Below are 121896 nucleotides of genomic sequence, written 5' to 3'. Positions count from 1 at the left end.
TGTTCCCTGAAAGGCCCCATTGTGACCCCGAACTGGTCCCAAGTGATTCCCGGAACAGCAGGCCCTTGTGTGGGCCCTGGAGGCCTGCTCACTCCGCCCCTGGCTGGCATGAGAACCCCCTGCTGCCTCTTTAAGGTCAGCATAGGAGCCTTAAACTCCCCATTCGGGCTGCTGCCGGGGTTCTGATCAGAGATACTTTCTTGAGTTAGGTTCTAGAATGTTGATGAAGCTCAGCATTCTTCCCGACCTTTGGTCCACGTCAGGGCCACCAAGCAGGCAACATCTCAGGAATATCCCACTTGCCCTTGGGGTGCCACCAAGCTGTGCCCAGGAGGCTCCCTCCTGCCCAAGACCCAGAGGCAGAGAGGTGAGGCATGCCGGCCGCAAGAAGCTTTGGGGCCAGACACCATCCCGCATCTCCAGGGACCAATGGACCCAGCACACAGTAGGTGCTCAGTCGATGCCCCTTCTCTGCAGTCTGACACCTTTCAGCTATTGCTCAGCAGGCTCCTTAAATGCCCCTTCCCCAGCCCCTTCCTCTCCAGGCACGTGGGCTTCCCAGGGGCAGTGCCCCAGCAGGAGGCCTGCCCATCAGCCAGCACTTGAACTTGCAAACACTCCCCAAGGAGCTGGATGCAGACAGAGCTGAGCAATGAGATGCAGGAGCAAGGGATCTGGACCAGGGCAGGTTGGGGGAGAAGGGTGGTCTGGGGGAAGGAAAAGCAAGACCAGGAAAGAGCATTGTTTGAAGCTGACCATCCCATAATATCCAAGGAGAATAGGATGCAAATCAAACACTGACTGAAACTGCGAATTTCACACTGACTTGGGATGGGAGGAACGAGAGAGTCTCTCACGACAGAGCATCATCTGCAAAGCCTTGGACTAAGGGTTTTACCCTGAGCCCAATTTGCAACCAAAAAAGAGAAAATAGAGAAAGACCATGTCAAAGTTTCTTTCAAGAGAATGATTAAAACTTCAAAACATCGAGAAACTCTTGGGAAATTCAACTAAACTTTTGCCTTTGGTTTCTTTGTTTTGGACGAAGGTCAACAATGTGCCTCTGTCGGCATCACGGTGCTGGCTCACAGGAATGCGATTAGGCAGTTTTGTTGAAAAAATGAGACTTCTCTCAACCAACACTTGATTGCAAATTTTGTTAAACACGTGACAAACTTCCCGTCATTTCTTAATTTGTACTTTAATTCTCCTGGATAAATCCCCAATCAAGCATTTTACTCCTAATTTAGGATGAAGTACTTTAGCTAAGTTTTGTTTTAAATGGAGTCACTAAAAGTGGCCCTTTTCTGGAGTAATTATCCTGAGATAACAAAGGACTTCCTGCAGATGCCACTGAGACCCAATTTAGTAATGGGGTCCCCAAGGTGGGAGGGAAGGAAAATGTCAACTAGTCAAACCTCCTCCTGAGGCTGGAAGCTTTACTCTCGTGGCCCCAAGCCAGAGGTCAGCCAGCCCTGCCCGTCCGCCTCCACGGCTGGGGGCTGACCAGTTTCTGAGGCTCCCGGTCTGGAGCCCCAGCTCTGGAACATCATGGATTCTTTGAGTGAAGGGATGAAGGAGCACTTCATGCCAGGAGCTGACTCTCAGGATTCCTCACTGAGTGTCCCCTTCCTATTATCTCCTCTGCTTTCCACCCGGGCATCTCATCCCCAAAACCTGGCACTCAGCACTTGTCTCCTCAATTCCTGTCACTCTGCAGTCTGGTCCCCTTCCTCCCCTATGGAGTGGCCCAAGGAAATTCTAAACACAGCTTATTATCCACATCACTAACTGGAACAGAACACACAGCCCACTGCCCAGAACATCTCTGATCAGCTTCACAGAGTGAGAGGACACTTCTGCACCTGGTTTCTTGTGGCTTGAGGACTTTCTAATTGAGCACAGACCCCTTTGTCCTGTGTGAAAAAGAAGGGGACCCCCAGGCTGGTACTTGGTGAGTTTCCAGAGAGGTGAAGCCATCTGAGGCCCCTGGTAGCTGGGGAGGGTAGGAGACCGAGCGCCGGGCTCTCTGAGTGCAGTGGCCGAGCACACACAGCTGTCATCTGAACTGCCACTGGATGCCGCCTCTAGAGATTCAGTCTAAGCCAAGGATTCCTCAGAAAGAAAGCTGGAATGATGGTGTCCTGATACTCGGGAATTAAAACAAAACCAAGAAAACACCCCACGAAAGTATTGAACATAAAGGCACTTTATAAAGTATTTCAAAGGTTTATCATCTTCCACCGTGGACATCTGCAAAAAGACTTGTTAGGCGAGTTTTATCCCTATGACAGGTAGAATCTCCATGAAGACTTAGAAACACGCCACCAGATGGGGGCTCAAAAAGAGCCTGTGGAAGATTCCAGCAGAGAGTTCGCAAGATCCGGTCCAGGGCTCAGCAGGGGATCTTTGTTTCGTGGTCTCTCACATCACAGTCCCCACACTCTACTCCACTGCCCCCTTTCACAAATAGGAGATGACCCTGAAAGACGGCTCAGGAGTTGGAGGTTAAACACAGCAAGTCCCAACCCTGACAGGAGGGACAGGGGAGAGTCAGCATAACACTCACAAGACACACAGAGTTGTTCTTTTGGTTTCTTTCTCCATCATAGAGAGCATTTCTACATGCTAAAATGTTATGCTGAAATGCGGACTGATCAGTTATCACTGTCTCTTTTTTAAGGTAAAGTTCTTCTTATCCTTCGAAAAAACTTCCATCTGATTAAAGAAAACCATGCGTGGTTCACATACAGCAGAGTGGCTGTGGATGAAAACACCTGGAACCAAGATAAATGGCCATTAATGGGTGCACATGGGGAGAGGGCAAGGCATGGGCCATCCGCACTGGGCTGGCTGCTCCCACAGCCCCCAGGATGACAGACATGAAGTGTGTGGACCACTGCTTCCCATCACTCAGGCAGACATCCTTTCTGGCTGAGCCCAGATGTGGCCCTGAATGCTTGCAGCACAGAGCTCCAGGTGACCTAACCACCCACTGGATGTGCCATGCAAGGTCAAATACTTGCCATCTCACATCATCAAGCTGGTGCCACCAAGTGGAAATGGGGGTCTCAGAGGCCCCTCAAACGATACTCACAGGCGAGTACCAACTGCTCTCTATGGGAAACTTCCTTCCTCCACAGCAGGAAGAGCCGGGTCCACCAGCTGTGGGCCCAGCGGCCTCAGTTGGAGAACATGAGCACAGGGTTTGCTGGCTCTGGTTAAGGTCTCGATGCTGCCTGGACATCCTCACACCCATCAGAATGTTATTCTAGGATCCTAATCTCACAGATACGGGCGAGGAGCCAGGCTCACAGGACTGAGGGACAGGGAGGCAGGATTGTGAGATTCTGCACAGGAGGGGCTCCTGAGAAAGCTGCTGGGAAGACGCAGTCAGCTGTTTTGACAATGGGAACAAAGGCCCTGGAAAGGTAGTAAACGGTCACCTGTGGCCTGTCAAGCCCCTGATCTGCTGTGCTCACTGGGCACCATCTACTCCTAAAGGCCCGCTGCCCCCGAGTCCAATATCTGCACCTGGATCTGTGACCTGGGGCATGGGGTCGGGAGTTTCCAACCAGGCACAACACTTAGGGTGGCTACGTGTCCGTGACCCGTGAAAATGCCCACAGACACCAGCCGTCACCCGGCCTGCCCTCTCCCACCCCACACAGGGTGAACCCTTCACCCTCGTTGGCCAGAGGTGATGAGTCAGCCGAGTATTTGATCACACATCTGAGAGAGCTCATCCGGGAACTCTGAGGCAGCCCGCCTGAAAGGAGCAGTCACCATGGGTGAGCAGCCCCCCAAAAACACCTCAGCCCGTCGGGCGGGGACAGGTTACTGTCCGGGCAATTCCAGACCCAGCGAGAACCCTTGGCAGAGGAGCCTCAGAAGTCCCCACAGGAACAGGACACAGAGCTTATTTTCCAAGTGAGGGCAAGAAATGGCACCTTGGGGACATGGACAGCAGGGACATGAAGGGACATCCTGAGGTTTTCAGAAACCCCTTTCCCTAAATGGCTGCCATTGTTGCCCCCCACTGTTAGGATCCAGAAGCCTCCAGATTTCTGCAGAAATTTCCAGCTCCCCTCAGTGGGCTCCCACCAACCCCAGGGATCCCTTCGGTGCAGACACTCTGCTTTCAGCAAACGGGGGAGAAGCTCAGCTCCTGAGGCAGGTCCCAGTTAGGAGTCACAGAGGGCGAGAGGCAGGCCAGATGCTCCCAAAGGCCAGGGGTGTGAGGAGAAGGTCTTAAGACGCCTCCCACAGCCTGGACAGGCCTCCCTGAGACCATGGGAGGCCGTGTGATGGCTGGGCAGGGTCTGGGGTTGAACCCTGAGTGACCAGGACTCCTTCCCCTGTGCATGGACACAGCTGATATTCTGAACAGAAAGGCAGGACTTCACATTGAACTGGGCTCGTGTTTCCCCTTGATGGTTTCAGCCCAGCGCCCCTGCCTGCTGAGAACATCGTGATTCCTGGTTCTGGCACTCCTGACTCTGCCTGGGCGTGCTCACATTTCTCCAACTCAGCTAACAGAAAGGGGGACACAATCAATTGTGGACTGATAAAGAGACGCTGGGATAGTCATGAATGGAATACTCTACAGCAACGAGAAGAAACAGTCTGCATCTCCACCCAACAGTGAGACGAGCCTCACAAACCTAAGGCGGAGAGAAAGAAGCCAGAGAGAAAAGACACACACTGTGCAATTCCACTCACATGAAGTTCAAAATCAGGAAAAATCGAGCTAGGCAGCTAGGAGTCAGGCCCGTGGTCATCCTTGGTGTGGGTGCACAGTGATGGCGGCAGGACAGGAAGGGGGTTTCTGGGAGCTGTTTATGATGCTCTGTTTCTTAATCTGAATGCTTGTTACACAGAGGGTTCACTTTATGGAAATTCATCAAGCTGTGCACTTGCATCCTGCTCACTTCTCTGGATGTGTGTTGCATTTTGATAAAAAGTAAAAGAGAAGTTGGAATACGGTAGAGCCCAGTGGTTCTCAGCTAGAGATCTGTCCAGCGGGCAGGGGCATTAATCCACCCCATCTGGGTTGTTCTGTCAAGTGCTGACCCACTAGCCACGTTCCATCTACACGTCATTACTGTTGTCTGAAAAAATTTTACAGAAGTTGTTGGCAAATGCCTAGCTGATGTCTGTTTGGAGAGAAGGCTTCTCGGGTTGGGATGGGGGAGGTATAAGGCTCTCTAGATGAGGGGAGATGAAACAGAGTCATTTGAAGGATGGAGGAGGAAGTGGATGACTAGCCTCCCAAGGGAAGGAAGAGCATCCTAGGGGCTGCCTGGCTGTGCTACTGTTTAGAAACCAGCCATCTTGGGAGATGAGCCAATATGGGAGACATTCCCACACTGTGGGACATTTGAGTGGTGTGGGGATCATGAGGTGGCCATGTTGATGGACCTGGGGAGTAGGCTGGGAGCTTAAGAGGAGTATGTGGCCTCCCCAGGTGAGGGGACGGGCCCACAGGTACCAGCAGACAAGGTTTTGAGGAATCTTCCCCAGAGCCCAACAGTGTCCACCCTGTGGGATTTCTCTCAGCCTCTGCTGTGTCCTCTCCAAAATGTGGGGACGGCACAGCTTTGGCACCTGGAGCTGACATCTTGTGATCTGTCATTATGTGTGACCTCAGGATTGCCATAATTCATAGGCTGATCTCTAGATATCAGAGAAGTACTATTTTTGAAACTTCAAAAAAATTTTTTAAACAATACCCTTGTCTAGAAATACATCTGATATGGTGAGTCAGCACACGGGTGAAAGCCCACCATGCACAGCTCTAGAAAAGATATTATGAAACAATACATTCTCCTACTCCTGTCATTCTGACCCATTCCATAAAAACAAAATCCAGGTCATGACCTCACATGACCTCCCCCACCAGTGGGTCTGGCCCCGCAGTGGAGAACGTTCCTTTTAGAGCTCAGAGACCTGCACACACCCTGCCCCCAGTCACACACAGTCAGCCCCAACGTTTGTTCTGCTGACGGGGTGAACGAGGCTCAAGCCCTGTTCCCCCCAGGGCTCCTGTGAGGCCTCGGCAGGAAGCTGTTTAGTATCCACAGTCCTCGAGGGGAAGGGACAGGAATCGCCGTCCCATTTCACAGAGGAGCAGGCCGAGGCTCAGGGAGCACAGGGGACGTGCACGGGGAGCTGGTGGAGACGTGACCTCCGGCCCCTCCTCCTCCCACAGGTGCTCAGAGCTGTGGGGCAGGAGACGCCGTCACGAGGAGCCAAGGCCTGATCGCACAGCAAACACCCACAGCTGGGGGTCTGGACTCGCTGGGCCCAGAAGGGCCTCCCCACAGCCCAGCCCAGAGCCAGGGCCTGGGGAGACCCCGGCCACTCGATTTTCACCCCAGGCCTCAGTCTCCCGCCCCTGACTGTGCTTCCATGGAAGACCGCTCAGGGGGCCAGGACACCCAGGGGCCAGACTCACTGCTCCAAGCTGGTGCTGAGGGTGCTGACAGGGCACCGGGCCTGACACCAGCCCCACCCATTCCCGGGGACCTTGGAGCACGTTATCCTGCTCGTGGTGCCCTGGCTCTCCATCTGTGAAATGGGGATGACACAGCGCCCACACCCCAGGGCTGCTGTGAGGGCTCAATACGATGGTTCACGGAGAGCTCGGACGTGCCGGGCATCAGCGGTCATGTCCTCACACACCTGCCCTCCACAAAGCCCACCCAGGCCCGGACCCTGGGCCAGCCCAGGCCTGGGCAGCGCAGCCCTGACCAGGTGGCGAAGGGAGTCTTGGGCACGTCCCTCCCTTCTCCGTGACTTTGTGTCTTCATGATGAGGGGAAGGTCTATTTCATTCAAAAGTCAGTGAACTAAAAACAGAGGGGAGGGCTCGGGCAGCCTTCCGCTCAGACCCCGTCAGCGGGCGGTGGGAGCTGTGAGCACGGGCGGGTTGACGGGGGACTCACCGTAGCAAAGGCATTTTCAAGGTAATGCTCCTGGGTGAAGCTATTGTGCATGGAAATGGTGGCCAAACCTTCCAGGACGGCAGCGCTGAGGTAAAATACGGCAGCGATACAGTGGTAGGCTGCCTCCTGCAGGGTCAGAAAGGGCCGTCAGAGAGTGAGCAGTCCAGACATGGTAACATGGGGCAGCTGCGGTCCCAGCAAGGCCTGTCCACCCTACCCATGCCTGCCTAGCATGGCTCAGGTCCCTTGGTCACCTTCTGCTACTTCCCTTGACTCCCTGCCACCCCATCCACCATCAGCATATCTCCCACCCCCTCCTCACAGAGGTCGTTGGTCCAGCTGAGTTTCATCTCGCTGGTTTGGGGGCAGAGGAAGGACTTCAGCGGAGAAGGGACCCTGCTCTCCCTTGAGGGGGGATCAAGTGAGGGGGGCAGCTTGGGACTGAATAGGCAGAAGTTGGTTCTGGACTTGCGAAGTGTCATCCATGGTCACAGTCCTGGTTCGGATGTGGCCTCGGTGACCAGTGCAGGGGAGAGAGGCCCAGGCCATTTCCATTGTTCTTTTTTGGGGGGGAGGGGCAGTGGGCTCCAGGTGTATTTACAAGCAAAAAAGCACTAGACTGGAGTTTGTGCAGCTGTAATTGGGAGGTGATTTCACAAGTCTAAGTGAGAGACCTTTTGAGAGTGAAAGGCCTGGCCAAATGGCTCCCCTCCCCTTTCAGGGGACGTAAGGGGTAGGGGTCCATGTGTAAGTATCACCCTCTTCAATGGGCCTTAAGGAAGAATTTATGCAGAACAGAGACCACAGGCCATCTCTCTCCCCCACCAAGTCCCTCTCTGGTGACCCAGCTTTAGAAGCTGTGACATGGAGCTGGGCAGTAAGCATGGCCTCACACCGGGCAGCCAAGGCCAGCCCCCAGGACCCTGCTCCCAGGAGATGGAAACTAGCACTCCTGGATGATGGGAGGTGCCAACAGGCCCCTGGCAGGTGCAGGCGGGATGGGAGGGGGGTTGGGCAGCTGGTTACATCAAGAAAAAGGCAGTCACACAGGAGGAAGCAGAGCAGACGGTGACAGTCAACTTCTGCTGTCCCCTTCTCCTGACCTCCTGGCTGCAGGGAGCCCCGGGCTGCTGTGCACAGCTCAGAGCTGAAGGCCCAGCCAGCTCAGCCTTGGAACATGGTGGGAGACGTCTACAGGGCAGCCTCACCCAGCACTGGAAAAGCCAGCCTCCTAGGGGAGAGGGTCCTATCCACCCCCCTCAAACATGCAGGGCTGGCACTCACCAGGATGACCCAAGAAATCTCCTTGTAGTGGCTGCCAATTAGGTAGGAGAAGAACAGGACAGTGGTGCCTATGAAGCAGAACACAGACGCGAACATCACCCAGCCCTGCAGCAGGGGGAGGGGCACCAGGGACGAGGCGACCAGGATCCACACTAGGCCCCCAAAGACCTGCAGAGGGAAGGGGGGCAGGGTGAGCATCGGGCCAGGAGAGCCCACGCCCAGGAAGGGCCAGACCAGAGGGCACGCTGGGGCACGAGGGGCAGAAGAAGAGGAAGGAGGCAGAGAACAGCGGGGGGCATTTCCTCACCAAGAATGACTCTTTCAGCCCCAAGGCTCTAGCCTGATCTCCAGTCTCAGTCTTGCCCAATCCTCTGCTTGTTTGCCCTTATTCACCATTTAAATACAATTTTAATTTTTTATTTAAAGATCATTTATATCACATTTATGTGGCAGGCACTGTCCTAAGCAGTTTACAAATATTATCTCAGTTAATCCCCACACAACCCTATGAGTAATTGGTCATATGGGGAAACTGAGGCACATAGAAGTTAAGTAATTCATCATCCCAAGAAAGGACTTATGCCATCCAGTATGATCATTAGAAGGGCTAATTCTGAGATTATATCTTTCCTAGTATTTTTTTTTTTTTTTTGGAGGAAGATTAGCCTTGAGCTAACTGCTGCCAATTCTCCTCTTTTTCGCTGAGGAAGACTGGCCCTGAGCTCACATCCGTGCCCATCTTCCTCTACTTTATACGTGGGACACCTGCCACAGCATGGCTTGCCAAGCAGTGCCATGTCCGCACCCGGGATCTGAACCGGCAAACCCCGGGCCGCCGAAGCGGATCACGTGCACTTAACCGCTGCGCCGCTGGGCCGGCCCCTCTTTCCTAGTGTTTTTGATATAAAAATATCCTTTCTTTTATGAAACGGTAGGGACTAGAAGATTATTTTGGTCTTTACTTGGAAAAATAAATTAGCCATAATATGTCACTACCATTTTTTAAAAAAATAATTGACCCCTTAGATCCCCAAGTCCAGCAAGTGCTATGAGTACTGGCATTGAGGCTGGAGAGAGGACCCAGATCAGAGAGGGCTCCTTGGGTGGCCGAGGATGGCATGAGAGAAGCACTCACCCATCGGTACCCAGAAGACAACCCAGTTGATGGTCACAGGGTCAGTGAGCCCCAGTCAGAGGAGCATAAGGACAGACGTGGGGGTCACAATACCCCTCAATGCCACAGTCCCGCTCCCCCTGTGGACAAGCTCACCCCAAGCTGGGACTCTCTGTGCTTCTCTTCCCTTCTCCTTGTCCTTCTTCATCCCAATGAGATCAGCTCAGCCTCATCCACCGTCCCCACTCGAATAAGGACTGTGCTGGGACACTGGGGAGATGGCTTTGCAGTCAGAGGCACCAAGGTGCTGTGACCCTTGGCACATTCTCCTGAGCATCTGGGGGCTGAGGACGGGCTGCTTCCAGTCCTACGGCCCCTGTGGTGTGAACTCAAGTGACCTCATCTCTCTGTCCCGCTGCCCACCTGCTGGGTAAGAGACACCACTGTCCTCACAGGGGTTCTCCGAGCCTCTTCGCTGAGAAGCATCGGGAGACAACCACATTTGGTAGAAAAATCAGCACAATGAAGCATCTGGAGTGATCAAAACCAAGTTGGGCTTAATGAATCAGATCTGGGCATCTCTGCCCAGAAGACTTCCTCTACTGATGAACCTGAGATGGCCTGGAGGAAGGCACGTGACAGAGTGAGTGGGACACACTTTACAACACACAGTAATTGGAGCAAAATCAGTTAAACACAAACCCTCAGACTGCCATAGATAAGGCGTGTGTGTCGATCTCATCCACAGTTGCCTTTAAGATCAAACAGGTCACTTGGCCTTTCCCATCATGGGCACTGACACAGGGACATGAGCCGATGGCTGAGACGGACTTGGATTTAGGAGGCACGAGAGTGTGGCATGGAGAAGAGGGAGGATCGGGCATGCCCATCCCGTGGGCAGAGGCAGGGGCCTGGGACACACTTCTCCTAGGCGTCCTGTGCCTGGTCAAGCAGTGACCATCCAAAGAGGACCAATCTAAGTCAGGTCCCCGTTCACGTGCTCTCAGGGAGCCCTGCTCTGCCCCTTCTTCATGGCTGACTCTTGGGTCAGGGAAGACCTGTCCAGCCGTGTGTCAGGGTCCGAGTTGGTTCCCTGGCCTTCAGGGCCTCCTGGGAGATGGGTGTGCCCAAACAAGAAGCTGATGGACCAAATCCCAGAGGAGCAGCTGGCGCTGCACGTGGAGGGGAGAGCCCTCCGTGATGGAATCCCACGTGGGACCCAGCGAGCCCGAGGTGCTTGTATGTGGCGAATGGACGGGGCACTGAGACACACTGAATGCCACATTGGGGATGTGGTTCTCTTCGTCACTCTCTTCAGTTTTTCTGACTAAGGCAAGGAGAAGGGCTCAGGGGGCAGCCATGGGTCTGGAGCTCCCCCAGAGCCAGAGCGCCGAGGACGGGCAGGCAGAGGTGACCTAGAGAAGGACATGGCTTTTATTCTTAAGCTAGTGATACAGTTATTCTGGAAAAATTAACTGTAAAATACATAGTAAATTAAGGCACAGGGGTACCCGGAAGTGGCACAATCTGAGAAGGTGGCTCTCAGACCCTGGTCTCAGGCTCAGTGCCCTGCACCTCGTTCAGCTCGATTCCTCCCCGTGTGGCTCAGTCAGGAATCAAAGGCAGGAAGAGTGAGGGGAAGTCAGAGCGCAGTCCCCACACTGAGTGCTCGTCACAGAGTCCTGAGTGAGCGCCAGCGAGACAGGGCCACAGGTCTGGGCTGAGCTCCGGCCCCCAGTGCACAGGGAAGCTTGGAGGTTACCCCGACTCTCCACCTGCTTTGGGTGTGCGCTTCCACCAGTGTGAGGAAGAGTATGTTCCAGCTCCCTAGGAATGCTCTCTCTCTCACACACACACACACTCACACGCACTCACACCCTTATGCAGATCCCTGGGGTCTATGGTAAGAATTCCGTCCACAGGAGCAAAGCCCACCCTATGCTCCATCCCAGCCCTGCCCCCTGGGACCTCAGGACCCTGTCCCGCCTCTGGGTGCACCACCTTGCAAAGGTCCTTTAAAAATCATGCTGACTTTTTCTTTATGTGGTTTCTCTGTACACTGAGTTTCATAGTAAGATGGTGGGGAGACGTTTTCTCTCTCTTTAGACAGCTTTAATGAGAGAGAACTCACACACTACACAGCTCACCCATTTAAAGTGACAACTCAGGATTTAGGATATTCACAGACATGTGCACCCATCATCTCCAGACCCAGGTTTAGCACATTTTCATTGCCTCAAAGAAACCCTGTGCCCTTTCGCTACAGCTCCCTCCACCCCTCCCATCCCTAAGCGACCAATGATCCACTTCCTGTCTCTATGGATTCCCCTGTTCTGAACTTTCATGAGTTGAACAATAATAAGAGGTGGACTTTTGTGACGAGCTTCTCTCATTTGGCATAATGTCTTTCAAGGTGAGACATTCTCTCTCGAGGGGACTTTTACGAAATGTCTCCCCCATCACAGCACAGCCCACTGGCCATTCTGACCCACCATGTGGGGACACTGAGTGAATGTGGCTCAGCTCTCTGGAGCCTCCAACTGGGAAGAGCTGAGGAGCCTCTGGTGCCCAGGGACGTTCTCATAGGAAACATGCCACCAGGCCCCATCTGTCCCAGAAACATATTCTGTTTTTTTTTTTAAGATTACATTTGTCCTTTTTCTCCCAAAGCCCCATGGTACATAGCTGTGTATTTTTAGTTGTGGGTCCTTCTAGTTGTGGCATGTGGGATGAAGCCTCTGCATGGCTTGACAAGTGGTGCCATATTTGCGCCCAGGATTCAAACCGGCAACACCGTGGGCCGCTGAAGCAGAGCGTGCGAACTTAACCACTCGGCCATGGCGTCGGCCCCTGTCCCAAAAACATATTCTAGGTGAGGCAATGTCCTTACACAGAGGAAATCATTAAACCCTGGGGTTTTGCTCCCAGGAGATGGGCAGTGGGCCTGCCCTGTACCCCTCACAGCCCTGCCCAGCAGGTGCCCAGGGGACAAATGCAGGGCGACCTGCACAGGGGACCATCTGGGAGGAGCTGAGGTGGGTGCAGAACACCCCTGAGAGAGGATGGGTGGAGCACGGAAAAGAGACGAGGCTGAGAACAGAGTCTCTTCCAGCTGGACGTCTGTGAGCAGCGCCCTGGACACAGACACGGCTGCTGTGAGAGCTCCAGTGCTGATGGGTCCCGGGGGCTCCCTGGGGAATTGGTGGTGACTGTCAGCCCCACCCTCTTTCTGTCCTTGGGGTCAAGGACTCTGTTGTGATTCATAAACAGCCACACGGGAGACAAAACCCTAGCCCCTTTCCCACCAGTGTATGCTGAGAACAAATGCCTCAGAAGCCATAGTCTGGGCCAGGACATGGGCAGACTCAGGGTCCAGGTGGGAGACAGACCACAAGGAAGGGCCTACAGGACAGGAAAGGGGTGCCTGCAAGGTGGGCTTCCGGGTGTAGCTGTTGGGTATGCCAGAACTGCAGGACAGAGAACTTAGCTCCACCATGCCACCTGCACCAAAGGAGCATCACAAATGGAGACCAGCGAGGACTGTGGGGCTGGTTCTGGAAAGAGTCCTAAGATGTAAAAGCTGGGTGGTTCCTTCCCGCCAGGGCCCTCAGTCCAACCGTCCCTGACTTATCACCAACCAGCCGCAGGGCGGGATGGAGGCTGGGGAGGTGGGGCACCATTTTGTGCCAGAGAATGTCTCCTCCCTGAACTAGCGCCCTCCCAGATGGTGATGCACTGACACCGATGACAAATTAGATTAAAGGTTTGATCCCAGGCCCACTGGGAACTGGTTTCTTCACCTTCAGGCAGATGCAGCAATTTGCTTGGCTCTCAGAATTCAGAGCTTTCCCCCAACCAGGCCTGGCACCAGGCTGGCAGGGCAGTGCTGTGAGAGGCTCAGAAGTCCCCACCCCCAAGGCAGAAGGCAGGACAGGACTGCCACGGTCCCCTCTTCCCTTTGGCCACCCCATCAGCTGGGCCAGGGGCAGCTCCGAGCAAAGGAGCCACTGGAAAGCCCTACAGAGTGTGGTGTCTGTGCAGTACTTGGGGACCCCAGGGACAAGTCATGTGTGCCCTCCACAGCCCCACCCACCCCCTAATCTCACTCTCCCCCTGCCTCGTGCACCCTGCCCGGGAAGGGTTTCTCTTCTTTTATTTATCTTTTTAATTTATATTTTATTTATCCTCACTTCATTGATGCAGAAACTGAGGCGCAGTGGCCCGCTCACACTCCCACAGCTGCTGAGGGCCAGCTCTGACAGGCTGGTTGTGGAGCCAGGTCAGGACGTTCCTGTATGTGGCAGTCACCCAAGGCCACACACGGGCAGTTCACCATGAAATCTCCCGTGTGTAGGGCCGGCCCTGGAAATGGCCATGAGAACAGTAACACGGCGGGAGAGGAGACTGCCCAGTAGCCTTCGTCCTGCTCCCAGGCGCCCTGGGTCTAGAGAAGCAGAGAACCCAAAGGAGGCGGCCATGGGAGGCAGCCTCCCCTCCCCCACCCTCCACTGGCTAACAGGCTCTGTCCCTTCAGAGGAAAGAACACCAAGGTGTGTGTTTAAGACCAAAAACAAGCAAAAGACCCGAACCCTGAAGGACATCACTCCCTCTTCGGCAGGCACAGGCCTGCGGTCCTCATCCCCGGGTCCATCAACATGACCTTTGTCACCCCACCCCCACGCCCATTACCAGGGTCGAGATATGGCTTTCATCTCCTGTCCTTCCTCCTTTGCTCTTTTCCTGGAGTGTCTGCCCCCAAAGCCTGTGCCCTGGGCCCTCTAAGGGCCTCCTTCAAAGGTGGATCCAGGAATTTCAGGGTCCTCCCCCTCCTCCTCCTCTTCCTGCCCCCTCCCCTCTAGCCCAACTGCCTTCTAACAGAAGGGGGGCTGGGGTGCAATTGCAGGTCAGCTGAGAGGGGCTGGGTGGCCCTGGGCCTTCCTCTTCCCACTGCCTGTGCCCATCAAGGTGTGATGGCGGGTGACAAGGCTTTTCTTCTCGTTCCTGCATATTTTCTCAGGCCCGAGGGCCTTGGTGCCACAAAATGATTCACCACAGGGGTAGTTGTGCCCCAGTGTGGGCAGAACAGCAGCTATTAATGTGCTGGGAGTGCTAGAGAGCCTGGAGCAGAGAATCAGGGCCAGTCCATCCCCCTGGGGCCCAGGAGGAGCCAACCAGGAACCAAACCTTCCACCAGAATGCAGAGGGCAAGTCAGGGCCCAGGACGCAGAGAACCCAGGGAGCTGCTCCTGCTCCCGGGACAGTCTGCAACCTGTGAGGAGTCGGCCACACTTCCCCATGGCAGCAGTGCTCCAGGGACCAGGGGATCCTCACCCACTGTCCTCATCCATCAGCACCCAAGGAGGACACCTGCTGGGCCATCTCATAGGGCCTGCCCTTGGTGGCCTTTTGTCCCAAACACTATTTCCAGGGACTAAGATTTGAGAGGCCAGGAGGGAGCCCCAAACAGAGAGATTACCCCACCTGCATCAGGTCAGGTCAAGGAGTGACTTATGGAAAGGTTAAGAGCAATCTTCCTCAGTGGAGCTTGGTTGTGATGACACACACATGACCCTCCCAGAGCTGAGCCCACCATCACACTTAGCGGTTTCCAGAGAACAGCTCAGACTCACTGACTGCTGATCAAACCAGGCCTCTGGCTCTGGAAAAATCGGAAAAGTCACTTCTCAACTCCCAGAACAAATGCCTGAGAGACCTCTGCCTGTAATTCCCCCCCTTTAGAGAGGGGGAAGGAGAAACCCGGGTAGTGTCCTCACCCCTTCTAAACAGCCACAGAGAGGGGCCCACAGCACAAGAGGATGACACGGGGCCAGGGGTCAGTGGGCACAGCCAGGGAAGGCCAGCCTCAGCCACTGTCTGCACTGGCCAGCAGGGCCACCCCCACCCTCTGGGGACTGTAGGAGGGTCTCTGGCTGGGGCAGCACAGAGAGGGTGCCTGCCCTGAACCCCGGCCCTGCCCCAGCCTCTCGCTGAGAACTGTCCCCACTATCCTCTCCCCCATAACAATGTCGAGGGGGCGGGCTGGCCTACCGATATCCACTCCAAACCTCGCCGGATCCATGGGGGCTGGTCAGTGACTATCAAAAGCAGCTTCCTGGACCCACTCTGGACCTAGTGACTCAGAACCCCCAGGGTGTGTATTTGACAAGCAGGCCCAGGGCCATGTGAGCTCCCCAGTGACTCTGAGCTGCCCCTCACTCCCTGGGGGGAGAGCAGGGGACAGGCCTTGCCCAGGGCTCCCAGGTGGGCGGGGTCCCCTGTTCACGATCCCTCCTGCTGTGGACAGTTCATCCTGGGTGTCTGGGTGAATGCAGGAACCTGGACGTGACCTGCTGTCACTGCAAGAAGTCCCACCCTGGAGACCGGGGCACCTGGGCAGCTGCCGCCCCTCTCAGAGCCTGAGTTTCCTCCCTGCAAGTCAGGTTTCTGCTTCTACGTCTCTCATCCCAGGAGTCCTCATGGGGCCTTCTCCGTGGAGCCGGAATGTGGGCCACCCACCAGAAAGCTGCTCTGTCACCCTGCCCGCCACCCCAGTGCCCCATCCTGGTTCTGAGGTCTGAGAATCCCAGACAGGTGAAAATGTAGGGCAGGTCCCAGGACCTGTTCGGTCACTCTCAAATGACAGAAAGTCCCCGGTTACTTTGGGTCACAGAAACAGGCTCATGTTAGTAACTACTGTGTCCACTTCACTGTAAGAATGGAAACCGCAAACCAGCTCCAGGTGGCTCCCCACCCCACCCCACCCCAAAAAGTGCACCCTACAAGTGCTGCCTCCCACCAGGTGACCCTAATCCTCTGAGTCCTCAAGCTCCTGAGGGGCATGCAAGGAAGGGGCGCCCACCCAGGAAAGGGTGTGGCACTCCAGCAGGCTCTGTCCAAAGAAAAGTTCTCTCCATTCCAGCCATTCTTTCAGGGGCTGCACTGCATACAGGCTGGGGGGAGGGAGCTGGGTTAGTGACTTCACTGCCCCCTCCCAGGCATTTCCTTCCCCGATTCTGAAAGCGGGGGGCAGGGGGTACCTCCTGGCACTTTGTGAGAGAAGTTTCCTCTTGGGGCCTGGGCAGAGCTGAGACAAACAGCGTCCTAGGTTAACATCCTGTGCTGTGAATGGGGGCCCAGTGTCAGGACGCCCCTGGTTTAGAAGGGAGGAGGAGGAGGAAGAAACAGAGACTGTGGTTCCAAAAGGAATGTCCCCCTTGGGTAGGGACAGGGGAACAGGCCAGAAGCAGAGCCCTGGGTGCAGCTGTTGGGGAGGGGAGACCCTGGACATTCCACCAGGCCTGTGTGGGGTGCACTGGGACCCACCGCCTGCAACAGCAGCGTGGCCTGTGGACTCCAGGGACTCAGAGAGCCAGGGTCACAGGCCTGGCTGGGCTGCCTTCCACCTCCCGGGAGGACCCTGAGCTTTCAGAGGGCAGGGGCTCTGGGGTGGGGTGCTGGGCAGGGTAAGGTTGCCAGGCCCCACCCTGAGCCATCGCCCTTCCTGCTCTGGTGGACAGTGTCCCTGCCTTGGGAGAGAACGGGAGCCCCATTCTGTTGGTCCTGGAGGCCAAGGGTTTCACATCTGCCCCTCCCAAGCTATTGGGAGCTCAGGCTTGGAAATAGGAACTCTGAGTAATCAACTCGCTGGATGACAGATTTAAAACTAATCAAGCATTTCACACCCATTAGATTAGCAGAAAATTACAAAGTCCGATGCTACCAAGTGTGGCCAGGATGAGGAACAACGGGGACTTTCATCTGCTGCTGGTGGGAGTCGGGAAGGTCCAGGGTTAGCCTGAAGCTTATAAAATTTGGGACCTTCTTTATAAAAGAATTAAAAAAATGAGTCTGAGTCTTGGAAGAGGCCTGAGCAAGTGGCGATTCTGAGCCTAATTAAGCTTCATAAGCTTCCCAGTGACTCCACTCCCAGGCTGTGTAAATTGGAATAACCCTTTTGGACAGCAATGTGGTAACTCTGGGAAGATGAAGATGTGTGTTCCCTATGACCCAGCGAGTCCAATCCTCTGTGTGTCCCCCAAGAAATTCCCAACATGTAACCACAGAGGCAAATACAAGAATGTTCTTTGGCAATGCCGTCTGCAACAGCAAAAGCCACAATTGGAAATAGGCAAATTGCCCATCGACAGAAGAATGGACAAACAGCATCAACGTGTATAAACCTCAACACCGTTGCATGGAAAGCTCGCTGCAGAAGGACATGACAGGACGACACTATTTCCATGAAGTGTGAAAACACAGCAAACAGCGCCCCGTGGAGCTCACAGGCAGTCAGGGCGCAGGGAAGGGCTGACCCTGCCTGGGCATCAGGACCACCACGTCCAGCCCTGGGCTCCTGAGGATGGAGGGAGGGGAGTAAGACAGCGGCACATCCAGGGACTTAGAAGCCACCTGAAAAGCTTATTTCCCTCATACTGAAAGTCAATAAGGCAAAATATTAAGATTTGACAAAGCTGAGTGATAATTATGTGAGTGTCTATTAAAGTATTATATATACTTTTCTGTAATATTTGAAATGTTTCTTAATCTTTGTTTTCTTAAAAATTGAAGGGAAGTTCGCATAACATCAAATTAACCGTTTTACATTGCCCAGTTCAATGGAATTTAATACACTCACGACGTTGTGCAGCCACCACCTCTGTCTAACCCCAAACATTTTCATCCCCCAAAAGGAAACCCCGCACCCATTACGCAGCTGCTCCCCATTCCCCTCCTCCCAGCCCCTGGCAAACCACCAGTCTGTGCTCTGTCTCTGTGGATTTGCCCATTCTGGGTATTTTATATGAATATAATCACACAGTATGTGACCCTCGTGACTGGCTTCTTTGACTCAGCTCAGTGTTTCCACCTGTGTGGAATGTCTCAGTGCTTCCTCCCTTTCTAGGGCTGCATAATATTCCACTGTGTGAATATGTCACAGTTTGTCCATTCATCCATTGACGGGACATTTCGGCAGTTTCCACCTGCTGGTTACTGTGAATAGAGCTGCTATGAATACGCATGTCCATGTGCCTATTCAGGTCCCTGCTTTCAATTCTTCTGGTTATAAACCTAGGCATGGAATTGCTGGGTCACATGAGATTGTTTTGAGGAGCCACCAAACTGATTTCAACAGCAGATGAACCATTTCACATTCCCACCAGCAATGAGTGAGGGCTCTAATTCCTCCACATCCTGGCTCACACTTGCTATTTTCCAGTTTTTTGGCAACAGTCATCCTAATTTCATGTGAAATGATACCTCACTGTGGTTGTGATTTCATTTTCCTAATGACTAATAATGTTGAGCATCTTTTCATTTGCTCATTGGGATCCATATATCTTCTTTGGAGAAATGTCTATTCAAGTCCTTTGCCCATTTTCTAACTGGCTTCTTTATCTTTTTGTTGTTGCCTTGTAATTGTCCATAATTTAAAAACTCTCCCAGGGCGGCCAGCACCTCCTTGGGCCCTTTCATTCTCTGCTCTTTCACACACCCAAGCACATGCAGCTTCGTATGTACAAAGTGTGCAGAGGAAACTTAAAGGACTGGTGTCTGCCTTCTTCCTGTTCTCCCTGCTCCCTGGGAGCCACCCCCAATCTAGAGAGGAGGAAAGAGATTCCAAGGTGTTAAATGAGTCATAGAGCATCTCTCAGGAAGCAGGGGGAGGTGTTGGCATTGGGGGAGCAAGAGCTGAGGGGGAGGAGTAAAACAACTTCTAAGACAGCTGAGCAGGAAGAGGTCTGGGCAAGGGAGAATTATTTCCTCTAGAAGCCACTACTATCGCAGGTCACAAAACCGCCCTGGAGGAGAAAGTTTCCACTAACCCAGGGCTCTGAGATTTCCTACCCCCTGCTCTCTCCTTTCACTTGGTAAAGGGGAATCCTCCTGTCACCTCCCCCACTGATGGCCCTGCCTGGCTGGGCTGTTTCTACCCCAAGGGGCACTCCTTCCCTGGCTGGGACACCAAGAGGAGGCAGTGGGCACTGGGCTGTGCCTTCTGTGAAGCCAGGTCCCCCACACCCGCCATCTCCTGCTGCCACCTGAGCCAGCTCTTGTGAAGGCAAGAGAAGGAGGTGTGCCAGAGTCTTCTGCATGAAGCCCAGCTAACACCTTCTCATGATTCTTGTCACAGTGCTCCCCAAACAGCTGCAAAGGCAGAGGAAGCCCCTCATTAGGACACCTGAAGAGACACTAGGAGGACCTTTTGTTGCTTAAAAATCCCTCTGCCCATCACACCTCACCATCAGCCACCATCTCTTTTGGTCATGAATCTGCCTTTGTAAACACAGTGGCCTCTGAAGGAACCACCACCACTCATCCCGGGTCCTGGGCGCTGTGCGCTCATCTTCAGAAGTTCAGCCTCGGGGAAACACAGGCCAAGCGCTGAATAGACACATCCAGAGGAGCCACTTGGGGAAAGGATGTTCCAGTGGGTATAAGCCCCTCCCCACTCTGGGCCTCGGTGTCCCTATCTATAAATGGTGGGGCTTGGCCTAGCGGTGTCCAGGGTTTCTTCTAGATGTCACTTCCTTGACCCTGGCTGGCCCCAGGATGTGAAGTCACTCTGGATACATGCGGGTGTGAGCTCACAAATGCAGTGATACAGGGCCAACAGCTGACCTCGGTCCCCTTAGCCCTTTCCACAAACCCTCCATGGATGACAGAACCTGCTCCCTGTGCTGGTCACACCCTCCCACCTCCAAAGAGACAAAAAGAAGATGGGGTCCTGTTTTTAAACAGTCAGGTTTGGACAAACTCTTTTCCAACCAACTCTTCTGCTGCGGGGGTGCCAGGAACAGAGTTTCCGTGGCTGCATGGCTGGGCACCCACAGAATACACAGAGCAGCCCCTCCCAGGTAAGGGCCTGTGGCCCCTGGGGAGTTTAAGCTGGAGGCAGTCTGAAGCCTGGTGACACAGTGAGCACTTTACCAGGAGCCCAGGGTAGGAAGCGCTTTCCCACAGCCACCTGCACTGCTGTGGGGCTCCAGCCTCAGGAGGGACTAACACAGGTAGGGAGGCCTTCCTACTGCTCAAGGTCAACCAAGGCAGGGACCTATCTTGCCAGCCCTCTCCCCTCACCACTCACCCGACTCCACACACAGGACAGAATGACTGTGTCAGAGCAAATGGTGGCCTGTTTTATTATTTCCAGGTCAAAGGTGTCACAAATACGTTCTCTCTCCAGATACTTCCAAAGGCCAGAAGAGAATCATCCAGATTCAGCTGCTCCTATGACACCAACCCAATCTCCAAACGTCGGTTGGTGACGCTCCAGTTTCTTTTGCTGATTTTTGTAAGCCAAATCCTAACCCTGGACAAAACTGGGCACCTCTACAAGGATGTCGCTCTCGCATAAGGGCTTCGTCTGCGCTGCCCATAGGAAGCGGGTCGGAGCGCAGATGCGGAACCAGCGCGCAGCGAAGGACCTTGGCCTGCTCCCAACATCTGACCTATTTGCGAATCTGGTTTTTCCACCGAAGTCCTGGAGACTGTTTCCCCCATTGTCGTTGGTCTAGAAAGGGCCAAACGACTGGGGTGGAGGAGGCTTTCCTCACCCTGGGCCCCCCTAACCCGGTGACCCCCTAACCCCATGATAACCCGATGATCCCCCTAACCCGCGCAACTTGTGGGTGTGGTCTGGACGCTGTGCGGAGCCCCTGCGATGGCGCGCGGCACAGCCCATGCTGCCCCCTCGCCGGCTAGGGCCCGCCAGCCACTCACAGACTCGAAGATGAAGAGCAAGTCGGGGAAGGCAGCGGAGATTTCGATGTAGATGCGCATGAGGTTGTCATCCGACTCCTCTGTGGGGGCCATTGCGGCATGCTGGCGTGGACTCAGGACAGGACGCGCGGCTCAGGCTGCGCGCTGACCGCTCCCTTGGTCTCGGAGCCCAGTGGCCCCGGCGCCCTCGCAGGCGGGTTGAGAACAGAGGCGCCTAGGACCCAGGAGGGAGGAGTCCGGACCGCCGGCCCGCCCCGCCCCGCCCCGCCCCGTCCAACCTAGCCCTGCGCGCCCCAAGGGATCTGGCCACAGTCCCTCAGGCTCCGCCCTGAACCACCCGAGGGCTCACAGCGGGCTTGCAGAGCTGAGGGCCAAGGCCTCACTCTTGCATCCCACCTCCGGGTGCCATGTCCACTTCGCAGGCTTTGCCCTCTTCGCAGGTGATCACTCTCTCTTGAGAATGATAACTATCAATAACTAGACTCCCCAAACTCCCCAACGTGGCAACCCTCGGGACACCATTGCTTTAACTGCTCCAAAGTTGGATCTCCTTCATCTTTCCATTTGGTCCAGATGCAGCTTGGGGTCTCCAGGAGTAGTGTTAAGACGAGCTCTGGACACCCACCCCTTCTGCTTGCGCCTTGGGAGCCCTGCACCCGCAGTTGGCTTCACTCGGTGCTGGAGCTTCAGTCTGTCCGTCTGAGGGGAGGAGGCTGCTCTCAGCCCCGCCAGCCCCGGAGGAGGGCGGTGGAGGCGGCGCTGGGGCCGATCTGCATTGAATCCAAGGGACAGGAAGGGCCGCCTCGAGCAGATCCGTGCCCTTCTCTCTGAGGGGGTTGCCCTGCGCCCCTGTGGTGGGAGGACTCTTCCTCCCCAAGTCCTTGCACTACCCTCTGCTGCTGTTTTTTTGTTTTCTGGACCACAATTTCTTTATTATTTTTTTACTTTATTTTTTAAACAAGTATCAGACTCCAGGAGTTTGCCTGTTTATTTTAGTTTTTCTCTTACAGTCCTAAAGCTGAAAATCTGCCCGCAGTCCAGGGCAGCCCCAGCTCAGACTCCCCAGCACTTCTGAGGCTGCACCCACAGCCCCAGCAGGCACCGCCCCCTCTCCCCTGTGGGACCTTCACCCCTTCCCTCTACACAGCTCTTTCCTTCCCAGTCCTTGTGGAAAGAAGTAAATCCCTGGACACGTTTTCCAAAAAAAACCCCAAAACCCATGCCCATCAACTGTCCATTCTGACCACTTACGGAGAGGGACCAGGAATTTAAAACCAGAAAATCCCACTTCAGGGCTGTGAGCCTCTTCAGGGCTGCAGGTGTGGTGGCTGGAGACCCAGGGTGCTATTGTGCCAGGGCCCATTGGCCCCAACAGCTCCCCAGGGCAGGACCTGATGCCTGGATGAGACTTCCCGGGCACAAAGGGCTGTGAGATTGTCAGGGGCCCTCCCCACAGCTCCTCATCCTCTGAGGGGATCATACACCATGACAGCAGAGCCTGCTGGCCCTGGGAGGACATCTTCCTCTCAAGGAGACTGGTGGGGACAAGCCACAAGCCGCCCTCAAGCAAATCCATCCAAAGCCGTTTGGCAATTTCTCTGTCAGTGCTCACTAATTAAACACACAAAGGTCTTCCCAACTCGTAATAACCTCTTTGCAGGCCTTGAAGTTTTTTGTTTGTTTTTTGGTTGAGTTTTCTGCTGGCTATTTCAAACCTTTGCTGCTAAATTCCTCAGCCTTGGGCTTGTGACTTTGGGGAGAAGGCGCAGCTCCCTGGTGCAACCCAGTGAGGCTGATGGGCTCCAGCCTCCTTTGATGAGGCCCAAGAGCCACAAAGGATTTAGGAAGGGCCCTTTCTCTGTGACCCTCATCTCACCTGCCATCTTTGCTTGATGGTCCTCTTCCTGACCACACTCTGCCCTCTGCAGGGCAGCCCCCACCCTGTCCCCATCTGCCTGTCTCCTTCCTGCCGTATCATGTCCTCAGTGCCCAACCAAGACCCCAGCCCATGCACGGTGCTCAGTAAGTACCCATCCTCTGCCAGGATGGACCCAGCCTTGTTGGTGCTTGACCACCTGAGGAGGAAGCACAATGACTCTGTTTGAATGTAGAGTACGGTCAGTAGAGACGGTCTGTCTGCAGGTCACAGAGCTGCCCCAGGGTGCTCTGGGCCACGAGCCGATGATGCAGGGGGTTCATGTCCATAAGACAGGACCACACTTTGGTTTCCAGCAGGACATGAGAAAACACCCTCAGCCCATAATGACTCACTGCAGGGTCCTCGGTCCTCCCAGCAGCATAGTGGGTGTGAACGTGGGGTCAGTCTGGGAGGAACTGGGGCTTTTGTCAAAATAAGAACATGGCCTGGGGTGGGTTTCTACAAGTAGGACCTAGAAAGTGATGATTACTTTGCCAGCCCGAGGGTGGAAGAGATCACCTCCAGCTGGTGTGTGTTGGGGAGGAAATTGAGGGTGGGAGAAGGGACTAGGGGACAGGGACGTGTTCAAGGAAAGAGTCATGGGGCAGGACTTGCCAGGAAATCATAGCAGGTGGGATTTACTTTTGGGGTCTGTGGAATGATCCTCATTTTACTGAAGTGATGGAGGCTCAGAAAGGTTAAGTCGCTGCCCAAGGCCACACAGCAGGTGAGTGGTGGAACTCAGCCTTGAACCTGAGTGACGCTGCGCCTCCATAGCTGCAAGCCCCTGATCAAGACCGTACTTAATGGATGGATGGATGGAGGAGGAAGTCGTGGTGTATACAGACAATGGAATATTATTCAGCCATAGAAAACGAGGAAATCCTACCATTTGTGACAGCATGGATGTACTTTGAAGGCATCACGCTGAGTGAAATAAGTCAGGCAGAGAAAGAAAAATACTGTGTGATCTCACTTATATGAGGAACCTAAAAAAACAAAAAACAACAAAATCCCCACTAAACTCATATAGAAAAAGAGATCAGACTTGTGGCTACCAGAGATGGGGACTGGGGGAGGGGAACTGGAGGAAGGTGCTCAAAAGGTACAAACTTCCAGTTCTAAGATGAATAAGTACCAGGGACATAGTGTCCAGCACGGTGACTTCAGCAAACACAGCTGTGTGAGATGCAGGAAAGTTGTCAAGAGAGTAGAGCCTAAGAGTTCCCACCACAAGGAGAAATATTTTTTCTTTTTTTTTTCGTATCTAAATGAGATGATGGACGTTAAGTAACCTATTGTGGTAATCACTTCACATTTATATGTAAATCAAACCATCATGCTGTACGCCTGAGACTTATACAGTGATGTATGTCCATTGTTTCTCAGTAAAACTGGAAAAAAAATCAAACAATACAGAAAGGAAAAGAAAAGAATTATACTTAAGATGGACAGTTGCCAGTCAAATGCCGTGTTCCATGCAGACCATCGGCAGCCACCAAATCCAGTCTTCGTGCTCATCTCAAACGTGGCGCTGGGCACTGGCTCCCTGAGGCATCTCTGCCCGGCTCACAGGGCTCTGGACCTTTCCTCCCTGACTGGGAAGACAAGGTCGGAGGTCATCACCCTCATTATGGACGGGGAGGCTGGATAAAGGCTGAGTTCAGAGAGCTGCCCTGGGCCAGCACTGACCCCAAGGGATTGTGTCTGTTTCACAGTCACCCGCAGCCCTGGATTCCCACTCCTGGCAGAAGCAACAAGGGCACCTGCTGGCCCGATGGACTAATGGAGTCCCAGCTGCCCTGACCCCAGGAGGGCAGAGGAGAGACAGCACTGCTGAGGGCCTACTAAGTGCCCGGCCCCTCCATAGGCACTTTGCACACATGGCCTCATTAATCCCATGGAGCTTTTCTGACAGCTGTCACCCCATCCTGCAGGCTCATATGGGGAGGGAACGTGTCCAGGCCACAGGGAGGACACCCGGCCTGCTTGACTTCAGAAAGCTGACTGTCCCCACTGCCTCCGTGCCTACTGCATACAATCCACACATTTGAAAACCAGGTGGTGACTAGTTACTCACCAGAGAGCTGCCCGGTGATGGGCCAGTAGGGCACTTGTGCCCTGCAGCCTCTAGTAACAATGAGCCAACACATGTGATCTTTCTCACTTGTCCCCATCCTCTTCCAGGTTCGTGTCTCCTAGTTCCAGGGAGATTGGCACTGTCCCACCGCCTGAGAGAGTCGTCACCAAGCTCCAAATTCCGAGCACCCAGCAGGGGCTGGCGTTGTCTGGTGTCTCAGGGACAGGAACGGAGGGTGGAGGGTCTATGAGTAGGGAGGACAGAGTCCCTGCTCCTTAGGCGAGTTCCCTCCCAAAGGGACAGCACATTCAGAGTCAATAGACCCCTGGGCTCAGCCTGCACTGGGCACTTTCCCCCTCTCTGCAGGCCAGACACTGAGAGGAGGCACACGGGCCAGTCATTATACAATCAGGCTGGGGTGGGGACAGGGCCCATTTCTGAGCGCATCTTGGGTGCACTGAAGATACAGCAGTAATAGAGGCCCTGCCCTCAGTGCCCCGTCAGCACCAGGTCAGTGAGTGCAGGGCAGTGGGAGCAGGGCAGACATGCTCCCTGCCTTTCTGAAGCTTCTCATGGGGGCAGGAGATGGGCACCAATCCCACACCTGCGTCATAAATGTGTAATGAGGTTGGTGCTGGAAGGGAGCCCCAAGAGCATCCACCAGCACAGCCGGGCTTGGCCTGGGGGTTGGGGAGCTTGTGGGAGGAAGGGGCCCTTGAGTGAGTGAGCAGTGGTTAACTGGGGGGAGGGGGAGAGCTTCCCTACAGAGGAATAGCCTGTGCCAGGCCCCAGGCCATCTCCTGGAGGAGCATCAGGCACTGCTCTCCACACTGCAGGGCTGCAAGGATAAATAAGGAAATCCAACATAAGAGTCGAGGGCACTCAGGGAGGGGCAGGAGGTAGAACGCGGACAGCCACAGGAGTCCAGGGCAGAAGGAAACAGGCATAGGCAGCACGTTCTGGAAGAAGATGACCAGACTGATGCCCACAGGGCAGTGTGAGGAGGACGTGTGCAGAGCAGAGGGAGGAAGGATGTGCCAGGCCAGAGAGTAGCATGGGTGAGTCCCAGAGGCCAGAGAGCCTTTGATCTCCGTGGGGAGCAGGGTGGCTCCTGGGGCAGAGCTGGGAAGGCCAAGGGCAGGCTGGGCTAAGGAGAAAGAGGCAAAATTCAAAGAGTATAAAGCATCCATCAAGCTCAGTCATGTCCCCTGTTTGGCCCTGAGAGTGACAGGGCTCATTCTCTCTGCCCAGAGAGGGGCCAGACCCTGCACCTCTGCGTGAGAGCTCACGACCTGCTTAGTAAGTTTCACTGGGGATTTGGCCCAAGTTGCCCAAAACATCAGAGGCCCAGAGCAGGCCTGGGCCAGGGGGTCCTGGGAATGCAGCCTCAGCAGGTTGGGGCTGGGCTGCCTGTTCCCCAGTTCAGCACTTCCCTCCCAGTTTTCACCTACAGCCCCTGCAGAGTGCCTTTGCCACACAGCAAGCTTCTTAGATGGGGAAGCAGTTGCTGAGGGAAGATCAGAATCTAGCATATGGCTCCTGGAACAGCCCTGACCCCCACCTTTCACTCTCACACTCATCCTTCTACCTGGGCTTCCTCCAAAGGCCTCCCCATGGGAACGGACCCCTCATGATGACCAGGAGCCCACCTTCTAGAGAAGCCACCTGCCCTGCAGTCATTGAGAGAGTGAGGGAATATTTACCCTCCCACCTACCACACCAGTGGGCCCTGTCTGGTTCCCTATTCTTAGCATTTCTATTTTCTATTGGAGAAGACATGCTTACACTTAGCAAACACAGCAAAGGAAATTGTACTAATGTCCCCTGATTCTTCCAAAGCAAGGCAACCATTTTCATCTCTGTCTATTACCTATTAGAACTCATGGAGAGGAGACTGGTTACCTCTCTGAGCTCCTATTTCCACGCAGAATGAATGACTTGTCCATTCATTCAGCCTCAAGATTTGTCCAGTCATTCAGACATCCAAGCTGTCTGAGCACAGGTGGCAAGGCCAGAAAGGGAGGTACCTCTGGGAGCCTCGGTGGTGGAAGTGAGGCCACTGTTCCTGTAAGCATTCCAGTGTAGGGGCCATCGAGGCCCTTGCCAAGGCCAGTGTGAGGTCCTCTCTGAAGGAACAGAGGTGAGGCCAGCAGGTGCCCATATCTCTTCAGTTCTCGGAATGCTTGGTCAGTGCCAAGAACTTGGGACAGCACCAAAAGAAACAGGGATCCAGGGACCAGCCCAGAAGTCTCTAAATTGGCCTAGGGAGCCTAGAGATCTGGAACAGCATGAGATCAGAAAATACAATAAAATCACCGAACCTCAACCAAGTGGAGTATGAAACTTGGTGCCGAGAAGAATGGCATGTCCTTAGGGAGAGTAGGAGGGACTCGCTGACTCATCTCTTGGTCCTGGGTGCTTAGCACTGTCCCTGGTCCATGGGAGGAACATGAGTGTTTGCTGAAGGGCAAGGAGAGAGAGTGGAGGAAAGGAGAGAATGAAAGAGGGAAGGGAAAGTGGAGCATGCAGGCAGGTTCTGGAAAGCTTAGGAACCCTCAGACTCCACAGGGGCTGTGTCCATTGGTTTCCTAAACTTGCCAACTGTGACACATAGTGCATCCTAAAGGAAGAGGAAGGAAAAATCTTGGCTGCCCTGGGTCTTGGTCTATGATTCAGAGCAGCCAAGCCCTTGGAAGGAACAGAGGGGACTCATGGCTGCCTCACCTGGATGAGAGAGAAGGAAGCTCCAGAGACATGCACCCCAGAGGTGGACAGGAAACCGCCTGGCTGAAGAGGGTGGATGATAACCACACCCTGTGGGGAGGAGGGCTGGACGCTCATCTGAGCAACTCAGCTGGTCTGGGAGCACTCCTGATTGAGCAGAGCTGCCCATCGCATCATGGGAGATGGTTCAGACCCCATCATCCCTGCATCACCTCCCTCCCCATCACCTCACAGACCCAAGACCTTCCAGACCCCACCATTCTCCCAAACCATCACTTCTGAGACCTCATCACCTCTCAGATCCAACATCTCCCCTCAACCCCTTAATCCTCAGGGAGACCAGAATCTCGGCACTGCCAGGTTCTCTGAGACACGACATCCTCTCCCACCTCCCCCACCTCTGATCAGTCACTCAGAGGGAGAAGCTCTGTGGGAAAGGACAACCCATTCTCAAGAAGGCCTTGTGACCGCATCCACTCAGCACACGGCGAGTCACTCAGGCACACACTCTTTCCTTGCTCGGGCTCCCTCAGTCATGGGCTGTGACCACCCTCTGGCCTTGGGTTCCCTCCCGAAGGAAGGAGCTGAGCATTCAGGCATCTGGTCATCCTGAACGTTCGCTTCCGGCTTTCTCTTCTGTGTATCGCCTTCCACAGAGACAGCTACACATGGATCAGGGCTGCGCCTCTAATGTTGTCACAGTCATCACCCTCCCTCTGGCCCCATGTTGAATATAAACAGAGACCTTGAGAAGCCCTCAGACCAAAGAGAGTGAATTCGGGACCTGGGTTAAGAATCGCCCTTTTGCTGTTCACTCGCTGGGCAACTTCAGACAGATCCCTTGGTTTCTGTGCCTTGGTTTTTTTGTCCATAAATGGCAACAGCACTCCCTCCCTCACAGAGCTGTTTATGGATTGAAGGAGACAACGTGTGTCAAGTGCCCTGTGCAGTGCCTGCCCGGAGGCAACTTCAAGACATGGAAGCTGGTGTCAACAGATGCTCACAATCCCCCACCGTCACACGTGTGTGTGCCCTTTCACATACTTTCATTCTCAGAAGAAAAGTTTTCTCCCTGCTTGGACACAGATTCATGACAGAACATTCTGGCTCTTGCTCGCACACCTGCATCCCGCCTCATTTCCTGGCGGTCACCTCCTGGGCCTGAGGCTGTTGCTGTCCCTTCCTCTTTCAGCAAGTGGCAGTTTCTGTTCTGGTCACCGCAGGAGCAACCAACCGTGAATTCCTGAAACTCAGAAGATGGGAAGGCCATGGAGCCAATCCCGCAGTCGGCAGCTGAGAGCTGTGACCCGTGTGAGAGGCCCCCCGCCTAACTCGGAGCTCTTACACGGGGTCCTCACGGCCTCGCAGTGCTGGGGAAGGAAAACCAACTCCAAAAGGCCCCGCAACTTTCACCAGCAAATAGAATCTCAGCCCCAGCAGGAACCGCCCTTGTGGACTCGCTTATTCCGTGGGTCACCCCCATTGCTCCCACTGTGTCATCAGCTGGCACCATGTCCTGATCATGGCCAGCCCGCTCTGGACATTTCACCCTCAAGTGACCTCTTGGGCCTGTGGGGATAGATGGAAGCCCACCTAGCTCGGAAGTAGGGGACAGAAGCAGAATTGCCACTGGCAGCCCTTCCGGCTCTGCCTTGGTTCACTGGGGTCCTGAGAAGCTGCCTTCGGCCCAGAAGGCTCCATGTTGCCTCCATGAAATCCTCTTGCCTCCTGCTCCAGCACCGCCAGCTCAGGGGGGCCGCGTCCTCTCACCACCTACAGCCCCACCCCACTGGCCTCTGAGTCCTGCCCTGGGACGTAGAGGAGGGCAGCATGACTGCCCTCCCCTGCTCCTTACCCCTCTGCCTCCCCACCCCCACATCCTGCTCACACTGTCCTTCAGTCGCCCCCCACCCCCCACCATTGTCTGCAGGAGCCCCTCCCAGCCCCCCGGCTCCTCTACAACCAGGCCAGGACCAGCTCAGGCTCAAAGTCTCTTTCCCTCTCTGTAGATCTCTTGTAGTTCACAAAATAGGTGGACCTCTTTCTTCTGGTCATGCGGTATGGGAATGTGAGTTGCTAATTATATGAATACTGGCTCCCTTTGGCTCAAGTGTTTCCATGTACTCCTTATTTTACGTACGTTATCTCATTAATTGCCCAACAATTCTACTTAAAAAACATTTATGTTTTATTGTAGTAAAATACACAACATAAAGTTCACCGTCTTAACCATTTTCCAGTGTACAGTCCAGTGATAGTAAATACATTCACACTGTTGTGCAACTGTCACTACCATCTGTCCCTGAAACTCTTTTCCTCTGTGAAACTGAAACTCCTCCCCCTTAATCAGTAACAGCCCGTTCTCCCCTCCCCCAGCCCCTGGCAACCTCCGTTCCACTTTCTGTCCCCAATTTTGACTGCTCTACACACCTCACGTAAGTGGAACCACACAGTATTTGTCTTTTTGTGACTGGCTTATTTCGCTTCGCATCATGTGCTCATGGTTCATCCGTGTTGTAGCACGTGTCAGAATTTCCTTTGTTTTTAAGACTGAATAATGTTGTATTGCATGCATAGACCACCTTTTGTTTATCCATGTATCTGTTCATGGACACTTGGGTTCCTTCCACATTTTAGCTACTGTGAATAACGCTGCTGTATTGGGGGCAGAGAGGAGATTGGCCCTGAGCTAACATCTGCCACTAATCCTTCTCTTTTTGCTTCATGAAGATTGTCGCTGAGCTAATATCTGTACCAGTCTTCCTCTACTTTATGTGGGATGCCACCACAGGCTGGCTTGACGGGCGGTGCTAGGTCTGCACCCAGGATCCGAACCTGTGACCCCCAGGATGCTGGTCCAGGAGGGCCTGCAGTTACGCTATGACCATGGATGTACAAATATCTCTTCAAGATGCTGCTTTCAATTCTTTTGGTACACACTCAGAAGTGGAATGTCTGGGTCATATGATAGGTCTAAATTTAATTTTTTGAGAAACTGCTGTACTGTTTTCCACAGTGGCTGCACCATTTTGCATTCTCACCTACAGTGCACAAGCTTTCCAATTTCTCTACATCGTCACTAACACTCACCTTCTGTTTTGTTTTGTTTTTCACAGCATTCTAATGGGTGTGAGGTGGTATCCCACTGTAGTTTTGATTTGCATTTCCCTAATGATTAGCGATGTTGAGCATCTTTTCATGTGCTTATTAGTCATTTATACACCTTCTTTGGAGAAATGTCTATTCAAGTCCTTTGCTCATTTTTGAATTCGGCTGTTTGCTTTTTTCTTGTTGAGTTTTAGAAATCATCTCTATATTCTGGATATTAATCTCTTGATATATGATTTGCAAATATTTTCTCCCATTCTATGGATTGCAGTTTTTTTTCTTTCTGCTTTTTCTCCCCAAATCCCCCCAGTACGTAGTTGTATATTTTAGTTGTGGGTCCTTCTAGTTGTGGCACACGGGACGCCACCTCAGCATGGCACAATGAGTGGTGCCATGTCCTCGCCCAGGATCCGAACCAGCAAAGCCCTGGGCCGCTGCATTGGAGCCCGCAAACTTAGCCACTCTGCCACAGACTGGCCCCATGGATTGCTTTTTTATTCTTGGATAGAGTCTCCTGATGTACAAAATATTTTAATTTCATGAAGCCAAGTTTCTCCGCTTTTTCTTTTGTTGCCTCTGCCTTTGGTGTCCTGTCCAAGAAATCATTGCCAAATTCAAATGTTGTGAGGCTTTTATCCTATGTTTTCTTCAAAGTGTTTTATGTCTTACATTTAGATCTTTGATCCATTTTGAGTTAATTTTTGTGTATCATGTTAGGTAAGAGTCCAAATTCATCCTTTTCCATGTGGGTATCCAGTTTTCCCAGCACCATTTGTTGAACAGTCTGTCTTTTCCCCATTGAATGGCCTTGGTACTCTTTTCAAAAATCATTTGACCATGTATGTAAGGATTTATTTCTGGGTCCTATATTCTATCTCATTGGTCTATATGTCTGTCTTTATGACAATATCACACTTCTTTGATTCCTGTAGCTTTGCAGTAAGTTTTGAAATCAGGAAGTGTGAGTCTTCCAGTTTAGGTCTTCTTTTTCAAGGGCGTTTTGGCTGATAGGGTCCCTTTAGATTCCACACAATTTTAGAATGAGTTTTTCTATATCTGAAAAAAAAAAAGATCATTCAGATTTTGATAAGAATTTCATGGAATCTGTAGATCACTTTGGGGAGCAGTGACATTTTAATGTCAAGTCTTCCAATCCATGACATGGGATATGATTCCAGTTATTTATATCATTTTCAATTTCTTCCAACAATGTTTCATAGTTTTCATTGTACGAGTCTTTCATCTCCTTGGTTAAGTTAATTCCTAAGTATTTTATTCTTTTTGAGGCTATTGTAAATAAAATTGTTTTTGTAATTTGTGCTTCAGATTGTTCAATGTTAGTGTATAGAAAGGCACCTGATTTTGTGTGTTGACTTTGTATCCTGCTAATTTTCTGATTTTATTTCTTAGTTCTACCAGTTTTTTGGTGGAATCTTTAGGGTTTTTTACATATAAGATTGTGCTGTCTATGAACACAGATATCTTTACTTCTTCCTTTCCAATTTGAATGACTTTTCTTTCTATTTCTTGCTTAAATGCTCTGGCTAGACCTTCCAGTGGTAGATTGAATAGAATTGCTAAAAGTGGGCATCCTTACCTTGCTCCTGATCTTAGAGGAAATGCTTTCAGTATTTCACCATTGAGTATGATGTTCACTGTGAGTTTTGCATATATGGCTTTTATTGTGTTGATGTAGTTTCCTTCTATTCCTAGTTTGTTGAGTGTTTTTTGTCATGAAAGGGTGTTGAATTTTGTCCAATGTTTTTTCTGCATCAGTTGAGATTACCATGTGGTTTTTTTCCTTCATTCTGTTAATGTAGTGTACTATGTGGATTGACTTTCAGATGTTGAACCATCCCTGCATTCCAGGACTAAATCCCACTTGGTCATGGTATATAATCCTTTTCATATGCTACTGAATTCTTTTTGCTAGTGTTTTGTTAATGATTTTTGCATTAATGTTCTTAAGGGATATTGGACTATAGTATTCTTCTGGTGTCTTTGTTTTTTGTTGTTGTTGTTGTTTTTAAGATTGGCACCTGGGCTAACAACTGTTCCCAATCTTTTTTTTCTCCCTCTTCTTCTCCCCAAAGCACCACCCCAGTACGTAGTTGAATATTCTAGCTGTAGGTCCTTCTGGTTGTGCTATGTGGGATGTCAGCTCAGCATGGCTTGATGAGCGGTGCCATGTCCACACCCAAGATCCAAACCAGCGAAACCCTGGGCCACCAAAGCTGAGCACACGAACTCAGCCACTGAGCCACAGGGCTGGCCCCCATTTCTGCTTTTGATACGCAGGGTAATGCTGACCTCATAGAATGGGTTTGGAAGTGTTCCCTTCTCTTCAATTTTTTTGAAAACTTGAGAAGGACTAGTATTATTTCTTCTTTAAATGTTTGATAAAATTCACCAATGAAACCATCAGGTCCAGGGCTTTTCTTTTTTGGGATATTCTTGATTACTGATTCAATCTCTTTACTAGTAATAGGTCTATTCAGATTTTCTATTTCTTTGTGTTTCTGTCATGGTAGGTTTTGTGTTTTTTGAAATTTGTCTGTTTCATGTAGGTTATCCAATTTGGAAGGGTACAATTGTTCACAGTACTCTCTTATAATCCTTTTTATATCTCTAGAGTTGGTGGTAATGTCTCCATTTTCATATCCAGTTTTAGCAGTTTGAGTCTTCTCTCTAGTGTTCTTAGTCCATCTAGATAAAGGTTTGTCAATTTTGTTGATTTTTGTTAAGAACTAATTTTGGTTTCATTGATTTTCTCTATTTTTTTAATTCTCTATTTCATTTACCTCTGCTTTCATCTTTATTATTTTTTACTTTCTATTAACTTCTTTTTCTAGGTCCTTTGGTTGCTGATCTGAGATTTTTCTTGTTTTGTAATATGTGTTCATAGCTATACGTTTCCTGACTTAGCACTGCTTTTGTTGTACCCAATAGTTTTTGGTATGTAGTGTTTTAGTTTTCATTCATCTCTAAGTATTTTCTAATTTCCTTTCTGATTTCTTCTTTGACATACTGATTACTTAAAAGTGTATTGTTTAATTTCTACAATTTTGCAAACTTTAAAGTTTTCCTTTTGTTACTTGTTTCTAATTTCATCCTGTTGTGGTCAGAGGAGATACATTGTATAATATCTATCTGTTTAAATCTATTAAGACTGAATTTGTGGCCTAACATATGCTCTACCCTGAACAATGTCCCATGTGCATGTGAGAAGAATGTGTATTCTGTTGTTGTTGGGTAGAGCATTCTGTGTGTGTCTGTTAGATCTGGTTAGTTTATTGTGTCAGTTAAGTCCTCTATTTCTTACTTATCTTCTGTCTGGTTGTTTCATCCATTATTGTGAGTGGGGTACTGAAGTCTTCCCTAAGTCTTCCCCTGGAAGTTGCAAGTCTTCATGATTCCAGAGTTCCAAAATAAGTACATCAGACAGACTCTGCCAGTGTAGTTGTTGTCCAGGTGGGGAGACAGATTCATGGTGCTTCCCACTCCATAATCTTCCCAGAATTCTCTGACCCACCACTGTGCTTTTTAAGTGGAAACTTTGTCACCTTTGTAAATGGAAAAACAGCATCATTTACCATACATAGAAAGGAACTTGAGGGGCCGGCACGATGGCCGAGTGGTGAAGTTTGTATACTGTGCTTCAGCTACCCAGGGTTTTGCCGGTTCGTATCCTGGGCATGGACATGGCATTGCTTATCAAGCCAGGCTGAGGTGGCTTCTCACATAGCACAAGCAGAGGCACTCACAATTAGAATATACAACAATGTACGGGGGAGCTTTGGGGAGAGAAGGAAAAAAAAGGAGATTGACAACAGATGTTAGTTCAGGTGCCAATCTTTAAAAAAAATAAAATAATAAAAATAAAAGAAAGGAACTTGAAAATACATACCATGAAAACCAAACAGCAGGATTATATTCCAGAAGATTCTGTGGCCAAATCAGGGTCTCCCTCAGGGCTTGAGAAAGAGTGGAGATGTGGCACCAATGACAACATGAGAAGGATGAGACCCACTGGCCCTGAGGGTCCAGCCTCATCTGCAGCTCCCTGTGGAGTGGGGTGAACTGACTCTCCCTCCCCCAGGGCAGGGCTCCTGTCACTCCACATTTCCAACACCTAGCATTGACAAGTTCTTTAAATCTTGCCAATCCGTGGACTCTGAGATGATGTTTATAGATGTTCTCTGTATTTTCAAGTACTAGCACTGTGACAGTTTCATTCTTTGCAAATGTCTTTTCTCAATCTGTGACTTCTGGGACAGAAATTTATTGGTGTATTTGCTTTTAATGAAGGAGACTTTATCAGGCTTCTCTCTTATGGTTTGTATTTTCTGTGTCTTAAGAAATTCTTCCCTATCCCAAGGTCATGGGGTTTTTTTTCTTCTCATTTAGGACTTTAATCCACATAGAACAGACATTTGTGCGTGGTGAAGGTACAGATCCAATTTCCTGTTTTCAGATGATGGATCATTGTTCCAGCAACATTCACTGAACTGTCCAGACTCCCCCACTGCTCTGGAATCTTCTTTTAGATGCCTGGGACATTTGGGACACATGCACAAGAAGTTGGTGGCAACAGTTTCCTCCTGGGAGGTCAAGTGGGTGATTGGGGGAGAGAGAGGTGGAAAGAAAAATTATTTTTCCCCATTCACTATTTTTTAATTTTTGAGTTTTATTTGAACTAACAAATAAAATAAAAAGAATGATTTATCTAAAATATTGAAAAGGGAATACTTTTTTCACCATAAGTTGATGTTACTTACAATCTGAAATCCCCTGGCTCAGGCACTCAGTTCCGAGATAGGGAGGGAGTGTAAGGAGTGCATTCACACCACTGAAGGAAGAGATCGGCTCGAGTAGGGCCGCTGGGGAACTGTCAGGCTATTCCCCACAGGCCAAGAACTGACTGGACAAATCCTCCCTGAATCTTTCTTGGTTGTCCATGTTCTTAACAAGCAAAGGACAGCTGGCTCCCTGGACTTTCCAGATAACTTGAAGATACCTCACGGAGCAACTCCTCAGGGACTTTCTAAGCACTGCTAAGGCTGGTATTCATAAATGTTAAGTTTGGTTTTAGAGTTTTCCGAGTTCCTATCAATGTTTCCCTAAGAAATCTGTCTGGTGAGGAGTGTTAGGCTGAGGTGCCCACTGCTAGGTGTGCACACAACTTTCACAATTTTGAGAAAGGTCGTCGTATCACAAGAGTCACCCTGAGTTTCTCATGGGTTTCAATGGCTACTTCACTTGTATTAATTAATACAGCCTTAAAGCAATTTATGCTTTCTTTTGTTGATTGCTTTGTTCCTATGTTGACGCATCATTTCTATGTTGTTATGGTCTTTGTGGTCACCAAGTTCTTCATGCATTGGAAAGCAGGAACAGTCTGGTGGTCGGCCACAAAAAACCTTATGACGCTTGGTTCAAAAGCCCACAGGGGCCAGAAGGGAAGCTGGTTCTTAACTCCCTGTTCTGGGTTCTGTCTGCCAGGGCATCCAGTAGAGAAAGATAATGAATCAGGTTTGCTTTCATCAGCTGTGACCTGATCAGCAGAGTTGACACCATGAAGAGAGCCCAGCTCTTGAACAAGCAGGAGGGGATCCTGGGACTCTGCACAGGGCAGGAGGCGGGGTCAATCAATGTATAAAAAGGGTGGAGGGAAAGCAGGGCTTAGGAAGCAGAAGTGAGAGTGAACTGGAAGGCGCCTCTCTCCTGCTCTAACCTGGGCCTGCGGACACCCATCGGGCAGCATGATTCCTCTCATCAGCTCCTCACCAAAGCCCGGGGAGTCTCCACAAGATCTCACCCATCCATCCATTCTCTCCTCTCCCTTACCGCCCTGGTCCAAGCCTGAGGCCTCCCTGGCTGGGACCACTGGGCAGCCTCCTTGAGGGTCTGGAGGAGCCTTCTCGAGCTATGCTCAGGGCACTTCAAGCCCGTGCTCACACCTTCTGATGGCCTCTCCTCCACAGCGCTGCCCAGTTCCCCTGCCCCCCAGCCTCATCTCGGTTGTTGGGCTGTTCAGGTCTCACCGCCCCTCCTCTCCGCTCCTCAGACAGAGGAAGCCTGTCCCCACCTCAGGGCCTTTGTGCTCTCTCCACCCAGAACCCCTCTTCCTGGAAGACTCAGTCATGTGATCTCCTCTTAGAGAGACCTTCCCTGACACGCCCACCCCAGAAGCTCCTTCCTCCCCACATCACTTATTGTGTCCCCCTGATCACTTCTCATGGCACTTTCTTCTATTGAGAATTGTCCAATGTTTACTTGTTTAATGAACACTCACCCTCTGGAAGGCCTGCCTTGTCCTCCATCCTGGAATAACGCTGGCACAGAGAAGGCCCTCCACAAACAGCTGTTGGGTGAGTCAATGCATCTCATGGGGTAACGCGGTGAGATCCTTTGAGAAACTGGAAGCCAGCCTAGTTCAGAAAGTGTGACTGGTCCTTTTGCCCACACTGATGAGAATTGATCTGCGGTCAGCACTTGCTGCTGAGCTCTCTGGAGCCAGCGCCCACCACGTAGTCCTGAGATAGAGATACCAGGTCTGGAAACAGGGTCAGGAGGTACCACATTCTGAATCGTCTACAGTCTGGCTCATGATCTGCGCTGCTTACATGGGGCTGCCCCAGTTTCTTACATCTCCGATCAACACCATCATTTTCTCTCTCAGTACACATTTCCTCTCCCTCGGAGGTTGGTCAGAATTCCCTCAGTGTGCACTCATTGTGCCCTAGAACTGATGTCTGTGTGATGCTCGCAGGTCCTTGCACAGTGAACAGAGCTTTCCTGTCCTTCTCTGTGTCTGTGCACTCACCTTCCACCCTCTCTTGCACTTGATGCCTCTTGACCTGGGTACCACCTGTGCAGCCCCCATACCTCTCCTTCCTGCACCCCCTAGGGCAGCTCCTCCTCAGGCCTCTCGTGGCACTTTATTCATCCAGGATTTTTTCTACATTACCCCCTATAACAGGCCTGGGAGCCTCTCAAGAAAAGAACAATCTGAATCATCTTTCTATCCTTAAGATCAAGAGCATACATGTTTGATAAACAAGTGAATGACTGAGTCTGTGAGTGAATGAGTAAGTTGAGAAAGTGAATGAATGAAAGTGTGAATATCTGAGTGAGTGAATGAATGATCTATCCTTCCTGGCTGTCATAACACCTACACGGTGGTTCTGACACAGGACTCACAGGGGACCGCTGTGGGCTGGCAGCAAAGTTTCTCCATTGGGGCTGACCTTGGAGGCAGCCTACCCACATCCATCCCCACCTTCCTTCTTCCTTGCTCAAGACCCAGATTTCCATCAGGTCCTGGGCCCCCATAAGCTCCACAGCACCTTCCCAGACTCAGTGCTTCCCAAGCGTTCCTGAGTCAGAGAGCATTTGGTGCACTGGTGTTTTATAAAATTTAAAGATTCTTTGATGGTGAACACAATCTGCTGACACTTGGACAGATGAAAAACATCTGGCAAGGGACTGAGGACAGGGGAGATGGCCCCCTCCTGCGAGCAGAATATGCAAAGGGCCCAGGAGTGGCTCCATCCTAGATCAAGGAGGCCTCTGTAGCCGTGCTGAGTTTGTGGGGTGCTGCCTTCACGACCCGAGGCAGCTGGGTGCAGAGGGTCACAGGCACAGGTCCGTGAGGGCCTCCATGTGCAGGAGAGCCCAGGACGTGGTCAGTCACTGGTGCTCCACTGTGGGCAGACGGAGCTGAGAAGGGCAGGCTCTGCATCAGAAGCCCAGGGGCAACTGCTGGGCAGCACAGGCCGCCCAGAGACCCCAGGAGCCCGAGGGGAGGCTGGGACCGCCTCTGCAGGGAAGGAGTTTCTAGAGCCCTGGCAGGAGCGCCTGTTGATGGTCATCTGGAAGCTTCCAGAGCCTTTGGTTGGTGAGAGCCCCACGGAAGGAGGGCTGGTTTGTAAGGAGCAGCGCCAGTGAGATTAACTAGAATTTGTCAGTGAGGAATTGTTGCCTCCAGAGCTCAAGTGGACTAAAAGATGCTGGACTGTGTGTCCTCAATGAAGCATTAAACACAGTTCCCTGGAGGAGGACGTCATCCCTGTAACGTCACAGCTGTGCTCCTGGGCAAAGGGGGTGCAGGTAAGATCTTGCCCGGAAGACTGTGCAGTGGCAGAGCTATGGGGGGACCCCTGGGTAGCCCAGAAAAGGTGCATTGTGTCCTCTGGAGTGTTTTACAGTGTCGATTTTATGATTATTCAGGTCTGGCGAGGCCAACAGCTCAGTGTTCAGATGCCACTGAAAAGACAGTTTGCAGCTCACAGTCCCAGGAGGAGGGGCACGCCCCAGCACAGGGGTCACGTGGGGAGGCATCAAGGTCAGTGAGGGGGCAGAGGGAGCGGGAGCCTTGTTGTGGATTCACAGAAAGGAGCGGGCAGGGCAGGGCGAGCAGGCTGAGGATGGGTTGCTTTGAGTCATTTCCGCGGGCTCTGGGGCAGAGCGGTGGCCCTAGGTGTCCTGTCCTGGCCCTGGGGATGAGGGAGAGGAATGCTGGCTTCTGGAGGGTGAGAGGCAGGCAGAGGAGGGGCGGGGCACGGGCTTTGGACTGAGTGGTTTGCAAGTGAGTCGTCTGTATCTCTAAGAATTGGCCACCCTGGGAGGGGCCGTCTCTCCTTATCAGCAAGACCTCAGATGCCACAGCATCAAGAACACAGAAAACGAGAAAATACAGTTACTCCACAGAGGGGCGGGCACCCTGCAGCTGGGAGGCTACTGAAATAGGCACTGAACAGCACACACCATCCAAATCCACAACAGCAGAGTAGTCACTGGCTGCTGACCGGATGGAGTCAGTGATTTCAACAACGGGTACTGGGTATGGGGGTCTGACTGGATGGACCACAGCATGAAGGCTGCAATAATTCACCACGAGGGGCCACATATCTTTTCAGAGTTAAGAGCAGGCAAAACTGGGCTGTCAACGGAGAAGCAATGAGGATAATCATCCATTCACTCATTAGATCTTGTATAATAAGTTTTAATCCTTGAAAAGGCCTTGTTATAACTAACATGGGACCATGGTAACTATTACAACCAGGAGTCTGTGGGGTCGCATTTAGTCAAACCAGTTTGTAAGTATCAAAGACTTAATTTAATTTTAACTTATTACTCTTTGTGTCAGGGCATCTGTGGGATATTTTAGGGCAATGGGACTATAACTATGGGAAATTTAGCCAAGGCTACAGTTAAAGGGAAGCACACCTATCTCTTCTCTAGCTTATGATTAGTTACTTCCTAAGATTATAGGGGTATCATGCATGTTTCATTGTCCTCAGGTGTAACTATAATTTGAGCCTCAGTATTGAGTAAGTCCATGAAACTTTGTCAGTTGTTTCATATACACAAATGTTAATTTAGAATCTATGTTAGATAGGCAAAAAGCCAGTCAGTACTCGTTTATGTTTTCCTTACATCATTTTTTAAAGTAAAGTTTAGATTTTCAAATGAGTCAGATTATGGACTTTTGTTTCAATTTAATTTTACATATATGTATATATTAATGTATAATTATATATATATATATATATATATATATAGTTTAACCTCCTCCTCCCCAGTATCCAGGTTTCTTTCTTTTTTTTTTTTTTTTGGAAGGAGGCTTCCAGCAGCCTAGAGCCCTGGTTTAGTTTCTGTCTCTGAGAACTGATGGTGCGGCCTTCTGGGAGGTTCCAGGAAAAGGAGAGGGAGGGGCCTCCCCTTCCGGGATCTGGGTTTGCTCTGAGGAGAGAGAGCAGCCTCTCCTGGGACAGCACAGTTACCCCTGTCTGAGGTCTCAGGCCCTTTGCACGTGGACATGTGGGGCCCTCACTCAGGCCCAAGCACACTGGCAGGGATCCTGCAGTATTTAAGCAGCTGGGTAACTTCTGCGGGTATTGAGGTGGGGGAGGGTGTAACTCACAATACCCCTGAGGACCTGGGGGCAGCAAGTGTGAGGTGACAGCAGCCAGGTGTGAGCAGCAGTGAGACAGGTGGACTGATACTCCCACCCGAGCCACATCCACCACGTGAGATGGGGGCATCATTTCTCTACCACAGGGGAGGCCAACCAATGCCTTCTTCCACAGGGGTCACCCGAGACACACCAGGGTTCTGCCCCAAATAACAATAAAGACAAATGACATGGAAGCAGTGCCCTAAAGTGGGCCTCGCCTGAGCTGGCATGCAGTCCCCAGAGTTGGGCCAATTAGCACCTCATGTACAATATCCCCTCACTGAGGAAATTGGGGTCAGGAGAGAGTTGTGACCACTGGCAGCCACACTCAGTGGGCAACATGGCTAACATGCCAGCTCTGTGCCAAGCCCCTCTCCATGGTCTGGACCAGTTACCAAACCAAAAGCAGCCACCCCGGGAGGGCATTCAAGAGCCAGAGGTCACGGCCACACCATGCAGTCACAGCACCAATTGTCCCATGAAATTTAAAGGTACCTCTGGTGGGGACACAATACAAAGACCCTCAGAGGAAAGGCAGGCTCCTTGTCACTTACAGCTCCAACCAGGGCCAGCTGCCAGGCAGGGCCACACAGGGGCTTGCCCCGGGGACAGGGGACAAGCAGCTGGAGCTGTAGGGGCAGCCTGTGTGTGGCAAGTGCACCAGGAGGAGGTGAGCGGCAGGGGCCGTGGGAGGCAGGCTTCCCAGCAACCAGGGGTCAGGGGAGGTCCCCAGAGGAGGCTGGATTGGCCTGTCTGAATGATCCCCTGGGCTGGCAGGGAGCGGACACCCGCTGCTCAGGGATAAGCAGGAGCCTCGCCTGGTCCCTTGATAAGGAGGCTGGTTGGGCAGAGGCCTCAGCCAAGGGCAGAGCAGGGAGGGGAAGGTGCGGTCAGACCAGTCAGTCCTCCCGTCTCACCAGACGTCAAGGCGGCACATGATGCTGGGCCTTAGTTTTAGGCCTCACAACACAGAGGGGTGCTCTGCACTGTGGCTTTTTCATGTCCTTGGATATTACTGTGTGAAGATATGATGCTTGGAGGAATGTATAAGTGATCCAGTTTTTCTGCATCCTTGTCGGTTTTCGGTGTTTTCATTATTTTTAATTTTAGCCAGTCTGATAGGTGTATGGATTTAATTTGCATTTTCTTAGTGGGAAGGAAGTTAACAACTTCACACGTGCTTATTGGCCACTTGTATATATTTTTTTTCATTCAATTCCTTTGTCTGCTATTTAGTGGGATTTTGTCTTTGTATTATTGAGCTGTAAGAGTTCTTGATACATTCTAGATACAATCCCTTATCAGATATATGATTTGCAAATATCTTCTCTCAACTGTGTGTTGTCATTTTACTCTTTTAATAGTGTCCTTTGAAGCACAAACAATTTTAATTTTTATCATGTCTAGTTTATTTTTTTCTTTGTTTTCCTTTTGCTTTTGGTGTCATATCTGAGAAACCATGGCCTAATAAGGTCACAAACATTTAGTCCTATGTTTTCTTATAAGACTTCAGTAGTTTTAGCTCTTTTTAAAGATTTTATTTTTCCTTTTCCTCCCCAAAGCCCCCCAGTACATAGTTGTGTATTTTCACTTGTGGGTCCTTCTAGTTGTGGCATGTGGGACGCCGCCTCAGCATGGCTTGATGAGCGGTGCCATGTCTGCGCCCAGGATTCGAACCAGTGAAGCAGGGTGCGTGAATTTAACCACTCGGCCACAGGGCTGGCCCCAGTAGTTTTAGCTCTTACATTTAAGTCTTTGATCCCTTTTGAGTTAGTTTTTGTTTCTGGTGTGAAGAAGGGTCCAACTCCATTCTTTGGCATGTGGATACCCAGTTGTCCCAGCACCGTTTGTCGAAAAGATGATTCTTTCTCCATTGAATTGTCTTGGTGCTCCTGTCAAAAATCAATTGACCATATTAATTTCCAAAATGTATAAAGGACTCAGCAACAAAAAAAAGTGGACAGCCCAATTTAAAAATGGGCAGAAGGTCTGAACATTTTCCCAAAGAAGATATACAGATGGTCAACAGGCACGTGAAAAGGTATTCAACATCACTAATTATTAGGGAAATGCAAATCAAAACTACAATGAGCTATCACCTCACGCCCATCGGAATGGCTAATGTTAACAAGATAAGAAATAAGTGTTGGAGAGGATGTGCAGAAAAGGGAACCCTCATACACTGCTGGCGGGAATGCAAACTGGTACAGCCATTATGGAAAACAGAATGGAGATTTCTCAAAAAATTAAAAAAAGAAGGGCAGGCCCCATGGCCAAGTGGTTAAGTTCGTGCCCTCCGCTTTGGAAGCCCAGGGTTTCACTGGTTCGGATCCCGGGTGTGGACATGGCACGGCTCATCAGGCCCTGCTGAGGCAGCGTCCCACATGGTACAACCTGAGGCACTCGCAACTAGAGTGTACAACTGTGTGCTGGGGCGCTTTGGAGAGAAGAATTTGAAAAAAAAGGTTGGCAACAGTTGTTAGCACAGGTGCCAATCTTTAAAAAAAAAAGGAAAAATTAAAAAAAGAAATACTAAATGATCCAGCTATTCAACTTCTGGGTATTTATCCAAAGAACATGAAAACACTAATTCAAAAAGATACATGCACCCCTATGGTCATCGCAGCTGTACGGTCACTAGCCTGCATGCCCTTTAACAGTCATGTGTCCTTCTGGCCCCCTGCTGGGCAGGACACCAAACTTCTGGGCAGGATTCTCAGATGTTGGGATTTGTAATGATCCAGGGCCCAGCCAGCCTGGATCTTACCTTATCTCACTCAAAGAACATCACGTCTTAAAGGAACACAGAGCCCCTCCACGTGAGCTACTGCTCCTGGGAACACTGGCCATACCAGGGACAGCCCCTCTTGGCAAGCACCCATAGCCTTTGTGCCCCTGCCTATACAAGCAACCCCCTCCCCACCCGCGGTTTCGGGTGCACACTTCCATCCAGGCAGCTGCCACTGGGCATTCCCAGTCCTTAACTCCCGATGAACCTATGTGTCTCATTCGCCACCTCTGGGTCTTTTCTTCGGACTTTCTGCAGCCTATCCTACACTGCTCACCCAACTGGGCGTGTGATCAGAGAGCAGCATTATTCACAAGAGCCAAGAATCAGAAGCAACCCAAGCGCCCATCAAAGGATGAATGAGTAAAGAAGATGTGGTATATATACATAATGGAATACTACACAGCCATAAAAAAAGACAAGATCATGCCATTCGCAAAACATGGATGGACCTTGAGGGTATTATGCTAAGCAAAATCAGTCAGAGAGAAAGAAAAACACCTTATGATTTCACTCATATGTAGAAGATAAACAAACACATAAACAAGGAGAATAGATTGGTGGTTACCAGAGGGGAAAGGTGTGCTGGGAGAGTGAAAAGGGTAAAGGGGCCTCTAAGTGTGGTGATGGATAAAAACTAGATTATTGGTGGTGAACACAATGCAGACTATATAGACACTGATCTAGAATAATGCACACCTGAAATTTACACAATGCTATAAACCAATGAGACCTCAATAAAATGATTAAAGAAAAGAATCCATAGACCATTAACATGAGGGTGTAATTCTGGATTTTCAATTCCATTCCTGTGATCTGTATGTCTAACCTTTTGCCAGTCCCACACTGTATTGATTACTGTAGTTTGTCTTAAGTTTTGAATTTGGGAAATGTGAGTCCTCCAACTTTGTTTTCCTTTTTCAAAATTGTTTTGGCTATTCTGGGTCCTGTGCATTTCCATATGAATTTTGGGGTCAGTTTGTCAACTTCGGCAAAAATCTGCCAGTGGGATTTTGGTAGGGATGGCACCGAATCTGTTGGTTACTTTGGAGGAATGGTGCCATCTAACAATGTTAAGTCTTCTGATCCAGAAACACAGGATGTCTTTCTATTTATTTAGGTCTTTTAAAATTTCTTTCAATGTTTTCAGTGTACAAGTCTTATACTTTTTGAATTAAATTTATTTCTAAATATTTTATTCTTTTTGATGCTAGTGTATATGCAATTCTCTTCTTAATTATATTTTTGGATTATTCATTGCTAGTGACAACCAGCAATCACTTTCAGTGGGTCTTTGATTAACATTTGGTTTCCATTCAAAACTTAATTAAGGAAATACCTTCCCATATTTTCAAATGCCTTTTTAAGTTTAATATACATTTTCCTTTTTAAGTACTTCAATGGTATGACAGGAAAGTCATTTTGAGCCTTTTAATTTCAAACATTGAATTTGAAATATGATGAATCTCACATTGTCTTAAATGTTCAAACTCTTTACAAACTTTGATTTCAGCCTAAACCCACAGGTCTAAAGTGAGCATGCAGCTACACACCAGAGTCAGAGAGTCTCAGGTCTCTAACCAGCTACCTGCATAAAAATCCAGAAATGAGATTCCTGCTCGACACCCAGGCCCTGGTGTCTACACTTCTGAACCCACGCACAGTCTCTGAGATGGGCGTGTGGGCACCTGCTGGGAGGGCGGTGACCGTCCGGGAACCTGCAGCCTGGGGCCATTCCACTCACTCAACTGAGCAATGACCTAAACTCCTGGTCAGTAATCGAACGCAGCCAGTTCACACAAACACACCTACACCAAAACGTTCCTACAAAAGTGCAAGCACAAGTTTTCTTGAACAGACTTTATTTTGATATTTCATAAGAATTCCACATTTAACATCTCCCCTAGTACTTTTAAATTTATTTTTATCATATTTAAATGTATATATAATGTAATGAATTTTTTCACTAAGCCCCACATAGTTATTCCAGTTTATCTCAATGTGAAAAAAACTGTATTATTTTCTGTGTGATCCACAATGTGTAAAAGATTGAGAAGTGAAATGTAAGGAGGTTCTACCATGTGCCAGGCCGTTGAGTCCCATTAACTCACTTAATTCTCACAACAGAGTTCAAGAAAAAGGGTGAACTGCCCAGGATGGAGCCTCTGACTGCCAGCCCATTGGCTCTCAGTAAACATTTGCTGAGGAAGGAATGGCCTGTATCTACCATTTACACTTTAGTGTGAATTTGTTTCTAGAGCATTATTTCACCTCTGCTTGTGAAATGAAAGGCAAACGTTCCATTTAACCTGCACCAGGAAGAGATGCCTGTGAGCCTGGCTGGTTTCAGCCATACAGGTGTTTCCACCCAGGGCTGCAGAGCACTCCGGCCTCATCCAGCACTGAACACAGAGGTGTGGGTCTTGGCCAGATGAATCCACCCACCTCAGGAACTGTGACTGCACTTCAGGCAGAGGGAGCCAGCAGCCTCCTGGGGCAGCCCCTCTGTTTGCATTCCAATCTCTCCTAGCTTGTAAGGTTTCTGCAGAGAAATCTGCTGAAGGTCTGATAGGGGTTCCTTTGTAGGTTATTTTCTCCTGCCTTACTGCCCTGAGTATTCTTTCTTTGTCATTCATTTTTGCCAGTTTTACCACTATATGCCTTGTAGTAGGTCTTTTTACATTGACAAATCTAGGAGATCTGAAAGCTTCCTCCACACATTTCTCTATCATTCCCTAGGTTTGGGAAGTTCTCTGCTATTGTTTCTTTGAACATGTTTTCTGCTCCATTCTCCTCTTTTCACCTTCTTGAATGCCTATAATTCTTATGTTGCATTTCCTCATTGAGTCGGCTATTTCTCAGAGACTTTCTTCATTTCTTTTTAGTCTCAGTTCTCTCTCCTCCTCTGTCTGGAGCAATTCAACATGTCTATCTTCGATTATGCTGATTTGCTCCTCTGTGGTGTCCACATGAGCATTCAGGGAATCCATATTTTGTTTTATCTCTTCCATTGTGTCTTTCGTCTCTAGTGTTTCTGAGTGATTCTTCTTTATAGTTTCAATCTCTTTTGTGAAGTAGCTCCTAAACTTGTTCAATTGTTTCTCTATATTCTTTTTTACCTCATTGAGTTTTTTGATGATAGCTATTCTGAGTTCATTGTTGTTTACTTTACTTATTTCTGAGTCCTCAGGACATAATTCTGGGTATGTATTGTTTTCCCTCTGGTCTGGAGATTTGATGAACTGCCTGATCCTGGAAGTATGATTTTTCCCCATTGTGATATTATTCGGTTGCAGTTACAGCCTATTGCCACTAGATGGGGTTGAGAGCTGCATATTCTGAGCCCTCCACCTCCAGCTGAGATGGCATGGGACAGCATGGGTTGAGAGGGGAGTACTTTCTCTTGCATGCAGACCCGGGTTTCCAGATCAGCTCTCGGTATCTGGTCTCCTGGGGTCTTGGTTTGATGAGGTCACCCCACGTAAAAGCTTTGACCCCATTAGAGGGCTTCCCTCTAGGCTGCAAGGGCACTAGGGAGTCCTGGGTGATCCTGTGGATGCCCAATCCCTCCCCCACTCCTTCCCTCATGGAGCCTCCTGTGGCAGTGACCCCAGTCTTTAGGGGAGGGAGCGGAGTTCTGTCTTACTCCATTCCAGCTCCCCTCAGGGGGGCTCCAGCCTCTCCGCCCTCTGTCATTTGGCTGTTGTGACTCTCCAAGGATTCCTGTGCTACTAGGATATTTTCTATTGGAATATGGTTACTCCTTTTTGTTGTATGTTGGAGGGGAGAGAGTCCCAGGCAAGCTCACTCTGCCATGATACTGACATCACCTGTTTATAGTTATTTTTGGTGCTTTCCTTCCCTTTATTTTTTATGTTATAATTGTTTGCTAACCTATTCTGCCAGAGAGCTGCAATGTTCTGATTTTATCTATTTATCTCCTTGCTCAAACTTTGTAAATCCTTGCCTCTTTGTTTCAGTTATGTCTCAGAGAAGTCTTTTGGCATTGATGTAACGAGGAGTTCTGTGGGCTTCATGTACTTCTAAGTCCAGTTCTTTCTCCAGGTTTGGGATGTTCTCATCTATTATTTCTTTCAACAAGCTCTGTGCTCCTTTCTCCCATGCTTCTCCCTCTGGGATACCTATAATCCTCATGTTAGTTTTCCTAATTGAGTTGGATACTTCTTGAAGAATTTCTTCACTTTTAAAAACTCTTAGCTCTCTCTCCTTCTTCACCTGAAGCATTTCTAGATTTCTATCTTCTAAGTCACTAATTCTCTCCTCTATAAAGTCTGCTCTATTTTTTTATGGTTTCTACATTATTTTTTTATCTCATTAATTGTGCTTTTCATATCTGGAATTTCTGTATAGTTTTTTTTAAGGGCTCCAATCTCTTTGGTGAAGTATACCTTCTATTCATTAATTTTATTCCTGAGCTCATTTCTGCATCTTCTTGTAACTCCTTGGGTCTCTTCGTGACAGCTATTTTGAATTCTCTGCCATTTAGATTGTAATCTTCTGTGACTTCAGGTTTGGTTTCCAGCAATTTGTCATTTTCCTTCTGTTCTGCAGTGTTACTGTGGTTCTTCATGCTGTTTGATGAACTGATCCTCTGCTGGCACATTTGTGGTAGCATCAGGTTGCAGATTCCACCTGCCACTGCTGGGGGGCCAGGGGCTGCATTATCTGCTCAAGTTGCATCTGCTGGTAGTTGTGCCACTTGGGCCACTCTGTTCATGTGGGTTGACTGCAGCCTCTCATCAGGTCATGCTCACATGGGCAGGACTGCTGTGCTTGGTGGGTAGGACACTCTCATGTGGCCACTGTACTTGGGCAGGTAGGTATGATGGAGCTGCTGTGCTAGGGAGATGTGGCACCTTCCCTGGGTCAGGCACTTTGCTTGACAGGCAGATCTAGCTGAGATGCTGCACTTGGTGGATGGGGCACCTTTGTGTGTACTGAGCCCCTGTATTTGACAGGTAGGGTGCCTTTGCACCAGCTGAGCCACTGACTCAGTGGGGAGCCTTAACACTGCAAGGCTGCTGCTGTATATGGGTGCTCCCATGGGCCAGGCTACCACTCCAAAAGCATTCATGTATGGACTGGACTGCCGCTGCCTCCACTCACGGTCATGCTGGCTGCTACGTGGGAATCCACATCTTAGATTGCTGCCACCAAGTGGTGGGGGTAGTCTGCTTCCCTGCTTCCACTGTTTCCTGGGAATCCAGTCCACCCACATTCAGACAGATAGCTGCATGGATCTCTCTGCCATCCTGTTGTGCTGTGTAGGGACTCCTCTCTTGTTTAATGGGTGTCCTTTTAGTTATAGCTTAGAGGGGAGGGAACAACTCACCCCGCCATGATGCTGATATCACTTCTTTCTCTGATCTATTTAATGTGCTCTCTTTCTCAGCCCATGAACTCTAAAAAGCAACTAGGCATATGACATTAATCTGAGTATTCACAAGTCTTTGCCACACTTCTGCAACTTCACTGTAATTAAACTCATGGTTTAAAACACTGTATAGAAACTACACATGTAAGAAGTGAATCTTTAGGCATCTATTCCAGCGACCCAGAACCAGACTGACTAGGCAGTGAAGGATGCCTCACAAGGCCACTATTGTTACAAGTCAAAACTAATTTAAGAACAGAATCAGTGAAACACTAACACATCCATGCAAACACAGCACCTGAAAATAAAATAAAAGAACAAAAAATTCAGGGGCTGGCACCTTGGTGTAGTAGTTAAGATCAGCATGCTCTGCTTCAGTGACCTGGGTTCACAGGTTCAGGTCCTAGGTGCAGACCCACAGCACTAGTCTGCCATGCTGTGGCAGTGACCTACATATAAAGTGGAAAAAGACTGGCACAGATGTTAGCTCAGGACCAGGCTTCCTGAGGAAAAAAATAGTGAGTTTTAAAGGTGAAACACTAAGAAAAATAGAAAACTCTCCACGGACCACACTTCTATACAATTCTGTCTGCCATGATGGTGACAATGGTTGGGGTGAGATAAGTTGAAGTACAGCTTTACAAGCAAATATTTATAATCTATTCACAAAGCTTCACCAAAGCTTCTTTAAAGAAATAAAAAACCCAGAGTTCAATTAATCCCACTGAAGTGTGAACTGAAGGCACTCACAGTGCCGGTTCTGGGCAAACTGTGAGAGTGGGGAGATTGTGCCTAATCTCCTGTCTGCTCCTTCCAGGGCCTCAGTTTTGTGTCTGTCTGTAGGTTTCTTCCTGTTGGTGCCTGATTTCATAGGTTACACAAAGGCATCAGCCCTTTTCAGTAGGGAGGCCCTGGGGTGAACATGACATATGGCACCAAGAAAGAGATGCTCCATGGAATAGAGGAGAAGTATCCACCAAGAGACCACAGGCTGTGCACTCGTGAAGTGCGTCTTGGAATGGTCACAATTATCACCATTAAGGAACTATCTTATGGGATTTTGGTCCTCCACCCTATTTACTGCTGTGCCTGTGGGTCCTGTAAAGTTTGAAGAGGACCCTTAGAGAGCCAGAGTGTGGTACTAAACAGGCCAGGTGCCGTTATTATTATGAAAACACCAACAACAAACTGAACTTAGCTAAGTTAACACTAGGAGGCTCACGAACTTCACAACGTAAAGTAGAAGGCATCTGTCTAAGCATGAATATCTCTAGGCTACTTTAGATGTGCTGTCTGGTGAAATTTGCCTATTGTTTGTTGGTTAAGCATCAAGGTCCCACCTCATTTGCACTGAGCCCCAGCCAGCTGTAGGGTGTTGCACTTATGGTAACTCAGTGGAGAACAGCAAACGTGGGGCAGTCACCACTACGTACCGAGATCCCCTTCTCCCTTCCTTCTGGAGCAAACAGAAGACCAGACCTCCCAGCTCCCCTGAAGTCAAGTGGGGCCACGTGACTGGTTCCAGCCAATGAAATCTGAGCAGAAGCGCCCATGCTGCCTCGGGGTGAGGGCAGTGGAGAGTCCAAGGATCAGTCTCCATTCTCTCTTTTCCTGGAGGGCAACTGGCAACAGAGGAAGCCACTCCTTCCAGATGATGCCACAAGAAAGTGGAGCCTCCACCAGCTTGCACCCTCGGGTGACTATGGAGCAGGGTCTCCCATTGATCCATCTGGAAGGTACCATGAGTGAGAAATACACCCGTGCAGCTACCACCACACAGCCTGGCTTATCCTTGGTGACACAGGACGCCATGAGGAGAAGGCTCAAGGGTGCAGGAGCGAACCACTCTTTTTATTTCTATCATTTCTTATACAAATAATCCATGGTGGAAAAACTAACAAAATACAGATCAACAAAATAACCCGTGATCCAGAGGTAATCGTTGCTAACTTCCTGGGGTATATTCTTCCAGACCTTTCCACAGTCAGATATATAAATATAAATATATGTGTTAAATATACTTATTATACCTCAAATGTTTTCTTTTCACTTCATGATATGTGTGAACAACTTTACCCACAAGCCTTTTCTAGAAGAGCCTGTGGCATATCTAGACGCACCCAGAGCTGACCTGCAGTGACAGCCCTGGCCCGGCCACTGCTGAGCTCCAAGGCCGGCCAGGTCACTGCACTTCTCTGAGCCATCTGCTCATCAGGAAATGAAGAATTTAGACTAGATTAGCCTTAAGGTTCCTCCTGACAACAAAGTCCAGATTTTGTGACTGTTCCACTTCTAGAGAAATTTTCCAGAGCCTGGCACAGGGCCTTAGCCATAGTGGGCTCTCATGAAATATTTGTTGAGTGAATAATGCATGCATGTTCTGTATAATGAATAAATATTGTGATACTGATGATTTTATAAAGGAAGAATGAGAAATTCTGCATTATCTAGCTACAATGTCAAATGAATTGTCTGAAATTATGGGTAATCAGATGCCATGAGCATTTTCTTAAGTATTTCTGCTGAAGATTTCATTGTTACTGATTACACCCCCACCCTAGTCAAACCAGCACATGCAATCAGATTCAAAGTCTGACAGAAACCTCTGCAGACGATTGCTTCCTCCTTCCACGTCTCTGTCAGGCCCATATGACCTCCCTCCTTATCAACAGGGGCCACCTCCTAACACAGCTCACCTCCCTCCTGCACGGGTGCTTTTCGACCTCTCTGTGCTGTCAAGAGTTTCCTGAAGCAAAAACCCTCACGAATTGCCCCCCACCTCCCACACTGCTCACCCTCAGCTGAGGCTCAGACGGACCTTGCCCATCGACAGAGGACACCTGACCTGACAGCTGGATCATCCGCTCCTCTCAAGAGCGCTCTCTAATCCTTCCTGCCTCAGAATGTCTGCTCATGCTCATCCTCCCACCTGTAATGTCTTCCCCTCCCCTCTCAGCACGTCAAAACCCGACTGGGCCTTCAGCCTGTCATCAGATCCAGCTCGCCGAGGACGTCTTCAATGAATCAGACTACTGAGCCTCACTGCCACCTTCTTCAAACCTCCACGGACCTGGATTATGCCCCCCTGGGGCACTTGGCATCTTATCTGAGTATTTGCCTCACAGGCATACGGGTCTTCTAATGTTTGTTGCCCTTGATACATTAAGTTGAACTTTATGAAACTGCCATTTTTGAAGGCTAAAAAATGGCTGAAAATTAAAGATTTCATATGGGCCAATCTAGTATCCAGCTGCTATTTCATAGATAGTATACATAATTTTCAATTAAAAACTATATATCCTCCGACTCTCCCCTGAAAACTCAGTTGATTTGTCTAAAAAGCCATTTTAGTTTTTGCTCTTAGGGCACAATCAGTGGCCATCTTGAGTCAAGGAACAGATAACAGGCAAGAGATCACAGTAGTGCACATAGCACGCTTTCCATCTACTTATTGGGTCAGGAAGGCGGCCCTGGGGAAGGAACATTCATACTAAGAAAGGAAGGATGAGACCAAGTTAGCCAGACAACGGACAAGAATTGGGAGACATCTTCCAAATAGGGAAAGAACAACGTAGAGCAGCTGTCAGAACGCAGTAATGTGGTGAGTGTAACTGCTTTCAGAGCCCGTCAGGTTTCCATCATGATGCAGCCTACCCACCCTGAAAGCGTCCATCACGTCAGGCTGCTCCCAGAGCTTGGGGAAGGTGGCCAGCACAGGATTACTCATTAAATCTGAAATACAAAAGAACAAAAGGGGTTTATACAAACTTTATCCAGTCTATTTTACTGCATTTAACATAAAAACATCAAATTACTGTTCCGCATGATTTGTTGATAACACATTCTACAACCTTAACCTCTGGGAGAGCTCAAAGCTGCCCCCTCCACCTCACCTGCCCCTACGACATCCACACCCCAGGGAGCTCTGAAGTGAGTCTTGGCCCAAGTAGACAAGACTTCTAGGGTGGGAGTGAAGTGGCTCTGACAGAATAAGACTAGAAAATTTTGTTCTTCTATGTTTTTTCCAACCTCTCTTTCCTCCTCATGACTGTGGTGTGGTAAAAGGAATCTTCCAGTTAGGAGGCCCCCCTGCTCCTGGAAGGCTGAGCAGGAACCAGGAAGCCAGTGGAAAGGGGGCGCAGGGCGGGCTGCTCAGGCCTGACTCCAGTCCCCCAGCGCTCAGGGAAGGACCCCAGACTGGTGTCTGGGCGTCACTGGATGGTGGAGGAGGAAACTGGAGGGAATCATGTGTTGGGATTCTGGCCACATGCCAAATACTGTGTAGAAGAATACTGATATTTCACAGCTAATCATGACACATGAGACTGTGCACAGAAGCCCACTGGGAAGGGGACTTTTGAAATGGCAGGGGGAATATATTCCACAAGCTTGAGTCCTTGGTAGAGAAAAACCCTGTTTCTAGATTTTACTAGGTTTATTCTGATGGTCAGGTTCAAGTGAAGTCAATGATTCTAAGAACTTCTCCTAACCCATAAGAAAACTAATAAGCCTTACCCTCTTTAAGAAGTCATGTCATTCATGAAGCTTTTCTAGAGTCATTGAAATAAATTTAAAGGCAAGTGATGATTAACAGGCTTAATTGTCCTTCCTTTAGAGTTGTCATTGTTCCTTGAGAAATGTCTGTGCTTCTCTGACTTTGAGATCCATTTCCAGGGACCTACCCAGGTGGTAAATCCCTGGGAGAGGACTCCTGTCTAAGCATGAACTCTACTCGTCCCTGAGCACCGAGCCATCACAGGGCTCTCCCTCTCACTCACTCCACTCCAGCCACATTGGCCTCCTTTCAATTTCAGTCCTTCCAACACAGCCCTGTTTTCTTGCCTTGGGTCTTCAGACATGTGGTCTCTCCATCCTGAAAGGATCGTCCCCACCCACCTCCCCCATACCTCTAACTCCTCTCTCGGGTCTTACGTGAAATACTACTTGCCCAGGGAAGGCTCCCCTCATCCTACACATTAATTCAAGTCTTCCTACTGCATGCTTTCATTGTGTATGTTCCTTCAGAACACTTATCTTTCTAAAAAAATTGACGCAAAGTGATCTATCATATCCATAATTTAGCGCCTTGCTTTTCTTGGTTAGAATTACACCCAGGGATCTTCCTGTAACAGCAGGAAGAGATTCCCCCTTATTCTTTGTACTGATTTGCTTAATGTTCCATTGTGTAAATAAATTTAATTTTTATAACCTTTTCCTTATTGCTGAATATTTGTGTCATTTACAAGTTTTTACTATTTATAAAAAATGGTGAGTTTCTTCTATGTGTAATTTGTTGTACTTTTGCAAGTATATCAATAGGGGAAATTTCCTGCTGAAATTGCTGCCTCAAAGTTCTGTGCATTTTACACGTTGATGAGTATTGGCAGATTGCCCTCCCAGATGTCGCATCAGTTTATCTTCATCTGTAGCATCATATCCTTGGGGCCCGGGATACGATCAAACTTTACTGACTGTCAATATGATGTGGGAAACATATCTCCTAGTTCTGATTTGCATTTCTTTAATTATACAAGTTTGTACACCATTTCACATGTTTATTGGCTGCAATCATTTCCCTTTAGAGATCTGTTAGTTCATGTGTTTTACCCATTTTTCTCTTGGGCGATTGTTCTTCCTTATTGATGGTACAAGCTCTTTGTAAGGTAAGGACATTTGCCCTTTGTCTTTCATATTTGACTTAGTTTTAAATTTTTTTCTACACAAAGTTTTAAATTCACAGAAATTGTAACCCTCTATATAGCAAGTGTATCAGTCTTTCATCACTTCTGGGTTAGTGTCTTGCTTAGAAAGCTTTCATTTGAAGATTATAAATAAGTTCACCCATATTTTCCTTCAGGACTTACACGATTTAATTTGTTTTGTTTAAACTGGGAGCTGGAATCCTCAGCCCCTTTTGTCCCAGGTTCTCAGGTGTCTTGTGTATCTCATGGAGCAGTATCCTCTTATGTTACTTTCCTGTGTATAATTTAAACATAAAACACATTCTTCAAAATAAACATTTAATGGTGACAGCAAATAATGGAAGCATTTCTGTTAACTTGTGATAAACCTCATTTCATGGGTTAAGCATTCACAAACTCAGAAACCATCAATTTTATTTCCTGGTTAATTGAATTCTGAATTGCGTGTGAAAGTTCCTGTGAAATTGTGGTTTTACTCTATAATGGTGTATGTTTTTTCCCAATCTTTCTGGTTATTTTAATCTATTTTCAAAAATGTTCAAAACCATCTGCCTTATTAATTTAGAGCATGGTTAGTTTTTTTATTGAGCATACTTCACTTTATCTAGAGATTTATAAAGGTAATCTAACCTGGGATTTCATAGATGCTTCCAAATCTAATGTTTCCCAAATGCCCCAACACAGAGAAGCAGAGCTCCGTAGCCTCCTGCTCTATCATTCGTTTCGCACAGCAGCTTTTCTGTTCTTTGCCCACATGTCCAAGAAATTTGTATATATTATTTGTTTAATCCTTACAACATCTCATTTTAATAAGTGTCATCATGGACGTTTAGTAAGTGGTCAGGGGTCACCCGGCTGGGAGGCAATGAAGCCAGAATGGGAACCAGGGTCTCCTGCACCCAGAGCCTGAAGTGGTGTGAAAGCCAGCAGGGTGACAGACGCGTCTTCTTCCCATTTCTAGGCTACAGCCTCTGTTGCCACCGGGCCATCATCACCATCTGCCCGCTCACTGGCATCAAAGACATGTACGCCAAGGTCTCGGGGTTCATGAACATGCTCAACCTCACCCGGGGCCTCTTCCATGGGCTCTCCCACCAGGTAACCCTTCCCTGGGGGCTGAAACAGAACTTGTAGTTTGTGTCTCACTTGTGTGCGTTGGGACCATGACGTCCTGGGGTCCTCCTGGAGTGGCTCTCCCGGGGCCCCCTGAGGACTCAGGCATTCTCTGCTGTCTGTGGCTGCACTGGGTTAGTTAATCCAACTGAAGAGTCAGTTCATGAAGTCTAGCCTTTAGCAAATGCCTCATGGGTGTTCTGAAGTTTCAAAATTCAGTACTTTTAAGGCCAGTAATTAGAGTCTGTGTTTTGTTGTGAAAAGATCACATAGTTTTTCTAGAACTCCAACAATGTAGACATATAAAGTGAAAAGAAAAGGTCTGTTTCCTAATTTCATCCTTCCGGTTGGGACTGGGGTGACCTGGGGCGCCCCCTCTCAGGAGAGCCGTCGCCAGGAGCAGCTCAGTCAGTCCTCACGTCACCTGCACGGGTCGTTCAGACGGACACCTGAGTAAGTAGCCATGAGCATTAACGTGCTGGGGTATTTCTCTGCGTGGATGGAGGCCTGGACCACTGCCCAGCCGGCCCCTCAGCATGGGCTCAGCTCACAGTCAGTCCACTCCACAGCGGAGAGGAAGGCCTGTGACTGCACGGCCCCCTCCTCCTGGGCCGCCCTCCGACTGCTCAGCACGGGTGGCCCGTCCCTTGAAAGGATGAGTGGACCTTAGAGCTGATGAGCAGAAAGACGACCAGGTTCATGAGACTCTGTCTGCTGACCTCCATTTGGTGAGGAATTTGACAGACTTCCTGACACTTAGTGTGTTGGCTGTTTCTGAATAAAATGATCCATGGAATAAGTTTCCATGTCTCTCTCTAAAATAGGAAAATTATTTAAAAGAAAAAGGAAGCTTTGCTTAAAGATCTTTTTTGAACAACTTTCTGTGTGTGTGTATATTTTGGTACTACCTAAAACATCCTTCTAAAGCACTTCTGAATCCAAACTCATTGCCGGAGGTTTAATTGTTTGATGTAACTAAGGTATTGGTTCTAGATAGGTTATATTTATGATCACGTATTATGTGATATTTTGTTTTGCATTAGCACTTTGAATGTTCTGATGTAATTGCCATGTATCATCTCTTCTAAAATGCCATCAGCTACAAAATAGTTGCATTAGTTAATATGCCACTCAGAAAAAAAATGCCACCAATATAAGCAACATGCCATTGATTGTAAGACACATCAATATAAATTCTTTTATTTTTTTTATGAAACAGCTCATCTGTTTTCAAATTTCAAACGTATATAGAGTTAGAATTGTACAAGGTGGCCATAAAATCGGGAAACATGAAATTGAACATATCAGGTATTTTAACATTCTATCAATAAACCATCTCCTACATTTATTTGCCTGTTTCCAGACTTTGTGGCTCCCTTCTCTGTTGACTCCCCACGGCCTTCTCACCAAGTATCAACAGTTAACAGCTCGTGGCCAGTCTTGTTTCTCAATACCACCCTCAGCCAGCCCCCATTGTTTTGAAGCAAATCTCAGACATCATTTTATTTGATCCATAAATATTTCAGTATGTATCTCTAAAAGACAAGAATTAAAAAATACCCCACAATACTCTTATTGTATCTAAAAAATTAACAGTAACCCAGTATACCATCAAATATCTAGTCAGTGTTCACAGAAATGTATCCATTTGTCAGATTTTAAAAATACTTTTTACGTGATTTGTTTGAATCAGGTTGCAGGAAGGGTCAATACATTGTAGGTCTTTGCATGTCTTCTAAGTCACTTGTAGTCTGTGACTCTTCTTTTTCTTGCAACTCTTTTGTTGCAGAAACCAGGTTGTTTGTCTGTAGTTTCCTAGTCTGGTGCTGACTCAGTTCCTGTGGGTCCTCACCGTCTTCTCTCTCTGCGTGTCCTGTAATTGGCAGCTAGAGCTGGCAGTGTGGGGCACAGCATGGCACAGAATTACAAGGGTTTGGAAGGCAGGAGGCCAAGGCCCTTCCGCCATCCCAGGTGGGGGTGGGGGTTGGGGCTGAGGTGATTCACCCACGACAGGTCACCAGAGTTTGCCCACAAAACGTATTGCCCAGAATTACCTGAAATGGTAATTTAAGTCCCCCAAGCGGTCTGGTGTTTCCACTGCTGACTTCCCTCTGGCTGATGGAAGCTCCCGCTCTAAGTTAGAGACGCACCTCAGAGAGCTAACCTGCCGTTCTCACTCGGGTCTTGCGCAGGAAACCCACCAACAGCTGGCTGATAAGAAGAGCCTCCACGTGGTGGAATTCCGGGAGGAATGCGGCCCTCTGCCCATCGTGGTTGCCTCCCCCCAGGGGCCCTTGAGAAAGGATCCGGAGCCAGAAGATGAGGTTCCAGACGTCAGACTGGACTGGGAAGAAGTGAAGGCTGCACAGGGAATGAAGTGCTCAGTGTGGTCTGGTTTAAAGAGAGCCGTCACCTGAGTGCCCCTCTGGCCTTGTGAGGCTGCAGCGTCTGAAGCTGTCCAGCCCCTGGAAGACGTTGAGCCCTTCACCCCTTGGAATTTCACCTTTGGATTTAAAGGAAAGGCCAACCTTATTTACAAATAATAAATAATTACAGCTTTAGGGGCCGCCCCGTGGCTGAGTGGTTGGGTTCGCACACTCCGCTTTGGTGGCCCAGGGTTTTGCTGGTTCGGATCGTGGGTGTGGACATGGCACTGCTCATCAGGCCATGCTGAGGCGGCGTCCCACACAGCAGAGCCAGAAGGACCTACAACTAGAATATACAACTACCTATTGGGGGTCTTTGGGGAGAAGAAGAAGAAGGAAAAAAAAGATTGGCAACAGATGTTAGCTCAGGTGCCAATCTTTAAAAAAAAATTACAGCTTTAATTTATTGAGCACATGTATATTCCCGTCACTGTGATAGGAACTTCAAATACACATCTCAGTTCAAGGTGGCTTTAAATATTCATTTAAACCAAGAAAAATAAATGTATCAGGGAGACAGGGTTTATAGTCTGACCTAATCAAAAATAATATGCAATCAAGTTATAGTTACTTGACTCTGGAAGTTTTTTTTATTAAGCTTGTTTGTATGGACATGTTGGTGGTTGTTCTAGGTATCACATTATACAGACACCACTTACCACCAGGCTGCTGGGGGTGACTTTTCACCAGTTCAAGTCAAGTGTGGAAATCTTACCCCCCTTTACCCTCCCCTGCTTCTATAATATTCGAATATCCTCTACCTGCCTTGAGAACCACATTAGACAATGTTACACTTTTTGCTTCAATCATCAAACATAATATAGAAAACTCGAGAAGAAAAAAAACCCTATTGTATTTACCTAGATTTTTGCTCTTCCAATTGTTCTTCCTTCTTTCCTGATATTCCAAGAGTCCTTCTTTCATTGTTTTGAGTTGGGAAAATCCAGTTCTCCTGTGTTTCTCCTTTACTGTCACACCACCACCACACTCACAACACTTCTGATACCCGACATGGGGGGTTTTCCCAGAGCAAGCAATTCTCTGCAACACCAGCTGGATGTCCTACAACTTAACTCAGTTCTGACACAATCTTCCCGGAGACGGCATCAGATCCCACAGGTGAAGGGCTCAGTCCCACAAGACCACCCCCACCACCCTTCAGATTCCAATCGCAAGTCCAGTTGTCACCTGTGCTGATTTGCTATAAAATCAGAGGTTCCCACGACTCCCTCATTGGTTTAGATTAATTCACTAGAAAAAGTCTTAATTTGCTAAAAAAAAACAAAAGTTTACATGCTGTTTACCAGTTTATTATGAAAGGACATGATAGAGGATACAATGAACATCCAGGTGGAAGGACGCACAGGGCAGGGTGTGGGGGGAGGGGCGGAGCTTCCACGCCCTCTCCAACTGCTGTTCTCCCAGCACCTCCACCTGGTCACCAACCCGGGAGCTCTCAGAACCTGTACTTTCAGGATTTTATGGCGGCTGCATCACACAGGCGTGACTGATCATTAACTCCATTTCCAGCCCGTCTGCCCTTCCTGGAGAATGGGAGGTGGGGCTGAACATGCCAAGCTTCTCATCACGGCTTGGTCTTTCTGCTGAGCAGCCCCCACCCAGGAGCCCACCCAGAGTCACCTCATTAGAACAAAAGACTCTGCTATCACCCAGGAAATTCCAGGGGATTTAGGAACTCTGCCAGGAACCTGGATCAAAGACCAAATATTAGAACAAGAGATGCTCCTAGTGCTCTTGTCACTTAGGAAATTACAAGGGTTTTAGGAACTCTGTGCCAGGAGCCAGGGGCAGAGACCAATATATACATTTTCTATCATCTCACACGTTTCCTTTCTGCTTTGAGAACTTCTTTAAGGGTATGTCTATTGACAGTGAATTCTATTTTCCTTCATCTGAGAAGGTATTTTCCTTTCCTTCCTAAAGAATAATTTCATGAGGTAGAGAATTCAAGGTTGATAATTCTTTTCTTTCAGCACTTGAAAAATGTGCCACTTCCTTCTGGCCTCCACGTTTTTTGATGACAAATTTGCTTTCATTTGAATTGTTTTCCCCTTACAGACAAGGTATTGTTTTTCTCTCTCTGCTTTCGTGAGTTTTCCTTTGTGTTTAGTTTTCTGAAGTCTGATTATGACGCGTCTTGGTTATTCAGTTTATTCTATTTGGGGCTTGCTCAGCTTCTTGAATCTGTCGGCTTATTAATCTTTTGCCAAACTTAGGAAGTTTTAATTATTTCTTCTTTTACTTTTTCCTAACAATTAAGCAGTTTTTAGTATATTCACAGAGCTGTGCAGCCATTTTCACACCAATTTAAGAACATTTCATCACCCAACAAGATGCTTTGTACCCATTAGCAGTCGCTCCTCATTACCCCTCTCCCCAGCCCATAGTAACCACTGATCTACTCTCTGTGGTTTTGGCTATTCTGGACATTTCACTTAGGTGGAATCATACAATGTATGGTCTTTTGTGACTGGCTTCTTTCACTTAGCATAATGTTTTCAAGGTTCATCCATGTAGTAGCATGCATCACTACTTCATTTTAGTTCCAAATAATACTTCATTGTATGGATATACTACATTTTCATTTATCCCTACATCACTTAGACATTTGGGTTGATTCTACTGTTTGACTATTATGAATAATGTTGCTATGAACATTTGTGTACAAGTTTTTGCATGGGCTTATGTTTTCTTCTGAATATATACCTAGGAGCAGAATTGCTGGGTCATGTGATAATTCCATGCTTAACTTTTTGAGGAACTGCCAAACTGTTTTCCAGGTGTCTGCACCATTTTACATTCCCACCGGTGGTGTATAAGTTTTCCTCCACATCTTCCTCAACATTTGTTCTGTCTTTCGGTGACAGCTGTGCTAGCAGGTGTGAAGTGGTACCTCAGTGTGGTTCTGAGTTGCAGTTCCCTGATGGCTGAGGGTATTGACCATCTTTTCTTGTGCTTATTGGCCATTTGCTTATGTTCTTTGGAGAAATGTCTATTCAGATCCTTTGGCCATTTAAAAAATTGGGTTATTTGTGTTTTTAGTGAGTATAATAGTTCTTTATAGATTCTAGATACCAGCCCCCTATGAGATGTATGACTTGCAAAAATTTTCTCCCATTTTGTGGGATATGTTATTATTTTCTTATTTCTTTCAATATTTTTTCACTTCACCCACAACCTCCTTCTGGGACATAGATGACACAAATGTCGGATCTTTTGTTGTAGTTCCACACATCCCTGAGGCTCTGTTTATTTTTTCTAGTCTGTTTCCTCTGTATTGTTCAGATTGGGTAATTTCTATAGTTTCGTCTTCAGCTTCAGGGTCACTGACTATTTTCTCTCTCCTCTCTATTCTGCTCTTGAGCCCATCCATTCAGGGTTTTTATTTTGGCAGGTGTATATTTCAGTTCTAAAATTTCCATTTGCTGCTTCTGTTTTCGTCTATTTCTTTGCCGAGATTTTCTTTTTTTTTTTTTATTGTTTCAAGAACGTTTGTAATTGTTCACTGAAGCATTTTTTTGGTGGCTCGTTTAAAACTTTTATCATACAGTTCCAACATCTGTGTCATCTCAGTGTTGGCGTCCTTTGACTGTCTTTTCTCATTCAAATTGAAAATTTTATGACTCTTGGTCTGATGAGTGATTTTAGCTGTATCCTGGACATTTTCAGTATATGTTATGAAATCCTGGGTGTTATTAAATCTGTTAGCAGGCCGCCTCTTCACTGCTCCAGGGTGGACTGGGGGTGCTGCCTCCTTTCTGCCAAGTGGGGCTGGAAGTCCAGGTTCCCTACTCAGGCTCCCCTCTTGGCTTCCCTTCTGCCTGGAAGGAGGAGGAGCACCCCAGTGACATACGGGACGGGGGAAGGCCTTGTGAGGCTGGACAGTGCTGAATGTTCTCAGCCTCTGACATCATCACAGGAGGATTCTTATTCTGTGATATTTGATTTGAGTAAGGAAGGTGGTTATTGTCTAAAACTTTTCTGTCTTTTTCTTTTGTTTCCCTTGCCTGAGTAGACACAGTATTGGAAAAGATGCTGCTAAGACCAATGTCAAAGAGCGTACTGCCTATATTTTCTTCCAGGAGTTTTATGGTCTCAGAACTTACATTCAAGTCCTTACCACTTTGAGTTAGTTTTGTGTACGGCGTAAGATAATGGTCTACTTTCATTCTTTTGCACGTGGCTGTCTGGTTTTCCCATTTATTGAAGAGACTTTCCTTTCTCCACAGTATGTTCTTGGCTCTCTTGTTGAAGATTAGCTTGTCCATAAATGTGCCAATTTACTTCTTGGCTTTCAATTCTGTTCCATTGATCTGTGTGTCTGTTTTTGTGCCAGTACCATGCTGTTTTGATTGCTATAGCTGTGTAGTATATTTTGAAGTCAAGGATTGAGATACTTCCAGCTTTGTTCCTTTTTCTCAGGATTGCTTGGCTATTCAGGGTCTTTTGTTGTTCCATATAAATTTTAGGATTCTTTGTTCCATTGCCATGAAGAATGACATTGGGATTCCAATTGGGATTGCACTGAATCTGTAGGTTGCTTATGTAATATGGACACTTTAACTATGTTTGTTCTTCCAATCTATGAGCATGAAATATCTTTCCATTTCTCTCTATCTTCTTCGATTTATTTCAATAATGTCTTATAGTTTTTAATGTATAGGTCTTTCACTTTCTTGGTTAAATTTATTCCTAGATATTTTATTCTTTTTGTTGTGATTGTAAATGGGATTATATTCTTGATTTCTCTTTCTGCTACTTCATTATTACTGTATAGAAATGCAACTGATTTTTGTATGTTGATTTTGTACCCTGCACCATTGCTGTAATTGTTGATTATTTTTAATAGTTTTCTGGTAGATTCTTCAGGGATTTGTACTTATAGAATCATGTCATCCACAAACAGTGAGAGTTTTACTTCCTCTTTTACAATTTGGATCCCTGTTATTTCTTTTTCTTGCCTAATTGCTCTGGCCAAAACTTCCAGTACTATGTTGTGAGAGCAAACACTCTTGTCTTGTTCCTGTTCTCAGAGGGATGGCTTTCTGTTTTTCACCATTAAGTATGATGTTGGCTTAGAGTTTGCTATATAGGGACTTTATTATATTGAGGTTCTTTCCTTCTATACCCATTTTATTGAGAGTTTTTCTTATAAATGGATGTTGAATCTTGTCAAATGCTTTCTCTGCATCTATTGAGATGATCATGTGATTTTTGTTCTTCATTTTGTTAATTTGGTGTATCACGTTGATTGATTTGTGAATGTTGAACCATCCCTGTGTCCCTGGAATAAATCCCACTTGACCATGGTGTATGATCCTTTTAATGTATTGTTGTATTTGATTTGCTAATGTTTTGTTGAGGATTTTTGCATCTATGTTCATCAGTAATATTGGCCTGTAATTTTGCTCCTTTGCATTATCCTTGTCTGTTTTTAATATTGGGGTAATGTTGGCCTCATAGAATGAGTTAGGAGTTAGGAAGCATTCTACCTTCTTCAATTTTTCAGAATAGTTTGAGAAGGATAGGTATTAAATCTGCTTTGAACGTTTGGTGGAATTCTCCAGAGAAGCCATCTGGTCCTGGACTTTTTTTTTTGGAAGGTTTTTTATTACTCTTTCAATCTTTTTGTGATTGGTCTATTCAGATTCTCTATTTATTCTTGATTCAGTTTTGGGAGGTTGTATGAATCTAAGAATTTATCCATTTTTTTCTAGGTTTTCCAATTTGTGGGCATACAGTTTTTCATAGTATTCTCTTGTAATCCTTTGTATTTCTGTAGTATCTGTTGTAATTTCTCCTCTTTTATATCTAATTTCATTTATTTGAGGCTTCTCTCTTCTTTTCTTGGTGAATCTGGCTAAGGATTTGTCAATTTTGTTTATCTTCTCAAAGAACAAGCTCTTAGTTTTGCTAATCCTTTCTACTATGTTTTAGTCTCTGTTTCATTTATTTCTGCTCTGATTTTTTATTATTTCCCTCCTTCTGCTGACTTTGGGCTTTGTTTGTTCTTCTTTTTCTAGTTCTGTTAGGTGTAGTTTAAGATTACTCACTTGAAATTTTTCTCATTTGTTGAGATGGACCTGTATTGCTATGAATTTCCTTCTTATGACTGCTTTTCTGCATCCCATAAGAGTTGGTATGTTGTATTTGCATTTTCATTTGTCTCCAGGTATTGTTTTTATTCAGTTCATAATAGTTTACATCAATGTGAGATTTCAATTGTACATTATTTCTTGACTGTCACCACATAAGTGCTCCCTTTCACCCCCTGTGTCCCCCTACCCTGCTTCCCTTGGTAGCCAATGAACTATTTTCTTTATCCACGTACTTGTTTATATTCCACATATGAGTGAAATCATCTGATGTTTGTCTTTCTCAGACTGCCTTATTTCGTTTAGCATAATTCCCTCCAGGTCCTTCCATGTTACTGCAAATGGGATGAATTTGTCTTTTTTTCTGGCTGAGTAGTAGTCCATTGTATATATATACCACATCTTCTTTATCCAATCATCGGTCGATGGGCAATTAGGTTGCTTCCAAGTCTTGGCTATTGTAAATAGTGCTGCAATGAACATAGGGGTGCGTATGTTACTTTGGATTGTTGACTTCAAATTGTTTGGGTAGATACCCAGTAGTAGGATAGCTGGGTCATATTGTAGGTCTATTTTTAGTTTTTTGAGGAATCTCCATACTGTTTTCCATAGTGGCTGCACCAGTTTGCATTCCCACCAGCAGTATATGAGGCTTCCCTTCTCTCCACACCCTCTCCAACATTTGCTATTTTTAGTCTTAGTGATTACAGCCATTTTAACAGGCGTAAGGTGATATCTTAGTGTACTTTTGATTTGCGTTTCCCTGATGATTAGTGATATTGAACACCTTTTCACGTGCCTGTTGGCCATCTGTATTTCTTCTTTGGAAAAATGTCTGTTCATCTGCTCTTCCCACTTTTTGATTGGGTTGCTTTCTTTCTTATTGTTCAGCTGTGTGAGTTCCTTATATATTATGGAGATTGGAGATTAACTACTTGTCAGATATATGATTTGCAAATATTTTCTCCCAATTGGTGAGTTGTCTCTTTGTTTTGACCCTAGATTCTTTTGCATTGCAGAAGCTCTATAGTCTGATGAATTCCCACTTGTTTATTTTTTCTTTTGTTTCCCTAGTCTGTGCCTCCAGGTATTTTTTTTTTTTTTTTTTTTTTTTTTTTTAAGATTTTATTTTTTCCTTTTTCTCCCCAAACCCCCCGGTACATAGTTGTGTATTCTTCGTTGTGGGTTCTTCTAGTTGTGGCATGTGGGACGCTGCCTCAGCATGGTCTGATGAGTAGTGCCATGTCCGCGCCCAGGATTCGAACTAACGAAACACTGGGCCGCCTGCAGCGGAGCGCGCGAACTTAACCACTCGGCCACGGGGCCAGCCCCTCCAGGTATTTTTTAATTTCTCCAATGATCCAGTGGTTAATCAGTAGCATGTTGCTTAGTCTCCACATATTTCTGACTTTCCCAGTTTTTTTCTTTTTAGTTGATTCCCAGTTTCATAGCATTATGGTCAGAAAAGATGCTTGATATGATTTCAATCTTCTTAAATTTATTGAGGCTTGCTTTCTTTCCCACCATATGTCTATCTTTGAGAATGTTCCATGTGCACTTGAGAATATGTATTCTGTTGATTTTCAATGGAATGCTCTATATCTATATAATATCTATAAAGTCCATCTGATCAAATGTTTCATTTAAATTTACTGTTTCCTTGTTGACTTTTTGTCTGGATGATCTGTCCATTGATTTAAGTGGGATGTTGAGGCCCCCTACTATTATTGTGTTGCTGTTAATTTCTCCCTTTAGGTAGGTTAATAGTTGCTTTACGTATTTTGGTGCCCCTGTGATAAGTGCATATATATTAATAAGTGTTATGTCCTCTTGGTGGAATGTCCCTTTTATCATTCATACTGCCCGTCTTTGTCTCTCATTGTCTTTTTTAACTTGAAGTCTACTTTGTCTGATATAAGTATGGCAACATCTGATTTACTTTGTTTGCCATGAGCTTTGAGTATCATCTTTCATCCCATCACTCTGAGCTTATGTTCATCTTTTGATCTGAGATGTCTTTCCTGGAAGTACCAATTGTTGGGTCTTGTTTTTTAATCCATCCAGCTACTCTAGGTCTTTCTACTGGAGAACTCATTCCATTTACATTTAGAGTGATTATTGATATATGAGGGCTTAATACTGTCATTTTATCTCTTCTTTTCTGGTTGTTCTATGTTTTCATTGTTTCTCTTCCTTTGTATTTCTGACCACCTTTTAATTTTGGTGGTTTTCTGAGGAGATTTTCTCACTTTTCTCTCTTTTTGTGAATTGTGGCTCTGCTCTCTGCTCTGATTTTTTGTTTAGTGGTTACCATGAGGTTTGTATAAAAGAACTTTTAGATGAAGTAGTCCATTTTCTCATAGCCTCTTATCTCTGTTAACCTAAGCAGTTTCCATCTGTCTCCTCTTCCCCTTCTGAGCTATTGCTGTTACAAATTATTCTGTTTTTAATGTTTGAGTTTGTGACTAAGTTGAAGTGTTTATAGTTAGATGCTTTCTTTCCCTTTATCTATTGTTATAATTGAGTATTTGCCTCCATGTTCTGATAGAGAACTGTAGTTTTCTGATTATGTCTGTCTATCTCCTTGCTCAAAGCTTTGTAGATCTTTACCTTTTTGTTTCCGGTGTGAGGGCATCTTTAATTATTTCTTGTAGGGAAGTTCTAGTGGTGATGAACTCCCTTAGCTTTTGTTTATCTGGGAAATCTTTTTTTTCTCCATTATATCAGAAGGAAAGTTTCACTGGATAGAGTATTTTTGGCTGAAAGTTTTTTCTTTCAGTATTTTGAACATATTGTTCCATTCTCTCCTAGCCTGGAGGGTTTCTGCTGAGAAATCCACTGAAAGCCTGTTACAGGTTAATTTGTAGGTTGTTTTCTTCTGTTTTGATGCTCCTGATATGTTTTCTTTGTCATTTTCTTTTGCCAGTTTTACTATTATATGCCTTGGAGAAGGTCTTTTAGCATTGAGGTAATTAAGGGTTCTATTAGCTTCATGTATTTGTAAATCCAGTTTTTCCCCAGGTTTGGGATTTTCTCAGCTATTATTTCTTTGAACAAGCTCTCTGCTCCTTTCTCCCTCTCTTCTCCCTCTGGCATACCTATAATCCTTATGTTCCTTTTCCTAATTGCGTCAGATAATTCTTGAAGAATTCCTTCATTTTTTAAAAAATCTTAGTTCTGTCTCCTCCTCCACTTGAGGCATTTCTATATTTTTATCCTTTAAATCCCTCCATAACATCAGCTCTGTTTCTTAAGGATTCTAGATTATTTTTTATTCCATTGATTGTGTTTTTCATATCCAGAATTTCTGCTTGACTTTTTTAATAGTTTTGACCTCTTTGGTGAAGAGATTCATTTTATTCCTGAGCTCATTGAACTGTCTTTCTATGTTCTTTTGTAATTCATTGAGTTTCTTTATGACAGCTATTTTGAAATCTGTGTTATTTAGATTATAAATTTCTGTGCCTTCAGGGTTGATTTATGGAGGATTGTCATTTTCCTTTTGATCTGAATTGCTGCTGCAGTTTCTCATGGTGTTTGATGAACTAATTTTTTGTCAGTGTATTTTTGGTAGTATCAGGTCACAGATTCCGCCTGCTACCACTAGGGAGAAGCGAGAGCAGTTTCTGGTCCCACCCAGTCTGCTGGAAGTTGTAGGGGTACTATGGGTGCTTGTGCTGGCCTGAAGAGCATTCAGGCACTTGTGTAGACTGTGCTTGGTGGGAAGGGCTTCCTCACGGGAACTGAGCCAGAGCCACCCCTTGGGGCCACAGGGGTGCAGTGGGCTCCCCTACTACCAGGAAAGTGACAACGAGTGGGCTAAGGGCTGCTGCTGCCTCTTCCTACAGCCACCACAGGGTGCATTCCCACTTTTGGGGAGCTTGTGCCAGGCTGGAAAGCATTCATGTGTGTGCACAGGGCTGTCTGGGAGGGCATGGAGTGCTCACATATCTCTACCACTTCCCGGAAGGCAAGTCAATCCACCCTCGGATGTATAGCTGCATGTGTCTTTCAGGCACCCTGTTGTGCTGTGTGGGCTTCCTCCACTGGTCAATGAATGTCCATTTATTTGTAGATCAAAAGGGAGAGAGATAAAAGGAACATCTCACTCTGTTATGTTGCTGACATCACTCCCTATTTTGGTCTCATCTTATCCCTGGAGATCAATTCAATTCATGTCCAGTAAACATAAACCAGGAGACTCTCTCTTTAAAAATATTGGACATAAAACTTAAAAACCAAGATAAGATTTTCATCTTACAAAAGCAGCTACTGCTACGGTAGCTGGTGCTGACCCCAGACCTACGGGGACTCAACTCACGAAGACTCATGTCAACAAACCCTCTAAAAGCACATCATCCTCATGGCAAAAGAGAGAGGCTCAGCACATGTCTTCTCTGCCTCCTGAGGCCAGAACTGGGAGAAGTCTCTTGGGACAGATGCCAGGGGGTGGGTCCCATCAGCGTGGCCAAGGTTATTCCTTGAAGGCAAACAGAAGCCCAGGAGCAGGGTTCTCTGTGGCCCTCAGGAAACCCTTCGATGCCTCTGTCCTTTGAAAGGGGCATTGAACCTCACTCAGGCCCTTTGCTAATGCTGGGGCCATAGCCGTCTTTAGAGGAGACTTCACAGTTGCAACCTTCCTTATGTCCCCTTGGTGACCAGCTGTCCCGCCACCAGCCGCCTCCTCCTGCCTGATGCTGTCCTGCCCTTTCCAGAGGCCCATAGAGATCTGAGTGGGGCTGCCCTGCTGGGTCCCAGCCTTCTCCTAGGGAGCAAGTCTCCCCCTCCAGCCCCCAGCTGTCCTCACCCACCGCCCTGAGGGCCTTATCCCTGTTTACCCCAAGCCCATAGTGTGACCAGGCCACAACAGCCCCCACCCTCTGCTCCATATTGTGACCAGGCCACAACAGCCCCCACCCTCTGCTCCCAGGGTTGGGGAGGGCCTCTCTCCTTCCAGAGCCATACTGGCAGCCCTCAGACTGGCAGCCCCACCCCAAAGCTGGCAGCCTCCACAGAGCAAGAAACCGCTCCCCCCACCGGGTCTGTCCGGCCCCTCGTTCCCTCTGCTGAAATCAACATGACCTGGAGGAACTCCTTGTTGTGACCCTGACGGCAGGGATGACAGCTGCCAGAGGGACTGCATCAAAGTGCCAGAGCAGCAAAGGCCTTCACAGGATTGGGGCTGCAGGCCCTCTGAGCACCAGGGAAGAACTTCTGAGAATGGAAACAGGAGCAGAGTCCTAAGCATTCTGTCAGGCAGGTTCTAGCAAAACAGGACAATGGTTGACAGGAGCCAGAACAAAAGGACCCTGAAGTTTCCTCCAGAAAGTAGGAGTGATTATTTCTCAGAAACTCTGCATTGACTCAGGACCAAATAGGGTTTCCAGCTGGGTGAATGGGGCTTGGGGAAAAGGCTGTGAGAACAAGAGTTCGAGAGAGTTCAGAACACAGGCTTTACCTCACACCCATGCCTCCGGTGTCCTGTGTGCTCTGGAGATGGCGGCACTGTCAGGGCTTCTTGTGTCCTGGGATTCACAGGAACAAAGTCTGATCTCTCAGCAGGGAGCCTGTGGGACTTTCAGTGGCCATCTGATTGAGCCTGCAAATCAGACACTCCCCAGGTCCACCTAAATCCATAGCTTGCTCACACCTGGGGAAGGGCCATGAAGTTGCTTAGGGAAGGAGGGCTTGCTCATGGTGTCTTCATGGGCCTTACAGAAGCCTTTGAGACCATTAACACATAGAGCCTCCACTCAAAGTTGGCCAGGCTGAGAAATCCCCTAAGGATCCAAGAGTCAGCCTGAAAGGTGGGGGCAGGATGGGGGAGTCCACTTGGATCTGTTCCGTGATCATACAGCCCACTCAATACCCGAGCCTCCTCTCTAATGGAGCCCTCACTGTCAGATGAGGATGACTCAAGTCCTAGAAAGCATCCGGGCCAGTTAGTCACTGGAGTGAGGTGGGAGTGGGGAGTGACTGACTGCACAGTGGCCAGGGCAGCAGCCACCCAACTGCTCATTAACTCAAAGGCCACTGTTGGCTCCAGGGAGGCCCCCTCCCAGGACTTCTCAGCCTTTCCCTGGATGAAGGTCTCTGTTTAAAATTTAAAACAAAAAAATAAAAGATAAAAATAATGGATTAGGTCCCTACCCAAGACATATATAATGGTAGGTGCACTTCTAGTAACTGTTGATCGAGAAAAAGAAAACCTACAGAGAGCTGCTCTGAGGTCATAGTGTTTTTAAATGATGTTCTATTGCGGGCATCACAAACACATCTACACAGATTGGAAAAATAGCACTGACGAGTGCATGGGTGCTTGGCCACAGATGGACGCTCAGGTCCAGTCCCCAGGGCCTCAGGGTGGGAGCCTCAGGTGTATGAAGTCCGAGTCCCCTGACTCCCCAGGGGAATGGGTTGGGCAGTGTGCAACAGACACACACCCTTGCTTCCAGCTGGAACGGGCACAGAGGACCCGGCTGTACGGTCTGTGGGGTCCATGTGATCTCTGAGACCTTCTGTGTACCCCTAGATCTCAGTGGTGATGAGACTGAAGCCAGGAGCTTCCAGTAACTTCTGAGTCAGTGGTTCCCAAACTTGGCGGTCCTTAGAACCCTCTAAACAGCTTCTTAAAGATGCAGATTCTTGTGTCCACCCCAGGACAACTGGATCAGAATCTCCAGGGCTTGGGCCCAGGGCTGTATTTTTTAAAACTCCCCAAGTCCAGGCAGCACCGGAAAAGAAAAAGACATCAATCCCACATATGCATCCAGACGCCCAAATCCCGAATTAATGATGGCACACGTAAAGAACATCCCACCACTACTATGTTGGATGCTAGTGAAATGAGGAATGATTCCCCTTTCTGGGTGAAGCTTTACTTTGATTCCTTTGGTCTCAGGGAGATAAAGTTTCAAGACACCAAGAGATGGAGACCAGCTAAAGGGCTGCTCATACTCAGCCACCTCTATACCAAAGGTGCAATTTTTCCCAAGCCTGAATGTCCTGGATTCCAGAGCTTGTGGCTCACTTGGTCCCAGGCATGGACACAGAGGGGTTTGACTGTAACCCATAGCCAGGCCCTGAGAGCATGACCAGGTGGGGGGGGGCATATTCTGAGTACTGGCTTCTATCCTTTAAAGCAGTCTGGATCACAGCCTGGCTCAGCCCTCTCCCCCTTCAGGACCTGAAGTGTGCAACTCTTCACCGAACAATACGCAAGATATTTGCACCCCTATGTTCATCACAGCATTATTCACGATGGCCAAGGCTTGGAAACAAGCTCGGGGCCCATCAACATATGAATGGATAAAGAAGATGTGATATATATATACAATGGAATATTTCTCAGCCATAAAAATGATGAAATCTTTCCATTTGAGACAATATGGATGGACCTTGAGGGTATTATGCTAAGTGAAATAAGTTAGATGGAAAAAGCGAAAAGCCATATGGTGTAAGATAAAGCAACAACAACAGCAACAAACAAATACATCAATACAGAGATTAGATTGGTGGTTACCAGAGGGGAAGGGGGAAGGGAAGGGTGAAAGGAGTAAAAGGGCACAGGAGTACAGTGACAGATGGCAGTTATCTTTGGGTGATGAACACCATGTAGTCTACACAGAAACCAAAATACAATGATGTACACCTAAAATTTATATGATGTTACAAACCAACATTACCCCAACAAAAATAAATAAATAAAAATAAAACAAAATGAAAAAAAGCAAGCCCAATCTCTGAAGACTGATCAGACAGGGAAGGTGTGCAGACCTACATGATGCTGCTCCCTGAGCTTATCTTCCAGGAAGGGGGCTCATAGATGCTGGTGAAACTTGCCTGAGACCATGGGCCCTGAGTTATTCTCTCTGTCTGCTCCCCTGAGAAGGAGAAATCATAGGTGATGGAGTCAGAGTGTGCATAAAGCTGCCAGAACAGTGGCTGCAGGATTGGTTCAACAATAGTCAATCAATGTATTCAGTAGAGCAGCAGTTTAAAAGGGGAAAACCTTGGGATCTCTCCAAGAGAGGGCAGAAAAACTGATCAAAGTCACATCCACTCTTGATAAAATCTCTTGGCAAACTAGGAGTAGAAGGGAACTTCCTTCCTGTGATAAACAGTACTGACCAGAGTAAACCTGGAATTTAATGGTGAAACCTTAGCAACATTCCTTCCATTCCAGGACAGAACAGGACATGCATGCCTGCTCCTCCAGCATTCGGTTCTGTCCTGGGGGTTGACCCAGCAAAGTAAGACAAGAGGGGGAACAGGAAGGAACAAAGCAGACTTCCTTTACAGGGGACATGATTGTCCACCTAGATAGTCCAAGAAGATCAATGGACAGACTCTTAGAGTGAGCACAAGGGAGGGTCAAGGTGGTCAGATGCAGGTGACCTTATGGGAAATCATCAGGTGACCAGTGCTCCAGACCAGTCAGTTAGAAAAAGTAGCACAACTCTTTTCCAGCCATGATAGCAAGACAAATTATAAAGAACATAGGAACACACATAACAAAAAACGTGCAAGATTTTTAAGGGGAAAACAATAAATCTTTAGTGAAGGATGAAAACATCTTGATCAAATGGAGACACGTGACGTTCATGGATGGGAGCACTCAGTAGGCAGTTGGGTACATGGATCTGGAGCTTGGGAGACAGGTAGGTGATAAATGGACTTGTGGGTCACTGGTATGGGTCCCAATGATTTCTCCAAGGAGGAATGTGGACATAGGGGGAAGAGAAAATGGCCCCAGATGGAGTGCTGAAGGTCACCAAGACAGAGAACTAGGTGGGAGACCAGGACAGTGTGAAGTCAGTGAAGCGCAGGAAGGGAGCAGTGTCAGGGAGGGAGGCCCGATGGCATCAGATGCTGGTGAGAGGTCAGGAAGACAATGGTGGATTGGGGCTCACTGTACTCGGTAAAGAGAAGTTAATTAGTGACCTGGAAAGGAGCAGTATTTTGCAGAATAGTGGGATCAGAAACCAGATTGCAGTGGATTGAAAATAAAAAAGGAGTTCTTTGAGGGAGGTAAATATGGTAGATTAAACATACATGTCTAATTTAGTGCTTTCTTGAAACTACATTCAAAAGATAGTAAAGGTTGTTTTTAAAAAGCATAAACCTACAAGACAGGAATAATGGGAGGAAAAAGACAATATGTTGAAAGTTGACCAGACGGAGGACTGTAACTGGTTTTCCAGACTAAAATCCCCCTGGATACTGAAGAGGCAACAGGGAAAGTCTAGAATCAACCCAGTCTGTAATACAGAATCCTCAAAAGGCTCAGGAATTGTGGACACCACAGAGATCTAGAGGTGGGGCTGAAGAAGGAGTTTGAAATAAGAATGGTTGGAAGATGTTTAAAAAGGAGTAAGATCCCCCACATTCTTCCTCCACCCTGTATAGCTGGGAGATTTCTCTGGAGATAGTGAATCAAGTCCCGCTCCCCAAGCCAGGCCCCAGCTCCAACCCTCTCTGTGGACTGAGGGACGCCTGAGGCTGGACCAGGTGAGGAGGCACAGGGCACACCACTTACACAGGGGCGTCCAAGAACGTCCCTGCTGGATGCTCTCCTCCTGGGCTCCCACAAGGCAGGCTGCCAGCCTTTCCCCGTCAGGCTGCTCTGGGGAATCTGACCAGACGAGAGGACAGACTCACAGAGAGTGATATTAGAGATTCCTTCAGTGAACAGCCAGTCCGATTGCCCTACAGTGATGCTCCAGGAAAGCCCTGCCTCGCACTCAGGATACCAAGCAGCCTTTAGACCCCACTTCAAATATGCGTGTCACACAGAGAAAACTCCAGGTCCAGATTAATTAAACCAAACATTTAAAGAATAAAATAATACCAATCCTACACAAACACAGAAAATAGAAAAGGAGGGAAAATTTTCCAACTCATTTTATGGGGCCAGCATTACCCTAATACCAAAACTAGATGAATACATAACAAGACAAGAAAACTAAAGACCAATACCCTATGAACAACACGATGACAATCTTTGGCAAAATTTCAGAAAGTTGAATCCAGGAAAATGTATTTTTATATAAAGATGGTAGAAATACTCCATGACTAAGTAGAATTCTTTCTAGGAATACAAAGTTGGTTTAACATTAAAAAATCAAGTGATGTAATTCACTGTATTATCAGAATAAAGAAAACCCATGTGATCATCACAACAGATATGGAAAAAGCCTTTATCAGAATCTGGCAAAATTCAACAACTGTTCTTGGTAAAATCTCTCAGAAAATTAAAAATACAAGGAAATTTCTTCAGCCTGATAAAGACCATCTGTGAAAAACTTGCAACAATTATCGTATTTAATGGTGAAAGACAGAATGCTTTCTCTGTGAGATTGGAAACAAAGCAAAAATCTCCACTCTCACCACATCTATTCAAGTGGTCCTAGCCAGTGCAATAAGGCAAGAAAAAGAAATAAAGGACATCCAGATTGAAAGGAAAAAACGAAACCATTTTTATTCACAGATGATTTGATTGTATACATATAAAATCCTAAGGAACCTATGAAAAACTACTAGAACTAATAAGTGAGTTTAACAAGATCATACAAGATCAATACACAAAAATCAATTATATTTCTATATAGCACCAAACATTTAAAAATTAAAACCCATACCATTTGCAATAGTATAAAAAAGGAAGAAATTTAACAATATGTGCAAGATATGTATCTAGAAAACAAAACATTGGTAAGAGAAATTAAAGAGATTAAATAAAGAGATATACCACATTTAAAGATTAGAAAACTCAATATTGTTAAGACGTCAGTTCTCTCCAGATAGATCTATAGATTCAGTGCAATCCTGATCATAGACCCATCAGGCATTTTTGCTGAAATTGACAAAAAATTTGTATGGAAATGTAAAGGACCTGGACTAGTGAAAAAAACTTTGCAGAAGAAGAAAAAAGAGGCTTACAATGCCTGATTTCAAGACTTATTATAAAAGCACAATAATGAAAAACAGTGTGGTATTGGCAAAAGGGTAGACACAGAGATCAATGGTACACATAGGAGATCCAGAAATAGACCTACATACATTTGGTTAACTGATTTTTGACAAAGTCTCCAAGGTAATTCTATGAAGAGAAGGATAGTCTTTTCAACACGCAGTGCTGGAACCCTTGGATATTCATATAAAAAAATAAATCTTGACCTTACTTTAGGCTACATACCAAAATTTTAAAAAAACAGGTCATAACCCTAAATATAAAAATCAGTGTTTGTGGTGACTTCATAGAACATTACTGCAAATAATGAGAATCAAATATATATCTGATACACATGCACACACACACACACAAATGTATAGAGAGAGAGCTCAATAGAAAATATGCAAAAGATTTCAACACACACTTCACAAAAGAAGGTATACAAATGGCCAATAAGGACATGAAAAGTTTTCTGACATCATTAATTATTAGGGGAAGTGCATATTAAAATTTCCGTGGGATACCCCTACACACCCACGAGAATGGCTAAAATTTTAAAAGGCTGACAATATCAAGTATTAGTGAGGATGTGGAGGAACTGGAACTCTCATACATTTCTGTGGGAGTGTAAAATGGTAGAACTAGGTTAGAAAACAAAATGGTTTCCCTATAAACTTAAATACTCACTGACCACAGGACCCAGCCATTCAACATCTAGGTTTTTACCAAAGAGTAAAGAAAACAGATGTCCACACAAAGACAAAGCTTTATTCATAATATCTCAAGCTGAATCAACCCAAATGTCCATTTACAGATGAATGGATAAACAAACGATGACATATTCATACAATGGGATACTAGGAGAAAAGAGCAATAAGAGGAATGAACTGCTGAGAACTCAGCACCAGGGATGAATTCCATACACATCATGCTGAGAAGAAGAAGCCAGGAACAAAAGAGTACATTCTGTCAGCTTCCTTTTATATGAACCTTTAGAAATAACAAATTTTATCTTTAGTGACAAAAAGCAGATTACCAGTTGCCTGGGACTGATGGGTGGAAGCAGTAGGGACTGACTGGAAGGGGCCCAAGGGACCTTTGCAAAGTGATGAAAATGTTCTATATTTTGATCATGGTGGTTGTTACATGGGTGTATATATTGGCCAAACTTATCAAAACATATGTGCAAAATGGAGGCGTTTTATTATATGTGAATTATACCTCAAAAAGGTTGGTTTAAAAATATAAGACAACAGGGGCTGGCCCCGTGGCCGAGTGGTTAAGTTCGCGCGCTCTGCTGCAGGCAGCCCAGTGTTTCGTTGGTTCGAATCCTGGGCACGGACATGGCACTGCTCATCAAACCACACTGAGGCAGCATCCCACATGCCACAACTAGAAGAACCCACAACGAAGAATACACAACTATGTACCGGGGGGCTTTGGGGAGAAAAAGGAAAAATAAAATCTTTAAAAAAAAATTAAAATTAAAAAAAAATAAATAAATAAGACAACAACTGAAGATTAACAAGCATCTCAAGAGTGTCCCTAATATGAAGTAGAGAGCCACACAAACAGAAAAGGCAACTTAGAAGACAAAGAGATTATAAAGGGAGAAGAAAGCATCCACAGAATTATTAATATCCTCAGAGAACAAAAGAGGATAACAGATCCATGAAGCAAGAGAAGGTCACCTCCAAAAGGAAAATCCGAGCACAAAAGAGAGCTCTTGAAAATTAAAAAAAAGCAAAAGTCAAAATTAAAAATGCAATAGAAAGGTTGAATGATAAATGTGAGGTTCCTCCCAGAAACTAGAGCAAAATGACCGAGATGGAAAATGGAAAAGCAAAGAAGCTTAGAGAACTAGCTCAGAAATTCTAATAGCCAAATAGGAGAGACTCTGAAAAAGTACAGAAAAAAAGAAAGGGGAGGAAATCACAAAAAAAAAGCAACTCTAGAATCTTCACAACAGAGCAATGCTTCCTACACATATCGAAGGGAAATTATTTTTAACCCAAATTCTATACCCAGCTAAACTATTAATTGAGTGTAAAGATAGAATGAAACGTTTTCACACAGGAATAATCTAAAAAGCAATCACCTCAATTCCCCTTACACTATTTCCTAGGAAGTTACTAGAGCACGTGCTCTCCTGAATGAAGCCACGAACCAAACAAGGGGCAAGGACTGTAGGGACTACAGGAAACCACAGAGCAATAAGAGAGAGACAGACGATGGAGCACGAAGGGGATGTTGAGGGGATGGCTGGACACCAGGTGTCGAGGGCGACCTACGCAGACTGGAAGGCGGTGGGAGAGACTTCTTCAGGAAGAGGAAACTGATAGAACATGTGACGCATCTGACGATCTTGAGAGAGACTGAGGAAACCGCCACAGTATTTGGGTTGAATTAGTGACAAGTAGAAAAAATAAACTCCTCCCCCTTAAAAATAAACACAAAACAAAAAACCACTGACAATTATTAACCATAAGGAAAATAAAACAACAACAAACCTAAAGAAAGGAAAGGCGCCATGGCACACTGGCGGCTCATCTCCAAGCGGGCGTGGAGCCGACTTGAAAGTCTGGCTGTGAGGGAGAAGAGCAGGATTCATGGAGGGGCTTCCCTTTGGTTTGATTTGATTTGAGTTATTGTTGATTTCTTGTGTTTGGGTTTTACTACCTCTTTGTTGATCTGTTTTGGTTGGAGTTGGTGTTGGGTTGTCTCAAGGAGGCAGGCATTTGAGAACATGCTGTGGTGGGAGCCCCAGCGGGGAGCAGGGCAGCCACTGAGGACTGGGGCTGGGGGAGTGTTGGAAGGAGCCCGGGGTCCAGGAGTGTGGAGAGCAGCGGCCTCGGGCAGGGGGAGGGCTCCAGGTGACCAGGAGGACGGAGGTAGGTTTGTATGGAGGGAGGGACGAGCGGGAAGAGGAGCCCAGGAAGGACAAGGCATGAGGTCTTCTTCTTCATCTCCTTCTTCTTCTCCTTCTTCTTTAGGAGCAGAATGTGAGGTCACTGGCTGTGCTGGAGGGGGTGACCAACAGGGGCTTGAGGGGAGACGTGAGTCTCAAATCAGGTGATGGCTGGGCCTCCACTGCTGGCTAAGGGCCTGATGAAGTGGGAGGCAGGGAGGGCGGTGGCAGACGCACCAGCTCTGCAAGTCACAGTGTTCTCAGTACCCTGGGTGGGAGGACAGAGAGAGAGAGAGCCATCTCTCCTTGACCAGGGAGGAAGGAAGGGTCCAGGTGCCAACCCTCTGGATAGGTGACAGGAGAGTGGTCTTGCCATTGTCTTGGTCCTAATCCTGATATGGAGCTCCCAAGGGAGCCAGAAATCAGGCCACAAACACCCATCTGCTGGTGTGGTGGTACCCAGGAAAGGAAGGGGTCTCTATCCATCCTGGCGCTGTCACCTCTCCCAGCCACCCGCCACCTCACAGGCCCTGACAGCCTCTGCAGCCACATCTGCTCTTCCTCACAGCTGTCTGGGAAACAGCTTCTCTAGACCTGAAGAGACAGAGTTTGCTTAAGCAAGCTGGGGGCTTCCTCCTGCTCCTCACAGACCGGGGGATCCATTCCCTGTGGGCTGTTCTCTCCCCCCACCCCAGCAGGAAGAACGTGCTCACTGAGAAGAAAGGTTCAGGGCACAAAAGAGTGGGGTCCTGGGGCCTGAAACACACTGTGAGAGCCTTCCTTGAGGTTCTCCAGAGTCTCCTGCTAAACTGCCAGCATCTTCGGGACCAGCAGCCCTTTTAGCCCCAAAGGTGATGGGGGCAGCTGAGAACCTGCATCCAGCCAGGCCTGGGGACGGGGAAGTGGGGAGACCAGTGGTCAAGGGAGGAGGGAACATGGGGGACACATTAGTCTATGGGACACTTCTGCAGGGACGGCTCCAGCCCCGCCTGGGCTCCAGGTCCGCCTGCCCTGGTTCAGGCCTGGCTCACCACTTAGCAGGGTTCTCAGACGGGCATCATTCAGTGTCCAAGAACCTGCTTCCTCATGTGCACAGTGGAAATGATAACAGGACTGTTTAGGATGGTTGTGAGGTGACAGCAGAGAACATCTGTGGAGCTCTTAGTTTCAGTCACACGGAGAAGGTACACCGGCCCCTGGGGACCCTCATGTGTAACAGGGGAGGGAGCAAAGCTGAGCAGATGGGGAGGGGCTTTCTCTATCCCTTCATCACCCTCTCCCCCACCTTCCTGCCCAGTGAGGCCAGAACCCCTGCCCCTTCCATTCCAGCCCAGGCTGTGCCAGAGCACAGAAGGTGCCCTATGGGGAGACCCCAAAAAGTTTCAAGCATCCTTTTCCTGTTAGATCAGGAGCCAGAAAACCGCTGGACTCAGGTAAGTGGGGTGAGGGGCAGAGTGGGCCTGGCGGAGCATCTGGCCAACAAGGCCGATGTGCTGGGCATGCTGTCTCGGGTACATTCCTGTCATTGTTTGCCCAAGATAGGACACAGCCTGAGAGTGGGGGCCCCAGCCATGCTTATAGAGTGAGAGGTCCGTGGAAATATGAGATTTGTCCACCTGCACATCCCCTGCTAACTGACCCTTCCTGGCCTGGGTGACAGGATGAGTCCTAGGAGGGGCCCTCGGAGCCATTCACTTCCTCCTTCCTCTGGCATAGCCCATGCTGGGGGCTGCATAGAGCACCTCAGTCCTACTAACCTCAATCTATCCATTAGGGGTGGGTATGGGCGAGCATCTGCAAAGAACCGGTCAGAGCATGTGCCTGGGAGGTGGCAAGTGAGAGGGGGTGCTTGCAGTTCTAAGGAGCAGAGCCTGGGGGTGTGGAGAGCCAGGATACCCAAGAGCTGGAGCTGGCTGGGGATGGGACAGCTCCCTGGAGGATGCAGCATACCAGTTGGGTAGGGCTGGTGGATGACATTGTCATCATAATCCACATTCATGGTACACTGTATGTAAAGTGTGCTGGGTGATTCGTGCATGATGCTCAGGGACAGCCATGCCCCTCACTGTAGCTGCTGGTGGATGCATGTCCTGTGTGAGCCACCAGACTGTCATCAGGTCTAACCTCAACAGTGGGGACACATGGGCCACAGAGTCTAGGCACTGTATACTCACACTTACAGGGTGGCTCTTTCGGCCCCAGCCACGTCCTCAGTGCAGGTCGCTAATTCAGCCCCTCTCTCTGTTCATCCTGAGTGCAAGTGCAGAAAGCAGGGGGGGTATCTTCAAACAGGAGGACACAACACCCTAGAGGTCCAGCCATGTTTCTGCAAATGGCAGTATGTCCTTTTTATAGCTGAACAGTATTCCACTGTGTATATACCACATTTTCTTTATCCATTCCTCTGTCAATGGACACTTAGGTTGTTTCCGGGTCTCGGCTGTTGTGAAAAATGAGGCAATGAGCGTGGGGTGCAGAAGTCTCTTCGGGATAGTGATTTCCTTATGCTGAGTGAGATGTGTCAGACAGAGAGACAAATACTGTGTGATCTCAATTATGTGTGGAATCAAAAAAACAAACAAACTCATGGAAACAGAGATCAGATCTGTAGTTGCAAAATGCGGGAGTGGGAGAAGTGGGTGAAGGGGCTCAAAAGGTACAAACTTCCAGTTATAAAGATAAGATGCTGAGAGCCGTGGCTACATCATTTGATCGGCTGTTTGACAGGGTCCAGCTGACTAACGCCGAGGGGTGCCGGGTCGCCCCTTGGTGAAGAATAACCGGCCGGCCCCTCACATAGTTCTGAAACCTGTGCTGCTTCTAATTGCCCTTCATTCCTTTTCCTTTCTTAACCTCCAGTTTTCACTCCTTTGGGTGGCTGCTTGGGAGGCACTACCTCCCGGGAAAATTAGATATAGTAAGAGAATGTGACCACCTGCAGGTAACTTTCAAGATATTTTTCAGTTAATTAATGGAGGAGCACACAGTCCCATTTGAGACAAGCAGAAAGGAATCCTGCCCAGATAAGATGTCGAGTTAGGTTTATGGCCTCCATCTGGTTAATGTTTCCTTCTCCCTCCAGTTCTTTGTCTAAATATACATATGCATCGTCCTTCTAAGTTTGCTGGTTAATTGGATGATCAAGAAGTATCTATATATTATTCTTGACCTTCTGCTTTCTGTTAAAATGTTATAGAGGTTTTCTCCTAAAAGCAATAAATAATAAATAATTGAAGAGTAGAAGGGCCGAGGGGTGCAGGGATGCCCCTTGGTGAAGAATGGCTGGCCGACACCCCTGATATTTTCTGAATTATGTGCACGCTTTCTATCAAGGTTATGTCTATACTTATTTCTGTTTTTTATTCTTGAAGATATATAGTTTAGCTTAGCTTTTCAGCCCTTTACTTTACTAACAAAATGATATTTTCTCTGGGCAGTGTGCTTAAGGGACTGTTAGCTCTACGATCTAAAAGACAAAGGAATGCTTTCACCTCCTAAAGGGCGCGAAAATGTAAAGATGTTTAACTGCCCGCTGAGAATGCAGATAGCCCTGGGGATAAGATACCCTGGTGTCGCCTTTTGTTCCCATTAACCATCTACACTAATGGCGTAAATGATTGAGGGAGGCAGGGATGGCTCCCCCAGGATGTAACCAGACGGACTGCTGTCCTGTCCGGAGGCCTGGACCTTCTCTCTTTGATTTAACTTTACCATGAATTACAACAGATGCCTAGGTACCTATCTCCTTTAGCTTAGAGACAACAAACACTAGTTAATTGCGGAGAAGACTACCATTAACCTTATGCTCTATAGAACAGAATGCTAATAAACAGTCTTGTGCTTGTTTTTTACTTCCTTATCTCTCTGAGAATATTTGTAGAACTATTTCTGTACTAATCCTGAAAAATATATAAACGACACTTGTGCACAGTAAAGTTGGACTTGCTAACACCAACCCAAGTCTCACGTCCCCTTTATTTTCCCCTCATTGCACTGACGCCGTCCATCCCTCAGGAACCTGGACTCAGCCGGGGCGGGACTCCGGCAATAAACACGTTCAGGGATGAAATGTGCAGCATGATGACTACAGCTGACAACACTGATCTGTGTATTTGAAAGTTGCTAAGAGAGTAGATCTTAAAAGTTCTCACCACAAAGAAAAAAAACTAGTAACTACGTGACGGGATGGATGTTAACTAGACCTATTGTGGTGATCATTTTGCAGTATATACAGACACCAAATCAGTAATGTTGCCCACCTCAACCTTATACAATGTTATCTGACAATTATATCTCAATAAACCTGGGGAAAGAGGAGGACAGCAGGGGCAGGAAGCCGAGTGGGCGGTGCTGGCAGAGGAGGGTACCTGAGGCAGAGGCCCAGCTCCAGCACTAACCTGCTGGGTGCTCTGCAGGAGTCTCTGGGCCTCTGGGGTCCCCTGTTCTTCATCGGTAACGTCCCTGCTCCCTCCCAGCACTGCTGTCCCCGAGGGGTGAGGCTGCTCCAGGCTGGCTGCTCAGGCCCAGGTGACAGAGGGGCCGAAGGGCCTGGTTGGATGACCCTGACCCTCTGGAGCCCTCACGGTGCACTTCACTGAGTGGTCAGAGGGCTCTGGCAGAAATGATCTCCTTCCCAAGGGACTGAAGTTGGTTTACCAGATGGGGCCATTTTAACCTCTGACATGGCTGATTAAACTGTCAGTTCTGTGAGGAAAAGCAAAACTATCGACCCAAGTTTATGACAATGACAGGGACGTGGTTGATGAATCCTGAACACAGAGTGAATAACCATCGTCTGCCCAGGGTAGAAACTTCAGGATCATTCTAGACCTTTCCCTGCTTCGTTCCCATAATGGTGACCACAGCTGGCACGTCCTTGGCCTTCCTCGGTCCGGGGCTGACCTGAACCAAGTCCTCGAATCCTCCAACAGCCCACAAGGCAAGATGGCTGTTCCCGCTCTGCAGGCAAGGGAGCTGAGCCAAGAGAGGCGCTCACTCGGGCGGCTCAGGGGTCCACGGAGTCCCCGTCCACTGGCTCTCAGTTCCCCAGCACCTGGTCAAGTCTGTCCCCTCCCCAGCCCAGCCTGTCTGCCTGTCCTGCTGCTGCTGCCCAGACCCACAGCGTCTCTCACCTGGCCAGCTGCCACTGTCCCACAGGCAGTCCCCGCAGGTGCCCCTGGGTACACGCCAGGCCGCAGCCTCGCCTTCAGGGCACCTGGGCCTCGTAGCCTCCTGAGCCCTCCCCTTCCCAGCTGCCTGGCTGGGTCACTCCCCGCTCTGCCTAGGAAAGCCCTCCTGCCTTCTCTGCCTGGTAAAACCCTCATCCCGGACACTCCCAGGAGGGTGGGCTCCTGGCTGGGTTTCCCCGACACTCCTCGTGTGCCCTTTGGAAACTTCATTATCATATGTCAGTGTCGTCAGTGTTGTGGGTGTGAAGGACTGGTTGGGCATGTCTGTGGCCCCTGCTCCCAGGGGGACAGGGACCCTGTCACAGTGAGATGTGGCACATGACAGGTAACTTTGTGGCTCTGGAGCCAGAACCCTGGAAATCACCCCTACTTGCTGTGTGACCTTGGGTAAATCATTTAACTTCTCTGTGCCTCAGATTCCTCATCTGAATGCTACCCACCCCGCATGGCTGTCACAGGGGTTGAGTGAAGAAGTACAGCACCTCCAGCAGCCCCGGGCACCCAGTGCTGTTGGGGGTCCCGTCCCCGGGTGTCGGCCTCCTCGTGGGCTCTCACTGACAGTGTGTGGGCTGAAGGAAGTCCTGGAAGCTGAGAGCTCTGCGTGGACCTCACCTCTCAGGGCCATCTGTAGAGCCTGCACTGGGACTGTCCCCACGTTACTGTGAGGGACAAAAGTGGTCCCAGCCGGGAGCTCCGGGTCTGCCTGCAGCGCCCCTGCTCTTAGAGGCTGCCGTGACCGGGGACGATGCGGACAGAACACAGGCCTCTGAGTCACAGAGAGTGGGGAAATCACTGTGAATCTGTTTTTCCAAATCACGTTATTTTAACTGCTCTGGGCTGATCCCCACGTGAGCAAGGACAGTAGACGGGGCCAGGGGCACTTTGTCTCCTGAAAGGCCCCATTGTGACCCCGAACTGGTCCCAAGTGATTCCCGGAACAGCAGGCCCTTGTGTGGGCCCCGCAGGCCTGCTCACTCCGCCCCCGGCTGGCGTGAGGACCCTCTGCTCCTCTGTAAGGTCAGCACAGGAGCCTTAAAGCCCCCATTTGGCTGCTGCTGGGTTCTGATCAGAGATGCTTTCTTGAGTTTGGTTCTAGGATGTCAATGAAGCTCAGCTCCTGTAAACTGCATCCTCTCCAGGAGAAGGGCAGGTCCAGTGGGACCGACTGTGAGCAGAACAGGGGCCAGGGGCCTGGTCCCAGAGGAGGACTGCATGTGGATGAAGCCCCTCCCAGGCCACCCTGCCCTGCCCTGGGAAGGCCACCAGGAGAATGCCCCCAGGAGGTGCCCCAGAGCCCCATGAACAAGGGGGCCCCAGGCACTGCAGTCACAGACGACAGCCTCCAACACGTCCTGGGTGGACGTGACCCACAGCTGCCTCTTGCTGTGGGCGCTCTCCTGACACACACCCTCAGCACATGTTTGTGGGGACCGTGGTTTCTTCTGTCCTGCAAGCTTTGGCTCCTGGTCACATCGGAGACATCAGCTTCTTCCTGATCCTTTCTCAGGCCCATGCAGGCATTCAGCTCTTTGTCCCAGGAACTTAAAAAGCCCCATTTCCTCACCTTCTTTACAAAGCATCAGCTGGTCTGGGTGGGCCTTTGGCTTTGTGGAAGCTGCAAAGTGGAATTCGGCAGCTGCCTGAACTGGCATTGTCGTGACTTTGCAGCTCACAGCAGCCAGCCCCTTTCAACAAGGATCTCACTCAGCCACGTGGTCTGGGGCTGCCCCTGCCCGTGGTCTGGGGCTGTCCCGAATGCCTGGCTTAATCCTCCTCTGAAGGCCCCTGCCCCCTGGCCTCAGGTCCACTGCAAGGTCTCGTCTCACTGTCACTTCCTGAGAGGCTGGAGGACAGATCCGCATGGGTACAAGTCTGGGTTCCCTAGGGCTGTAAGCAAGCACAGGGCCCCAGGGACAGAAGGAGCAGGCCCGAAATCCAGCTCCAGTTCTCCCCAGCTGAGTGAGTCTGCTTCCTCACCTGTAAAGGACAGGCGGGGCATGTCCTGTGGTCACGGGGAGGATGACAGGAAGCTATACAGATGCAAGGTCCTTACCTAGTGCCTGGGCCAGGCAAGAGCTCCTAGAGTGGTAGGCAGGGTGGTTATGCAGGTGTGGATGTGGGTTCTTTGGGCTGCTTCAGTGTTGATGCTTCCTGCCCTTTGGTCCAAGTCAGGGCCACCAAGCAGGCAACATCTCAGGAATGTGCCACCTGTCCCTGGGGTGCCACCAAGCTATGCCCCAGAGGAGGCTCCCTCCTGCCCAAGACCCAGAGGCAGAGAGGTGAGGCATGCCGGCCGCAAGAAGCTTTGGGGGTCAGATACCATCCTGCATCTCCAGGGACCAATGTCCCCAGCACATAGTAGATGCTCAGTCGATGCCCCTTCTCTGCAGTCTGACACCTTTGAGCTATTGCTCAGCAGGCTCCTTAAATGCCCCTTCCCCAGCCCCTTCCTCCCCAGGCACGAGGGCTTCCAGGGGGCAGTGCCCTAGCAGGACCCTGCCCATCAGCCAGCACTTTTACTTGCAAACACTCCCCAAGGAGCTGGATGCAGAGCTGAGCAATGAGATGCATGAGCAACAGATCTGGACCAGGGCGGGTTCGGGGAGAAGGGTGGTCTGGGGGAAGGAAAAGCAAGACCAGGAAAGAGCATCGTTTGAAGCTGACCATCCCATAATATTCAAGGAGAATAGGATGCAAATCAAACACCGAATGAAACTGCGGATTTCACTCTGACTTGGGTTGAGAGGAAGGAGAGAGACTTGTATCAGAGCATCATCTGCAAAGGCTTGGACTAATAAGGGTTTTATCCTGAGACCAATTTGCAACCGAAAAAGAGAAAATAAAGAAGGACTATATTAAGGCTTCTTTCAAGAGAATAATTAAAATTTCAAAACATTGAGAAACCCTTGGGAAATTCAACTAAGCCTTTGCCTTTGGTTTCTTTTGCATGAGGGTCAACAGTGCGCCTCTGTCAGCATCATGGAGCTGGTGGCTCACAGGAATGCGATCAGAAGGTCTTGTAAAAAAAATGAGACTTCTCTCAATCAACACTTGATTGCAAATTTTGTTAAACACGTGACAAACTTCCCGTCATTTCTTAATTTGTACTTTAATTTTTCCAGGATAAAGCCCCAATCAAACCTTTTTCTCCTAATTTACAAGGGGGTTTTTTACTTAAATTTCATTTGAGTGGACTCACTAAAAGTGGCCCTTTTCTGGAATAATTATCCTGGGATAACAAAGGACATCCTGGAGATGCCACTGAGACCCAATTTAGTCATGGGGTCCCCAAGGTGGAAGGGAAGGAAAATGTCAACTAGTTAAACCTCCGCCTGAGGCTGGAAGCTTTGCCCTCATGGCCACTAGCCAGAGGTCAGCCAGCCCTGCCCGTCCGCCTCCACGGTTAGGGGCTGACCAGTTTCTGAGGCTCCTGGTCTAGGGCCCCAGCTCTGGGACATCATGGATTCTTCGAGTGAAGGGATGAAGGAGCACTTCATGCCAGGAGCTGACTCTCAGGATTCCTCACTGAGTGCCCCCTTCCTATTATCTCCTCTCCTCTCAACCCGGGCATCTCATCCCAAGAATGTGGCACTCAGCACTTGTCGCCTCAATTCCTGTCACTCTGCAGTCTGGTCCCATTCCTCCCCTATGGAGTGGCCCAAGGAAATTGTAAACACAGCTTATTATCCACATCACTAACTGGAACAGAACACACAGCCCACTGCCCAGAACATCTCTGATCAGCTTCACAGAGTGAGAGGACACTTCTGCACCTGGTTTCTTGTGGCTTGAGGACTTTCTAATTGAGCACAGACCCCTTTGTCCTGTAGGAAAAAGAAGGGGACCCCCCAGGCTGGTACTTGGTGAGTTTCCAGAGAGGGTGAAGCCATCTGAGGCCCCTGGTAGCTAGGGAGCGTGGGAGACCAAGCACCGGACTCCCTGAGCGCAGTGGCCGAGCACACACAGCTATCATCTGAACTGCCACTGGATGCCGCCTCTAGAGATTCAGTCTAAGCCCAGGATTCCTCAGAAAGAAAGCTGGAATGATGGTCCTGATACTGGGGAGTCAAAACAAAACCACAAACACCCAACAAAAGGATTAAACATAAGGCACTTTATAAAGTATTTCAAAGCTTTATCATCTTCCCCCGTGGACATCTGCAAGGACTTGTTGGGTGAGTTTTTATCCTTATGACAGGGAGAATCTCCATGAAGACTTAGAAACACGCCACCAGATGGGGGCTCAAAAGAGCCTGTGGAAGATTCCAGCAGAGAGTTCGCAAGATCCGGTCCAGGGCTCAGCAGGGGATCTTTGTTCCATGGTCTCTCAGATCACAGACCCCACACTCCACCCCACCGCCCCCTTTCCAAATAGGAGATGACCCTGAAAGAAAGACGGCTCAGTAGTTGGAGGTTAAACATGGCAAGTCCCAACCCTGACAGGAGGGGACATGGAGAGTCAGCATAACACCCACAAAACACACAGCGTTGCTCTTGTTTTGGTTTCTTTTTTCCACCATGGAGAGCATTTCTGCATGCTAAAAAGTTATGCTGGAAGGCGGCCAATCAGTTAACACCGTCTGGGTTTTCAGATGAAGTTTTTTTCCTCCTTAAGGAAAACCACTTCCATCTGATTAAAGAAAACCATGCATGTTCCACGTACAGCAGAGTGGCTATGGATGAAAACACCTGAAACCAAGATAAATAACCATTAATGGGTATGAGGGGGGAGAGGGCAAGGCATGGGTCATCCACACTGGGCCAGCTGCTCACATGGCACTTGGATGACAGACCTGAAGTGTGTGGACCACTGCTTCCCATCACCCACACAGACATCCTTTCTTGCTGAGCACAGATGTGGCCCTCAATGCTTTCGGCACAGAGCTCCAGGAAACCTAACGATCCCCTGGATGTGGCGTGCAAGGTCCACTGTCTCCATTTCACATCATGATGCTGGTGCCAACAACTGGAAATGGGCATCCACAGAGACCCCTCAAATGATACTCACAGATGAGTACCAACTGCTCTCCGTGGGAAACTTGCTTCCTCCACACCAGGAAGAGCCGGGTCCACCAGCTGTGAGCCCAGCGGCCTCGGTTGGAGAACACGAACACAGGGATTGCTGGCTCTGGTGAAGGTCTCGATGCTGCCAGGACACCCTCAGACCCACCAGAATGTTATTCTAGGATCATAATCTCACAGACACGGGCGAGGAGCCAGGCTCACAGGACTGAGGGACAGGGACAGGGAGGTGGGATTGTGAGATGCTGCAAAGGAGGGGCTTCCTGAGAAAGCTGCTGGGAAGATGCAGTCGGCTGTTTTGACGCTGCGAACAAAGGCCCTGGAAAAGTGGCAAACGGTCACCTGTGGCCTGTCAGGCTCCTGACGTGCTGTGCTCACTGGGCACCATCTACTCCTAAAGGCCCGCTGCCCCCGAGTCCCATATCTGCTCCTGGATCTGTGACCTGGGGCGTGGGGTCAGGAGTGTCCAACCAGGCACAACACTTAGGGCGGCTATGCGTCCGTGACCCGTGAAAATGACCACAGACACCAGCCGTCACCGGGCCTGCCCTCTCCCACCCCACACAGGGTGAACCCTTCACCCTCGTTTCCAGAAGCGATGAGTAGGCTGAGTATTTGATCACACGTCTGAGAAAGCTCATCCGGGAACTCTGAGGCAGCCTGGCTGAAAGGAGCAGTCACCATGGGTGAGCAGCCCCCCAAAACACCTCAGCCCGTCAGGCGGGAGCAGGTTACTGTCCGGGCAACTCCAGACCCAGCGAGAACCCTTGGCAGAGGCTCCTCAGAAGCCCCCACAGGAACAGGACACAGAGCTTAGTTTCCAAGTGAGGGCAAGAAATGGCAGCTTGGGGACACGGACAGCAGGGACATGAAAGGATATCCTTACACTTTCATAAACCCCTTTCCCTCAATGGCTGCCATTATTGCCCCCAACTGTTAGGATCCAGAAGCCTCCAGATCTCTGCAGAAATTTCCAGCTCCCCTCAGTCAGCTCCCACCAACCCCAGGGATCCCTTTGGTGCACACACTCTGCTGTCAGCAAACGGGGGAGAAGCTCAGCTTCTGAGGCAGGTCCCAGTTAGGAGTCACAGAGGGCGAGAGGCAGGCCAGATGCTCCCAAAGGCCAGGGGTGTGTGGAGAAGGTCTTGAGACACCTCCCACAGCCTGGACGGGCCTCCCCGAGACCATGGGAGGCCGTGTGATGGCTGGGCAGGGTCTGGGGTTGAACCCTGAGTGACCAGGACTCCTTCCCCCTGTGTATGGACACAGCTGATATTCTGAACAGAAAGGCGGGACTTCACATTGAACCGGGCTCATAATTCACCTTGATGGTTTCAGCCCAGCGCCCCTGCCTGCTGAGGACATCGTGATTTCTGGTTCTGGCACTCCTGACTCTGTCTGGGCGTGCTCACGTTTCTCCAACTCAGCTAACAGAAAGGGGGACACATCAATTGTGGACTGGATAAAGAGACGCTGGGATAGTCATGAATGGAATACCCTACAGCAACGAGAAGAAACACACTGCATCTCCACCCAACAGTGGGACGAGCCTCACAAACCTAAGGCGGAGAAAAAGAAGCCAGAGAGAAAAGACACACACTGTGCAATTCCATTCACATGAAGTTCAAAATCAGGCGAAATCAAGCTAGGCAGCTAGGAATCAGGTCCATGGTCATCCTTGGTGTGGGTGCACAGTGATGGCGGCAGCACAGGAAAGGGGTTTCTGGGAGCTGTTTATGATGCTCTATTTCTTAATCTGGATGCTTGTTACACAGAGGGGTTCACTTTATGGAAAGTCATCAAGCTGTGCACTTGCATCCTGCTCACTTCTCCGGATGTGTGTTGCATTTCGATAAAACGTAAAGAGAAGTTGGAATACGGTAGAGCCCAGTCGTTCTCAGCTAGAGATCTGTCCAGCGGGCAGGGGCATTAATCCACCCTATCTGTGTTGTTCCGTCAAGTGGACCCAGTAGCCAAATTCCTTCTACGTGTCATTACTGCTGTCCACAATAACTTTACAGAGGTTGTTGTCAAAGGCCTTGCTGATGTCTGTTTGGAGAGAAGGCTTCTGGGGTTGGGATGGGGGAGGTATAAGGCTCTCTAGATGAGGGGGAGATGAAACAGAGTCATTTGAAGGATGGAGGAGGAAGTGGATGACCAGCCTCCCAACGGAAGGAAGAGCATCCTAGGGGCTGCCTGGCTGTGCTACTGTTTAGAAACCAGCCATCTTGGGAGATGAGCCAATATGGGAGACATTCCCACACTGTGGGACATTTGAGGGGTGCAGGTACCATGAGGTGGCCATGTTGATGGACCTGGGGAGTAGGCTGGGAGCTTAAGAGGAGCATGTGGCTTCCCCAGGGCAGGGGACAGGCCTATAGGGACCAGCAGACAAGGCTTTGAGGAACCTTTCCCAGAGCCCAACAGTGCCCACCCTGTGGGATTCTCTCAGCCTCTGCTCTGTCCTCTCCAAACTGGGGGGATGGCACAGCTTTGGCTCCTGGAGCTGACATCCTGTGATCTGTCACTACGTTTGACCTTGGGATTTCCATAATTCGGAGGTTGACCTCTAGAAATCTGAGGAGCACTATTTCTGAAACTTTTTCTTATTTTTTAAATAATACCCTTGGCTAGAAATACATTTGGAATGATGAGTCAGCACACGTGTGCAAGCCCACCATGCACGGCTCTGGAAAAAAGTTCTATGAAACAATATATTCTCTTACTCCTGTCATTCTGATCCATTCCATAAAAAGAAAATCCAGGTCATCACTTCACATTACCTCCCCCACCAGTGTGTCTGGCCCCGCAGTGGAGAACGTTCCTTTTAGAGCTCAGATACCTGCACACACCATGCCCCCAGTCACACACAGTCGGCCCCCACGTTTGTTCTGCTGACGGGGTGAACGAGGCTCAAGCCCTGCTCCCCCTCAGGACTCCTGTGAGGCCTCAGCAGGAAGCTGTTCAATATCCACAGTCCTCGAGGGGAAGGGACAGGAATTGCCATCCCATTTCACAGAGGAGCAGGCTGAGGCTCAGGGAGCACAGGGGACGTGCACGGGGAGCTGGAGGAGACATGACCTCTGGCCCCTCCTCCTCCCACAGGTGCTCAGAGCTGTGGGGCAGGAGACACCGTCACGAGGAGCCGAGGCCTGATCGCACAGCAAACACCCACAGCTTGGGGTCTGGACTCGCTGGGCCCAGAAGGACCACCCCACAGCCCCAGTCCAGAGCCAGGGCCTGGGGAGACCCCGGACACTCGATTTTCACCTCAGGCCTCAGTCTCGCGCCCCTAACTGTGCTTCCATGGAAGACCGCTCAGGGGGCCAGGACACCCAGGGGCCAGACTCACTGCTCCAAGCTGGTGCTGAGGGTGCTGACAGGGCACCTGGCCTGACACCAGCCCCGCCCATTCCCAGTGACCCTGGAGCACGTTATCCTGCTCGTGGTGCCCTGGCTCTCCATCTGTGAAATGGGGATGACACAGCGCCCACACCCCAGGGCTGCTGTGAGGGTTCAATCGATCATTCACGGAGAGCTTGGACGGTGCCGGGCATCAGCGGTCATGTCCTCACACACCTGCCCTCTGCAAAGCCCACCCAGGCCAGGACCCTAGGCCAGCCCATGCCTGGGCAATGCAGCCCTGAGTGGGTGACAAAGGGAGTCTTGGGCACGTCTCCCCCCTTCTCTGGGACTTTGTGTCTTCATGATGAGGAGATGGTCTATTTCATTCAAAAGTCAGTGAACTAAAAACAGAGGGGAGGGCTCGGGCAGCCTTCCGCTCAGACCCCGTCAGTGGGCGGTGGGAGCTGTGAATATGGGCAGGTTGACTGGGGCACTCACCGTAGCAAAAACATTCTCAAGGTAATGTTCGTACGCGAAGCCATCATGTATAACGATAGTAGCCAAACCTTCCAGGATGGAGACGCTGAGATAAAACACGGAGGCAATACAGTGGTAGGCTGCCTCCTGCAGGGTTAAAAAGGGCCGTCAGAGAGGTAGGGAGCCCATATGTGGGAATGTGGGGCATCTGTGGTCCCAGCAGGGCCCATCCACCCCACCTGTCCCTGCCCAGCATGGCTCAGTTCCCTTGGTCATCTTCTGCTACTTCCTTTGACTCCTCCCACCCCATTCACCCATCACCACCCCCTCCAAACCACCCCCCACAGAGGTCGTTTGTCAGCTGAGTTTTATCTTGCTGGTCTGGGGGCAGAGTAAGGACTTCAGTGGAGAAGGGACACTGCTCTCCCTTGAGGGGGGATCAAGTGAGGGGGCAGCTTGCGACTGAATAGGCAGAAGTTGGTTCTGGACCTGAGAAGTGTCATACATGGTCACAGTCCTGGTTCCGATGTGGCCTCAGTGACCAGTGCAGGGAAGAGAGGCCCACGCCATTTCCATTGTAGTTTTGTTGTTCCTTTTCTCGGGGGGAGAGTCAGGGGGCTCCAGGTGTGTTTACAAGCAAAAAAGTACTGGAATGGGGTTCTGAGTAGTTGTAATTTGGAGGTGGTTTCACAAGTGCAAGTAGGAGACCTTTTGAGAGACCAAATGGCCCCAGCCCTTCTATGTGTAAGTTTTGCCCTCTTCATGGGCCTCAAGGCAGAATTTATGCAGAAAGGAGACCACAGGCCATCTCTCTCCCCCATCAGCTCCCTCTCTGGTGACCTGGCTTTAGAAGCTGTGATATGGAGCTGAGCAGTAAGCATGGCCTCACACCGGGCAGCCAAGACCAGCCCCTAGGACCCTGTTCCCAGGAGATGGAAACCAGTCCCCCTGGATGATGGAAGGTGCCAACAGGGCCCTGGCAGGTGCAGGTGGGATGGGAGGGGGGTTGGGCTGCTGGTTATCCATGAAAAAGGCAGTCACACAGGAGGAAGCAGAGCAGCCCCAATGAGAGGAGATGGTGACAGTCAACCTCTGCCATCACCTTTTCCTGCCCTCCTGGCTGCAGGGAGCCCCGGGCTGCTGTGCACAGCTCAGAGCTGAAGGCCGGGCCAGCTCAGCCTTGGAACATGGGTGGGAGATGTCTACAGGGCAGCCTCAGCCAGTACTGGAAAAGCCAGCCTCCCAGGGGAGATTGTCCAATACTACCCACCCTCCTCAAACATGCACTGCTAGGACTCACCAGGAAGACCCAGGAAGTCTCCTCATAGTTGCCACTAATTACGTACAAGAAGAACAGGACAGTGGTGTTTATGAAGCAGAACACGGACACGAACATCACCCAGCCCTGGGTCAGGGGGAGGGGCACCAGGGACGAGGCGATCAGGATCCACACGAGGCCCCCAAAGACCTGCAGAGGGAAGGGGGGCAGGGTGAGCATCGGGCCAGGAGAGCCCACGCCCAGGAAGGGCCAGACCCAGAGGTCACGCTGGGGCACGAGGGGCAGAAAAACAGGATGGAGGCAGAGAACAGCGGGGGGCATTTTCCTCACCAAGAATGAATCCTTCAGCCCCCAAGGCTCTAGCCTGATCTCCAGTCTCACTCTTGCCCAATGTTCTGCATGCCTGCCTTTATTCACTTTTAAATATAATTTAATTTTTTATTTAATGAGCACTTACATCACATTTATATGCCAAGCACTTTCCTAATCACTTTACAAATATTAACTCAGTTAGGGCTCATACAATCATCCTATGAGCAAGGTACTGACCCATTTGTCAGATGGGAAAACTGAGGAACATGGAAGGTAAGTAATTCATCATCCCAAGAAAGGACTTACACCATCCAGTGTTATCATTAGAAGGGGTAATTCTGAGATTATATCCTTCCTAGTATTTTTGATATAAAAATATCCTTTCTGTTATGAAAAGGTAGTGATGCGAAGATTCTTTAGGTCTTTATTGGCAAAATAAATTGGGCACACAACGTCACTAGCATTTTTTTTAAAAATTGGCCGCTTAAATCCCTACCTCCAGGAAGTACTCTGAGTCACGGAGTTAGGTCTGGAGAGAGAACCCAGGTCAGCCTGGGCTTCTTGGGAGACTGAGGATGGCATGAGAGCAGCACTCCCCTGGCATTACCCAGAAGACACTCCAATTGATGTTCACATGGTCAGTGAGCCCCAAAGAGGAGCGTAAGGACAGATGAGGGGGTCACAACACCCCTCAGTGCCACAGTCCCGCTCCCCCTGTGGACAAGCACACCCCAAGCAGGGACTCTCTGTACTTCTCTTCCGCTCTTCATCCCAGTGACGTCAGCTCAGCCTCATCCACGATCCTCATGCAGATAAGCCCTGTGTTGGGAGTGGGCTGGGACACAGGGGAGATGGCTTTGCAGTCAGAGATTCCAAGGTACCGTGATACTTGCACCATCCTCCTGAGCATCTGGGGGCTGAGGACAGGCTGCTTCCCAGGCCTATGTCCCCTGTGGTGTGAACTCAAGTGGTACCTTGACCTCGCCTCCCTGACCCGCTACCCACCTGCTGGGTAAGAGACACCACTATCCTCACAGGGGTTCTCCGAGCCTCTTAGCTGAGAAGCATCAGGAGAGAATCACATTTGGTAGAAAAATCAGTGCAATGAAGAATCTGGAGGGATCAAAACCAAACTGGGCTTAATGAATCAGATCTGGGCATCTCTGCCCAGAAGACTTCCTCTACTGATGAACCTGAGATGGCCTGGAGGAAGGCACGTGACAGAGGCAGTGGGACACACTTTACAACTTAAAGTCACTGGAGCAAAATCAGTTAAATGCAAATCCTCAGACTGCCACAGATAAGATATGTGTGTCGCTTTCATCCACAGTTGCCTTTAAGATCAAACAGGTTACTTGGCCTTTTCCATCACGGGCACTGACACAGGAACATGAGCATGCTGATGGCTGAGATGGATTAGGATTCAGGAGGCATGAGAGTGTGGCATGGAGAGGAGGGAGGATCGGGCATGCCCATCCCGTGGGCAGAGGCAAGGGCCTGGGACACGCTTCTCCTAGGCATCCTTTTCCTGGTCAACAGGTGACCATCCAAAAAATACCAATCTAAGTTAGGTCCCTGTTCACGTGCTTTCAGTGAGCCCTGCACTGCCCCTTTGCAGCATCTAGCACAAGACAGGTGGATCTGGTTAGTCACAAAGTGGCACTGTCCCTACCAGGTGAGGGGCGGGGTGAGGTCCCCCTTGCTCAGGTTTGACTCTTGGGTGTGGGACACAGGGAAAACCCGTCCAGCCATGTGTCAGTGTCCGAGTTGGTTCCCTGACCTTCAGGGCCTCCTGGGAGAAGGGTGTGCCCAAACAAGTGGCTGATGGACCAAATCCCAGAGGAGCAGCTGGCGCTGCATGTGGAAGGGAGAGCCCTCCATGATGGAATCCCACTTGGGACCAGCGGGCCCGAGGTGCTTGTATGTTGCCAGTGGACATGGCATTGAGGGATGCTGAATACCATGTGGGGGAAACAGTTCTCTTTGTCACTCTTCAGTTTTTTGACTAAGGCAAGGAGAAGGGCTCAGGGGGCAGCCAGGGATTTGGAGCTCCCCCACAGCCTGAGCAGAGGTGACCTGGAGAAGGACATGGCTTTTATTTTTAAGCTAGTGACATAGCTATTCTGGACAAATTAACTGTAAAATACATAGGAGGTAAATTAAGGCACAGGGGTACCCTGGTCTCAGGCTCAGTGCCCTGGCCCTCGTTCAGCTCGATTCCTCCCCGTGTGGCTCGGTCAGGAATCAAAGGCAGGAAGAGTGAGGGGAAGTCAGAGCGCAGTCCCCACACTGACTGCTCATCACAGAGTCCTGAGTGAGCGCCAGCGAGACGGGGCCACAGCTCTGGGCTGAGCTCCCGGCCCCCAGTGTAGAGGGAAGCTTCAAGGTTACCCCGACTCTCCACCTGCTTTGGGTGTGCGCTTCCACCAGTGTGAGGAAGAGTATGTCCCAGCTCCCTAGGAATGCTCTCTCTCACACACACTCACACACTCACACGCACTCACTCTCACACACTCACACACACCCTTATGCAGATCCCCGGGGTCTATGGTAAGAATTCCATCCACAGGAACAAAGCCCACCCTGTGTTCCATCCCAGTCCTAACCCCTGGGACCAGAGGACCCTGTCCCGCCTCTGGGTGCACCACCTTACAAAGGGCCTTTAAAAATCACGCTGACTTTTTCTTTGTTTGGTTTCTCTGTAGCACTGAGTTTCATGGTAAGATGGCGGGGAGAAGTTTTGGACAGCTTTAATGAGAGAGAATTCACACACTATACAGCTCATCCATTTAAAGCAGCAATTCAATGGTTTAGGATATTTACAGACATGTGCAGCCATCATCTCCAGATACAATTTTAGCACATTTTCACCACCTCAAAGAAACCCTGTGCCCTTTAGCTACGGCTCCCTCCACCCCTCCCATCCCTAAGCGACCACTGACCCACTTCCCGTCTCTATGGATTCCCCTATTCTGAACCTTCACAATAGCTGAATCATCTAATAAAAGGTGGACTTTTGTGATGAGCTTCTTTCATTTGGCATAAATGTCTTTCCAGGTTAGAAATTCTCCCTTGAGGGGACCTTTACGAAATATCTCCACCATCACAGCACAGCCCACCGGCCATTCTGACCCACCATGTGGGGACACTGAGTGAATGTGGCTCATCTCTCTGGAGACTCCAACTGGGAAGAGCAGAGGAGCCTCTGGTTCCCAGGGACGTTCTCATAGTACACACGCCACCAGGCCCTGTCTGTCCCAGAAACATATTCTAAGTGACACGTCATGTGAAGGGAATGTCCTCACACAGAGGAAATGATTAACCCCTGGGGGTTTTGCTCCCAGGAGATGGGCTGTGGGCCTACCCTGTACCCCTCACAGCCCTGCCCAGCAGGTGCCCAGGGGAGAAATGCAGGGCGACCTGCACAGGGGACCACCTGGGAGGGGGTTGAGGTGGGTGCAGAACACCCCTGAGAGAGGATGGGAGGAGCAAGGAAAAGAGACAAAGCTGAGGACAGAGGGTCTATTCCAGCTGGATGTCTGTGAGCAGCGCCCTGGACACAGACACGGCTGCTGTGAGAGCTCCAGTGCGGATGCGTGCTGGAAGGGTCACAGCTGGAACAGCTGTGCAGCTGTGAAGGCCCGGCTCCTCCAGGGCACATGCCAGCTCCCGCAGCATCTGCACCACGCAGCGTCTACATGGGCAGGGGCACACGTGAGCCCTGGAGAGGGGCTCTCTCCCCGCATGTGTAGGAGGAGGCTGGAGCATGTGACTCAGCCTCCTGGGCCTCGGCTTCCTCGTCTGTAACGGCATTTTGCAGCTGTCTCCCCACACTGCGGGCTGGTGCAAACTGGCTGAAACCATGGAGGTGAGTCTGAAGCTGCTGGCGCTGTGCCAGCACCACCCAACAACTGGGGTAGGACACTGCTCACCAAGGAGGCCCACAGCCCGGTGGAGACAGATGCAGAGGCAGCCCGGTACAATGCAGGATGATGCCCCACCTGAGTAGGCCAAGCAGCCTGGACTGGGGCGTGGAGTTTTGAAGGGAGAGATGGATGTAACTGGCTGACCTGGCCACAGGGTCACCAAGCAGCTCTCCACGGGGAGGGACAAGTACACGCCGAGTGCAGAGGATGCTGGAGCACCAGTGAGGGCTTCAGAAGGCCGGGGAGCCATGCACGAGGTGGGGGACAAGAAGCGGCAGGAGAGGGGGCTCGAGGGAGGGTGAGCCTGAGACAGAACTGATCGCTGGGCCAGTGTGGAGGCCTCCAGGCCCCACTCAGTGCAAAGCTGGGATTTGGCGGGAATCATGGACACAGCTAGCACCTGCCGCCCTCCACCTACTCAGTGTGCAGAGAGCAACAGAGAGAGCGGACACTGCGCCCACACCCAGGGAGACCAGGCCTCCTGGGCAGGGAGCAGCCCACCCCATCCTGACATCAGGACCCCGCTGGACAAATACTTCTCAAGAGCAAAGGGGTAGGCGAGGGTTCAAGCATTTCCCTTCATAGAGAAAACTAAGCAGCTCCCAGCCTCCAGGCGGCAAAATGCTCAGAGGCGATCACCTTGAAACATCAGGCACACAAGTGGAGGCAGGGCCTCAGTTTCCCTTCGTCTCTGTCTACAGTACAGGCCAGACTTCCCCCACCCCCGCCTGCCCCTGGGTCACCGTCCTCCACACCAGAGAGGGTGCAGCTGGCTGGTGTGCTCTCAGACGAAGGTCTCTAAGTCAGGTGGCCGACAGTCACCTGGTGGAGCTCTCTCTCTGGGCCCCAGGTCCCCAAGCTGGAAAATGAGGGCGGGGCCTGGGTTAACGCTCTGTGGTTCTCAGCCCTCAGTCTACACTAGAGTCACTGACACACCTGGAAAAACACCGACACCCAGGTCTGGGGCCCAAGGTCTGACTAGACTGCAGAGAAGCAGAGTTACAGGGCAGGGAACAGACACCCGGGCTCTTTGTCAAAGGCCTGGGGATGTGTCTACACCACACGAGCCTGTGGACGATGCTCTGGTGACGCCCTCAGACAGAAGAAGAAGCGCCTGCTGTTGGCATGCCCTGCCCGGCTCAGCGACACCGGCCCAGATGCCCTGCAGTTCCCGCCTGGACATGGGCAAACTTCCCTCTCCCCTCCTCCCCTCTCCTCTCCTATCTTCCCCTCCCCTCCCCTCCCGTCTCCTCTCCTTAAGCTTCAGTCCCTGTCTTGCCTTGAACGTGACACTAGCTCGACCTTGGGTGTCCTCTAGATGCTGGGACCCAGCCTCAGCGTCTGTGAATGGGGTTGACCTGGTGATCTGAGGACCCACCCACCCTGGTGTTTCAGGACTGGAAACCACCCATCTTTAATTCAGTCCAGTTTAGGATGCTGAGCAGAGCTGAGGTTCTCTAAGAACCAAGGATAATGCACAAAACGAGACAAAAATTTCCAAAGGCTTAATAGAGTTTACATCCGTGGTCTGCCCGATCAAATGACTTTTGTGAAAAAAATTCCCTCAGGAGCTAGTCATGGGGGGAGCTCTTGTGTAATCTTACAGAAGGTTCTCTCTTTTTCCTTCTGAATTAATCCACAGGAGGCAGAGAAGGATGGTTAAGGGTGTAGACTTTAGAGCCAGAGTTACCGAGTTTGAATCAGCTCTGTCACTTACTAGCTGGGTGGCCTGTTGTCCCTGGGCGAGTCACTTAACCTCTCTGTTCCCTCTCTGAAAAACAGTGATAACAGCAGTGCCCGCATCATGGGGTTGGGCCCAGGAGCCTGGCACGTGGGGAGCACTTGAAGTGCTCACTGTCACAGCTGTCACACGATGAGGCAGAGCCTCCCCTGTAACCACGTGACATCTCAGGAGGGCTAGGATCTCACCGTGCACTGGGACCCCCTCCTCATCCGGGTGCAACGCAGGGTTTAAAGGTAACTTCAAAATCACCAAAAAGAGAAAAACCTATGATCTCCCTGAAATTGAAAGTTGAGGAAAAGGTCTCCCTTTGATGAAGGAAACACAAACAACGTAAAAATATGAGCAAGTCCTCCTGCAAACAGTGAGCCTCCGTCACAAAGGGGAAGGGATACCCCGGCACGTTCTTGAGATCCGTGTGGCATCCCCCTGCTCGTGCGGGGCTGAAGGAGCTCCACGTGCACAACCGTCCAGTGTTCTTGCTGTGGGACGTGGACACCTGAAGTCAGTGCAGAGGAATTGCTCAAATTCTCTAGAATTTTCTCAGGGGCTCTATTTTACTGTGTCAGGGTCTCCACAAGCGACCCTCTTCCAATAACAAGTCAAGACGTGAACCACAGAGCACTTCCCACACACACGTCTGCTCGTGTGGCCCCTCGGAGCCCAGCGTCAGAACTCCCACCAGCTCCGAGGGCATGGGGTGCGTGTGACAGGAGTTAGTGCCTTGGACTCGAGAAGTAAAGGACTCTGAGCACAGAACACAGGCTGTGCACCCAACACTCAGCCATCTTGTCACTTAGGTCAGGTGGGCAAAAGTCATCCTCCAGGAAGGAACAGAAAAGCTGGCCACACTGGATGAGGCTCGTCCCAGGTGCTGTGCGCTCTGGGCCCTGGGTACTCTCCCAAGGCCTTAGGATCAGCAGCCCCGATTCTGCTGCTGGAAGCGTTTGTCCCCACCGAGCTCTGTCAGAAGTCAGGGACCATGCAATGCCAGGAGGGGTGCTGTGGAGGGGACTGACCAGCACAGTGAATGTGTGCCCAAGGAGAGGCTCACGGTCCCAACTCTAAGGGTTGCTGACTCAAAAGTGAACCACTCTGTGAGTTAGAGTAGAGGGCATGTCCCGTGTGTGAGTGTGTGTGTGTGAGTGTGTGTGTGTGAGTGTGTGTGGAGGCTGGTTAAGGATGAGATCCTGCAGGGAAGGGCAATGGCATCAAGGTGAAGTCAAGGGGACCCTACCCCAGGGGGCATGAGAAGCACAGAGAGGAGGTCAGAGGAGAAAGACCAAGCCCCCGACACACTGGGGCCTCCCAGACCCCAGAGAACAGGGCTGAGGGCGGCCGGGGGCTGAGAGGCAGGGAGAGCAGGAGGCAAACACGGAGGGGCTTCTGCCAGCCCCCCGAGTTCTGTGTGAGCCCCACCCCCTCATGTGGAGGACCTCAGCTCAGCAAGTCCACGGAGGGGCTTCCTTCACTTGCTACTCGCTCATCCACTCATTCATTCATTCATTCATTCATGCATTCATGCGTTTAACAGATGCACAGAGTGACCACGACCACGGTCAGCACTGAGGGCAGGTCCATCGAGGGAGACAGAGTTTATTCAAAGACACACACGAATAAATGGAGCCTACCTCTCCCTTCCTGTCTTCTCTCTTCCAGTCCTGCTACCAGGTCCAGTGGAGCAGCTCTGGGTCCAGCAAGGGCAGAGTCAGGTCCTGGTGACAGTGTCGGGGACCCAGTGAGGGTGAACACAGCTCAGCACCTCTGCCCAGCAAAGGGGACCCAGAAATCTGCTCAGGACCCCCCACTCTGAACCCAGGGGAGGTGTCTGGGGGGAGTCAGAAGACTCTTGTGTGGGGACCCCCTACCTTTCTGCCAATTATTGGGAGTCTGACCTCTGAGGCTGCTCCCAAGGTGAACATGGGGAGTGACATTAAGGCCACCTGACTCAGTTTACCTGCTCCAGTTGCTCTGCCCTCCCAGACCCTTCATCAGCAGGCTCCCTCCTTCAGGGGACCTATCGTGCCACCATCCCTCCCAAGGCAGCTTAGATCTTGTCCTTTCATCTACACTGAAGGCAAACCCAGGACTCAGGGGCGTTGAGTCTGTTTGTAGAGAGAGGGACAGAGATTTGGGATTCACAGAGAGAGGAGGGCGTCCAGGTCTGTAGCTGATGTTACCAGGGCGAGGCTGACCTGGGAGAGGCCCTGCTCAGCCCTCCCCCTGCTTCCCGAAGTCCCCGGGCAGTCTGCTCTCCGCAGCACCCGCTACCCCTCTGCTCCCCAGCACCGGCCGTGAGCATGACGGACGATCGCTGACCAGTGTTGGCCTCCCGCCCAAGGCAGAGGACAGTCACCAGCTCCTGAGGGAAGGACACTCTGCTAGACCACAAAGCTGGGGCTCTCACACAGGCCTGTCCTCACCTGGGTGGAAATGTTTCCCACCACGACTATACCACTGAATTTACCCTCAGGATGAACAGAAACAAGAAGATTCTGTGAAAAATACAGTAAGCCACCCCTAAGAGACAAAATCTATGGAAATGTAGACCGGACAGGAGAGGCTTCAGTGCAAGACAAACAAAGGGTATTGATGGGAGTCACCAAATAGGTGATCAATGTGGTCAGCCAACAAAACAGGTGTGCACCTGCCGACAGTGAGAAGAAACCCCCATCAATGGCCCAGCACTTCTCTGGGGTCTCCCTGGGGAGTGGTGGTGACTGTCAGTTTCACCCTCTCTCTGCCCTTGGAGTCAAGGACTCTCTTGTGATTCATAAACATTAGCCAGGTGGGAGCTGGCTTTCCTACCAGTGCACGCTGAGAACAAGTGTCTCAGAGGCCACGGTCTGGGCCAGGACAGGGGCAGACTCGGGGTCCAGATGGGAGACAGACCACAAGCAAAGGCCTCCAGGACAGTAAAAGTGTGCCTTCAGGGTAGGCTTCCAGGTGGAGGTGTTGGGCAAGCCAGGCCCGAAGGACAGAGGACTTAGCCCCACCATGCCACCTGCACCAAAGGAGCATCACAAATGGAGAGCAGCGAGGACTGTGGGGCTGGTTCTGGAAAGAGTCCTAAGATGTAAAAGCTGGGTGGTTCCTTCCCGCCAGGGCCCTCAGTCCAACCGTCCCTGGCTTATCACCAAGCAGCCACATGGCGGGATGGAGGTTGGAGGAGGTGGGCACAATTATGCACCAGAGGCTGCTGCCTTCCTAAACCAACATCTTCCCAGATGGTGATGCGCTGATACCAATGACAAATCAGTTTTGAAAGGTTTAATCCTGGGCCCACTGGTAACTGGTTCCTTTGACCCCTGTTCCCTTTGGCCTCCCCATCAGGCTGACCAGGGGCAGCTCTGAGCAGAGGATTGACTACTTAGAGTCACTCTGCAGGGAAAACCCACAGTACTTGGGGTTCCCAAGGACACGTCACGTGTGCCCTCCACAGCCCCACTCACCCCCAAATCTCACTCCCCCCCTGCCTTGCGCACCCTGCCCAGGAAGGGTTTCCCTTCTTTTATTTATCTTTTTAATTTATATTTTAATATCCCCATTTCATTGATGCAGAAACTGAGGCGCAGTGGCCCGCTCACACTCCCATAGCTGCTGAGGGCCAGCTCTGACAGGCTGGTTGTGGAGCCAGGTCAGGACGGCCCTGCGTATGGCAGTTACTCAAGGTCACCCACAGGCAGTTCACCATGAAACCTCCTGTGTGTAGGGCCAGCTTTGGAAATGGCCATGAGAACAGTAACACGGAGGGAGAGGAGACTGCCCGGTAGCCTTCGTCCTGCTCGCAGCCACCCCAGGTCTAGAGGAGCAGAGATCCCAAAGGAGGCGGCCATGGGAGGCAGCCTCCCCTCCCCCACCCCCCACTGGCTAACAGGCTCTGTCCCTTCAGAGGAAAGAACACCAAGGTGTGTGTTTAAGACCAAAAACAAGCAAAAGATCCGAACCCTGAAGGACATCGCTCCCTCTTCAGCAGGCACAGGCCTGTGGTCCTCACCCCCGGGTCCATCAACACGACCTTTGTCATCCCACCCCCACCCCCACTACCAGGGTCAGGATGTGGCCTTCATCTCCAGTCCTTCCTCCTTTCCTCTTTTCCTGGAGTGTCTGCCCCCAAAGCCTGTGCCCTGAGCCCTCCAAGGGCCTCCTTCAAAGGTGGATCCAGGAGTTTCGGGGTCCTCCCCCTCCTCCTCCTCTTCCTGCCCCCTCCCCTCCAGCCCAACTGCCTTCTAACAGGAGGGAGGCTCTGGGGTGCAATTTCAGGTCAGCTGAGAGGGGCTGGGTGGCCCTGGGCCTTCCTCTTCCACTGCCTGTGCAGATCAAGGTGTGATGGCTGGTGACAAGGCTTTTCTTCTGGCTCCTGCATATTTTTCTCAGGCCCGAGGGCCTTGGTGCCACAAAATGATTCACCACAGGGGTGGTTGCCCCAGTGTGGACAGAATGGCAGCTATTAATGAGCTGGGAGTGCTAGAGAGCCTGGAGCAGAGACTCAAGGCCAGGCCATCCCCCTAGGAAGTCATTATGCTGCTGGGGCCCAGCAGGAGCCAACCAGGAACCAAACCTTCCACCAGAATGCAGAGGGCAAGTCAGGGCCCAGGACGCAGAGAACCCAGGGAGCTGCTCCTGCTCCTGGGACAGTCTGCAACCTGTGAGGAGTCGGCCACACTTCCCTATGGCGTCACTGCTCCAGGGACGAGGGGCCCACCCACTGTCCTCATCCATCAGCACCCGAGGAGGACACCTGCTGGGGTATCTCATAGGGCCTGCCCTTGGTGGCCTTTGGTCCAAAACACTATTTCTCAGTCTCTGGTGACAAGAAATGTTCACATATTGAGGCATATAGGGTAACTATTCGAGTTCAAAAATGACTCAGCTTGAACTAAAAAGCCTGACTTATGGCCTATCAAACATGCACTGTACATCTGTTTAACCATTTAAGTAAAGAATGTACTCTCTAAAGATAAGAATGCAGACTTCCCCTCCTATGCTCTATTGGTAATGCCAGCCCAAATTAGTCCCTTTTCCTGACATCAGAGTCACGTTGACCTGCTAATTTGCGACTGAATACCTCTTTGAAATTTTGGTGGAAATGTATCCTGGGTGTGTTTAATGTATGTTCTTCATTCTAAAAAGACATAAGACTGTACTGAAACCCATGCTTCTCCGGAGTGTGTTCTAAGGCCTTCCCAGGTTATAATCCTCACTCTGGCTCATAATAAACTCACTCCAATTTTGATTTCATTAGGTTGGTCATGGATTATTTGCATCAACAAGACTATCCTCTCCCCCATAACAACATCAAGGGGGTGGGCTGGCCTACCAATGACCACTCCAAACCTCGCTGAATCCATGGGGGCTGTCAGTGCTTATCAAACGCACATTCCTGGGCCTGCCCCGGACCTAGTGACACAGAACCTCCAGGGTGTGTATGTGACAAGCAGGCCTGAGGGGGCGTGGCCTTCTCAATGGAGCCAGAACGTGGACCACTCACCAGAGAGCTGCTCTGTCACCCTGCCCGCCACCCCACTGCCCAGTCCTGGCCTGGCGGCCACTGTTCCCCACACAAATAAAAATCTAGGGCTGGTCCCAGGACTTGTTCAGTCACTCTCAAATGACAAAAAGTCTCCAGTCACCTTGGGTCACAGACACAGGCTCATGTTAGTAACTACTGTGTCCACTTCACTGTAAGAATGGAAACTGCAAACCAACTCCAGGTGGCTCCCCCACCCCACCCCACCCCCAAAAGTGCACCCTACAAGCGCTGCCTCCCACCAGGTGACCCTGCTCCTGAGTCCCCAAGCTCCTGAGGGGCATGCGAGGAGGGGGCGCCCACCCTGGAGAGGGGGTGGCACTCCAGCAGGCTCTGTCCACAGAAAAGTTCTCTCCATTCCAGCCGTTCTTTCAGGGGCTGCACTGCACACAGGCTGGGGGGAGGGAGCTGGGTTAATGACTTCACTACCCCTTTCCAGGCATTTCCTCCCCAAATTCTGAAAGTGGGGGGTACCTCCTGGTGCTTTGTGAGAGAAGTTTCCTCTTGGGGCCTGGCCAGAGCTGAGACAAACAGCATCCTATATTAACATCCTGTGCTATGAATGGGGGCCCAGTGTCAGGATGCCCCTGGTTTAGAAGGGGGGAGGAGGAGGAAGAAACAGAGACTGTGGTTCCAAAAGGAATGTCCCCCTTGGGTGGGGACAGGGAACAGGCCAGAAGCAGAGCCCTGGGTGCAGCTTTTGGGGAGGGGAGACCATGGATGTTCCACTGGGGCCTGTGTGGGGTGCACTGGGACCCCACTGCCTGCAACAGCAGCGTGGCCTGTGGGCTCTGGGGGCTCAGAGAGGCAGGATCACAGCCCTGGCTGGGCTGCCTTCCACCTCCCGTGAGGACCCTGAGCTTTCAGAGGGCAGGAGCTCTGGTGTGGGGTGCTGGGCAGGGCAAGGTTGCCATGCCCCACCCTGAGCCATCGCCCTTCCCTGCTCTGGTGGGCAGTGTCCCTGCCTTGGGAGGGGAGGGGAGCCCCATCCTGTTGCTCCTGGAGGCCGAGGGTTTCACATCTGCCCCTCCCAGGCTATTGGGAGCTCAGGCATGGAAATAGGAACTGTGAGTAATCAACTCACTGGACGACAGATTTAAAAAGTAATCAACTATTCTGATACCAGCTCAGCACAAGGCTGACATAAAGGAAGCCATATTGTAGAAAAGAAACCATATTGTAACTTTGAATGACCTATAGCCATCATCAAGGACAACTGAAAGATCAGGGTATAGGGCGTTGCTCCAGTCTCTGACGCATATCCAGTAACATAAAAGACTATCAGGAACTGAGACCAGATGTCTGCCCCCACCTGGAGATCAGATGGAGGCCCCACTGGGATTAGGTCTGTTTTTCAGAGACTGTTAAAATTTGGGTTGTCTATACTTCTTATCCTTCTGGTCGGATACTTGATCATAAAATGTACCTTTAGATGTTGCTCCAAAACTGTTAAGCAAGGTACAAAATTCTAATAACGCAAAGTGTCAACCTGAAGCCAGGAACAAGAGAATATTTCCAAATGAGTGCTAAACAGTTTCATTCCTCTAACCCAGCTCTATGCCTCAATTCAGCAGGAAGTAGCTAGGTCAGTCGTCACCCCAAATCCCTCAAGAATGAGGAATGACCAAAGAATAGGGGGATTGAAACCGGCAAACAGATAGTCATTGATTATTAAGTAGCTAGGAACTAAAGGTTTTTATCCTTTTTGCAATTACTGATTATAGCTTTTAGCTGTTTAGACCACCCATTGTTAACTGTGCTGCTTAGACACTATGCTATCTGACTCCCACTAGGCCCCTGTAGATAACATCTCCCTGGACCCTGGGTCACCATGGTAAGCGGTGTGCTCCTTCAGGTGAATTGGTGAGCTGTTCTTCAGGAATTAGAACCCCTTTGTCCACTCCAGGCCAGTTGAGACCACCAACTCAGCAACTGGGCCCCCACAGACATTCAATAAGCAACCTTTTGATGGCAAGAGACTAAAAATTCCACAGTCAGATCATGCTCACACCGCCGTTTTGTGAGCATGCCTCCTGTGAAGAGGCATGGAGTCTGGCTACGTTTGCACAGATAATCAATTACCTCACCTTTTCTCACTTCCAATCACCTAGCTCCACATTTCAGAGCACTTTGCCCCCCTAATCCATAAATATCCATGAGCCCCAATTTTCAGGGAAGCAGACTTGAGACTCATGCTCTTGCTTCCTCACATGGCTGCTTTGTGATTAAACCCCCTCTCTGCTGCAATCTCATTGTCTTGGTGTTTGGCTTTCCAGGCGGCGGGCAAAAACAAGCTTGGTGCAGTAACAATTTCACACTCTTTAGACTAGCAGAAAATTACTAAGTCTGATGGTGCCAAGTGTGGCCATGATGAGGAACAATGGGGACTTTCACCTGCTGCCGGTGGGAGTCGGGAAGGTCCAGGGTTAGCCTGAAGCTTATAAAATTTGGGGGCTTTCTTTATAAAAGGATAAAAAAGGAGTCTGGGTCTTGGAAGGGGCCTGAGCAAGTGGGGGTCCTGAGCTCAATTAAGCTTCATAAGCTTCCCAGTGACTCCGCTCCTGGGCTGTGTAAATTGGAATAACTCTTTTGGACAGCAATGTGGTAACAGCTGGGAAGATGAAGATGTGCATTCCCTATTACCCAGTGAGTCCAATCCTCTGTGTGTCCCCCAAGAAATTCCCAATATGTAACCACAGAGGCCAATACAAGAATGTGCTTTAGCAATGCCGTCTGCAACAGCAAAAAGCCACACCTGGAAATAGGAAAAATGTCCATCATCAGAAGAATGGACAAACAGCATCAATGTATATAAACCTCCACACCATTGCATGGAAAGCTCGCTGCAGAAGGACATGACAGGACGACACTATTTCCATGAAGTGTGAAAACACAGAAAACAGAGCCTCGTGGAGCTCACAGGCAGCCAGGGTGCAGGGAAGGGCTGACCCTGCCTGGGTGTCAGGACCACCATGTCCAGCCTGGGGCTCCTGAGGATAGAGGGAGGGGAGTAAGACAGTGGCACATCCAGGGCTTAGAAGCCACCTGAAAAGATTATTTCCCTCGTACTAAAAGTCAATAAAGCAAAATACTAAGATTTGACAAAGCTGAGTGATAATTACATGGGTGCCTATTAAAGTATTATACATACTTTTCTGTAACATTTGGAATATTTGTTATTGTTTTCTAAAATATTAGTGAAGTCCGCATAACATAAAATAAACCATTTTACACTGACCAGTTCAATGGCACTTAATACGTTTTTGATGGTGTGCAACCACCAGCTCCATGTAATCTCAAACATTTTCATACCCCAAAAAGAAATCCCATACCCATTAAGCAGTTGTTCCCCATTTCCTCTCCCCTCAGCCCCTGGCAAACCACCAGTTTGTGTTCTATCTCTGTGGATTTACCCATTCAGGATATTTTATATAAAGGGAATCAATATGTGACCCTCATGTCAGGCTTCTTTTTCTTTTTTTTTGCATGGGAAGATTCACCCCAAGCTAACATCTGTTGCCAATCTTCCTCCTTTTTTTTTCCTTCCTTTTCTCCCCACTCCCCTACCACTCCAAAAGCCCTAGTACATAGCTGTGTATAGCTGTAAGTTCTGGTTCTTCTATATGAGCCACCACCACAGCATGGCTACTGACAGACAAGTGGTGTGGTTCCACACCCAGGAACTGAACTCAAGCCGCTGGAGCAGAGCACATCGAACTTTAACTGGTAGGCCATCAGGGCTGGCTCTGTGTCTGGCTTCCTTTACTCAGCACAGTGTTTCCAACGTTGTGGAATGTCTTAGTACTTCATCCCTTTCTATGGCTGCATAGTATTCCATTGGGTGAATATATCACAGTTCGTCCATTCATCTGCTGATGGGACATTTTGGTTGTTTCCACCTGTCAGTTACTGTGAATAGAGCTGCTATGAACACACATGTGCATGCCCCTATTCAGGTCCCTGTTTTCAATTCTTCTGGTTATAAATCTAGGTGTGGAATTGCTGGGTCATATGGTGCTTGTTTTGAGAAACCTCCAAACTGATTTCAACAGTGGATGAACCATTTCACATTCCCACCAGCAATGTGTGAGGGTTCCAACTGCTCCACATCCTAGCCCACACTTGCTATTTTCCAGTTTTTTGATAACAGTCATTCTAATTTCATTTGAAATGGTACCTCACTGTGGTTTTGATTTCATCTTGCTAATGACTAATGATATTGAGTATCTTTTCTTATGCTTATTGGCCATTAATATATCTTCTTTGGAAAAATGTCTATTCAAGTCCTTTGCCCATTTTCTAACTGGCTTCTTTATCTTTTTGTTGTTGTGTTGTAATGGTCCATAATTAAAAAACCTCTCCCAGGGCGGCCAGCACCTCCTTGGGCCCTTTCATTCTCTGCTCTTTCATACAACAAACCACATCCAGCTTCGTATGTACAAAGTGTGCAGAGGAAACTTAAAGGACTGGTGTCTGCCTTCTTTCCTGTTCTCCCTGCTCCCTGGGAGCCACCTGCAATCTAGAGAGGAAGAGAGAGTTTGGAGGCGACAGCTGAGGTGCCCAGCATCTCTCAGGAAGTGGAGGTGGGGTCAGCATCTGGGGAGCAGGGACTGCGGTAGAGGAGTAAAAACAACTTCTAAGACAGCTGAGAGGGAAGTGGTCTGGACAAGGCAAAATTATCTCTTCTAAAAGCCCCTGCTATGATAGCTCACAAAACCACCCTGGAGGAGAAAGTTTCCACTAACCCAGGGCTCTAACCCTGCTGTCTCCTTTCACTTAGTGGGATTTTGGGGATCCTCCTGTTTCCTCCCCAACAGACCACCGTGCCTGGCTGGGCTGTCCCTCCCCCAGGGGCAATCCTTCCTCTGGGCTGGGACACTCTTCTGTGAAGCCAGGTCCCCCACACCTGCCATCTCCTGCTGCCGCCTGAGCCAGCTCTTGTGAAGGCAAGAGAAGGAGGTTCCCCAGAGTCTTCTGCATGAAGCCCAGCTAACACCCTCTCATGACTCTTGTCACAGTGCTCCCCAAACAGCTGCAAAGGCAGAGGAAGCCCCTCATTAGGACACCTGAAGAGACACTAGGAGGACCTTTTGTTGCTTAAAAATCCCTCTGCCCATCACACCTCACCATCAGCCACCATCTCTTTGGTCATGAATCTGCCTTTGTAAACACAGTGGCCTCCGAAGGAACCACCACCACTCATGCTGGGCGCTGTGCGCTCATCTTCAGACGCCCAGCCTCAGGCAAGCACAGGCCAAGCCCTGAACAGATGCACCCAGAGGAGCCAGTTGGGGAAAGGATGTGCCAGTGGGTGCAAGCCCCTCCCCACTCCGGCCTGAGTGTCCCTATCTATAAATGCGGGGGGCAGTGGTGTCCAGGGTTTCTTCTAGATGCCACCTCCTTGACCCTGGATGGCCCCAGGACTTGACATCACTCTGGATACACCCAGGTGTGGGCTCAACTCAACCCTCACAAATGCAGTGAAACGGTGACACCAGGTGACCTAGGTCCCCTTAGCCCTTTCCCCAAACCCTCCATGGATGACAGAGCCTGCTCCCTTTCCTGGTCACACCCTCCCACCTCCAATCAGGCAAGAAGGAGCTGGGGTCCTGTTTTTAAACAGTCAGGTTTAAAGACAAACTTCCAACCAACTCTTGTGTGGTGGGGGTGCAAGAAAAAGAGCCTCCCCGGCTGCATCTCCGGGCGCCCACAGAACACACAAGCAGCCTCTCCCAGGTAAGGGCCTGTGGCCCTTGGGGAGTTTAGGCTGAGCGTGGTCTGAAGTTCCTGACACAGTGAGCACTGTACCAGGAGTCCAGGGTAGGAAGTGCTTTCCAGCAGCTAACAGCTGACCTGTGTGGCTGCAGCCTAAGAAGGAACCAACCACAGGTAGGGGGGCCTTTGGATGGCTCAAGGTCAGCCAAGGCAGGGTACTGTTTGGGCCAGCCTCTCCCCTCCCCCTACTCCACACACAGGGCAGAATGACTGTGGATCAAACGGTCGTCTGTTTTATTATTTCCAGATCAAAGTTGTCGGAAATACATTCTCTTGTCAGCAAGTTTCAAAGGCCAGAAGAGAATCATCCGGATTCAGTTCCTCCTACACCAGCCCAATCCCCAAACCTCGGTTGGTGATGCTCAGGCTTCTTTTGCCGATTTTTATAAAGGAAATCCTAACCCTGGACAAAGCTGGACACCTCTACAAGAATGTCCCTCTCCAATAAGGGCTTCCTCTCCCTCCATGTTAATGGGGTCAGGAGCACAGCTATGGAACCAGGGCGAAACGAAGGACCCTGGCCGGCTCCCAACATCTGACCCATGTTGCCCGCGAATGTGGTTTTTCCACCTAGTTCTGGAGACTGCTTCCCACTTTGTCGTTGGTCTAGAAGGGGCCAAACGACTGGGGTCGGGGGAGACTCTCCTCGCTCCGGCCCCGCCATCCTGATGCTCCCGGACCCAGCAAGTTGTGGATCCGGTCCAGACGGCTGTGCGGAGCCCCCTTGACAGCGCGAGGTTCGACCCATCCCGCCCCCTCCTCGGCTCGGGCGCGCCAGCTACTCACAAACTCGAAGATGAAGAGCAGGTAGGGGAAGGTGGTGAAGACTTTGATGTTGTCATCCATGTTGGCATGCTGGTGTCCGGCTCCGCGCTGACCGCTCGTTTGCTCCAGGGAGCCCAGTGGCTCGGGCGCCCCCGGTTTCCGCGCGCGGGTTAAGAGCAGCGAGGCCAGGGCCTGACGAGGGAGGAGCCCGGGCCGCCGCCCGCCCCGTCCCCAAGGGACCCGCCAGACTGCCTCGGGCGCCGCCCTGAACCACGCGGAGGGCTCACGGCGGGCTTGCCCAGCTGGAGCGCGGGCCTGACTCCTGCGTCCCACCCCCGGGTGCCATCTCCCGTGGGGAGCAGGAAAAGCCGCTTTGACGAAGGGCTTCGTGCGCTTTCCCTCTTCGCAGGGGATCAGGATCCCTTAAGAATGAGAACCATCACTAACTAGGCTCCAAACTCCCCACCGCGGCACCGCTCGGGTCACCATTACTTTAACTGTTCTTAAGCTGGGTCTCCCTCGTCTTTCCACTGGGTGCGTTAATATGGGCGACCTCCGCGTCCGGGATCGCGCTGAGACGAGATCCTCGTCCTGCCCGCAGCTGCAGGCTGGGGGTCTGCAGGGGCGCCGTTCAGACTAGCTCTGGCCACCACCCCTTCTCTTCCTGCCTTCAGAGCCAGCACCACGCCAGGAACCTTGCACACACAGTCTGCTCCACTCGGTGCTGGAGCTTCAGTCCGTCCGTGTGAGGGGAGGAGGCCGCTCTCAGCCCTGCCAGCCCCGGAGGAGGGCGGTGGAGGCGGCGCTGGGGCGGATCCGCATTGAATCCAAGGGACAGGAAGGGCCTCCTAGAGCGGATCCATGCCCTTCTCTCTGAGGGGGCGGCGCTGCGTCTCTGCGGTGGGAAGACTCCCTCTCCCCGTGTCTTTCCACTACCCTCTGCTGTTTTTTTGTTTTCTGGACCACAATTTCTTTATTTTTTTACTTTATTTTTTAAACAAGTATCACACTCCAGGAGTTTGCCTGTTTATTTTAGTTTTTCTCCTACAGTCCTAAAGCTGAAAATCTGCCCGCAGTCCAGGGCAGCCCCAGCTCAGACTCCCCAGCACTTCTGAGGCTGCACCCACAGCCCCAGCAGGCACAGCCCCCTCTCCCCTGTGGGACCCTCACCCCTTCCCTCTGCACAGCTCTGTTTCCTTCCCAGTCCCTATGGAGACAAGTAAGTTCCTGGACACATTTTCAAAAAAAGACCCATGCCATGAGCTGTCCATTCTGACCACGTACGGAGAGGGACCAAGCATTTGAAATGAGACCATCCCACTGCGCCTCTGTGAGCCTCCTCAGGGCTGCAGGTGTGGTGGCTGGAGACCCAGGGTGCTATTGTGCCAGGGCCCATTGGCCCCAACAGCTCCCCAGGGCAGGACCTGATGCCTGGATGAGACTTCCCGGGCACAAAGGGCTGTGAGATTGTCAGGGGCCCTCCCCGCAGCTCCTCATCCTCTGAGGGCATCATACACCATGTCAGCAGAGCCTGCTAGCCCTGGGAGGACTTCTTCGTCCCGAGGAGACTCTGGTGGGGACAAGCCACAAGCCGCCCTCAAGCAAATCCATCCAAAGCTGTTTGGCAATTTCTCTGTCAGTATTCACCAATTAAAACACACAAAGATCTTCTCAACTCTTAATGACCTCTTCAGCTGGTCTTGGAGTTTTTCGTTTGTTTTTGGTTGGGTTTTCTGCTGGCTGTTTCAAACCTTTGCTGCTAAATTCCTCAGCCTTGGGCCTGTGACTCTGGGGAGAAGGCGCAGCTCCCTGGTGCAGCCCAGTGAGGCTGATGGGCTCCAACCTCCTTTGATGAGGCCCAAGAGCCACAAAGGATTTAGGAAGGGCCCTTTCTCTGTGACCTTCATCTCACCTGCCGTCTTTGCTTGATGGTCCTCTTCCTGACCACACTCTACCCTCTGCAGGGCAGCCCCCACCCCGTCCCCATCCGCCTGTCTCCTTCCTGCCATATCATGTCCTCAGTGCCCAACTAAGACCCCAGCCCATGCACGGTGCTCAGTAAGTACCCACCCTCTGCCGGGATGGACCCAGCCTTGTTGGCTTGACCGCCCGAGGAGGAAGCACAATGACTCTGTTTGAACGTAGAGTGTGGTCAGTAGAGACGGTCTGTCTGCAGGTCACAGAGCTGCCCCAGGGTGCTCTGGGCCACGAGCCTATGATGCAGGGGGTTCATGTCCATAAGAAGACAGGACCACACTCTGGTCTCCAGCAGGACATGAGAAAACACGCTCAGCCTATAATGACTCACTGCAGGGTCCTCGGTCCTCCTAGCAGCCAAGTGGGTGTGAGCGTGGGGTCAGTCTGGGAGGATCTGGGGCTTCTGTCAAAATAACAACATGGCCCGGGGTGGGTTTCTACAAAGTAGGAACTAGAAAGTGACGATTGCTGTGCTAGCCTGAGGGTGGAAGAGGTCACCTCCAGCTGGTGTGTTGGGGGAGGGAATTGGGTGTGGGAGAAGGGACTAGGGGACCGGGACGTGTTCAAGGAAAGATTCATGGGGCAGGACTTGCCAGGAAATCATAGTAGGTGGGATTTACTTTTGGGGTCTGTGGAATGACCCCCATTTTACTGATGAGGTGATGGAGGCTCAGAAAGGTTAAGTCGCTGCCCAAGGCCACACAGCAGGTGAGTGGTGGAGCTCAGCCTTGAACCTGAGTGATGCTGCGCCTCCACAGGTGCAAGCCCCTGATCAAGACCGTACTTAATGGATGGATGGATGGAGGAGGAAGTCGTGGTATATACAGACAATGGAATATTATTCAGCCATAGAAAACAAGTAAATTCTATCATTTCTGACAATATGTATGGATCTTAAAGGCATTGTTACTATTATTATATTATATATACTATATTATATTATATTGTTATGTTATATTATATTATATTATTTTTATTATATTATTATCAAATGTCAGGCAGAGAAACACAAATACTCTATGATCTCATTTATATGTGGAATCTAAAAAAAAAACCAACAAAAATCCTACCAAACTCATAGAAAAAGAGATCAGACAGAGATGGGTGCTGGGAGGTGGGGGGATTGGAAGAAGGTCAAAAGGTACAAACTTCCAGTTCTAAGATGAATAAGTACCAGGGACGTAGTGTCCAGCACGGTGACTACAGCGAACACAGCTGTGTGAGATGCAGGAAAGTTGTTAAGAGAGTAGAGCCTAAGAGTTCTCATCACAAGGAGAACTTTCTTTTTCTTTTCTTTTTATTGTATCTGTATCAGATGATGGATGTTCAGTAACCTATTGTGGTAATCACTTCACATTTATATGTAAATCAAACCATCATGCTGTATGCCTGAGACATACAGTGATGTCGATTATTTCTCAGTAAAACTTGGAAAAATTCAAACAAAACAGAAATAAAAAAAAGAACTATGCTTAAGATGAATAATTGTGAATCAAATGCCATGTTGCAAGCAGACCATGGGCAGCCACCAAATCCAGTCTTCGTGCTCATCTCAAACGTGGCCCTGAGCATTGGCTCCCTGAGGCATCTCTGCCCGGCTCACAGGGCTCTGGACTTTTCCTCCCTGACTGGGAACACAAGGTTGGAGGTCATCACCCTCATTATGGACGGGGAGGCTGGATGAAGGCTGAGTTCAGAGAGCTGCCCTGGGCCAGCATTGACCCCAAGGGATTGTGTCTGTTTCACAGTCACCCGCAGCCCTGGATTCCCACTCCTAGCAGAAGCAACAAGGGCACCTGCTGGCCCAATGGACTAATGGAGTCCCAGCGGCGTTGACCCCAGGAGGTCAGAGAGGAGACAGCACTGCTGAGGGCCTACTAAGTGCCCGGCCCCACCATAGGCACTTTGCCCACATGACCTCATTAATTCCATGGAGCCTTTCTGACAGCTGTCACCCCACCCTGCAGGCTCAGATGGGGAGGGAACGTACCCAGGCCACATGGAGGACACCTGGCCCGCTGGACTCCAGAAGGTGGACTGTGGCCACTGCCTCGTTGCCTACTGCATAAAGTCCATACACTTGAAAACCAGGGTGGTGAGTGCTCGCTCACCAGAGAGCTGTGCTGTGATGGGCCGACGGGGCACCTGTGCCCTGTGGCCTCCAGTGACAATGAGCCACCACATGTAATCTTTTTCACTTGTTCCCACCCTCTTCCAGGCTCGTGTTTCCTAGTTCCAGGGAGATTGGCACTCCCCCACCGCCTGAGAGTCATCACCAAGCTCCAGATTCTGAGCACACAGCAGGGGCTGGCATTGTCTACGTGTCTCAGGGATAGGAACAGAGGGCGGAGGGTCTGCGAGTAGGGAAGACAGAGTCCCTGCTCCCTAGGTGAGTTCCCTCCCAAAGGGACAGCACACTCAGAGTCAATAGACCCCTGGGCTGGGGGCTGGCCCCGTGGCCGAGTGGTTAAGTTCGCGCGCTCCGCTGCAGGCGGCCCAGTGTTTCGTTGGTTCGAATCCTGGGCGTGGACATGGCACTGCTCGTCAGACCACGCTGAGGCAGCGTCCCACATGCCACAACTAGAAGAACCCACAACGAAGAATACACAACTATGTACCGGGGGGCTTTGGGGAGAAAAAGGAAAAAATAAAATCTTTAAAAAAAAAAAAAAAAAAAAATAGACCCCTGGGCTGGGCCTACACTGGGCACTTTCCCCGTCTCTGCAGGCCAGACGGTGAGAGGAGGCACACGGGCCAGTCATTCTGCAATCAGGCTGGGGTGGGGACAGACCCCTATTTCTGAGCACGTCTTGGGTGCTCTGAAGATGCAGCAGTAATAGAGGCCCTGCTCTCAGCGCCGCATCAGCACCAGGTCAGTGAGTGCCGGGCAGTAGGAGCAGGGTGGATGTGCTCCCTGCCTTTGTGAAGCTTCTCATGGGGGCAGGAGATGGGCACCATTCACACACCTGCGTCATAAATGTGTAACGAGGTTGCTGCTGGAAGGGAGCCCCAAGAGCATCCACCAGCACAGCCGGGCTTGGCCTGGGGGTTGGGGAGCTTGTGGGAGGAAGGGCCCCTTGAGTGAGTGAGCAGTTGTTAACCGGGGGGAGGGGGAGAGAGCTTCCCTACAGAGGAACAGCCTGTGCCAGGCCCCAGGCCATCTCCTGGAGGAGCATCAGGCACTGCTCCCCACACTGCAGGGCAACAATAATAAATAAGGAAATCCATCAGGAGAATCGGGGGCACATGGCGGGGCGGGGGTGGGGGGCGCAGGATGTAGAACGTGGACAGCCACGGGGGTCCAGGGCAGAAGGAAGCAGGCATAGGCAGCGAGTTCTGGGAGAAGATGACAGGACTGATGCCCACAGGGCAGTGTGAGGAGGGCCTGTGCAGAGAAGAGGGAGGAGGGATGTGCCAGGCCAGGGAGCAGCATGGGTGAGTCCCAGAGGCCAGAGAGCCTTTGATCTCCGTGGGGAGCAGGGTGGCTCCTGGGGCAGAGCTGGAAAGGCCAAGGGCAGGCTGGGCTAAGGAGAAAGAGGCAAAATTCAAAGAACATAAGGCATCCATCAAGTTCAGTCATGTCCCGTGTTTGGCCCTGAGAGTGACGGAGCTCATTCTCTCTGCCCAGAGAGGGGTCAGACCCTGCACCTCTGAGTGAGAACTCACGAACTACCCAGTGAGTTTCACTGGGAATTTGGCCCAAGTTGCGGGAAACATCAAACCCACAGAACAGGGCTGGGCCAGTGGGTCCTCAGAATGCAGCCTCAGCAGGTTGGGGCTGGGCTGCCTGCTCCCCAGTTCAGCGCTTTCCTCCCAGGTTTCACCTACAGCCCCTGCAGAGCGCCTTTGCCACACAGCGAGCTTCTTAGACAGGGAAGCGGCTCCTGAGGGAGGATCAGAATCTAGCAGATGCCTCTTGGGACAGCCCTGGCCCCCACCTTTCACTCTCACACTCATCCTGCTACCTGGGCTTCCTCCAAAGGCCTCCCCATGGGAATGGACCCTCAGGATGACCAGGAACACACCTTCTAGAGAAACCACCTGCCCTGCAGTCACTGAGAGAGTGAGGGAACCTCTAACCTCCCACCTACCGTACCAGTGGGCCCTGTCGGCTATCTGTTCTTCTTGGCATTTCTGCTTTCTGTTGGAAAAAATACACTTACACTTAGAAAACAGAGCAAAGGAAATGGTACTGATGCCCGGATTCTTCCAAATCAAGGCAACTGTTTTCATCTCTGCCTATTATCTACTAGAACTCATGGAGAGGAGACTTGTTACCTCTCTGAGCTTCTATTTCCATGTAGTGACTTGTCCATTCATCCAGCTTCAAAGGCACCCTCTGAGTACCACGTCCAAGCTGTCTGAGCACAGGTAACCAGGCTGGAAAAGAAGGTGCATGTGGGATCCTCAGTGGTGGGGGTGAGGCCACTGTCCCTGCAAGCATTCCAAGGTGGGGGCCGTCAAGGCCCTTGCCAAGGCCAGTGTGAGGGCCTCTCTGGAGGAAAAGAGGGGAGTCCAGCAGGTGCCCATCTGTCTTAGTCCTCAGAATGCTTGGTCAGTGCCAAGAGCTTGGAACAACACCAAAAGAAACAGAAGTCCAAGCTCCAGCCCAGAGGTCTCTGAATTGATCTAGGGAGCAAGGAGACCTTGAACAGCCTGAGATCAGAGAATACAATGAAATCATAGAACTCAGCCAAGTAGAGGATGAAACTTGGTGCAGAGAAGAGCAGCATGTTCTCAGGGAGAGCAGGAGGGACTTTCAGATTCACCTCTCAGTGCCCAGTGCTTAGCACAGCGCCTGGTCCATGGGAGGGACATGAGTGTTTGCTGAAGGACAAGGAGAGAGAGTGGAGGAAGGGAGAGAAGGAAAGAAGGAAGGGAAATGAAGCATGCAGACAGGCTTCTGGAAAGCCAAGGAACCCTCAGACTCCACAGGGACTGCGTTCCATTGGTTCCTAAACTTGTGTGTCCTAAAGGAAGTGTGTCCTAAAGGAAGTGTGTCCTAAAGGAAAAGGCAGGAAAAGCTTTTGGCAGCTCTAGGTCTTGGTCTATGACTCAGAGCAGCCAAGCCCTTGGAAGGAAGAGAGGGGACCCGTGGCTGCCTCACCTGGATGACAGAGGAAGAAGCTCCAGAGAGGTCACCCCAGAGGTGGGCAGGAAACAGCCTGTCTGAAGAGGGTGGATGAAAACCACAGCCTGTGGGGAGGAGGGATGAATGCTCCTCTGACCAATTCAGCTGGTCTGGGACCAGTCCTGACTGTGTAGAGCTGCCCGTTGCATCATGGGAAATGATTCAGATCCCATCACCTCCCAAACCCAAGACTTCCCAGACCCCATCATTCTCCCAAACCATCACTTCCTAGACCTCATCACCTCTCAGATCCAACAACTCCCCTCAACCCCTTAATCCTCAGAGAGACCAGAATCCCGGCACTGTCAGGTTCTCTGAGACACGACATCCTCTCCCACCTCCCCCACCTCTGGTCAGTCACTCAGAGCAAGCAGGTCTGTGAGAAAAGACAGCTCATTCTCTAGAAAGCCTTGTGACCACATCCACTCAGGACAGAACAAGTCACCCAGACACACAAGGTCTGTGTCCATACTGTGGGATAGCACGTTAGTGCTCGAAAAGGGACAGTGGACATCTGTGTGCTGACACAGGAGGAGGGCCAGGAGAGCATCTTTTGGAAGTGAAAAGAGGAAGTTGCAGAGTAATACATAAAGCATAACCCATGTTTCTCTGTTAAGAAAATATGCTTATAAATTCATAGGTGATTATCTAGAAGGACAGAAGCCACACTTTTCACAGTGGTTCCCTCTGGGGATGCAGATCTGTGGGTGACAGAGAGGTAGGGCTGAGGGTAGAAGAGAGACGTCACTTTCCCTTAAAGAGTAGACATAGAAGACAGAACTTGTAACTGGAAAACCCATTAAGGAAGGCACATCGGGCTCCACCTGCTGACCTGTGGACATCCCTCCGTTCTGCCATGCCAGCACTCCTGCATGCAGCAGAGCCAGCTGACTGGGGCAGTAGACCTTGGATCCCTGAGCTTCCCACATCTGGAAATGTCATTCTTCTTCCCCCTCCCCTCAATGGCCCCAACCTCTAAGATCCAGGCTAGAGGTGTGACTGTCAGAGCTGGTTGCACATCTGAGACCAGGGACAAGGGGGCCTGCCTCCCGGCCCCTGGAGGCCTAGCTGATGAACACCCCTAGCTCTTCGCTTGCTTGGGCTCCCTCAGTCATGGGCTGCTTCCCTCAGGAAGGAGCTCAGCATTCGGGCATCTTGTCATTCTGAACGTTCACTTCTGGCTTTCTCTTGTGAATATCACCTTCCAGAGAGACAGCTACACACAGGTCAGGGCTGCACCTCTAATGCTGTCACAGTTGTCACCCTCCCTCTGGCCCCATGTTGAATACACATCAGAGAGCTTGGACAGCCTCAGACCACAGAGAGTGAACTCAGGACCTGGGTTAAAAATCTCCCTTCTGCTGTTTACTCGCTGTGCAACTTCAGACAGATTACTTGATTTCTGTGCGTTGGTTTTCTCGTCTATAAAGTGGTAACAGCCGTCTCTCTCCCACAGGGCTGTTCAGGGGTCAAATGAGACAATGTGTGTCCAATGCCCTTTGCAGTGCCTGCTAGGAGGTAAACTTCAAATCGTGGAAGCTGGTGTTAACAAATGCTCACAAAATTCCCCCAGGACTCATCACTGTCACACCTGTCTGTGCCCTTTCACATATCTTCACTCTCAGAAGAAAAGTTTTCTCCCCTACTTAGATGCAGAATTCCATTACAGAACATTCTGGCTCTTGCTCACACACCTGTGTCCCACCTCATTTCCTGGTGGTCACCTCCCTGGCCCGAGGCTGTTGCTGTCCTTTCCTCTTTCAGCAAGTGGCAGTTTCTGTTCTGGTCACCACAGGAGCCACCAACCATGAATGCCTGTAACTCAGAAGATGGGAAGGCCATGGAGCCAGTCCTGCAGTCAGCAGCTGAGAGCTGAACCAGAGAATGACCTGTGTGAGAGGCCCCCCTGGAGCTCTTACACGGGGTCCTCATGGCCTCACAATACTAGGGAAGGAAAACCAATTCTAAAGGATCCAGGAACTTTCACAAGCAAATAGAATCTCAGCCCCAGTAGAAACCCACCCTTGGTTCCATGGTTCACCCCCATTACTCTCACTGTGCCATCAGCTGGTACCACATCATGACTTAGACAAGTTCTTTATGACAGGGGCCATGTCATTTAGGGCATCCTGTCTGAGAAGATATTGTTTAACATTTGGGCACTTGTGCCCAGGTTTTAGTTCGACAATCATGGGGTCCACTCAGATGGCTCAGGGATTTACCTCTGGTAATTCTATTATTTCCCTTTAAGTCTTTTGACTCAGTCCCTTTTGTCAGGAGTATCATCAGCTGGTGACCAAATGCTGTGGCGATATTTACCTTCACTTACCCTTTCAAATAAATGGAGGCTCCTAATTTATGCAGTAGGTCCCAACCCAGCAAAGGAATAGGGCATTTCAGCACATATAGAAAGGAATGGGTTAACTGTTTTTCACCTAATTTGTAGCTTGGACATTCAATAACCCACTTGTCCTCTGGGGCCTCTAGTACCCCAACTATATTACATCTCTGGCTAATAACTTTGGAGATGCATAGAAAGATATTTGTGGAAACTAGAAGAATTTAAGATCCAGTCCAGTTTACAGGTAGAAAACAAAAATCTAAAAGATAATTAACAGAACTAAAATCTAATATCCACATTTATGTATTATAGCTTCTACTGAAACATAATTTTTCTCTCTAAAATCCCTTAATTTTTACTAAAGATAGCCAAATTAGGACTAATTGGTGAGCAAAATGAGGCTAGTTTCAATAAACTTGGCCCAGTTATTCACATAAGTAAAGCAAGAATAGTATTTGATCATATAGGCTCTTTTAAATCTACTTTGCTGGAACTTCTCATAAGGAATCTCAAATTGAACTTTAAAGGCCTCTCAATGCCAACAAAGCCAAGGACTTGTCATCAGACTCTGCCTGTAAAGCCTATAGGTTTGGGTGAGTTCCTCTCTTCTGTTGAGGTTCCTCAAAATATCCTAAGGTTCCCTGCACCTGCCAGAGAAATGACCTTCTTTACTCACCTACTAAGTATGCTGAGAACCCTGTAAACAGGGTACCAGGCAAATATTTCCAGGTAGTTTCATTCCATAAAGTCAACTTTGTTCCTCAAAAATTGTCTTGTCATATCTGAGTCTGCATGTTTTTCTCAAATATGACATTCCAGTGAAAGTCT

The 121896-nt window shown here is 49.5% G+C and overlaps 2 protein-coding genes and 2 long non-coding RNA genes across 5 annotated transcripts; all 4 read right to left on the bottom strand.

The window, feature by feature from the left end:
* Positions 1–2193: 2193 nt before the first annotated feature.
* Positions 2194–21336, bottom strand: LOC103543514 (myelin and lymphocyte protein-like). Its single transcript, XM_070573602.1, has 4 exons — positions 21066–21336; positions 8231–8398; positions 6947–7072; positions 2194–2777 (listed from the first exon to the last, which is right to left on the bottom strand). The coding sequence occupies exons 1-4, from the start codon at positions 21156–21158 to the stop codon at positions 2679–2681; spliced, it is 486 nt and encodes a 161-aa protein (XP_070429703.1). The 5' UTR covers positions 21159–21336; the 3' UTR covers positions 2194–2678.
* LOC103541232 (myelin and lymphocyte protein-like) lies at positions 2194–112443 on the bottom strand. Of its 2 annotated transcripts, XR_011526350.1 has the most exons (5): positions 111641–112415; positions 93592–93759; positions 92313–92438; positions 87883–88136; positions 2194–2530 (listed from the first exon to the last, which is right to left on the bottom strand). XR_011526350.1 is itself a non-coding variant. In XM_070573603.1 (4 exons), the coding sequence occupies exons 1-4, from the start codon at positions 111698–111700 to the stop codon at positions 88014–88016; spliced, it is 477 nt and encodes a 158-aa protein (XP_070429704.1). In that variant the 5' UTR covers positions 111701–112443; the 3' UTR covers positions 87547–88013. The 2 variants fall into 2 exon arrangements, 1 of the variants encoding a protein (XP_070429704.1); XM_070573603.1 differs by lacking the exon at positions 2194–2530 and having other exon boundaries at positions 87547–88136; positions 111641–112443.
* LOC139075691 (uncharacterized) lies at positions 23007–27386 on the bottom strand. Its single transcript, XR_011526348.1, has 3 exons — positions 27091–27386; positions 25064–25307; positions 23007–24581 (listed from the first exon to the last, which is right to left on the bottom strand). It is a non-coding gene; the product is annotated as an uncharacterized lncRNA (long non-coding RNA).
* A 2432-nt stretch (positions 112444–114875) lies between the features above and the next one.
* On the bottom strand, positions 114876–118247 carry LOC139075696 (uncharacterized). Its single transcript, XR_011526355.1, has 2 exons — positions 117875–118247; positions 114876–117737 (listed from the first exon to the last, which is right to left on the bottom strand). It is a non-coding gene; the product is annotated as an uncharacterized lncRNA (long non-coding RNA).
* Positions 118248–121896: the final 3649 nt, after the last annotated feature.

Source organism: Equus przewalskii, chromosome 14 (assembly GCF_037783145.1).
Source record: "Equus przewalskii isolate Varuska chromosome 14, EquPr2, whole genome shotgun sequence".
Taxonomy (NCBI): Eukaryota; Metazoa; Chordata; class Mammalia; order Perissodactyla; family Equidae; genus Equus; species Equus przewalskii.
This window is presented reverse-complemented; position numbering and strand designations above follow the sequence as displayed.

Excerpts from the sequence above, each read along its gene's own strand:
- LOC103541232 (XM_070573603.1), bottom strand. The coding sequence starts at position 111,700 with ATGGATGACAACATCAAAGTCTTCACCACCTTCCCCTACCTGCTCTTC. Across the intron at positions 93,760-111,640 it reads TGCTCTTCATCTTCGAGTTT|GTCTTTGGGGGCCTCGTGTG; the intron begins GTGAGTAGCTGG and ends TTCCCTCTGCAG. Across the intron at positions 88,137-92,312 it reads TTGAGAATGTTTTTGCTACG|GTGTTTTCATCCATAGCCAC; the intron begins GTGAGTGCCCCA and ends TCTTGGTTTCAG.
- LOC103543514 (XM_070573602.1), bottom strand. The coding sequence starts at position 21,158 with ATGGCCCCCACAGAGGAGTCGGATGACAACCTCATGCGCATCTACATC. Across the intron at positions 8,399-21,065 it reads TGCTCTTCATCTTCGAGTCT|GTCTTTGGGGGCCTAGTGTG; the intron begins GTGAGTGGCTGG and ends TTCCCTCTGCAG. Across the intron at positions 7,073-8,230 it reads AGATTTCTTGGGTCATCCTG|GAGGCAGCCTACCACTGTAT; the intron begins GTGAGTGCCAGC and ends CTGACCCTGCAG.